Genomic DNA, 116,255 nt, shown 5'->3' with positions numbered 1-116,255 from the left:
CTACGGAGCGGCACATACCGGCCGCGGGTGCCCACCCCGCGAGCCGGGGACCCGGATAGAGCGGGATCGTCTTGAAGTGGAACACAAGACTTCGGCGCCCGGCCGACCGGAAGGTTCCGACGGTCAGCCGGGGCTGTTGAAGCGCTCCTTTGCAGGCCGCGGTGCCCACCCAGGTGTCCGGAAGTCAGGACCCTGCACCCGGCAGCCATTTTACCCCTGGAGCGGGCCCTTGGCCTAGAACAGCGCTCCATATGATTTCACCCCTGCCGGCAGCTACAACCACCTTTCCCCTGGACCGGTGAGAGCAGGGAGGGTCAGTGGCAGCAAGGCGCGGGCCCTCTGGCCCTGAAGTAGTGGCCGGTAAGAGGGAGGGGGACCCTGAGACCGGGTCTGTGAGGGTGGGACGCCTGCATGACCCCTCCGTCAGGGGCAGCTAGGTGCGGACCTCCGCAGCTCCCTAGGCATTCCTCTTGTAGGAACAAGGGTGCCAATGTCCTGGAGGCCAGGAGAGAGGGAGCAGATGTCGACCTGCGGCAGCCCAGGGCCAGCCTAGGTCTAGCAGGGACAGAAGGGTCCATAGGCCCAGGTAAGGGTCAGGCACGCAGGAGACCGAGAGGGGAGGGGGGGGACGTAGGGCTGGAGAAGCCAATCTCTCACCATAGCCGTCTTCACCCTCGGTCCGTTCCAGCAGGGTCGCCCCTTCAGCTACTGGCACCGTAGTGGCAGGACGCCGGGGGAGGGACTTGGCGTGCGGGCGACCCTTGCGCTGGCGGGATGCAGGGGAGCTGGGCTGCCCTGGTCCACCTTGCCTTCTGTGGGGGAGGCAGCAGTGCGGGTGACCGGCACTGGCGCAGCTCAACCCCGGGAGAACAGAGAGGTCTAGTGCGTCTCTGTTATCCCTGATGATCTGGAACAAAAAGAAAATAAAAAAGTAAAAATCTAAAATTGAAACAAGGAGAAAGCAGCCCTGCAGAGCAGGGAGTGTCTTGCCTCCTTGGACACTAAGCAAAAACTGGCAGTCTCTCTCTCCAGGCTGAGGGTATAGCTGTGGAGGAGGGGCTTAACAGTCTTCACTTAGTGTCACGCCTCCTAGGGAGATGAGCTATACCCAAGGTCTTCTGTGTTCCCCAAGGAAATTGGGCGAGAAAAATAGATTGTCCAGCTTCACCTCGCAGTGCGTGTTTTATTAGGAAACGTGCTTAAAAACCAAACATCAGGCTCATTTCATCAACATGTTTAGGATCAACATATATTACAGATCCTTCCTCATGAGGAGGGAACACAGCTGAGCAATTATGCATGCTGGGACTTGTAGTTTCACAGCAGTGTGGGTGCCTATGGTTGCTGACCTCTGCACTACAGGTAGGTCATACTGGTGATAACATGGGATTACAATTAGGCAGAAACTTACCATATGTAGTACCCCTGTAATCCATCCATGTTGCCCACTACTTAGGGACTGAAAGAACACTCCAAAGGAAACGACAATCTTTTCAGCCTTTATTTACAAAAGCTCTAAAAACAAATATCCTTTGTTGCAAACAGTTTGTATTTTATGCATTAAAAAGGATCACATTGTCACAACACTGTAACTCTGAAAAGAAAAAAAAAAAAAAACCCTGGAGATATTACAAAGTATAAAGGTAAAGAGTTCAGACTGTATTTTACATAGGTCGATAGCGTGTGGATAAAAAACACACAAAATCCATTTGTACGGAAATCTGATTTTACCATCCAACTCCTGGGGCATGGATATATATTGTAGATCAATGGCCACAATATAAAAAATGTATTGCAAAAGACAGACAGCGTCAATAAGAGGTGTAGAACTGTCCACCACCTAATGATGGCAGCACCAAGGAACCTAAGGCCTAGTGTCCACTTCATAATGCCATCCGACCACAGCTGGGATACGCAGAGAACTTCCCATGCCAAAGCTAAAACTTTTTATTTTGTTGTTGCAACAAATAATTACATTCTGTAGAAAAAATACAAAATGAAATTGTATTTTCCAGTGTCTATTCCTCTGCAGCGGAGAGATCGTGATCGGACTTGTTGAGCTTTTGGATTGTATCCGTTTAGTTTTTTTCAACTTTGTTTTCTTTCCTTTATGCATGAAGCTTTTCTCCCCAACAATTCATCAATATCCAAACTTCAAGCACCTAATAAATAATGTTTTGTAAAAATAAAAATGGTGACTGTAGCAAGTAAACATGGATTTAGGGATAAAAAGTCGAGGGTTTCCTACGAGTGCAAAGAGCTGGACAAGCATCAATGATTCCTAGCACCAGACGCTGCCAGCACCTTGAGATCTAGCAGTCTTCCTCAAAGGAAATGTTCATCTTTTAGGGTGTAGAGCCCCATCACTGTGTAGACCTTAAGATTAAGAGTGTATGGATTTGCTATTTAAGGCTTATAAAGGTGGTGGTGGTGGGGTGCACAAGAAATAAGTCATCTGAACTCGGTGTCATACACAGAAGTGCTATGTTCTTAGTCAATAGGTTGTTAAACTATTCAAAAAATCTTGGATCAAGCAATTGGGATTACCCAGTTGTATTGGCTTACATGGCAAAAGGTTGGGCTAGTGCACAGAGATCTAGCGTAGATAAGGCAAACATAAAAGTGAGAAACCAATCTGTTTAAAGGCCAAGTGGTAAAACAGAAAGTGAATGGATATGAGAGATGGTCGAGTTGATAGCCAAAAATATGTTTAGAGTTAAGACATGTAGAAAGTGACTGAGCCTGGCAATAAAAAAAAATGTTAGTTTTCCTCTACAGGTCATGACTGCTTATTGGCCTCTTCTTCATATGCATTCCCAGTGCCGTTCTGAACGTAGGTAGATCCAGACCCCAGGCCGTATAAATGACCACAGTACTTGGCGTCGTCTATGTGATCTTCAAAGAACATCTGAAGGAAGAACGATAAGAAAATGGTTAGATACAGCTATGACTACATACAATAACTGTCTTCATACTATCAGAAGATAAACCACTGAACTACTAAACCATGAATGTTTTCTATTATTGCGGTGCTTACTGTCTGAGTTAAAGGGGTAGCTCCCATTCACTGATATAGGAGTTACAGAAACAGCGGAGTGTCGGCTGTTTGAAGGTTTCCAACCGGTGCTTACTCAGGTTATTCCTTTCTCGGCTATGATGGGACAGCCCCTTCAAAGTAACTGCTGCTTGGAAAAGGGCCAAATGTGCTAATATAATAGATAACTATGACATTCTGTATATCCTCAAAAATAACAAAAAAAAAACGATACACGGTAATCGTCTGCTCATACTGAAGGGTATTTCCCACTGAGCATGTTGAAAAACAGTCAAACATGAATGCTGATGATGTCCTTTTCATCACAAAGTAATAGATTTAGAACACAACCTACTGGATCATACAAAGACTGGATCCAAGCAGTATAGTGGGCACCACCAATAAACATACAGTGGGAGACTGGACCGTTTTTGAAATTGCCTGCGCTGCCGGAGGATGCGGCAAATTTATGACAAGGCGCATACCACGTCTTGAATTAGGTGCATCCTCTGGCAGTCTGTATACCAGAATGAAATCTACGGCGGCTGTCTTCACTTGCGCCAGAAAGCTAATATAAATGAAAATAAATGTGTCGGCCTGCTGCCGCCTACCTGTCATGCCCCCTTTTCAGAAAGTGGTTGGGGCAGCGTTTAAAGGGTCGCAAACAGTGTTTGCGGCTTTCTTATGCCAGAGAAGGCAGTGCAGGTAGAACATAAATCTCTCCCATAGTGCCAGCCCAAATGCAAAAGGAAGAAATGTACAATACACAAACTCAGGTTCACACGTATGAAGGATGTTTTCCTCCGCACATTAATCTTGGCTCGCTCCTCGTACCTCGTCTTTAGTATTGCTGACTGGTACCCCTATTTATTGAGATATTTGGGTATACTGCATTCTTGGGCTTGGCAGCTTTGTTTCTATAGCTAGGATCTGCAGTTTATTGTATGTGTTCACATTGTGCTCATGGTGGTTGATGCATTAGATCATGATTTCCTACCCTATCATAGGGTGGTCCCTAAGGTAGCACATAAGATCCGCACAAATTCAGGAGAATTTCAGTTTGTTTCTGCATCATATCCGCAACTTCTAACAATGGTGTTTGGTGCGGATTAGATGCAGTTTTTCAGAAGATCGCACCATTTATTGGAAAATGGGGAAATCCGCAGCTAAAACCACAAACATAATTGACATGGGGATTCGGAAATTTGCTGGGCAGATCAATTTTGGCACACACAAAAAAAAAAAACAGCAAAGTGTACATGAGATTAGTGTCATCTAATACACTTTGCTGGTGCTGTACTACGCTGTGGTTTTTCCGCACACATACCGCAATGTGGCAGGCGGCCTGTTTTTAACACTCAGTGTTTGTCATGTCCCTTTTTTGATATTTAATAAAACAGTTGTTATTATTGATAAGGGTGGGTTCACATCTGCGTTCTGGATTCCGTTATAACATGGTTATGACGGAAAATAACGGAATCCATAAGACGGAAGGACGGATCCGTTATGCTGCCCCTAGACTTGTATTATGACGGAATGCAAATCGGAAGCCTTTAAAAGGCATTCCGTTTTGATCCGTCTTAATAGAAGTCTATGGGATCTGGTCTAGAAGTCTCTGGTTCCCGTTATGCAAGACGGAAAACAAAGTCCTGTCGACAGGACTTTTTTCTCCGTTCTGCATAACGGAAATGGGACGGATCCGTTATGATTCCCATAGACTTCTTTTAAGACGGATCAAAATGGAATGCCTTTTAAAGGCTTCCGATTTGCATTCCGTCATAATACAAGTCTAGGGGCAGCATAACGGATTCGATCTTCCGTCTTATGGATTCCGTTATTTTCCGTCATAACCATGTTACAACGGAAAGCCATAACGGAATTCCGAACGGAGATGTGAACACACCCTAACCTTGAGGTGCAGTCCTTCATACATGGTGTCTATTTGGTCATACATGTGACATTGTTGTAGCAGAGCAGGGTGCTACAACGATCCATCAGAGTTAAAAGTGAAAAAGCAGTCAGGGGGGAGCACTTTTCCTAATGCAAGATCGCCCCACTGTGGTCTATATATTAACTCCTTCCTGCCCTGCCTGTGGCAGGAAGGGATTAAATCAAAAATAAAATAAAAAAAATAAAAAGTGAAAGAAAATAAAAAAAGATAGCTATAGCACCTGGTTTCAGCAATAGTATAGCAGAAACTCCCCCCCCCCCCCTTTTTCTTCATAAAAAAAATGTGCACACTTTTTTCCCTTTTTGCTTTCATAAACAAATTTAATATAGGTATTCGTTTTTTTTTTTTAACTCGTTTTATTGAACAAATCATCAGAGAAGTTCAAAGAACATCAGTATACATGAAGGTCAATGAGACATTCAAATACATAAACAGTACCATATACATACCAATATCAATAAAGGTGAGATGACAATTCCCGTATCTAAAACATGTACAGAGCAATCATGTTTGACAGAGCACATACTTGTAGTGAGTACAAAACCATCTTATACTAATATTGCGTTAAGATTATCCGAAAATCTAGGAGCTGAATACATTGTTTGCATAGATGAAGACCAGGGTCCCCATACTTTACTGAATTTCTGAGGACAACCCCGATTCTTGAATACAATATTCTCATAGGATACCACATTATTCACAAGTACTTTCCATTGGTTAAGAGAAGGTCGTCTGTCGCCCATCCAACGAATCGCAATAGCTTTCCGTGCGAGAAACAATGTCTACCTCAAGAGTATTCTATACCTCTTCATCAAGTATACCAAACAGGCATACTTGTGGGGTTAGTGCTATCGGGAGGTGTGTAGGCGTAGAAAGAAAGCTTGTGATGTCAGACCAAAAGGTTTGTATATACGGGCAGTCCCATATAAGATGCCAGAAAGTTGCCCCTTCCGAGTCGCATCTATGACACCTAGAATGTGACAATTTGCCTATTTTTTGTAACCGGACGGGCGATAGGTAACTTTGGTGAATAATACATAGCTGTATAAATTTATTATTTATGGATGGGAAAACGAATACAGGAGATTCTAATAGGTCACTAATTTCTTCATTTGTGATACCCGGTATTAGAGTTTCCCATTTGGATAATACCAAGAGGGGGGCCTTATGCATCTTCGTACTCAGCAAGTGAGTGTAAAAAGCAGAGATAAATCCCTTGGGGCCTTGGGAGCGTATGACACCGATCAGTGGGTAGTCAGAGATTGCTATTGTGATATCCCTAAAGTGGGTGTTCATAGCATGTCGTATTTGAAGGTATTTAAAAAATGTGGTTCTAGGTAGATTATGGCGTTCTTTCAGATGTTCAAAGGTGTTAATCACATTATTGGAATATAGGTCACCCAGGACGGTAATCCCATGATCCTTCCAGAACTGCTTATCCATCCCAGTATGAAGAGAGGGAGACATAGGGTTCTCCCACAAGGGTATATTGGGGTCCAGTCCTATATAAGAATGCATCTTCTTACCAGCATCCCACATCTGAATGGCTAATTTGTGTACGGGCGAGAGTGTTCGGCTAAAGAGTTTTGGTTGTTCCAACACTGGCCACAACGAGGAGATATCCAAAAATGCAGCCAACTGCCTTTCTGCCCTAATCAGAACACTCTCCGAGGAGATCCATGACCTTAGCTGTCTCAATTGTCCCGCCAGGTAATATAAATATAAGTCAGGCAAGGGCATACCTCCATTTCCTCTAGGGCGACAGAGTATGTCAATGGATAACTTAGGTCTATTATTACCCCAGATAAATGGAGACATTAGTGACTTATAACGCTGGAATATCTTTTTGCGAACAATGAAAGGTGCATGCTCTAACACATATAACCACTTAGGTAGTATGATTAATTTAATCAGGTTTATTCGACCCGGGACGGATAGTGGGAGACCACCCCATACCCTAAATTTGTCTGCACTATAGTTCAGGAGAGGCTGTATGTTGAGAGTATGGAAAGAGGCCGCGTCTTTGGTGATATGGATCCCTAGATACTTAAATTCAGATACTATAGGTAGTTCGGTATTAAGAGAGGATGAGGGTAGGGAGTATAGCGGAAATAGAACAGATTTAGACCAATTTATCCTAAGACCGGAAAATTGACTAAATGTTTCAATGATATCAGTAGCACGGGGTAGCGTAGACTCCACATCTGACATAAACAGTACCATGTCGTCCACGTATAGTCCCACTCTGTCCTCTTGGTCACCTATAGTTATCTCCTTGAATTGAGCATCAGATCTAATACGGATAGCTAAAGGTTCGATCGCTAAAGCAAATAGTAGTGGCGACAACGGGCATCCTTGCCTGGTCCCACGACCCAGATCAAAGTTCAAATACCAGCCGAAGGTCGTTTATACAATATTGATATCCATCTAATAAATGCGGGACCTATTCCAAAGCATTCCAGGGCGGCCAGTAGGTATGGCCATTCTACTGAGTCAAAGGCCGTGGCTGTGTCCAGAGATGCCAGGGCCCACTGACTCCCCCATTGAAGGCCTATTTGGGTGACAACCTGCACTCTACGGATATTATCCGTTGTGGACCTACCAGGCAAGAATCCAGATTGATCCGGGTGAATAAGGTTTAAAATAACCCAATTCAACCGCTGTGCCAAAATCTTAGCCAAGATTTTGTAGTCTAGATTTAATAGCGATATGGGCCTATATGATCCACAATCTGGATCCTTGCCTGGATTGAGGAGTATCACAATGGTAGCTTCGTATAGTGAAGGCGGCAGGGTACCTTTCGAAAAGGAGTCATGATACATTTGCAATAAAGGAGGAACTAATTGGTCAAAATATCTAGAGTACACTTCTAGGGCTTAAGGCCAGGGGATTTCCCATTCGCCAGAGACTTAATGGCTTCTAATATCTCCCGATCTGATATTGGGCCCTCCAGAGATTGAGCCATCTCCTGCGAGAGCTTGGGGTATTTTTCTAACTCCTGCAGGTAGGTATTAACTGTCTCCTTGGTGTAATCTACTCGGGCCTCATACAGGTCTTGATAAAACTCCCAGAAACTGTGAGCTATGGCCTCTGGTTACACTACTATAATGCCCTCTCCATCTCTAATACGCAGGAGATGCCTGATTCTGGTGAACGATATGTGCCAGCAACTTACTAGACTGATTGCCTAGTTCAAAATAAGATTGCTTAGTAAAGAACATTTTGCGCTGGGCCTTTTCCTGTAATAAAGTAAGGTAACGTCTTCCGATTTGTAACCACCTCTCCCTATTCTGGGGCGTTGGGTCCGCAACATACAGTCTCTTCATCTCAGCACACTCAGCTAGGTCTTTTTCTTGTTTAGCAGAGTTACGTTTGATAAAGGAGATAGAGGATCTCAAGCACCCTCTCAAGTATGCCTTCAGCGTCTCCCACACCATTGACCTATCATTATAAGAAGTGTGGTCAGACAAAAACAATGACAGTTGGTCCGGAATACGGTCCGAAGGCAGGAACAATGTAAGCCAAAAGGGGTGCACCCTCATACGGCGCCCCATACCCCTCAGATTCATCAACAGATAGTAGGATAGGGTTATGGTCCGAAACCCCTCTGGCACCATACTCCACCCGATAAGGGAGTGAACACACTGTGGAGCCACCAAAGACCTAGTCAATGCGGGACAAGGAGTTATGGCTAGCTGACTGACATGAGTAAGCACGATCATCGGGGTGCTTAAGGCGCCATAAGTCCACCCACCCCACCTCCGTCATCAATTTGGACAATGGTGATTCGGATTGAGCACTCCCTCGTGGCTGCTCCTCACCATGAAACCTGTCCAGTAGGGGGTGTAGGGTCATGTTAAAGTCCCCCATACATATACAGGTCCTTCTCAAAAAATTAGCATATTGTGATAAAGTTCATTATTTTCTGTAATGTACTGATAAACATTAGACTTTCATATATTTTAGATTCATTACACACAACTGAAGTAGTTCAAGCCTTTTCTTGTTTTAATATTGATGATTTTGGCATACAGCTCATGAAAACCCAAAATTCCTATCTCAAAAAATTAGCATATTTCATCCGACCAATAAAAGAAAAGTGTTTTTAATACAAAAAAAAGTCAACCTTCAGATAATTAAGTTCAGTTATGCACTCAATACTTGGTCGGGAATCCTTTTGCAGAAATGACTGCATCAATGCGTCGTGGATGCTTCGATAGCAGCCTTAAGCTCATCCAGAGTGTTGGGTCTTGGGTCTCTCAACTTTATCTTCCCAATATCCCACAGATTCTCTATGGGGTTCAGGTCAGGAGAGTTGGCAGGCCAATTGAGCACAGTAATATCATGGTCAGTAAACCATTTACCAGTGGTTTTGGCACTGTGAGCAGGTGCCAGGTCGTGCTGAAAAATGAAATCTTCATCCCCATAAAGCTTTTCAGCAGATGGAAGCATGAAGTGCTCCAAAATCTAGCTGCATTGACCCTGCCCTTGATAAAACACAGTGGACCAACACCAGCAGCTGACATGGCACCCCAGACCATCACTGACTGTGGGTACTTGACACTGGACTTCAGGCATTTTGGCATTTCCCTCTCCCCAGTCTTCCTCCAGACTCTGGCACCTTGATTTCCGAATGACATGCAAAATTTGCTTTCATCCGAAAAAAGTACTTTGGACCACTGAGCAACAGTCCAGTGCTGCTTCTCTGTAGCCCAGGTCAGGCGCCCCTGCCGCTGTTTCTGGTTCAAAAGTGGCTTGACCTGGGGAATGCGGCACCTGTAGCCCATTTCCTGCACACGCCTGTACACAGTGGCTCTGGATGTTTCTACACCAGACTCAGTCCACTGCTTCTGCAGGTCCCTCAAGGTCTGGAGGTCCTTCTCCACAATCTTCCTCAGGGTCCGGTCACCTCTTCTCGTTGTGCAGCGTTTTCTGCCACACTTTTTCCTTCCCACAGACTTCCCACTGAAGTGCCTTGATACAGCACTCTGGGAACAGCCTATTCGTTCAGAAATTTCTTTCTTACCCTCTTGCTTGAGGGTGTCAATGATGGACTTCTGGACAGCAGTCAGGTCGGCAGTCTTACCCATGATTGCGGTTTTGAGTAATGAACCAGGCTGGGAGTTTTTAAAAGCCTCAGGAATCTTTTGCAGGTGTTTAGAGTTAATTAGTTGATTCAGATGATTAGGTTAATAGCTCGTTTAGAGAACCTTTTCATGATATGCTAATTTTTTGAGATAGGAATTTTGGGTTTTCATGAGCTGTATGCCAAAATCATCAATATTAAAACAAGAAAAGGCTTGAACTACTTCAGTTGTGTGTAATGAATCTAAAATATATGAAAGTCTAATGTTTATCAGTACATTACAGAAAATAATGAACTTTATCACAATATGCAAATTTTTTGAGAAGGACCTGTAATCCGTGCTGAGGGAAAAGTGGCCGCGAAACATATCGCCTGGTGTATTACTTGGAGGGAGGAAGGAGGAGGGACATAGATCCCCAGTATAACATATAGTATGCAATTAATATATGCTGCCACAAAAATATACCTTCCCGCATTGTCCATCTGTAGCTTCTCCACCTCCCATCTTAGGGATTTATGAACCATAAGAGAAACTCCCCTAGCCAGGTTAGAGTAGCATGAGTGGCATGACCATTGGACCCAAGATTTACATAATCTCCTAGTCTTGTCAGGAAGTAAGTGGGTCTCTTGTAGGCACAAGATATGAGGGTTGAACTGACCGATCACTGAGAACACCATGGTATGCTTCCTAACACTCCCAAGGCCCCCGACATTCCAAGACATTAACCTTATGTCTGCCATTGTAACATCATGGAATATGCATATCGCTCCCTACACTCTATTACATATGGCCACCTCCGGTCATACATCTTTGTACCTTTTACATAATATGACAGTACATAGGTAGGTATGCAATGGTAGGTAAGAACTATCCAAACATTTAACAATGGTTCATTAAAGGCCATCTAAAAGGCAGATCTAGCACCAGGTATCCGGGGCATCACACACATGCAACGGGATACTCGGTGGTAGGTCCTGTGTGGCACAACAGTATACGGGGTGTGTTATTGGTTAGTTTAACCCTTCGCACTGTAACTAACTTAAGTAGCACGCAGAGAACTGGTGCCCTAACTTCGTAGTATGTAAATACACCTATCTAAGGGGAGAGCCCTTCATACCTATACCTACAATCATATTTCTGCCCTTCTATAGCGGTAAGTCTGCAGAGTATCGCAGGTTACGCTTATAGATGCTGCTTTACAACAGCTAATGCAGAACAACATTGTGCAACAATGCAATCCTAGAAAATGCATGCTATGCAATGAGCAATAAAGATCAGATGTTAGGGGGACAAAACATGGGTGGTATCAAACTATAAAGTGTGTAAGGCACACACTTGGCATAACATGCCTTCAGTAAACCCCCTGCAAACAACGGCGAAAACCTTGACAGGTAACAACATCTAAAGGTTGCAGTAAGTGTTCATCTCGGGGATCTTGCTGGACGCGGCTTGCCCTCCAGCCAGGCCGCAGCTTCCGCAGGAGTGTTGAAAAACTTAATGGATTCTCCGTCTACTACCCGTTGCCTGGCTGGGTAGGCCATTGAGTATGGGAGGTTTAAGTCCCGAAGACGCCTCTTTATCACTGTGAATGTCGCTCTGCGCTTCTGAAGCTCTGCAGAGAAATCCGGGAAGAGCATGATATTTGCATTTTCAAAGCGAAGCTCTTGCTTGCAACGGGCCAGCTGTAGAATGAGGTCTCGATCTGCAGACGTCAGTAGTCGCGCCAATAATGGCCGCGGTGGTGCTCCAGGAGGCATCTGCTTGGCCGATACCCGGTGAGCTCTCTCGACAATAAAGGCAGAAGAGAAGGTGGCATCAGGGAAAGTGGCTCGCAGCCATGTTGACACGAAATCACATGGGTTATTACCCTCTGCACGCTCAGGAAGTCCCACTATACGTAGGTTGTTGCGACGCGTGCGCTTTTCGTAGTCGTCGCACTTTTGCTGCCAATAATCCACTTTCTTTTCCAAATCAGCCAAGTGGGCCGGTAATGGGTTCAGTTGGTCTTCCACCGTGGACACACGGTTTACCACCTCCGCAATACGGCCACGCATGTTTTGCATGTCGTGTCTCAGGAGACCGATATCTGTCTTTACCTCCTCCATCTTTTCCGAAAGAGAGGAGCGGCAGGTAGCTATCGCCTGGAGTAGTTGATCGGTCACCTGTTTGAGGGAGGGTTTGGTGTCTGGCGCGCTATCCTCACTGGGAGCAGGAGAGGCACTCCGGGAGGTTGCGGGGCCTGCGCCATCTTGGGAATCAGACCGAGCAAACTCTCTGAGTTTCTCAGCCGCCAACAGGGCCTTGTTACGTGCCATCCCGATTCTGCGGGAACGTCCCGGTCTTCTCTCCTCCGTGGATGATATGATTGCGGTTGGTAAGTTCAGGATAACTGCGAAGTTAGGGCGACAGTGACAGAGCTCAGCTAGACACGTGCGTCCATCTTGCGCTCACGCCCCTCATAGGTATTCGTTTTAGCTATATTCAGTATAGTGTTTTTGTTTTTTTGTGTGCATAAAATATACAAACGCATGCATATTTTTTATGGTACGAACAAACGGTAATATGTGGAGAAGGGTACAAAAAAAAATTCTGCTGCACTGAAAGTTCCCAAGAGCCAAATGGCCTCCATTATTCTTAAATAGAAGAAGTTTGGAATGACCAGGAAGCTTCCTGGTAAGAGAGATGACCAAGAAACCAATGGTCACTCTGGCTGAGCGCCAAAGATCTGGTGAGATGGGAGAAAATTCCAGAAGATCAACCATCACTGCATCACTCCACCAATATGGGCTTTATGGCAAAGTGACCAGAAAACAGCCTGAAAAAAGTTGAGGGAAAGCTGAATGGATCAAAGTACAATGATATTCTTAATTGAAACCTGATCCAGAGTGCCCTGGACCTCAGACTGGGCTGAACATTCACATAACAAGAAGATAATGACCCTAAGCACACAGCCAAGGCAACACAGGAGTGTCATAGGGACAACTCTGTGAATGTCCTTCAGTGGCCCACCCTGACTTGAACCAAATTGTGAACATCTATGAGGAGACCTGAAAATGGCTATCCAACGACAATCCCCAACCAACCTGACAGAGCTTGAGAGGATCTGCAGAGAAGAATGCCAGAAAATCCAGGTGTGCAAATTAGGGATTGACCGAATATCGTAGTTACCGATATTATCGGCTGATATTCATGATTTTCAAAGTTATCGTTATCTAACCTTGCCGATATTGCGTCCAGCACGCTATCACAGAACATGAGCGCACTGCTGTCGGCACGCTCATGTTCCCTCAGCAGCACAGGGGAGAAGAAGTCACTCTCTCCCCCCCCCCCCCCTATGCCGCTCTGCCAATAAGGAGAGACGGGAGGAGGAGGGGCGGAACTGCGCCACCAATGATAATTAACGTCTAACACAAATACAGGAGGCGGTGCCCAGCCTATATGACCGGGAGCTGCGATCAGCGGCAGCAGTTAACCCCTCAGGTGCCGCACCTGATAGGTTAACTGCTGCTGCTGATCGCAGCTCCCTGTCAGAGGCAGTGTCCCGGTAGGTGATTTTGCGCCAACACACCCGCCTCCTGTATTAAACGTTAATTAACATTGGTGGTGCAGTGTGCCCTCCCCAGACCCCCCAGTATTAAAAACATTGGTGGCGCTGTGCGCCCACCCCCCAGTATTAAAATCATTGGTGGCCGTGGCCACAGGGTCCCCCCCCTCCTGCTCATTGTTGGTGCAGTGGCAGCTTCTGATCGGAGCCCCAGCAGTGTAAGGATCCATTCACACGTCCGTAGTGTATTGGGGATCCGCAATACACCCGGCCGGCACCCCCCATAGAACTGCCTATTCTTGTCCGCAATTTATAGGATAAATAGGACATGATCTACTTTTGTGCGGGGCCGCGGCCCAGAAGTTCGGGGACGCGCTCCGGAAATGCAGACGTGGAGAGCACATAGTGTGCTCTCAGCATCTCTTCCGGCCCATAGAGAATGAATGGGTCCCCATCCGTTGCCGATATTGCGGAACGTATGCGGACCCTAATCCTGGGGCTCCGATCGGTTACGAGTATAAGTATAAGTCACACCCTTTCCCAATTTTACATATAAAATATTTAAACAATAAATAAACATCGCATATTTCCACGTCCAAAAAGTCCAAACTATTAAAATATATATTTAAAAAAAATCTCCTATGTGGTGAACACTAACAGGATTTTTTAAATTTTTTTTTTCAAAAATGAAAATGTACAGAATATCGGTATAAATTATCAGCTATCGGCCTGAAAGTTCACAGGTTATCGGTATCGGATCAAAAAAAATCTATATCTGTCAATCCCTAGTGCAAATCTTGTGGCATCATACCCAATAAGACTAAAGGGCTGAAATAACTGCCAAAAGTGTGTCACCTAAGTGCTATGTAAAGGGTTTGAATACTGATGTTATTGCAAGATTTTAGTCTTTCACTTTCAATAAACTAGCAAAAATTTCTAAAATTCTGTTCTCACTCTCTCATTATGGAGAACTGAGAGCAGAACGATGGCAAAAAACTTGATTTTCTTTTTTTATTTTAGCACAAGGACGCAACATAACAAAATGTAAAAAAAAGTGAAAGGGTCTGAAGACTATCCGAATGCACAGTATATTCCTAGGATATAAGAAGGACCAAGGCCTCATACCTCTCTCATCTTGAAGAATGCCATTCCGGTCAGTAACGAATCAGAACCAGCCTGATGCTGAGGTCCTATCCGTTCCAGCTCCAGCTGTTCAGCCACTTCTTGTAATCCACCCTGATAAGAGACACAAAGAGGAGACCAAAGCTGGAATTCTACTGTATTTGCAACCCCAGATACTAAAGGGGTATTCCGGTTACATTAAGTTATCCTCAAACTACTAGATTGGGGGTTCTACCGCTGGGAGCGGCTGGCCAGGCATGCGTGCTGCCTCTCCATTCATTTCTATGGGAATTCCAGAGATAGTGGAGCGCGCTGTACACGGCTATCTCCGAAATTCCCATGCAAATGAATGGAGCAGCCTCATGTATGCCCAAATGGCCGCTCTGTTCATTTAAGGGGGCTGCAGTGGGTACAGGGCCCTCTTTCTTGTGAGAGAAATTAAAATTTGCACATTTTTCCAAATTTTTGGTAAATTTGGTGTTTTTCTTTATAAATAAAAAAAAAAATTTTTGACTCAATTTTACCAATGTCATGAAGTACAATATGTGATGAGAAAACAATCTCAGAATGGCCTGGATAAGTAAAAGCGTTTTATCACCACATAAAGTGACATGTCAGATTTTCAAAAAATGGCCTGGTCCTAAAGGTGAAATATGGCAGGGTCCTTAAGGGGTTAAAGGTTATGGCGTCTTTGGTAGTATTGTTTTTTATTATTTTGGGCTAAAAATCTATTTTCTACATTTTTTAACAGTTTGTGCTCTGCAGCCTTCTGGTTTTCACTGACTGCAGAAGGTTCTCCTCCTCACTAAAATCCATCAGAGCTTCTCTGATGGCTTGTTCTGTAGCCGATATCGCTGCATTCCTGACAGCTCATAAACATTCAAATATGACATATAGAAACAAATCAAAAGTTTAGATTGTGTTGGTTTGAGTGCCGAGTCCAATCCCTAGAACGAGGGGAGAGAAGAGCTCACATACCATGCTCTCTTTCTCCTTGTTGGAGAAGACAAGCTCTAGAGAAGTCTATGGGCCTGTATCGATTCTGTTCTCAGCAGCGAGGAGAAAGGGTGCTCTATGTGCAGATTTCTCTCCCCTCGTTCTAGGGATTGTCCTCAGTCAACAGCATGTCGCTATCAGGAGCTGCAAAGCCAGTGGGGGACTAAAGGAGCTGGAATCAAGTGGCAGGGACCAGGTAAGTATGATCACCACCATGGCTACAGCTACTCTGTGAGGTCTGATATACTGTCGGATAAACCCTTTAAAATCAGTGTAAATTGTAAAATCTCTTTGCACTGAGCTCCCCCTGGTGGAGAAACAGGATAAGAAGTTAATCTCTGGGTTTCCCCTTTAATGCAATAGTATCAACATGGGAGAGGAAAAAAAGAATATAAAGAATTAGTGATGAAAAGGGAGAGGCACCAGAGGAACACCCACCGGGGCACAGTGCCATATGGTGTTACAATGATCCAATTAAAGGGGTTGTGTCACTTTAGTAAAATGCATTTATCATGTAGAGAAAGTTAATACAAGGCACTTACTATTGTATTGTGATTGTCCATATTGACTCCTTTGCTGACTTAATTAATTTTTCTCTCACGTTTACACTGCTCCTTTCCAGGGATTACAGCCACCACTGCAACGCAGATACGAGGTGGCCAGGACAGGATCTACTGCAGATCTGTGCCTATGTGCGCTCCCATCATCTCGGTCACCAGAGACGCCGGCACCTTTTCCCTATAGTGTGCAAGCATGGCGACTGCTGCTGAATTGCAAGGTGGGCATAACTCCTGGAAATGAGCAGTGTATAATGTGATGGAAAAATGAATCCAGCCAGCAAAGGAGGCAATATGGGTAATGACAATACATTAGTAAGTGCCTTGTATTAACTTTCTGTACGTGATGAATGCCAATTGCTGAAGTGACACAATCTGCTTTAACAACTACATAGTCAGCCATCAGAGGGGCTCTCCGGTGGATTTCAGTGAGAAGGGGACAGAACAGTTCGCAGAATCAGTCAAAACCTGAAGGCTGTAGAAGAAAAATGACAGAAATGTTTATCAAAGATCTATTGGATAAAATGCTTTTTAGACCAATAAAATAGAAAAATGCCTTCAGGGGCATGCTTGGCCCAGAATTAAAAAATATATGGCTGCTTTCTTCAAACACAGTGCCACACTTGTCCATGGGTTGTGTGTGGTCTGCAGCTCAGCTCCATTTGCTTTGATGGAGCAAACCTGCTATACCAGGTGGTGCTGTTTTTGGAAGAAAGCAGCCATGAATTTGTAATCCTGTATAACCAAAATATGACTGTAGGAAACAGTGGTGTGAGCTCAAGCTTCCCTTTAAAGAGGACCCGTCACCTCTCCTGACACTTCTGTGGTAGTACGATCTTATCCATAAAACAGTTCTGGATCACCTCTTCTTACAATACTAAACATTCCTCTGTTATTCCTCCTGCAAGTGTATGAATACATTGAACGCTGAGTGTTACTATTCCACTTGACAATAGAGTCTGTTCCTACACTGACATTGTCAGACCTTATAGGGACCCACCCTACTGGCAAGGGGAATGGTAACGCCCAGAGGGGCAACGTCTGATGTGAAGAAAATAGAAGATGAAACACATCCTAAAGTAGTCAACACTGCGCCATACAAAATTGTACAATGAAACCCTGATTTGTCCATTAGCTGAAAAGGAGGTTTATGTTTTAGCCGAAATGTCACGTACCAGATGAATGCCCCAAGTCTCTAAGCCAATTTATTTCTAGAACCGCACCCCTGAGGCCTGGACGTCCGTTCACCGCTGGGGTAACATTCTAAGTGTTCTGCCAAGGACAATGCCTCTTACATAGAGACGAACCTTTGGGAAGATGAACCGTCTACTAGGACAACTTATCCAACATCCGCACTTCCACATCAGTAACACAACCTCCTGCAGTGCCACAATAAAGAGACCTATAAAGCATAGTAACTGCACTAGGGAAAACACCACAAGGATCTGCTCAGACAGAAAGGGCTACAGCAGTTCATCAGGATACTACATCCTCACTCATATATAACATAACAGATCTTAAAACAAGTCGTCTGACCAGCAAGAGAGAACAGCAAAACTGTCCAATATCCTGAATGCAGGAAAAAAGTGGATAGATCTGGCACCCAAATAAAATCTAATTCCTTTATTAACTCAGAACATAGTAGAAAACTATTAAAACCGCTAATGTCCTGAATGCAGGCACCAGGAGAATCCGAGTTGCATGAAAGGCCTGGCAGTGCAGGTGTATGGGAGCAGCATGTGCACAGAATCCCTGCTCTCTGCACCTTCACACCTCAGTTCAGTAGATAAGGCCCTGTTCATATCACTAGTTTGTACACTTAACCCCTTAAGGACTCAGCCCTATTTCACCTTAAAGAGGACCTTTCACCGATTATTACACTATGAACTAACTATACAGACATGTAGAGCGGCGCCCGGGGATCTCCCTGCACTTACTATTATCCCTGGGCGCCGCTCCGTTCTCCCGCTATGTCCTCCGGTATCTCCATTCACTAAGTTATGGTAGGCGGAGTCTGCCCTTGTTCTGCTGTAGCGCTGGCCAATCGCATTGCAGAGCTCACAGCCTTGGAGAAAAGAACCTCCCAGGCTGTGAGCTCTGCGCTGCGATTGGCCAGCGCTACAGCAGAACAAGGGCAGACTCCGCCTACCATAACTTAGTGAATGGAGATACCGGAGGACATAGCGGGAGAACGGAGCGGCGCCCAGGGATAATAGTAAGTGCAGGGAGATCCCCGGGCGCTGCTCTCCATGTCTGTATACTTAGTTCACAATGTCAGGATCGGTGAAGGTCCTCTTTAACCCCTTAAGGACACAGCCTTTTTACACCTTAGGACCAGGCCATTTTTTGAAAATCTGACCAGAGTCACTTTAAGTGCTGATAACTTTAAAACGCTTTGACTTATCCAGGCCGTTCTGAGAGTTTCAGTTTCTCTACTTCTGTAATACATAGTAATACCCCCAAAAATTGTGATGACTTTACATTCCCCATATGTCTACTTCATGTTTGAATTGTTTTGGGAATGATATTTTATTTTTTGGGGATGTTATAAGGCTTAGAAGTTTAGAAGCAAATCTTGAAATTTTTCAGAAATTTACAAAAACTCAATTTTTAGGGACCAGTTCAGGTCTCAAGTCACTTTGCGAGGCTTACATTATAGAAACCACCCAAAAATGACCCCATCTAAGAAACTACACCCCTCAAGGTATTCAAAACTGATTTTGCATACGTTGTTAACCCTTTAGGTGTTGCACAAGAGTTATTGGCAAATGGGGAGGAAATTTGAGAATTTCATTTTTTTGTCTAATTTTTCATTTTAACCCATTTTTTCCACTAACAAACCAAGGGTTAACAGCCAAACAAGACTGTATCTTTATTGCCCTGACTCTGCCGTTTACAGAAACACCCAATATGTGGCCGTAAACTACTGTACGGCCACACAGCGGGGCGTAGAGGGAAAGGTGCGCCGTATCGTTTTTGGAAGGCTGATTTTTATGGACCGGTTTATTTACACCATGTCCCATTTGAAGCCCCCTGATGCACCCCTAGAGGAGAAACTCCCTAAAAGTGACCCCATCTAAGAAACTACACCCCTCAAGGTATTCAAAACTGATTTTACATACGTCGTTAACCCTTTAGGTGTTGCACAAGAGTTATTGGCAAATGGCGATGAAATTTGAGAATTTCATTTTTTTGCCTAATTTTCCATTTTAACCCATTTTTTCCACTAACAAAGCAAGGGTTAACAGCCAAACAAGACTGTATCTTTATTGCCCTGACTCTGCTGTTTACAGAAACACCCAATATGTGGCCGTAAACTACTGTACGGGCACACAGCGGGGCGTAGAGTGAAAGGTGCGCCGTTTGGTTTTTGGAGGGCTGATTTTGCTGGACTGTTTTTTTGGCACCATGTCCCATTTGAAGCCCCCCTGATGCACCCCTAGATTATAAACTCCATAAAAGTGACCCCATCTAAGAAACTACACCCCTCAAGGTATTCAAAACTGATTTTACAAACTGTGTTAACCCTTTAGGTGTTGCACAAGATTTAATGGAAAATAGAGATACAATTTCAAAATTTCACTTTTTTGGCAGATTTTCCATTTTAATATTTTTTTTCCAGTTACAAAGCAAGGGTTAACAGCCAAACAAAACTCAATATTTATGGCCCTAATTCTGTAGTTTACAGAAACACCCCATATGTGGTCGTACGGACCGCTGTATGGAAAGGGTTAAACGGCTGACATCGCATCGCAGATGTCAGCCGTTTATACCAGGGTGCCAGCAATGTGCTGGCACCCTGGTATACCCACTGAACACCAATGAATTTTCAAGGGGAGGCGGGCGGGGGATCGCGATCCCGCCTGCCGCACCGCCCGCCTCCCGCACCGCCCACACCCCTCCCCCTGCACCTCCCGCCACCATAAAAATCATTTGGGGGTGCAGGGGGGGGTGAATAAAACTTTTTTTAGGCATATAAAGTTTCTGATCCCCGCGGTCAGGGACCGCGGGGACCAGAAACTGCAGAAATCGCAGCAAACCGCAGGTCTGAATTGACCTGCGGTTTGCCGCGATCGCCGACATGGGGGGGGTCACGGGACCCCCCCGCGCATTTAGCCTAGGTGCCTGCTCAATGATTTGGAACAATGATCGGAACAACACATGACGTACCGGTACGTCATGTGTCCTTAAGTACCAGGACATCATGACGTACCGGTAGGTCATGTGTCCTTAAGAGGTTAAGGACTTGGCCATTTTTTTGCAAATCTGACCAGTGTCACTTTAAGTGCTGATAACTTTAAAACGCTTTGACTTATCCAGGCCAATCTGAGACAGTTTTTTCGTCACATATTGTACTTCAGGACACTGGTAAAATGAAGTAAAAAAAAAATAATCATTTTTATTTATAAAAAAAAATACCAAATTTACCAAAAATTTGTAAAAAATTGCAAATTTCCAAGTTTCAATTTCTCTACTTCTATAATACATAGTAATACCTCCAAAAATAGTTATTACTTTACATACCCCATATGTCTACTTCATGTTTGGATCATTTTGGGAATGATATTTTATTTTTTGGGGATGTTACAAGGCTTAGAAGTTTAGAAGCAAATCTTGAAATTTTTCAGAAATTTTCAAAAACCCAATTTTTAGGGACCAGTTCAGGTCTGAAGTTACTTTGCGAGGCTTACATAATAGAAAGCACCCAAAAATTACCCCATTCTATAAACTACACCCCTCAAGGTATTCAAAACTGATTTTACAAACGTCGTTAACCCTTTAAGTGTTCCACAAGAGTTATTGGCAAATGGAGATGAAATTTCAGAATTAAAATTTTTGGGCAAATTTTCCATTTTAATCCATTTTTCCCAGTAACAAAGCAAGGGTTAACAGCCAAACCAAACTTAATATTTATGGACCTGATTCTGTAGTTTACAGAAACACCCCATATGTGGTCGTAAACTGCTGTACGGGCACACGTCAGGGCGCAGAAGGAAAGGAATGCCATACAGTTTTTGGAAGGCAGATTTTGCTGGACTGTTTTTTTTTTTACACCATGTAGAAACTCCCCTGAGTAGAAACTCCATAAAAGTGACCCCATTTTAGAAACTACGGGATAGGGTGGCAGTATTGTTGGTACTAGTTTAGGGTACATATGATTTTTGGTTGCTCTATATTACACTTTTTGTGAGGCAAGGTAACAAGAAATAGCTGTTTTGGCACCGTTTTTATTTTTTGTTATTTACAACATTCATCTGACAGGTTAGATCATGTGATATTTATATAGACCAGGTTGTCACGGATGCGGCGATACCTAATATGTATACTTTTTTATTTATTTATGTAAGTTTTACACAATGATTTCTTTTTTGAAACAAAAAAAATCATGTTTTAGTGTTTCCATAGTCTGAGAGCTATAATTTTTTTAAGTTTTTGGGCGATTACCTTGGGTAGGGTATGATTTTTGCGGGATGAGATGACGGTTTTATTGGCACTATTTTGGGGTGCGTGTGACTTTTTGATCGCTTGCTATTACACTTTTTGTGATGTAAGGTGACAAAAAATGGCTTTTTTTACACCGTTTTTTTTTTTTTTTTCACGGTATTCACCTGATGGGTTAGGTGATATTTTTATAGAGCAAGTTATTACGGACGCTGCGATACCTAATATGTATACATTTTTTTAAATTTATGTAAGTTTTACACAATAACAGCTTTTTTAAAACGAAAAAAAATGATGTTTTAGTGTCTCCATATTCTGAGCCATAGTTTTTTTTTATTTTTTAGGCGATTGTCTCAGGTAGGGGATCATTTTTTGCAGGATGAGGTGACTGTTAGATTGGTACTATTTTGGTGGGCAAATGCCTTTTTGATCACTTGCTGTTGTACTTTTTGTGATGCAAGGTGACCAAAAAAATGTTTAGCACAGTTTTTATTTTTTACGGTGTTCATCTGAGGGGTTAAGTCATGTGATATGTTTATAGAGACCGTCGATACCTAATATGTATACTTTTTTTTTTCCCTATTTTTTTTCACTTTGTTTGGGGAAAATGACGTTTTTGTTTATTTTTACTTGAAACGAAATTTTTGGGGGGGAAAACTATATTTTTTCACTTTATTTTTTGTCCCACTTTGGGACTTGAACTTTTGGGGGTCTAATCCTTTACAATGCATTCCAATACTTCTGTATTGGAATGCATTGGCTGTATGAGTATAGGCACGCATGCACAGCAGATCACGTCCCGGCCACCTCGTATCTGCGCAGCAGGTCTGGATACGAGCAGTGTATAATGCGATGGAAAGATGAATCAAGCCAGCAAAGGAGGCAATATGGACAATCACAATACATTAGTAAGTGCCTTGTATTAACTTTCTCTACATGATAAATGCCATTTGCTGAAGTGACACAACCCCTTTAACATAAACAAGAGGATAAGCTCCCGGTGTACATGCTAAACGTATCCATAAGTCTCTATTCACCCGATAGAGGCCAATCTGGCTGCATTTAAAAAAAATCCATTTTTATTTGGGTGCATTATTTTTTTTTGTTAATGAATGTGATATGAACAGAGCCCAACAGAGTGATTTTTTTGTTCAATCTTTAGAGTACAGCAGGTTGTATGCGGGCAAGCCAAGCTGACCGGTAGCCACCAAAGGTCACATGATTTTGCAGTAAAATCATGGAGCCATTGGTTGCCACAGGTGGGCATGGCTTGGCTGCATGTAGCCAACTACATCGCCAGGCTGTACCCTCAGAACTTCTCATTCTTCCTTCCACTGAAAGGACATGCACATTCATTCAAGCAGAAAGTAACTGGGGCAGTAGTCTAGAGCTAGTTTCACATAAGCAAGCGTCGTGTTCCCGACTTGCAACGTGAGTATGCAGCAGCTCCTGTCCTGAACTTCCAGCACTGCCGGGGTCGCATCACATTATACTGATTTATGATGCTGTGTAACCCTTACAGCACTCAGTGTTATCCAATACATTCCAGACCTCTAAGGGTTAAATAGCATAATAAAATCAATATAATGCCATGCGACCCAGTCAGTGCTGGGAGGTCAGGACGGGAGCTGCCACATACTCACGCCGCGAGTCCGATGCGTGGAACTCGCTCGTGTGAAACCAGCCTAACACTACACTATATAGTGGAAGGAGTCACTCTTGTATAGAACCATATTTTATGAGCCAGGTAAGCAATGGAGGGATGGGAATATTTATCAGGTAAACTCCAGGGATGTCTAAAGTCTGCAGAGATAATAAGAATTATGTAACTTTATAAACAATAGAGGGTAATAAAAAGCTAAATATACTGATATCTATACATACCTTTAAATTTTTGCAGCTTTTCATGAGATATTTGACATCATAGATCACAGGAAAAAATAATCGAAGAATTTCAAAGAAGTCTAGCTCAACCTCAGGCAGGTTGGAATTAGTCAGTATCTTTATTAGATAGCCAAAATCATATCCACTGCAAAACAATGAGAACATCCATTAAAAACAATGCCAAATATCACTGACAATAAATCTCTAGAGTATAGAGCCAGCGGTTATACTATGGATATGAATAAGAACGTTGTGAGGTGTTCAGACACAAGTTCACCATAAAATTGCCAAATAGAAGCCCTTTATATGAGCTATAGTGTCAAAATATTATGCTTTATCATGATTGATCTACATTGGTATCTGTGAAGACCTGCAACAGTAATATAGCTAAAACTATAGCCACAGTGACACCAAGTTTTCCCCTGAAGGACAAATCTACCTAAAGCCCCTTTACATAGACCAATTGTGCAGGCAATTATCAGGAACAAACCGTTAATTTCCAATAATTGCCTAATCTTCACCTCTTGAAAACGATGGCTTATCCCCATGAAGATTAACTGTTTTTGGGCAGCAGATCCCTGTTAAGGCTAGTTTTACATACGTGTAAAACTAGCAGGTAAATTGTTGCTCTCCTTGGTGTAATGGTGTACTGATCACCTATATGCTGGTTTAATTAAACTGAACAATATGAAAAAAATATATATAAATTCCAACCATGTAGATATAGAATAAACAGAAATGGATGATTATTATTTTCATGTTAAAGGGGTTGTGTCACTTCAGTAAGTGGCATTTATCATGTAGAGAAAGTTAATACAAGGCACTTACTAATATATTGTTATTATCTATATTGCCTCCTTTGCTGGCTGGATTCATTTTTCTATGTGAGAGAACCCTTTAATACTCACAGGTAAACTGTTGTTGTACCCTGTGTATTGGTGTACTGATCACCAATATGCCAGTGTAATTAGATAGATAGATAGATAGATATATATATATATATATATATATATATATATATATCTATCTCTCACTGAAAATCTGATGGGCAGCAATATATAACTAAAGCTAAGCAAGTTTTATGCAAAAAAAAAAAAATATTATCCAAAGGATGAGGCAGCACTAAATAAAATCACAAATAAAGTGAAAAAAGTGGATCCTATATTCCCCTCTGTGCAACGTTTCACAGAGGGGAATAAAGGATCCACTTTTTTCACTTTATTTGGAGTGCTGCCTCATCCTTTGGATACTATACTCACCTATAGCCGTCTGAGCCTGCGGCTGAGAGGACTTGCACCCGCATCTTTGGTCTTGTGCGGCTGTGATTCTTTTTTGGTTTATATATATATATATATATATATATATATATTTCCTCATTTCCCTGGTTCTCTTCTGGCCCCTTGTTTACATGCAATAACAACAATATCGCCCCTCCCCCTGCTCTGCTAAGGGAGTGAATACAAGTGCTGCCCTGAGTGACATGTCTGCCTGCTGGGAGAATCAGCAGCATGTTGTATGTGTAGGACTACAAGTCCCAGCTGTACAATGACACTGCTAAGGGAGTGGATACAAGAGCTGCCCTGAGTGACATGTCTGCCTGCTGGGAGAGACTGCATATAATAATTAAGGGCCAGGCCTGACGCTCAATTTCACATAATCACTCACAGGTAAATTGTTTCCCTAGCCTGTGTACCAGTGTACTGATAACCTATATACTGGTTAAATTAAATTGAACAATCCCTCCCAAAAAATGTAATTCCAACCGTGTGGAGATACAATAAACATAAACGGACGATTGAGGCCCGACGCTTATTTTCACGTTAACACTCATAGATAAATTGTTGCTCTACCCTTTGTATTGGTGTACTGATCACCTAAAATACTGGTTTCATTAAATTTAACAATCCAAATCTCCAAAGTCTGCGGATGACATAGTTTTAAATTAGAGGGGCAAAGGTTTAAAAGTAATATCAGGAAGTATTACTTTACTGAGAGAGTAGTGGATGCATGGAATAGCCTTCCTGCAGAAGTGGTAGCTGCAAATACAGTGAAGGAGTTTAAGCATGCATGGGATAGGCATAAGGCCATCCTTCATATAAGATAGGGCCAGGGGCTATTCATAGTATTCAGTATATTGGGCAGACTAGATGGGCCAAATGGTTCTTATCTGCCGACACATTCTATGTTTCTATTAGATCTGTGAAAATCTCATCTAACCTGTCACTGTGAATGCGGTGGATTTTCTGTACAGTACTCTGCTGCAGAACATCCACAGTGTACAATCCTAAAATTGTGGCTTCCCAGATCAGGATTTTTGATGCAGTTATTGAGGTCAAAGCCAGGAGTGGATTCCAAAAGCAAATGAGACTTTTCTTTATAGGCATCCTCAGTTTTCCATCCACTCTTGGCTTTGCCTTCAAAAATTGCATAAAAAAAACTTGAACATGGAAATCCACTCTTATGGTGAAATGCATAGCTTGTGTAGACCTGCATGACACTAGTTGTTATCGTGTCTTATATCACTATGCAAATAAAGTTCTAAGGCAGAAGCAGCAGTGTAGTATTCAATGGTGAAGGAAACGGAAACCACCAATGAGTGCAATTATATTCTGGATACACTGCATTTTCTGTGTGACCACTGAACAACGGCACAGACCACAAACTGCACTCCCCGCGACTGCCCATATCCATGTGAGGAGAATGGACACATTATCAGAGACATTAGAGGCTGTTCGCTTAGTAATCCTAGAGATGATCCAGCTCAGTCCTTGAAGAATGAAATCAAGGAAAGCCTGGAAGGAGTGGACGCTATTAAAGAAGTCAGTAAGATTAAAGGGTAATGGGGAAAAGAAAAGGTTACACCAGAACATGCATATGGCTGTGTGGATTGAAGGGTCGTTGTGATTTCCAGACATCCATTACCTCTTCTTAGACGTAGTGCAGCTTTGTGCTTATTAACTTTAATGCTTTGCTTGAACTTTGAGAAAGTCATGAGGAAACCACCTGATCTAGCGTGCGTCACAGCGCTGACAACTCATTTCTGCAGGACACAGTTCTTACTGCTCAAGGGTTCCATAAAGTGACACACAGAAGCCTTGAGAGGCATGTTCATATCAGTAGAGTTTTCTTACTTCATCTATTAGTACAGTATATAGAGTATAGTGTATAATATACAGTGGTATGGTATTCCAGAACACAGCGGGAGAGATTCATTTATACCGCACACACCTTGTCTATGAATCTGCCTTGGTCTAAAGGCCCTTGCACACAACTGTATGCCCTCTGAGATATACGGTCCGTGAGCGGGCCATATGTCCCGGAGCGGCATTGATTGTGCGCACGGGAGCGCACAGCTTCATAGATTACAATGATGCTGTGGACGTCGGGCCACCCACAGTGCTATTGTCCTGCACTGATAAAATCATATGAGTGCAGGACAATAGCCCCACGGGCGGCCCGACGTCCACAGCATCATTGTGATCTAAGATGCTGTGTGCTCCCATGCGCACGATCAATGCCGCTCCGGGACATATGGCCCGCTCACGAAAGAAATAGCATTTTCCTATACAGTGAAATAAAAGCGTATGCCAAAAGGACCCAATGAATAGAGTCTGTGTATGGAAGCAAAGAGCTGCCAAGAGAGTTTGCGTCCCCAAATATCCTTCTTATACATCCCCACAGCCACCCCAAGTCATGACTGACAACTGCTGCCCCTAAATTCTTACAGTCATTATAATACTTTAGATTATTACACACTTATCTCCTGCATGGCCCACAACTGACCTCTACTAGCAGACACTGCTTGAATGCAAGGCCTCCTGCACACAACCATATCAGAAACTAATCAATAGTGGGCATAAATCCTAAAAACATTATACCTTTATTTAGATTACAATGAAAAGTAATTCACGAGTGATGATACTCAGAAACAAAAAAACAAGACAAAAACAAACAAAAAATATGTCAAATATTATGAATCCACTAGTGCGCAAACAATTAGGAATATAGGATAGCAGAGGGAAATACAGGTAGGGAGAGTCTTTCCCTATTCAACCCTATACATCCAAAGACATACTGATCGGGAGCTTAGATTGTGAGCCCCATTGGGGACAGTTGGATGCTAATGCGGAGTATGTCAGCGCTATATAAATGCATAAAATAAATAAATACATCCCTCAGCCCAAAGACATCCCCAAATCGTAGAGACTCTCTCCTCATGCCTATCCTAACCCTATTCAACCCTATAAAATCCCAAATACTGTAACACCCCACTCTAGTTGAGAACAATTAGGGATATAGGATGGCAGAGAGAAATACAAGTAGGGAGAGTCTTTCCCTATTCAACCCTATATATCCCTCATGGAATAGGGTTTGGTTAGGATAGGCAGGAGGACAGAGTCTCTACCATTTGGGGACGTCTCTGGGCTGAGGAATATATAGGGCTCCATTTTGTTCTGCCACTGAGCAAGGGTTGACATTTGCCAACATATAAACCTGTATGTTCTCAAAGATTTTGAAGAAGATGGAGATCACTGACCTGTGGAAAGAGAGCCACTTCACCCCTTCACACAGCACTACGCCGGAGGTCATGAACAACTCTGCAAAATAGTGAGTTTCAATGCCTTCATCTTCATGTTTCTTAAACTGGATCCCAGATGAAGTGAGCAGCTCGATGGAGTCCTGTGCATACATGTCTTCCCTGGAAAAACAGGAAGGGTCCATATTTATCAGCAGATATTAAAGGGGTTATCCAGTAATATATAATGATGACCTATCCTCCGGATAGTTCATCATTATCAGATCGGCAGGAGCCCAAGTCCCAGTTCACCACGGATCAGTGGTTACGGAGCCGGCATGCTCACCGGAGCTCTCAGCAGTTTTCCAAGCACAGCGCCGTACATTGTATAGTGGCTGAGCTACCCCTGGGCCATGTGACTTATGTACAGTGATATCACACGACCTAGGAAGAGGCTGCGGCGCTCACTGAGCTAGGGATATTTATTACCGCATAACCCCTTTAACTCTCTTCTGCATGTAACATATATAAACAATGTGAAAAGACAGGAGATTTATCAGAACTGATGCCAAGGAACACTGCCTCGGCTACCCATAGCACTCAATCAGGTTACACCTTTCACGATTAAGAGCTCCTTTCCAAAATGAAAGGATCAATCTGATTGGTTTCTCTGAGCAGCTAAGGCAGTATTCCTTAGCACCAGTTGTGATAAATGTCCCCCAGTATACCCCTTATAAATGTATTTTACTGGTTAAAAGAAGCCATGGAAACTGCAACAAAACAGAGGCTATGACTGATGTTAAATTTTAAATGGGTTAACCCTCGAAAAGTACTCCTATCAACAAGCCCCAGCAACCATGGAGGGTGGTCCCCGATTACCCTCTTTGAATGGAGTGTTAGCATGCAGTCGGACCATTGCTCCATTCAGAACTATGGGATTGATCCACATCAGTCCCACAGAAGTAAATGGAGCAGTGGACTGTCATGCACACTACCACTCTATTCAGAATGGGGAGTCTTAACCTCCCTTCTTGGGCTCACTGGTGTCCCAGCGGTCGGACCACCCATACTCCAATATCTTGCAGTAACATGCCTCCATGTTACTGGTGTGTATGTCAACAAGGCCACAAACATGACCTACTTTTCTATGGTGTTTTCTCAAAAATATTGAATTTCAAAATAGACCGTGGCACAAGTCTTCATTATTCCAAAATTTAAGCACCCAAAAAAAGCGACGAAAAACGTTGCTTTTTTTTGGCGATTAAATTTTGGAATAATGAAGACTTGAGTGCCGCGGTCTCTTTTTAAATTTGGTGTTGCTGGGGGAGCTTCGGACTGGCACCCAACACTGCGGGCACCACCACAGTAAGGCTGTTTTTGATGTGCTGCTACGCTCCCCCTTTTTTCTCAGAAATATTGAGCCACTTTATCAGAGAGTTTGAGCTCAATGTATGTAAAGTGCCACGTACTCAAGTCACAATGACAATTCCTACAGGAAAATGAAGAGTCACTGTCTAAAATGCAGTGCAGAATAGTCAAGCAAGCACTGGGAGTCGGCGTCTTCACTCCCCAAATATTACGTCAGGATATCTACGACTTAGTATGAAACAGGAAACATGACACATACATTATTACTGTGTCCCAATAGTATGTCCTAGGAAGTGCTGCCCCTTCCTGTACCATGTAAACCCCTATTCATATAAAAGCAATGTAATGCTCAGTAGGCAGACGGTGCCAGCGTGGTGTGGGCACTAATTTGGAGGGGATGGGACACGGTGACATCTGCATAAAGCAGAGACATGCTCCTTACGTTAGGTTAAACTTAAAGTTGAACTGCCACGTGGAGGTCCCGGGCGGGTATTCTCCCTGTTCATTCATGAATGTGAGGCCGAGCTGAATGATCTTCAGTAAGTCCACGTTACAGCGTAATAGTTGGTACTGATAGTCAGCGTTGCTCCTGAACTCTCCTATCGGTCTCGCAACTACCCCTGGAAATTCTGTGTCCTGGAAGAAGAAAATAACAATACAACGTGCACAAGAATTTGTCACAGCCTAGGTTTTTCTTAAGACTGCATTCACATGTAAGGGAGCAATCCCTTAATGTCCAAGCAGGAAATCTTTTTTAGGCCAATTTCACATGAGCGTATTCAGCCTGGGAAACACGTTCCCCATGACAGCTGCATTTCCCAGACTGAACACTATTTCTCTAACGTGAACTCACAGCACCATAATGATTTATGATGCTGTGTGTTCCTAAATGACTGCGGGTCTTCTGTACTGTACTCACGGACCCGCGATCAGGCAGGAACACATATCATTATGAGGAGCACTGTTCAGTCTGGGAAATACAGCCGTCACACGGAGCATGTTCCTGGACTGAATACGCTCATGTGAAATTTGCCGCAGTTTGAGATAAAGGGGGAAATTTATCAAAGACGGTCTTATTATTTTATGGCGGTCTTTGATATCTCATGTCTTTGGAGGATAAACCTAATTTAAGATGAGGAACACACCTCGTTATAAATTTGGCACCTCCTCCAGTCTCTTAACGGAAATCTACGCCAGCGTAATTCACGATAATGGTCCATTCAGATATCTGTAGTGTTTTGTGGGCCGCAAAAAACTGATGCCGCACATCGCCGGCCCTTAATAGATCATTCCTATTCTTGTCCACAGCTGCGGACAAGAAAAGGACATGCTCTATTTTTTTCCGGAGCCGTGGACTGGAAGTTCGAGGCTGCGGATGCGGACAGCACGCATCTTTTCCGGCCCCATTGAAAATGAATGGGTCCGCACCCGTTCCGCATAATTGCAGAACGGATCCGGACTCATTCAACGGACGTCTGAATGGACCCTAAATGTGTTGGAGCCACTGGCTCACCAAGACTCTACCCCTGGCATTTTTTGGGAAAGTGGTGAGGGCAAAGTAAAAATGCCACTTGTGCTTAGATTTAGGCGCAATGTTGCTATGCCTTTTAAAAAGTCGCAAACAACACAAGGTTTGTGATTTTTTCTTTTTTAAACAACAGAATAGTGGAGGGAGGAGGTGATAAATTTCACCCATAGTGAATAAAAAAAAATAAAAAAATAAAAAACACAGGGCGGAATTTATCAATGGCTGTACACCAGAAAACTGGTCACTAATTTTTGAAAAGCCATATTTTGCCTAAATATTCAAAATTTTTTGCAACTTTGTGCTTTAGGCTACTTTCACACTGGCGTTTTGTCTTTCCGTTTGGGAGATCCGTTCAGGGCTCTCACTAGCGGTCCAAAATGGATCAGTTTGGCCCTAATGCATTCTGAATGGATAAGGATCCGCTCAGAATGCATCAGTTTGCCTCCGTTACGCTCTGGAGGCGGACTCCAAAACGCTGCTGGCATCGTTTTGGTGTCCGCCTGACGATGCGGAGGCAAACGGATTCGTCCTGCCACACAATGTAAGTCAATAGGGACGGATCCGTTTTCACTGACACAATATGGCACAATAGAAAACGGATCCGTCCCCCATTGACTTTCAATGGTGTTCAAGACGGATCCGTTTTGGCAATGTTAAAGATAATACAAACAGATCCGTTCATGACTGATGCATGCGGTTGTATTATCGGTGCGGATCCGTCTGTGCAGATCCATGACGGATCCGCACCAAATGCGAGTGTGAAAGTAGCCTAAAAAGTGAAAAGAAAAGTTGGCAGGGCTAAGCAGGAGGCGATTCTGTCTCTTAATGTGGGGCGTAGTCACCCAGTATATCTTTGTGTGATATGGGAGACTTTCTGTCAACGTACATCAGTTTAATGCCCGACACAACATTTTATATCTATACACACACATCAGGCTGTGTACAAAGCTGATGGAAACAGCCTATTTACACTTACATACTGCACATACAGCAGTGCTGCCCTAACTATACTGGGTAATATAAGGCCATAACATATCAGCCTCACATAACCATTGCCGTAGCGCAGTTTTCTGTTTTTTACAGAATAGTGTAGATACCAGATTTTTTTATTTATATTTTACATTAATATCCATATTATATTTATTATTTTTATTTATATACCATTTTTTCAGTCTATATTAATATCACGGTATAATGAAATGTTATACACTTTTCTAACATACGGTTGCCATCTCCAAGCTCTCTGATTGCAGCCAGTAAATGGAAGCAATGATTTTGTACCCAACGGCTTTAGAGGAATTATCCAGTTCCTGGAGGAAACCTGATGGTCCTCAGGATCCTCCTGACAGATCCCACTCCACTACTCCATTTCTCCTGTCTGGGCACTACTTACCCCCGATGCGCAAGGCCGCGCTCCAAGCCCCAGCACGGACCCCACAGACTTGAAAAAGGAGTGTACCAACTCCGAAACGCGTTGTCAATCATCAATAAAAGACCCTTTTATCTATCTACTGAGGTCGTGTCTTTGCGCCAGAAGGTATCAATTGGTGTACCACATCAGTGCACCATTAACCTTTTTCCTATTGCAATACATATCATTCCTCTGGAGCTTTGTCTACTCCACCTACGAGGACTGAGAAGATACCGGCTGCACCGACCCATTGTCCTCACGAGTGTTGTGCCTACGTATGCACAACACCAGAAGGTGAGCATAACTCTCGATGTCTTGATTTCATATATTTATGATTGAACCTATTACCCTATGAGCGCCTTCCTATCTCTTTTTACCCCGCTGCAGCAGTGATGTCAACACACGACCTCTGGGGCCACGGGTGCTTCTCTGAGGTCAGTACTTGGCTGCAAGGGGAAAGTGTTCTGAACAGGATGACATCACTGCAACCGGGTAAGTAGAGCCTGGCCAGGAGAACCAGAGCGGCGGCAAGGGATGTGTCAGGTAAGTACCTACCAGTTCTTTATTGCAGGTAGATCCCGAGGGTTGTCTGGTTTCTTCCTGGAACAGGACAGCCCCCTTAATGGGGTTATCTGAGATTTTAATATTAATGACTATCAACGTCAGCTCGGTCGGAGTCCGACTCACAGCAGCCCGAATGTAAAGAGGCTGAGGTATACCGTTAAGCAGTATGGCCTCAATGTTCTTTACTAGCCACAGTGCTGATCATTTTGTAGCGGTTTTGCATGGGACAGAGCTCTGGTACTACTGTGCCCTGCCACTACAGACAGCGCAGCACCTGGAAATGAGGAGGCTGCCGCACTCGCCTGCGCTCCTGGCCCTTCCCATCAGACTCTTACCAATATAGATCTATTCACCTATATTAGAATCCTGGACAACCCCTTTAAGGGGTTTCCTAGTTTTGTTTAATCACTGTATGAAGAGTGATACAACCTTAGAATATATTTTAAAGATATTTCAAGATATTCGTTTGCTGTCAGTGAATGAGGACAATGTAGCAGCAGTAAACCTGAAGACACCTGCTTCTGCTCTCAGAGTAATAGTGGATACAATTACATCCAGGTAGGCAACGCGGATTTGCCTCGGATTTCACCTTATGCATTGCAAAGGGAAAAACCCGCGATGGATATCCGAAGGATAAATTGTCATGGTGCATATTTAAGTTTAATAGAAATATGCGGCACACGGCTTTTCTTGTCTGCAATTTATTCATGTTACATCACATGATCCAGTTATATCTCAGAAGCAAAAATTAATCACATGTATTAGATTTGGCGATCGGACGTTTCGGTCTGTCAAGGCCTTCCTCAGCGGTCTATTATCTCAATGCGGCTCTTACGGTCAAGTAGTGCTAGATCAGCATGTGATCTAGCACTACTTGACCGTAGGAGCCGCATTGAGATACTAGACCGCCGAGGAAGGCCTTGACAGACCGAAACGTCCGATCGCCAATTCTAATACATGTTTGCTTCTGAGATATAACTGGATCATGTGATGTAACATGAATAAAATGCCATAAATTGCAGACAAGAAAAGCCGCGTGCCGCAAATTTCTATTAAATTGACTACGACTGACAAGTCCTTGCTGGCACTGGCAATTACGGTGTGCGGTGCTCTACCTCTACAGCATTGGTGCATATTTAAAGTCCTCACCGCAGATTTCGTAAAAATCTCATCCGCAGCATCTGCTGATAGGAAGCTAGTGTACATAGGAAGTATACCATACCAAGACTCAAGATTAGCAATGAATATCCTCATCTTCAGAAAGATTTCAATGGATATCTGCACAACAGTAAGATTAGAGCAATCACTGTTGGAAGACAACCCCTAGACATACCATTGCAACATAATTATACTTGCGTATAACTTGACGGATTCGCTTCATCTGTTCATCCAGGTTGCAGGCCCAGACCTCGCAGATGCGCTGGCTGTGGTCCACTGTTGCTGCAGGCATAGTGGCTGTGGGGGAGGGGCTCAGAGGCAGGCATCAAAATGCTACACGTGGCCGCCGAAATGTTTCATAGGTGGAGGGCTGCGTTACTTCCACGAAGCTGAAAAATGAGGCGTTCGTTTATGTATAAACTGGCTTCAGACATAACTAGAGATGAGGCAGGAAGACCACTCCACTATCCCATCTTAATGGGGCTGCCCAGCCTTTTCTACCTGATGGCCATCACAAGCTGATCAGCGAGGGTCCCACCTCCCGCACCACCGCCGATCAGCTGTTCGATTGTAGCTCTGACTTCAATGGGAGAAGCGGTACAGTGACGGGCCCTGTCCACGACAATGCGGTGTAGTTCTGGGGACAGAGGTACACCCAAACAGCTGATTGGCGGGGTGTCAGACCCCCATGGATCAGCTAGAGATAACTGTCAATATTAAAGCTGAGAAGAAGACCTTGGTTGAAACAGAGACGAGTGCTCAGAAGAGGGAAAGAAGAAATGCATTCTGCTAATCCGGTGGTTTTACCAAGGGGTGCCCAGGTGCCCTTTGCATCAGTACCAGACATAATGGCATTCCTTAAGTGGCCCCAAGTCACCCTCAGGTCAAGCCAGCCTGCACATACCCAGATCTAAACCACTCATCCATTAGCCGTGGGCCCGGATTCAGAATATGATCTACAAAAGGTGAACCCTGTATGTAATGTCTGAGGGCGGCACAAATATACAGAAAACCAATAAACCAAACTAAAATATGTATAGTAGTAACAATATATGCCAACTATGAACATTAGGGCAGAGGTCTGACGGCGAGCACGTCTCTACAGCCTGCAGTACATCCCACAGGACATACTGTATGTAAGGAGAGAGGCCGACCCATCCTCGGAAACTCCACCAAGACTTCACCATAGTGTTGTGCACCAATATCTGCACCATTTAAAAATCACGGAGAGGAAAGCCGAAGTAAGTATTAGGACTCTTGCACACGACAGTGTGTATTTTGCGGTCCGCAAAAAATACGGATGACATCTGTGTACATTCCGTATTTTACGGAACGGAACAGCTGGCCCTTCATAGAACAGCACTATCCTTGTCCGTAATGCGGACAATAATAGGACATGTTCTATTTTTTTGCGGAAATGGAATGCACACGAAGTACCTACCATTTTTTTTGCGGAACCATTGAAATGGATAATTCTGCATATGGTCCGCAAAAAAAACGGAATGGACACGGAAAGAAAATTCGTTCATGTGCAAGAGGCCTTACCTGGAGAATCCCCCGCTGCATCACAGGGCACCCCATGGTCTCTGTCCTGCAGTGATGACATTGCAAACACCCGCATGTGACCACTGCAGCTAACCACTGGACAGTCGTGTGTGGGTTAGCAGGAGAGCGCACGGGCTTTTCCGGGTAAATAGTTCTTATTTGGTTATTTTATCACTTCCCTTTTCTTCTCAGGGATTTTGAAATGTTCCAGACAACCCCTTTAATTTGGGTTATCCACCCATATACTGAACTACTTTTATTTTTGAATTAATTTCCCCTATTCTCTCACTTCAGAAACTCCCTGGCAATCAGCCTCCATTATCGGAGGAAGCTGTGGACAGTTCAAACGGTAGCTGGCGGAAGCTTCCACCTTTCATTTTCCAAAGGAGCTGTCAAAAATGAACGGTGGAATCTTATTGGTTGATATGGGCAACTAAGCCAGTTCTACTTTATATCAGTTTCATAAACGACCCCATAAATTGCCGCCAGACACCTCTGACAGCGGTTTATATGCCTTGAGAAAAAAAAAGAATTGGAAATTCGGCATGCCCAATCCAATATCTCCTGTCAGGGACACCCCCAAACTCATTAGGCCTTGTTCTGCGGACTCCTATCTAATGTATGGGCACCCTAAAGGGGCTATCCTGGAAACATTGATGAACTATCCTGAGGATAGGTCATAAAAATCTGATCAGTGGGGGTCAAACACCCGGCAACCCCAACAATCAGCTCTTTGAAGAGGCCAGGTGCGCCGCGGCCTCTTCCAAGGCCATCACTGTACATGGTCACATGGCCTAGTTACTGATGTGAGTGGGGCTGAGCTGCAATACCAACCACGGCTGCGCCTCCCTGAAACAGATGATCGTTGGGGGTTCCCGCCCCCGCCAATGTGATAATGATGGCCTATCCTGAGGATTAGTCATCATTATTTCCTGAATAATCCCTTTAAGCATTTCTCATATGACTGATCCTCTCAACCTCCAGTCTGTTAATTGTTTCTTTTTTAATTTTTATATTATGTATGTGTAACCCCCTCTTGATGTCAAGTGCCATGTAATTAAGGGGCTTATCCGACACTAACAAACGCTTCCCCATATGCCGGGCCCCTCACACTGCTTCTACTTACCTGGCTCCCCGCGCCGCTCCTGGTCCCCGCACAGCAGTCGCTGCTGCTGCTTCCCTTGTGTGGATGAAAACATCCAGTGTCGGGTGGAGGGGCTCAGCCAATGGCAGGCGGTGACGGGGACAAGCCTCCCTAGTGTCACCCGTGAGGGAGGCTCATCACCGTCACCACCTGCCATTGGCTGCTCTCCCCCCTCCGCGCACAGGGAGAAGCAGTTGCGGCAGTGCGGGGAACAGGAGCCGCGCAGAGAGCAAGGTAAGTAGACTCAGTGCGAGGAGCCGGCGTATGGGGTAGCATTTGTTAGTGTTGGATTACCCCCTTTAGGCTACTTTCACACTATCGGCAGCCTTCTCCGGCAGGCTGTTCCGGCGGGGGAACAGCCTGCCGGATCCGTGCTGCCGGAAGTCCGCTCCGGCGCCATGGACTATAATGGGGGCCGCCGGATGTCCAGCCGCAGCACGGCAAACATACCGAGAGGCGGCAGGAATAAAACCACGACATGTCATAGTTTTATTCCGGCCACCTCTCGGCATATTTGCCATGCTGCGGCCGGAATTCCGGCGGCACGGTGCACTAGCGGCAGCACTGATCCGGCAGGCTGTTCCCCTGCCGGAGAAGGCTGTCGCTAGGGTGAAAATGATGATTACTCACCGGTTATTTGATTTTCCACAGCCCACGACAGCACCACGAGAGAGAGGATCCGCCCCCACAGACAGGAAGCCTACAGAATAAAAGGGCGGACACTCTTCTCCCAATTCAGTGTGATATCCAAGCATCGGAGGAAGTACGCCAACATAATGTTTAGATGATTGATAATTTTCAAGTTAACACATAAATGATCTCTTTTTTTATTTATTTTTTGCTACACCCATGTGAGAATAGGAGAACCAGACAAACCCAGAAGGGAGGGAAAATAAGGGTGCTGTCGTGGGCTCTGGAAAATCAAATTACCGGTGAGTAATGATCATTTTTCCCTTCACCCACGACAGCACCACGAGTGATTTACCAGAGGAAAATTCAGGGTGAGGGCTGAAAGAAGTACCATTTCCCCAAAGGAAGACCAGGAAAAGGAAGAGCTCAAATCAAGACGATAATGCTTAAAAAAGGTTGAAGGAGAAGACCAGGTGGCCGCTCTGCAAATATCCTGTATGGGAACTGAGGATCTATCTGCCCAGGAGGTAGCAACTGCCCTGGTAGAATATGCTTTAAGACCCACCGAAGGAGATAAGCCAGAAGCAGAGTAGGCCAAAGAGATGGCAGAAACAATCCATCTAGCAATGGAACTTTTGGTGGCCGCTTTTCCCTTATTCACTCCTTGAAAGAGGACAAAGAGTGAAGAAAAATTTCGCCACGTCATAGTGCGAGATAAATAATTAATCAAAGTCTGTCTCACATCCAAGCAATAAAGAGATTTTTCTTCTTAAAAAAAAAAAAAAAAAAGGTAGGAAGCACAATCTCCTGAGACCTATGAAACTTGGAAGCGACTTTTGGAAGAAAAGCTGGGTCTGGACGAATCAATACTTTATCTTCTAAAATTGTGGTGTATGGATGATTAATGGATATGGCGTGTATTTCATTAACCCTACGAGCTGATGTTCTTGCTATTAGAAGACATAATTTCAAGGTGAGACATTTAATGAAGCTGGTATCCAAAGGTTCAAATGGTGGTTCAGTCAAGGCCTTTAAAACTAAGTTTAGGTCCCAAGGAGGGAGTCTATGTGAAAGTATCGGGGTGGATCTGGCTACTGCTCTAAAGAACCGCGATACCCACGGGCACCCTGCAATATCTTGATCAAACAAGACCGAAAGAGCAGAGACCTGAACTTTTAAGGTACTACCCACCAGACCTAGTTCTAATCCCTTCTAAAGGAATTCTGACACTAGATGAAAGGGAGCAGGATAGGATTTCTTTAAAGTGGTTATCTAAAAAAAAAAAAAAAAAATACAAATTTCTGACAAATTCTAGCATAAATGGCCACTGTTACCTCTTTCCTACTCTTAAGAAGAGTAGAGATCAGGGCATCAGAAAATCCCTTCCTACCTAGTAAGTACCTTTCAAGTTCCAGGCAGTCAGATGGAGATTTTTTCTATCTGGGTGTAAAACTGGACCCTGGTTCAATAGGTTCCGGATCTCTGGAAGTACCCAAGGGTCTGAGAGCGACATGATCCGAAGCCACGTGAACCATAATCTTCTCGGCCAAAGTGGGACTATGAGGATAACCCTTGCGCCATCCTCCCTGATTTTCCTTAATACTCTTGGAATCTATGGAAGAGGAGGAAAGGCTAGGGGAAAGTTCCAGTTCTGGAAGAAGGCATCTATTCCACAAGGGGATCCTGCTGGATCTAGGGAGAAGAATTTCTGTACCTTCTTGTTCTGGAAAGTAGCAAAAAGGTCTATTACTGGCTGGCCCCAGAGATCTGTTATTTTCCTGAAAATAGACTAGTTCAGACTCCATTCACCCTGGGATAGGAAATGGCGACTTAGAAAGTCTACCTGTCCATTTTCCACCCCCTGATATGTACTGCTGAAATCGAGGCACACTCTCTTTCTGCTAATAAGAGGATCTTCTGGGCTTCCTGCATCAGAATTTTGCACCTTGTACCCCCTTGTCTGTTTAGATAAGAGACCACTGTCCTGTTGTCAGTCATAACCCTGAGATTTTTTCCCTCTTATTCTTGGAAGGACAGATCTCATTGCTAGACCTACTGCTGCTAGTTCTTTTAGGTTAGAGGATCACCCTTTTTTGGAATCCTCCCAATGACCCTGAAGGGAAATATCCTGAATATGAGCCCCCCATCCCCAGGGGCTTGCATCCGTGGTTAGACATACCAGGTCTTCCAACTTCCATAGAATTCCCTGCACTAAGTTCTTTCTCTCTAACCACCATGCCAAGTTCACGAGAGTCTGGTCTGAGATCCTTATCTTTGAATCTAGGGAGCTGAACCTATCCCAGAAAGAAAGGATTTCCCACTGGAAAACCCTTGAGTGCAACTGTGCCCATCTTACCGCTGGGATGCATGACGTGAGGGACCCCAAAATAGACATTCACTTTCTCATAGAGACCACTGGATTTTTGGTTAGATCTCTGATTCTCTCTTGAATATGACTGACCTTTTCTTCTGGCAATACACATTTTTGGGAAGATGAGTCTAGGATCAACCCCAGAAAAGTCTAATTTCTGGTCGGATGTGGTTTTGACTTTTCTAGATTTAAGACCCAGCCTAACTTGCCCAGGATTTCTGATACTGTTGAGACCGCTCTTCCACAAGCTTCTTCTGTTTTTCCTACTATTAAAAAATCATCTAGGTATGGTATTAAAAGTTAAAATCATATAAGATTTTCTCTTATATGAGCCGCCATCTCTGCTATTATTTTTGTAAAGACCCTTGGAGCCATAGAAAGGCCAAACGGAAGAGCCTAAAACCGAAGACGTCGTAACTGACCTCCTATTTCTACTGCGACTCTTAAGAATCTTTGATGTCCGAGGAAGATTGGAACATGATAATATGCATCCTTGAGATCAAGTACTGCCATGAAACAGTGAGGAGGAAGAAGGTTTATTACTGATCTTATAGTCTCCATTCTGAACTTTTTTTATTTGTAGAAATCGATTTAAGGAGGACCTTTCATGTTTTTTTATTAATGGAGATAAATACCTTTACTTGGGGGTACCCCCCCGCTGATGCTGCCACCCTGCCCGATTTTTTTTAAATATCGCTCCTGCGCCCCGCTGTGTTCCCCCGTACTTTTCCCGCTCAGTATGCTAATACTAAGCTCCGATACAGGGAAGAGGAGACGCCAGGGTTTCTCAATGGGCATCCCCTTCTCCCTGGCTGTGCCACGATCCGATCACAGCGGAGAGCGTCACAGCCAGGGAGAAAAAAAAAAACTAAAAACTCACCTTCTCCCTGGCTGTGACGCTCTCCGCTGTGATTGGATCGTGGCACAGCCAGGGAGAAGGAGACGCCCATTGAGAAACCCTGACGTCTCCTCTTCCCTGTATCGGTGCTTAGTATTAGCATACTGAGCAGGAAAACTACGGGGGAATACAGCGGGGCGCAGGAGCGATATTTTTTTTAAAATCAGGCAGGGTGGCAGCATCAGCGGGAAAACCCTGCAAGTATTTATCTCAATAAAAAACCATGAAAGGTCCTCTTCAACTTCTTTAAGCTTATTATTGTTCTGAAAGAACCATCCGGTTTCTTTACTAAAAACATGGGAGAGTAAAATCCCTCGCCTTCTTCCCCCATTGGTACCAGAACTAAAACAGATTTTTCGACAAATTTTAGCACTTCTCCTTCCATAGCAGAAATTCCTAGAGCCGAAGTCAGATTTTTTTGTAATTATGAATCTTACTGGAGGGACCAATACGAAATTCTTTTTTTTTAAATCAGATATGTTTTTATTGGTTTATGAAAATAAACAATGACATGTTACAAATTTTTTGCATCAAATGCTTTGTTCAGTAAAATGCAAAGATAATATTTGTACAATGCAAAACAGTCAACATACAAAGTTCTTTGTATACAAACCCCAACAGATTCCCCCTCCCCCCGCCAACATTGAGACACTTAGAGTTTCTACCACCAGATTTTTACCTATTTAGCTGTCTGACACTAGCGATCTGCTAGTGTCTGCTGGACCTAACCATGTTCATGTATTACCTTTGTCTGGAGCGGTTAAGCTTAAAAACGGAGAGAAGTAGGCTGTCAATCTAGAGGAGAGGGGCGGGCTGGAGGGACGCGGTGGGCGGATGAAATAGTGAGTAGACGGAGCCTCTAGGTGCTGAAAAGACGCCCCCATAGCACCTAGAGGCGCAATTGCATATCAATAAAACTACGTTTTTAAGCTTAACCGCTCCAGACAAAGGTAATACATGAACATGGATAGGTCCAGCAGACACTAGCAGATCGCTAGTGTCAGTCAGCTAAATAGGTGAAAATGTGGTGGTAGAAACCCTTTAATATGACTAAGACAACCATCTTATGCCTCTATATAGAGAACCAACTATGGAATATATATCTCATCTTATAACAGAATATTTGTAGTAGCTGACCAGCATGCCATTTTCTGAATATAAAGTCATGCAAACACAGTTTAAAGGGAGTCTGTCATCAGCATTTCACTTTTTTAACCCTTCCCATTGCTCCCTAGCATGCTTACATTTAATAAAAACGTTACCTCTGGCATCAATCCTGGACTTATAGAACCATCAAAAACGATCTTTATAACTTATGCAAATGAGGGCTCGCAAGTGCCCAGGGGCAGCATTACACTCGTAGGTGTCCTGCTTGCTCAGCCTTTTCATTGCGTCCCCCCGCCCCTTCATACCCTCCGCCCGCCCATCCTTTCCCTCTGACCGCATTTCTACTAACTTGTTATTCCGCCGAGATCCCGCGCCTGCGCACTCAGTCCGTCGGCCGGCACATGCGCACTGCGATGCCCATTCCTTGTACGGCATCACAGTAACTATTGCGCATGCGCCAGCTAACGGCGCGAAGCCGGCGCATGCGCGGAATAACAAGTTAGTAGAAATGCGGTCAGAGGGAAAGGATGGGCGGGCGGAGGGTATGAAGGGGCGGGGGGACGCAATGAAAGGCTGAGCAAGCAGGGCACCTACGAGTGTAACGCCGCCACCTGGGCACTTGCGAGCCCTCATTTGCAGAAGTTATAAAGATTGTTTTTGATGGTTCTATAAGTCCAGGATTGATGCCAGAGGTAACGTTTTTATTAAATGTAAGCATGCTAGGGAGCAATGGGAAGGGTTAAAAAAGTGAAATGCTGATGACAGACTCCCTTTAAATAACACCAAGTAACCTTTAATTACGGTACCCCCACCGGGATCACCCAGTAACAATCCTAAAACCACTTTGGAAAGTCAGCCAAGGGCTACAAACTCCAGAATTGTCTATCCATGGGCCCCAGATATTTTTATACTTTGAAAGGCAATTACGCTTCAAATAAATCCCCCTTTCCATGCGAAATTCTAGTTTTAAGTCCGGTGAGAATGGTGTCTAGAATCCATGAGTTTGAAGAGATCTGGGACCAGGCGGGGAAAAAAGTTTTAATCTTCCCCCTACCTGAATTATGACGTCATTGCTGATCCCGTTTCTTTTTGTCTCCAAAGGACTGGTTAAAAAAAATATTTCTACCATTCCTTTGGCTCCTAAATCTATTCTACCTTGATTTTTTTTTTCTCTCTTTCTTGATTATTCCTAAAGGGATGAAAAGGAGGGTTAAATCTATTCCTAGAAGAGAAGGAACCCTGAACCCCTGGAAACTTTTTCTTTTTATCGGCAGCTTTGTCTAGTAGATCATCCAGTGCTGGCCCAAAAAGGTACTCCCCTTCACATAGCTTATTTTCTGATGGGGAGTCACCTACCCAGTTTTTTAGCCAGAGTGCTCTACGGGCCAAATAAAGCGGTGTGGCTGCCAATCTAACAGAATCGGCTGAAGCATCTGCCAAGAAATCCACCACTTTTTTCATAGTGGGTAAAGACGCTAATATTTCCTCTCTGGGACATCTATTTTTTAATTGATTTTCCAGCTCGGTGAGCCAGATTATAAGAAAACGGACCATACAAGTTGAAGCTATGCTTGGTCTGAAAGAAGAGGTAGATGCCTCCCAGGCACCCTTTAAAAAAATACTCAGCTTTTTTTTTTTATCTAACGGGTCCTTTAATATTCCCATATAATCAAAAGGAAGGGCCATTTTTCTAGAGACTTTACATATAGCTACGTCTATCCTAGGCGCTTTTCCCAAGTAGCACAGTCTTCTTCTTTAGGCCTCATGCACACAAACGTATTTTGTTTCCGTGTCCGTTCCAGTTTTTTTTGCGGATAGGATGCAGACCCATTCATTTCAATGGGTCAGCAAAAAATGCGGACAGCACACCATTGTGCTGTCCGCATCCATATGTCCGTTCCGTAGCCCTGCAAAAAAAATATAACATGTCCTATTCTTGTCTGTTTAGGCATTGTTACAATAGATCCACAATAAAAACAAAAAAAAACGGATGGCATATGGACCGCAAAACACATTAGGTCGTGTGCATGTAGACTAAGGCTGAAACGTTCTTATGAACCGGTGCTGTGGTGCCTGGATTCTAGACCCCCAAACTTAATATCCTGAATGGAACTAGGTTCCTTTATCTCTTCAATGCCCATAGTTGATCTAATGGCTTTTCAAAGTCTCTCTGTATCTTCTATTGGAAATCTCGCCTTCCTCAGAAGAAGATAGGGAGGAATTTCCAGAATGCCAAGATGAGGAGGAGTGTATTTAATCTTCTTCAGAGTCAGATGAAATAAGTTCCTGTGTCGTATCTAGTCGCCTCAACCATGAATCTCTAGTCCCGGCAGCTTTTTTGGAGGATAGAGAGGAATTAACTTCAGATCTGACCAACGCCTGAAGACACTTCTAGAACAACGGCGATTCCTCAGCCACTGTTCTATCAGTCCAGCTCTGACAGATCCTCTTCTCCCACTCAGCCGGTCACACGGATTTACAAAGACCACACTCTTTATTCTTCTTTTGTGAAATGACCTTCCTAGGCTTTGTCTGCAACACATTTAGGTATAAGGGTATCAGACAGAGAAGCAGGATTCAATATGCCCCAGAGCAGTCACCCCTCAGAGGTACCAGGGCTGGAAGGACTCCAGACTCTTCTGTGTGAATATTCTCCTCCATGTGTCCCACCGGACCGCCAACCAGGACTCTGATTAGGACGCTGTCCTCCGAAGCACACCGCACCCTTCTCATAGGCGCTCTGTGATGACGTCAACGTCCGGCGCTGCACGCCAATCCACAAATTGTATGCGCAGCTCTGTGATGACATCACCTCCTGGCGCCGAACGCCAGTCCACGTGCTGTATGCGCTTCCCTCGGCCTAACTCCTTGCCGGAAGCTCCTTCTCCTCTCCCTGGGGCCAGGAAGTCCGTGCCGCTAGCGCATCAGTGATGCAGCCAGGCACGCTCCAGCACACTCCCTCTGGAGATTTGCTGTGCCTCTGCCCGTCCCCAGTAGAGCACCAACCGATGCCGTATCTTACCTCTGGGGACTGCAGGTATGCCCAAGGCCCTTCTTCTGCCCAAACAGCAGGGGTTAGTATATGAGCACCACCAGGGGGAAGGATCTGAAAGAAACTGCAGGCTTCCCCGGAGACAGGACACTACACTGAATTGGGAGGAGAGTGTCTGTGGGGGGCGAATCCTCTCTCTCGTGGGTGAAGGGAAAAGTAGCCTTAATGGAGCTTCCAAATAAATATCAAAGCATTTTACAAGAGAATGTAAGGGCCGCCGTCTATGACCTCAAGCTGAAGATACAATGGCTGATGCAACAAGACAATAACCTGTAACCCTATTGAGATGCTGTGGCAAGTCCTTCTGCAAGGCGTCCCAGAGATACTGATGAACTCAGACACATCGGAAGGAAGGAACGGACCAAAACTCCTCCTCAACATTGTGCAAATCTGATTTGCAGCCACAGGAAATATTTGGAGGAGGTGATTGCTGCTATAGGGGATGGAAAGGGTTCACTTACTTTTTCTCCCTGCACTGTGAATGTTTACTCAGTGTGCTCAATAAAAGACAAACTACTGTGTGTTCGTTTAGGCTACTTTCACAGCCGCGTTTGGTGCGGATTGGTCATGGACGGATCCGTTCAGATAGTACCACCGTCTGCATCCGTACAGAACGGATCCGTTTGTATTATTTTTAACATGGCCAAAACAGATCCGACATTTTGTGTCAGAACGGATCCGTTTGGCTTAGTTTCAGACGGACACCAAAAGTCTGCAAGCGGAATGGAGACTGATCGGAGCCAAACTGATGCATTCTGAACGGATCCTTTTCCATTCAGAATGCATTAGGGCAAAACTGTTCAGTTTTGGACGTCTGGTGAGAGCCCTGAACGGATATCACAAACGGAAAGCCAAAACACCAGTGTGAAAGTAGACGTGCCACTGATCACCCAATCTCCTACACTATATACAACCCAAGGCCGTTCAATATTGAACCTTCATTTTAATGAGGCATTCTGACAAGTATATAACCCTAAGGGCTCATGCACACGACCGTATGTATTTTGCAATCTTCAAAAAATATGCATGTTGTCCGTGTGCATTCCGTATTTTGCAGAACAGAGCAGCTGACCCCTAATAGAACAGTCCTATCCTTGTCCGTAATGCGGACAATAATAGGACATGTTCTATTTTCGTGCGGAACGTAAAAATGGACATACGGAAGCGGAACGTTTTTTTTCTGCAGACCCGTTATAATGAATGGTTCCGCATACAGTCCGAAAAAAAATAAATAAAAATCGGAAAGGACACGGAAAGAAAATATGTTCGTGTGCATGAGCCTTAAAAATAAGAAAATATCACCCGGTCACCAAAGTCATGTGATGTCAGGTGACCATGAACTCCGGCAGGGGCGGCGCAGTTCATGTAAAGAGAGAGTAATCACAAAAGTGTCTCATCAGTGGGTCTCAGGGGCCACCAGCAGCAGAGCAGGGGTCTGACGACGCCATGTTATATTGATGGCAATCATGTTCTTTTTTGCTGGTGGTCTCAAGGCCAGGAATGGATTCATCAACCCGAATCAGCATCCTTCCAGTGCTCACAACCAGGTCACACATGGCACTGGACGCAGCACAAGGGGCAGATCTGTGAAAATTCTCTAACACAAAAACTCTGTTGCCCATAGCAACCCATCACAGCTTTCATTTTTTTCAGGAAAACAAAACGAGAGCCGTGTTGTGATTGGTTGCCATTGGCAACAGAGAGAAATCATCTACCCTGTATGAAGGGCTGTGCGTGTCTGCCATGCTGAGACCCTCAGGAGCACCATGTAGATGAATGCACCAGCCTTACTGGTATGGTCACCCTATGACCCCTGCAGGAGTTTATTACAGACAATGGCAGCATTCCCTGTATGCCACCACAGCGCCCCTGCCGCATGCCAAGGTGATGACAGCTATGGGCACCAGCCCCTGGTGAAGGGATGCTCACAACTCACCCCTTACCTCCTACTGTGTCTGCTCGCCAACATATAAGTCGCCCCTGGTTCAGCCCCGCGTCACGGCCGCTCTCTATGAGGTCATACGGAATATCCCACACCACGTACGTCACCGGCGCGACGCGTCTACACATCATGTGACCTCCTAGTCCCCGCCCGGGCGCCGTGCGATGACGTCACCCGTAAGCCAGCCAGAGAAGCCCCTCCCCCGTGTAATGAGTCGTCGCGGAATTGTCACACGGTGCGACCCGTAGAAAGTCAGACTTTGTATAATAATGTACACAGCAAGCCTGTGCACCCCGTGAGCTCTTGTGGAGTGTGTGCCCGGAGACCTGACCCCTGTCACTGGCTGCTGTTGATGTACTGAGGGGGAGGTGGACTGTTCCCAGCGGATAATCCTCATCATCCCCACAGCAGCAGTCCCATCTTCCTCCTGCCCTGGGATCACTGGCACAATGAGCTGGCTCTTCTCCTCTAAGGGCAGCAGACCTATTCCTCCTCTCACCAGCCTCCAGCAGCAGAAGCAGCGGCAGATCGACTCTCTCAAGGCATGTCATCCCAAGTGAGTGCACATGCAGGGCAAAGTATGGTGTATGTCAGGGATCTGCAACCTCGGACACTCCAGATGTTCTGAAACTACAACTCCCAGAATCCTCCTTTCACTTCTGTGGGAGTTACTAAAACAGCCAAGTAAGTTTGCATGCTGGGAGTTGTAGTTTCACAGCAGCTGAAGTGCTGAAGGTTGCTGATCCCTGGTGTATGTGCTATATACCTGTGTATATATATAGTATATCTGTGCTGTGTACTGTATCTTCTCTATGTACGGTATACCTGTGTATATATATATATAGTATATCTGTGCTGTGTACTGTATCTTCTCTATGTACGGTATACCTGTGTATATATATATATAGTATATCTGTGCTCTGTTCTGTATACCTGTGCTCTGTACTATATCTTCTCTATGTACGGTATACCTGTGCTCTGTACTGTATCTCCTCTATGTACTGTATACTTGTGCTCTGTACTGTATCTCCTCTATGTACTGTATACCTGTGCTCTGTACTGTATCTCCTCTATGTACGGTATACCTGTGCTCTGTACTGTATCTTCTCTATGTACGGTATACCTGTGCTCTGTACTGTATCTCCTCTATGTACGGTATACCTGTGCTCTGTACTATATCTTCTCTATGTACGGTATACCTGTGCTCTGTACTGTATCTCCTCTATGTACGGTATACCTGTGCTCTGTACTGTATCTCCTCTATGTACGGTATACCTGTGCTCTGTACTGTATCTCCTCTATGTACGGTATACCTGTGCTCTGTACTGTATCTCCTCTATGTACGGTATACCTGTGCTCTGTACTGTATCTCCTCTATGTACGGTATACCTGTGCTCTGTACTGTATCTTCTCTATGTACGGTATACCTGTGCTCTGTACTGTATCTCCTCTATGTACGGTATACCTGTGCTCTGTACTGTATCTCCTCTATGTACGGTATACCTGTGCTCTGTACTGTATCTCCTCTATGTACGGTATACCTGTGCTCTGTACTGTATCTCCTCTATGTACGGTATACCTGTGCTCTGTACTATATCTTCTCTATGTACGGTATACCTGTGCTCTGTACTGTATCTTCTCTATGTACGGTATACCTGTGCTCTGTACTGTATCTTCTCTATGTACGGTATACCTGTGCTCTGTACTGTATCTCCTCTATGTACGGTATACCTGTGCTCTGTACTGTATCTTCTCTATGTACTGTATACCTGTGCTCTGTACTGTATCTTCTCTATGTACTGTATACCTGTGCTCTGTACTGTATCTTCTCTATGTAAGGTATACCTGTGCTCTGTACTGTATCTTCTCTATGTACGGTATACCTGTGCTCTGTACTGTATCTCCTCTATGTACAGTATACCTGTGCTCTGTACTGTATCTTCTCTATGTACGGTATACCTGTGCTCTGTACTGTATCTTCTCTATGTACGGTATACCTGTGCTCTGTACTGTATCTCCTCTATGTACGGTATACCTGTGCTCTGTACTGTATCTTCTCTATGTAAGGTATACCTGTGCTCTGTACTGTATCTTCTCTATGTACTGTATACCTGTGCTCTGTACTGTATCTCCTCTATGTACAGTATACCTGTTACCATAGTCCCATGTAAATACTTGTAGACCCTTTAGCAGCTGTACACTGGCATCACTTCATAAAAGTACGGCTGGCAATAGAAAAGCACTTCTGTGGGGTTACTTTACACAGAAGTGTGTTGATGGCACAGTTGTGGTACCTCCGGGTGATAAGTAGCTGCAGTAAGTCGTGATCCACAATTGTGACACAGAAATCACTGACTGAGGAGAAGCCAAGAAAAGAGGGAGAGAAAGCAGAGAATATGTCTGGATAAGGCCGAAGGCCTCATGCACACGACCGTGCCGTTTTTTGCGGTCCGCAAACCGCGGATCCCCAAATAACGGAAGGCACCCGTGTTGCCTTCCGCAATTTGCGGAACAGAACGGGCGCCGGCAATATAAATGCCTATTCTTGTCCGCAAAGTACGGACGGACAAGAATAGGACATGTTATATTTTTTTAACGGGGCCGCCGAACGGAGCCACAGATGCGGACAGCACACTGAGTGCTGTCCGCATCTTTTGCGGCCCCATTGAAATGAATGGGTCCGCATGCGAGCCGCCAAAATGGCGGCTCGGATGCGGACTCAAACAACGGTCGTGTGCATGAGGCCGAATGCACACGGCCGTGAGCGGTCCGTGGTATGCTGGGCTGGATTCCTGCTGACAGCAGGAGCGCACGGCATCATTGGTTGCTATGACGCCGTGCGCTTCATGCCGCCGCTGCACTACAGTAATACACTCGTATGATCTATACAAGTGTATTACTGTAGTGCAGCGGCGTCACGAAGCGCACGGCGTCATAGTAACCAATGACGCCGTGCACTCCTGCTGTCAGCAGGAATCCAGCCCAGCATACCACGGACCGCTCACGGCCGCGCAACACGGCCGTGTGCATTCGGCCTAACACATGAATTCAGGAGATACGTTCTGATAGTTCTTGTTTTCTAAAAGACTGAAAGGACATGCGAGAGGCCGGATATTTGCGATCAGCACCAGACAGGACAAGGAGCTGTATACCCCCAGTCCAGGGCTGGACACCCAACATCTCTCTCTGGTGCCTGTTCAGTTAGTTTTTATCCATGGCTATAGAAGGTTTTATATGAATGCTATGGAACAGTAATATACCTGTACCAAGTAAAGAGAATGACAGGTATTACATAGTGTGTGTATAGATGTACAGCCGGAGGCCTATGTAGGCTCCATAACGCTACAGACACCGTGATAGTCTTATTCCTCCTAGAAATGTATGAATAAACTGACCACTGGGTGCTACCATTCCTACACAGCCTGGTACTGCCAGCACTGGTTGTTCAGTGCCCGCCTGTGCAGTGACGCCCTCCCAAGTGGTAATGCTCAGTAGTCAATTTATTAATTAATTTCGAGGAGGAATAACAGAGGAACAGCACAATACAAAGAAGTAATGCTTCATAATTATTATTTCATGAAGAATACACGCATTTACTAGACTAAGCATGGCAGGAGAGAGGACGGCTCCCCTGTGTATGCAAATTGGGGAAAAAAGTCATTCTTTAGGCAAAATTCTCTGCTCTGATGAAACCCAAGATTGAACTTTTTGGCCTCAATTCTAAGCAACCAGACACTCCCCAAGACCTGCCCAACACCATCTCTATGGTGAAGGATGGTGGCGGCACCATCTTGCTGTGCGGGTGGTTTTCATCGCCTGGGAGAGGAGTGCTCTGGGCCGAAGGTTTGCCTTCCAACAAGACAATGGGGGTCATTTACAAAGACTGGCTATTTGCTTCTCCCCTGCACTGGCGGAGAAAGTGCCTAATTCGTTACGAGGCTCAGGGCTTGTCAGAAATTAGACGCCCAGCCTTCTATCTGTTCCCCTGACTGCCGTCATTTTTACTTCTCATTTACACCCGTTTCCAGGCATAAAAGGTAGTAAATGTGTTGGGCCAAAGTCCCAGCCCCGACTTGGCCCTCACCAAGGCTGTAATCACTGCCAAAGGTGCTTCACCTAAGTCCTGAGTAAAGGGTCTGAACACTTATGTCAGTGCAAGATTTTAGTTTTTCATTTTCAATAAATTAGTAAAGATTTCTAAAATTCTCCATATAAAAACATGTGAAAAAAGTGAAAGGGTCTGAAGACTTTCTGAATGCACTGTATGTCGTGATCTCGTGCTGCTGAGACCAGTGATTGGCTGCATCTGTCATGTGGGTATGGGGGCACATCATCGCTATAGCCAGGTAAATATCCGTGCTGGAGCAGGGGGAGATTTATCAGATATATCTAGTCTTTTTATCATTTTATACCATTTTGTACAGTTGACTAATTATTTTCCAAACCCTGAAAACCCCTTTGAAGTGAGAGATGAGGCTAAGTGGCTACACCGAACACCGCCTATAGACAAGAGTGGCATTGTGTCTGGCATAAAGCCGCTTTGTTTTTTCTGATTGTGGAAAACCCCTTTAAATACAGACCTTAGAGAGAACAAAGAAAAGGGAGGATAAGACCCATGGTACAGAATAAGCTGCCCTGAAGAGATTACCGTCCTGACTCCTGATACAGACCAAGGATGAAGACCTAAGTGCTGTGATCCCTGGAGTTTCTTTTCATTTCATAGAAGACTTTAAAGGGTTACTCCCAACTAGCACATTGATGGCATATTGCTAAAATCTGCCATCAGATAGGAGGCGGTCCCACCTCTGTAGAACAAGCCCCCCCCAAGTGAAGGAGAATGGTCAGAGCAAGCGAGGCCACCCTGCGTTCACCACTACGAGAGGTAGCCCAGTGCTGCCTGCTCTTCCATAGAAATGAATGGAGTGTCCTTTGCACATGCATGGTAATGCTCTCCTTCACTTTGGGGGGCCCCCTTCTGGAGATAGGTGCCTCTCCAATCTGACATTGATGGCAAATCCTATCAATATGCTATCAGTGTCTGAGATGGGCCAACCCCTTTAAGCATTTAACAGGGTGCTCCTTAACCCTTTCAGGACCCTGCTATTTTTCACCTTAAGGACCAGGCCATTTTTTGCAAATCCCACATACAGTCAGGTCCATAAATATTGGGACATCGGCACAATTGTAACATGTTTGGCTCTGTACACCACCACAATGGATTTGAAATGAAACGAACAAGATGTGCTTTAAATAAAGACTGTCAGCTTTAATTTGAGGGTATTTACATCCAAATCAGGCGAACGATGTAGGAATTACAACAGTTTGCATATGTGCCTCCCACTTTTTAAGGAACCAAAATTAATGGGACAAATGGCTTCTCAGCTGTTCCATGGCCAGGTGTGTGTTATTTCCTCATTATCCCAATTACAATGAGCAGATAAAAGGTCCAGAGTTCATTTCAAGTGTGCTATTTGCATTTGGAATCTGTTGCTGTCAACTCTCAAGATGAGATCCAAAGAGCTGTCACTATCAGTGAAGCAAGCCATCATTAGGCGGAAAAAACAAAACAACCCCATCAGAGAGATGGCAAAAACATTAGGCGTGGTCAAAACAACTGTTTGGAACATTCTTAAAAAGAAGGAACACACCGGTGAGCTCAGCAACACCAAAAGACCCGGAAGACAACAGTAGTGGGTGACTGAAGAATTCTTTCCCTGGGGAAGAAAACACCCTTCACAACAGTTGGCCAGATCAAGAACACTCTCCAGGAGGTAGGTGTATGTGTGTCAAAGTCAACAATCAAGAGAAGACTTCACCAGAGTGAATACAGAGGGTTCACCATAAGATGTAAACCATTGGTGAGCCTCAAAAACAGGAAGGCCAGATTAGAGTTTGCCAAACGACATCTAAAAAAGCCTTCACAGTTCTGGAACAACATCCTATGGACAGATGAGACCAAGATCAACTTGTAGCAGAGTGAGAAGGAAAGGAACTGCTCATGATCCTAAGCATACCACCTCATCAGTGAAGCATGGTGGTGGTAGTGTCATGGCGTGGGCATGTATGGCTGCCAATGGAACTGGTTCTCTTGTATTTATTGATGATGTGACTGCTGACAAAAGCAGCAGAATGAATTCTGAAGTGTTTCGGGCAATATTATCTGCTCATATTTAGCCAAATTCTCAAGAACTCATTGGACGGCGCTTCACAGTGCAGATGGACAATGACCCAAAGCATACTGCAAAAGCAACCAAAGAGTTTTATAAGGGAAAGAAGTGGAATGTTATGCAAAGGCCAAGTCAAACCCCTGACCTGAATCCGATTGAGCATGCATTTCACTTGCTGAAGACAAAACTGATGTCACTACCAGAGCTTTGGGACGTTCTCACAGCTCTGTTTCTCCACCCCTGTGATGATGTCACTACTAGAGCTGGGAGGAGTTCTCACTACTCTGTTTACTTTTGGTTTCTTTCACCACAGCTGTCCTTCATGTGTTTGATTTTCCTCTCTTTATATCACCCCACCTCCTATGATAGGATGTGGATTATAGTTCTCACTTCAGTTGTAGCTCTGGCTTTAGTTTCTTCACTTGTAGCTATCAGTTCACTGGACCTGTGTTCTGCTGCAGCTAGCACTCCGGATATTGCCAGCCTGTCCTTGGATCCGTCTTCTCTGCGGCTGCAACACCGTCAGCTAAGTGTGCAGACATTGTTGTGTTCCTGTTTATTTTCTGACTGGATCTGAGGTGGCCACGGTTCCCTCCATATACTGAGTAGGGCACAGGTGGCCGTGCCCCTTCCACTATTGTAGGGGTTACAGTGGTCATTAGTCTTAGGCACGTGGGCATGCCTCTTTCCGCCATTTGGATCCGGGCATGTGCTTTAGCAGAATAGGGAGAGCGTTGAGGGTCGGACAGGGGTCACCCGTTATCCTCCCTAGTTCTGGGTCCAGTCAGTAGCTCTGTACTGTGTATTACTATTGTTGCCCACATACAGCCGTGACATTATAATCCACCAAAACCGTCCTTTTTTGACATGGATCCGCTTTCTGGCCTGGTTGACCGCATGCAGGGTCTTTCTTTGGAGGTAGCGGATCTCCGTCAATCTATGACTCAGCTTCAAGCATTGGGCCCTGCTCCGGCTCATGGAGTCTGTTGCGAGCCAAAGGTCTCACTTCCGGAGACGTTCTCCGGGGGCAGTGAGAATTTTGTTCGTTTCAGAGAGGCATGCAAACTCCATTTTTGCTTGTGTCCTCACTCTTCTGGTAATCAAGAGCAGAGGGTGAGGATTGTCATCTCCCTGCTCAGGGGTAATGCTCAGACTTGGGCTTTTTCGCTGCCATCAGGGGATCCCTCCCTTCGATCCGTGGAGGGATTTTTTGTGGCCCTGGGGCAGATTTATGATGACCCGGATCGTGTTGCTCTGGCCGAATCTAACCTACGTGTTTTATGCCAGAACAAACGGTCTGCGGAGCTTTATTGTTCTGAATTTCGGAGATGGGCAGCTGATTCGGGTTGGAATGATGCTGCACTCCGGAGTCAGTTCTGTCATGGTCTCTCGGAGAGATTAAAAGATGCGTTTGCTTTCCATGAGAGACCAACGTCCTTAGAGTCTGCCATGTCATTGGCGGTACGCCTTGACAGGCGTCTAAGAGAAAGAAACGAGACCTCTCTGTCCAGCCATTGTCAGTCTAGGGGAAGTGGTGCGGACTCATTCAGTGTGCAGGGGCCTCATCCTGTCTCGCTCCCCTCTGAGGAGGAGCCCATGCAGCTAGCTCGACTTGCCCCTGATAAAAGAGGATTTAGTCCTCAGAGTATGGTCTGTTTTTGTTGTGGGGGCATAGGTCATTTGGCAAATGTTTGTCCATCTAGGAGATTCTTGAACCGTACTAAGAGCGATAATAAGAGAAAAATCTCAAAAGGTAAATCATCAAGTTCTGCTTCATCTGCTACTTTGGGCAAAGTTGATGTAGGATTTGATGCTTTTCCTCTGACCTGCAGTTCCCGTTTTCTCCTGTCTGCCAGGGTGGCGCTAGAGAGCAAAGTCATTTCTTGTGAGATTTTTGTCGATAGTGGAGCGGCCGTCAATCTTATTGACACTCAATTTGTAGCCATGCATGGTTTTCAGGTTTGCACATTAGATAAAGATATACCTGTTTTTGCTATTGACTCTGCTCCACTCTCACAGAGATCTCTGAAAGGCATTGTTCACAATATCCGGCTAGCTGTAGGTGACACTCATGTGGAGGATATATCTTGTTTTGTCCTTAACGGATTGCCGTCTCCTCTAGTTTTGGGGTTACCCTGGCTCACTAGACATAACCCCACTATTGATTGGCAAGGAAGGCAAATAAATGAGTGGAGTGACTTTTGTAGAGAGAATTGTCTCACAGCGACTTTTGCAGAGGTGTCTACTAAAACGGTGCCATCATTTCTCTCTGATTTCTCGGACGTGTTTTCCGAGAGCGGTGTTCAGGAGCTACCTCCTCACCGGGAGTTTGACTGTCCCATTAACCTCATTCCCGGCGCCAAGCTGCCAAAAGCACGCCTCTACAATCTCTCACAACCGGAAAGAATCGCTATGCGAACTTACATCTCCGAGAGTCTCGAAAAGGGGCATATTCGTCCCTCAAAGTCACCTGTGGCCGCGGGTTTTTTTTTTGTTAAAAAGAAAGATGGCTCTCTGAGACCTTGCCTAGATTTTAGGGAGCTGAACCGTATCACGATTCGCGATCCCTATCCCCTTCCTCTGATCCCGGACCTCTTCAATCAAATTGTTGGGGCCAAGGTGTTTTCCAAATTGGATTTGAGAGGCGCGTACAACCTGGTCAGGGTCAGAGAGGGGGATGAATGGAAAACGGCCTTTAATACCCCTGACGGGCATTTCGAGAATCTCGTTATGCCTTTCGGCCTGATGAATGCTCCGGCCGTCTTTCAGCATTTTGTTAATAGTATTTTCTATCATTTAATGGGGAAATTTGTATTGGTGTATCTTGATGATATTTTGATTTTTTCCCCTGATGTTCAGACCCATCAGGATCATCTTTTTCAGGTTCTGCAGATTCTGCGGGAAAATAAATTGTACGCCAAGCTGGAGAAATGTCTTTTTATGGTATCGGAGATTCAATTTCTGGGTTTTCTCCTCTCTGCTTCTGGTTTTCGCATGGATCCCGAGAAGGTCCGTGCTGTACTTGAGTGGGAGCTTCCTGAGAATCAGAAGGCATTGATGCGCTTTCTGGGTTTTGCGAACTATTACAGAAAGTTCATTTTGAATTATTCCTCTGTTGTCAAACCCCTCACTGACATGACAAAAAAGGGGGCGGATTTTTCCTCTTGGTCGGAGGAGGCGCTTGCAGCCTTTTCTAAGATTAAAGAGAATTTTGCGTCTGCTCCCGTCTTGGTGCATCCCGATGTTTCCTTACCTTTTATTGTTGAGGTGGATGCTTCCGAGGTGGGTGTGGGTGCGGTTTTGTCCCAGGGCCCTTCCCCTGCCAAGTGGCGACCCTGTGCCTTTTTCTCTAAAAAACTCTCCCCGGCAGAGAGAAACTATGATGTGGGCGATAGGGAGTTGTTGGCCATCAAGTTGGCTTTCGAGGAATGGCGCCATTGGTTGGAGGGGGCCAGGCACCCTATCACCGTTTTTACCGACCATAAGAATCTGGCATACTTGGAGTCGGCCAGGCGTATGAATCCGAGACAGGCCAGATGGTCTCTGTTCTTCTCCAGATTCAATTTTGTTGTTACATTCCGACCTGGGATAAAAAATGTGAAGGCTGATGCTCTCTCTCGCTGTTTTCCGGGAGGAGGAAACTCTGAGGACCCGGGTCCCATTTTGGCGGAGGGGGTAGTTGTTTCTGCTCTATATTCCGATTTGGAGGCCGAGGTCCAGGCTGCCCAGACTGAGACACCTGCCCGTTGTCCTTCTGGGAAGTTGTTCGTGCCTCCTGAGCTACGTCACAAACTCTTTAAGGAGCATCATGATACGGTTCTTGCTGGTCACCCCGGGAGTAGAGCCACGGTGGATCTCATTGCTCGGAGATTTTGGTGGCCGGCTCTTCGTAAGTCGGTGGAGGGTTTTGTGGCTGCTTGTGAGACGTGCGCTCGCGCTAAGGTCCCTCGTTCACGGCCTTCAGGTTCCCTTCTCCCGTTACCCATTCCTTCCCGTCCTTGGACACACCTGTCCATGGACTTTATCACGGATCTTCCTCGTTCCTCGGGGAAGTCGGTGATCCTGGTGGTGGTGGACCGTTTTAGCAAGATGGCTCATTTCGTACCTTTCCCTGGTTTACCTAATGCTAAAACGTTGGCGCAAGCTTTTGTCGACCATATTGTTAAATTGCACGGCATTCCCTCTGATATTGTTTCCGATAGAGGCACGCAGTTTGTGTCCAGGTTCTGGAAGGCTTTCTGTTCTCGCCTGGGGGTTCGGCTGTCCTTCTCTTCTGCTTTTCATCCGCAGTCGAATGGTCAGACTGAGCGCCTCAATCAGAATCTGGAGACATATTTGCGCTGTTTTGTTTCAGAGAACCAGGAGGATTGGTGTTCATTTCTCCCTCTTGCTGAGTTTGCTCTGAACAACCGTCGTCAGGAATCTTCTGATAAGTCACCATTCTTTGGTGCATATGGGTTCCATCCACAGTTTGGGACATTCTCGGGAGGGGCTCTTTCTGGTTTACCTGAGGAGGAGAGATTTTCCTCGTCTTTGTCTACCATTTGGCAAAAGATTCAGGGTAATCTTAAAAAGATGAGTGAGAGGTATAAGCGTGTGGCTGATAAGAGACGTGTGCCTGGTCCGGACCTGAATGTGGGTGATCTGGTGTGGTTGTCTACTAGAAATATTAAACTGAAGGTTCCCTCCTGGAAATTGGGTCCCAAGTTTATTGGGCCTTATAAAATCTTGTCAGTCATCAATCCTGTTGCCTTCCGTCTTGATCTTCCACGGGTTTGGAAGATACATAATGTATTTCACAGATCTCTCTTAAAACCATATGTCCAGCCCACGGTACCCTCCTCTTTGCCTCCTCCTCCGATTTTGGTTGATGGCAATCTGGAGTTTGAGGTTTCCAGAATTGTGGACTCTCGCATGGTCCGCGGTTCTCTTCAGTACCTCGTTCATTGGAAGGGTTATGGTCCTGAGGAGAGGATGTGGGTTCCGGTGTCGGACATTAAAGCCACTCGCCTCATCAGGGCATTTCATAGGGCTCATCCTGAGAAGGTGGGTCCTGGGTGTCCGGAGTCCACCCGTAGAGGGGGGGGTACTGTCACTACCAGAGCTTTGGGACGTTCTCACAGCTCTGTTTCTCCACCCCTGTGATGATGTCACTACTAGAGCTGGGAGGAGTTCTCACTACTCTGTTTACTTTTGGTTTCTTTCACCACAGCTGTCCTTCATGTGTTTGATTTTCCTCTCTTTATATCACCCCACCTCCTATGATAGGATGTGGATTATAGTTCTCACTTCAGTTGTAGCTCTGGCTTTAGTTTCTTCACTTGTAGCTATCAGTTCACTGGACCTGTGTTCTGCTGCAGCTAGCACTCCGGATATTGCCAGCCTGTCCTTGGATCCGTCTTCTCTGCGGCTGCAACACCGTCAGCTAAGTGTGCAGACATTGTTGTGTTCCTGTTTATTTTCTGACTGGATCTGAGGTGGCCACGGTTCCCTCCATATACTGAGTAGGGCACAGGTGGCCGTGCCCCTTCCACTATTGTAGGGGTTACAGTGGTCATTAGTCTTAGGCACGTGGGCATGCCTCTTTCCGCCATTTGGATCCGGGCATGTGCTTTAGCAGAATAGGGAGAGCGTTGAGGGTCGGACAGGGGTCACCCGTTATCCTCCCTAGTTCTGGGTCCAGTCAGTAGCTCTGTACTGTGTATTACTATTGTTGCCCACATACAGCCGTGACAACTGAAGGGAAAATGCCCCAAGAACAAGCAGGAACTGAAGACAGTTGCAGTAGAGGCCTGGCAGAGCATCACCAGGGATGAAACCCGGCGTCTGGTGATGTCTATGCGTTCCAGACTTCAGGCTGTAATTGACTGCAAAGGATTTGCAACCAAGTATTAAAAAGTTAAAGTTTGAGTTATGATTATTATTCTGTCCCATTACTTTTGGTCCCTTAACAAGTGGGAGGCACATATGCAAACTGTTGTAATTCCTACACCGTTCACCTGATTTGGATGTAAATACCCTCAAATTAAAGCTGACAGTCTGCAGTTAAAGCACATCTTGTTCATTTCATTTCAAATCCATTGTGGTGGTGTAAAGAGTCTAAAATGTTAGAATTGTGTCGATGTCCCAATATTTATGGACCTGACTGTATGTCACTTTACGTGGTGATAACTTTAAAACGCTTTTACGTATCCAAGCGGTTCTGAGATTGTTTTCTCGTCACTTATTGTACTTCATGACAGTGGTAAATTTGAGTCAAAATATTTCATTTTTATTTATAAAAAAAAATACCAAATTTACCCAAAATTTGGGAAAATTAGCAATTTTCAAAATTTTTAATTTTCTGCTTTTAAAACAGATAGTGATACCTCCTAAATAGTTATTACTTTACATTCCCCATATGTCTACTACATGTTTGGATCATTTTGTAAATGACATTTTCTTTTTTTTTTGGGACGTTAGAAGGCTTAGGCTACTTTCACACTCGCGTTTGTTGCGGATCCATCATGGATCTGCACAGACGGATCCACACCGATAATACAACCGCATGCATCAGTTCAGAACGGATCCATTTGTATTAACTTTAACATTGCCAAAACGGATCCGTCTTGAACACCATTGAAAGTCAATGGGGGACGGATCCGTTTTCTATTAGTGTCAAATTGTGTCAGTGAAAACTGATCCGTCCCCATTGACTTACATTGTAAGTCAGAACGAATCTGTTTGCCTCCGCGTCGTCAGGCGGACACCAAAATGCTGCAAGCAGCGTTTTGGTGTCCGCCTCCAGAGTGGAATGGAGACGGAACGGAGGCAAACTGATGCATTCTGAGCGGATCCTTATCCATTTAGAATGCATTAGGGCAAAACTGATCCGTTTTGGACCGCTGGTGAGAGCCCTGAAATGGATCTCACAAACGGAAAGCCAAAACGCTAGTGTGAAAGTAGCCTTAGAAGTTTTCAGAAAACTTCCAAAACCCACTTTTTAAGGACCAGTTCAGTTCTGAAGTCACTTTGTGAGGCTTACATAATAGAAATCACCCATAAATGGCCCCATTTTAGATACTACACCCCTCAAGGTTTTCAAAACTAATTTTACAAACTTTTTTAACCCTTTAGGTGTTCCACAAGAGTTAAAGGGCTTCTGTCACCCCACTAAAGTGTTTTTTTTTTTTTTGGGGCTAGTTAAATTAGTTATATAGCGATATATGAAAATATAATTGTGTTCCTTACTTTGATCCAGCAGTTTATTCAAAAAACGAAGTTTTATCATATGCAAATTTGGTCTCTACCAGCAAGTAGGGCGTCTACTTGCTGGTAGCTGCTGCAGAAATCCGCCCCCTCCTCTTGTTGATTGACAGGGCCAGCCGGGATCTCCTCCTCCGGCCAGCCCTGTAGGCGTTTCAAAAATCGCGCGCCTGTGTTGAATCGGCGCAGGCGCTCTGAGATGAGGAGGCTCGTTTCCTCAGAACTCCCTCAGTGCGCCTGCACCGATGACGTCTTCTATTTCGGTGATGTCATCGGCGCAGGCGCACTGAGGGAGTTCTGAGGAGACGAGCCTCCTCATCTCAGAGCGCCTGCGCAGATTTAACACGGGCGCACGATTTTTGAAACGCCGACAGGGCTGGCCGGAGGAGGAGATCGCGGCTGGCCCTGTCAATCAACAAGAGGAGGGGGCGGATTTCTGCAGCAGCTACCAGCAAGTAGACGCCCTACTTGCTGGTAGAGACCGAATTTGCATATGATAAAACTTCGTTTTTTGAATAAACTGCTGGATCAAAGTAAGGAACACAATTATATTTTCATATATCGCTATATAACTAATTTAACTAGCCCCAAAAAAAAAAAATCACTTTAGTGGGGGGATAGAAGCCCTTTAAAGGAAAATGTAGATCAAATTTCAGAATTTCACTTTTTTGGCAGTTTTCTTTTAAATTTTAATCAATTTTTTCCAGTAACAAAGCAAGGGTTAACAGCCAAACAAAACTCAATATTTATTACCCTGATTCTGTAGTTTACAGAAACACCCCATATGTGGTCGTAAACTGCTGTACGGGCACACGGCAGGGCGCAAAAGGAAAGGTACGCCATATGGTTTTTGGAGGGCAGATTTCACTGGGATAATTTTAAGTTTACATGTCACATTTAAAGACCCCCTGATGCATCCCTAGAGTAGAAATTCCAAAAAAGTGACCCCATTTTGGAAACTATGGGATAAGGTGGCAGTTTTGTTGGTACTAGTTTAGGGTACATATGATTTTTGGTTGCTCTATATTACACTTTTTGTGAGGCAAGGTAACAAAAAGCAGGTAAATAATGTTTTAATTTTTTGTTACGGACGCGACAATACCAAATATGACAACTTTTTTGGGTTGTTTGTTTCAGTTTTACATAATAAAGCATTTTTGAAAAAAAAAAATTTTTGGTGTCTCAAGTCTGAAAGCCAAAGTTTTTTTATATTTTGGGCGACTGTCTTATGTAGGGGCTCATTTTTTTCCGGTATGAGATGACGGTTAGATTAGTACTATTTAAGGTTGCATATGACTTTTTGATCGCTTGGTATTCCACTTTTTGTGATGTAGGGTGACAAAAAATTGCTTTTTTGACACACTTTCTATTTTATTTTTTCACGTTCATCTGAGGGTTTAGGTCATGTGATATTTTTATACAGCAGGTTCTTACGGACGTAGCAATACCTAATAAATAAATAAATAAATAAATAAAAAAAATATATATATATAATTTTTTTAAATTTATTTAGTTAACCTCTTAGGGACATATGACGTACCGGTACGTCATGTGTATTTCCGATCACCGGTCATGTGTATTTCCGATCAGAATGGCCTGGATAAGTCAAAGCGTTTTAAAGTTATCACCACTTATAGTGACACTGGTCAGATTTGAAAAAAAACGGCCTGGTCCTTAGGCTGGGTTCAGACCTGAATATATTTGATATGCGCGTTTAACGCGCGTTTTTGTCCATAGTCAACGCGCGTATTACGCGCGTTTGTGTGATTAACAGCAGTGTCCTATGGCTGCAAACGCGTGACAAAACGCCCCAAAGAAGCTCAAGAACTTGTTTGAGCGTAGGGCGTTTTTCAGCACGTTCAAACGCGCTGTAAAACGCTCAAGTGAGAACCAGGGCCATAGGGAAGCATTGGTTTTCATGTGTTGAGCGTTTTACAGCGCGTTTGAACCCAGCCTTAAGGTGAAAATGAGCCCGGTCCTGAAGGGGTTAAGGAGTTAAGTTTTACACAATAACAGCATTTTTGAAACAAAAAAATCATGTTTTAGTGTCTCCATATTCTGAGAGCCATATTATTTTTATTTTTTGGGCGATTGTCTTAGGTAGGGGCTCATTTTTTTGCGTAATAAGGTGGCGTTTAGATTGGTACTATTTTGGGGGGCATACTCCTTTTTGATCGCTTGATGTTGCACTTTTAGTGATGTAAGGTGATAATTTTTTTTTTTTATGGTGTTCACCTTAGGGGTTAGGTCATGTGATATTTTTATAGAGCCGGTCGATACGGACCCAGCGATACCTAATATGTCTACTTTTCTTTTTTTCCCTATTTTTTTCAAAAAATATTTTTTTACTTTATTTCGGGAAAAGAATGCTTTTTTTTTTTTTTTACTTGAAACTTAATTTGTTTGTAAAATTACATTTTTTTTTAAACTTTTTTTCACTTTATTTTTTGTCCCACTCTGGGACTTCAACTTTTGGTGGTCTGATCCCCTTTACAATGCATCACAATACTTCTGTATTGTGATGCATTGGCTGTAAGTGTATTACACTCTGTAATACACTTACAGCTTCCTGCCTGTAAGATCCAGGGGGCTGGATCTCACAGGCTGTCACAGAAGGCAGCCATAATGCCTAAGGAAGGCATTGGGCTGCCTTCCCTGCCATCGGGTTCCCGTCACAGCAGCGCAGGGACCCGATGGCAACCCCGCAGGATCCTGCATGTGCTGCGGTCAGCGCCGACCGCAGCAGTGCGAAGGTTAATGCGCTATCAGTGACTTCCGGACCCCTGCAGCTGATCAGCATGACGTACATGTACGTCCCTGGTCTTTAAGTCCCGGCCAGATATGACGTACATTACTACTATTATACCTATCATACTATTGTTACTTAACTTACTTTTATAGTGTAACTTTTAATACTGCACTATGACTACGCTGTTGATCCAGAAGAAGGCAAAAACTCCTGGACACACGCAGCCAATTTGTGGCACAGGGGAAAAATTCCTTCTCGACCCCGGAAAAAAGCGATGAGTCCTAGGACCCTGGATAAAACCTGTTATTATAACTAGTATTAATACTATTGCTATTATTATTACTATAGTAAATTATATTATTACTATTGTACCTTACTAATACTATACTGCTACTATATTATTTCTATAACTAGTGGTTTTATTTATTTATTTATGTGATTATCTACCAATATTGCCAAAAATGATGTTCTTGGCGGAGAGGTTTTAGCAGGATTGTCCAGATGTTTCTCTTTCCTCTCCTATACTGGTAGACATGACGTCTGATGTCAGACTGCCTGGTCCTGCTTCTTCTTGTGGTGGTCTTCATTGGGGTGTTCCTCAGTTTGATTGTAATCTTCTCCTTTCCCTTCTTTTCTTCTTTCTTGCTTTCTGTTCTTCTTCCATCGATGGTTGTGGCTGTTCTTCAGTTGTCAGATATTCTTGCTGAGCTCTAGGGCTGGTCTCCATGAGGCGCTAAGATGGCAAGAGATTAAATGAGTTGTATGAATATAACTTTAAAAAGCCAGCAGAATAAGGACCATGGTCTCTAACCGCCATCTTGTAAAGGGGTGAAGGGAGAAGCTTGGCACAGTAGGCCAGTCTTCTTAGCTGTTCCTCCAGCGTCATGTAAACTGGATAAAATAAAACCAGATAATGGGATCAGTCATATAAAACTTCATAATGCAGCAGTCAGAAGCGACCAGAGCAGCGGTGGTGCTGAACTGGTGGCAGCTTATATGGGTATCAGTTATTCTATTATTTTACAGTGTGCCCGGCAATATATATATATACAAAATATATACTGGAGAACCTCTTTAAGAATGAAAAATGAACGTTTCGTATTGTATGCAAATGTAGCCTCTAGGTGCAATGGGGGGTTTGGCCCTAATCCTAGAGGCTCTGTTCTCCCTTCTCTGGCCTTGCCCCCATCATATTGATTGACAAAGTAAATTAAAGTAAAGCCACAGAGACCCATCTGATGAGAGCACAGAGAATGGAGAACCAACAGCGTGTGAGGAATAATACCTGATCCAACGCTGGCCGAATATCCACTCCACGTTGTCTGCCCTGAAGTCTTCACTGATAAAATGTATCCAAATCCTATAAAACAATCATCAGGAAGAGTTCAGCAGAGGTCTAGGCCTCTTGGTTCTGATGACTTTGGATAGGAGGTACTGTTCACAGATACATTGGGAAACACTGGCCTCTATATTCAGGGCCGTGGACAAAGCTGGGAAACCTCATAGACTGTTCATGTAAAATAACGGAGCTCCTCTGTTATATGTGGTAGATATGGAGCACTTTAGGAACCATCTTTTTAGGTCTTCTGGGTTATCTAGGAGGGGACCTGCTGTCTCCGGCGGTCCCATAGAGTTGACTGGAGCAGCTGACACAGAAGCCTCGAGCAATCCAGAGAAGGATCCTGAATTACTGTCAGTCCAGCATGTGCCATACTACTCCATTCATTCTCTATGGGACTGAGAGTAGATAAAAAAATGTAAGAAAATCGAGATTAAAATCAAAGTTAAATCTTAAGTTGGAAAACAAATGAGATTTTAAATCTTGCCCATATCTGCCAGCCCTGCTAAAGCTGAAAGAATTTAAAGAAACGCTGCAAAAATCCTATTTCTGTCCATTTCTAAAACCTTTTGAGCCAGTAAACTGAGGAGTGTGAACAACGGCTTACATTTGTGTCCCTGTGTTATGTATATACATGACCTATATCTCAGTTAGTGCCCTCCCTCTCCATAGGGCTCTATTGTAATGATTATGTGCGATGAGATAAATGGTCGTCATGTATCCGGGGTCAGACCTGAAATATCGCAGAAGTCGCCTTCTCTCTCACATGAGATATAACGGTCTGAGGAGAACTGACTGTTTTCTGTTTCAAACTGAAACCCAGCAATCCTATTGGCTGTTCGGTAATGCTGTTACCACGGTGACAAGAGTGCCTGCACATTTAAAGGGACAGCACGCTGCTCGCGGACTACCGGGCATTTTATTAGACCTTTCTTCTAATCTTGTGTGAAACATGAACCTGTAGAGATAAGGAGCTGGAAATACTTCTATATATCTTCATGGTTCTACACACCTGACCAATCCTGATGTATAGAAAAGCTCGAACTCTGAATTTTAATTTATTTTTATTTTTTTCTGTGCATTGACTTAAAAGGCTTGTGCCCATTATTAAAGTGATCTCCCACCCTCAGGATAACAGACAACTAGCTGATCAGTGGGGGTCCGACAGATCCTGAAAATGGGGATCCCTTGTTCCCGTCCTGATGGAGCGGCAGTCCGAGCGTACACCCTGCCACTCCAGAAATGCTGTCACCGGCAGTCCCATAGAGAATGAATGGAGCGGTAGGGCTCATGCTTGGTCTGTTACTCCATCAGGACTGGAACAAGGGATCCCTGTATTCAGGATCTGTGGTGGGGTCCCAGTGGTCAGACCCCAAGCTATCAATTAGTTATCCCTTATCCTGTGGATGGGAGATGACTTTCATACTTGGTAAACTTTATTACCGTAATCCCAGAATGCTATAGCATGCTCCTAGGACATTCAGATCGTGGGGGTCCGATCTCTGGGACTAGATCATGTAAGGACCTGCACAGTGACCCCCTCTGGCCGCCTTCTGTGCAGGGAACTGCAGAACATCTTCCTCCGGCCGCTGGGTCCTAGCAGTATGCTATCATGTAGGGCTCGTGCACACAGCACACTTACCAATACATTTCTATGTACGGTAAGTGCACACATGTATTTTTTTTTATCCTTCCAGATCTGTGTGCCCAATCTGCAGATCCCAGTGCAGGTCCTATTCCTGTCCATATCTGTAGATGAGAGTAGCCCTTTCTATTGATGGGAGTGAGAGGCCTTACCATGCTGAGAAAACCTCCTTTCTAGGGGTTGTCTCCTCTGAGACATTGGTGGCATATTGCCTGTATATGCCACCAATGTCAGCTAGGTGCGGGTCCCGCCTCTTTCTAGAATAGGGCCCCCCTGGCCCGGCTATCTCCCATAGAAGTGAATGGTGTGGTGGCGGGGCTTGCATGGTGCACTCTCGATTCATTTCTTTGTGTGGCTATTTTCAGAACTCCCATAGAAATGAATGGAGAGCGTGCACACCGGGTGTGTGCGGTGAACTGTTTCCTTTTTGTGGGCACATTTTGGAGATAGGTGCAGGTCCCAAAGGTGGGACCCACACTTTTCTTAGGGTACTTTCACACTTGCGTTGTTGGATTCAGGCAGGCAATTCTGTTGCCGGAACTGCCTGCCGGATCCTGAAATCGGTATGCAAACGGATAGCAGTTGTTTCCGGATCCGTCAGACAAATGCATTGAAACACCGGATCCGTCTCTCCGGTGTCATCCGGAAAAACTGATCCGGTGTTTATTTTTTTCACATTTTTAAAGGTCTGTGCATGCGCGGATTCGGTTTTCTGGAACACTTGGTACCGGATTCGGCATTAATACATTTCGATGGAAATTACAGCAAATGTTCCGCAATTTTGGCCGGAGAAAATACCGCAGCATGCTGCGATATTTTCTCTGGCCAAATACCGTATGAGTGACTGGACTGAAAACATCCTGATGCATACTGAACGGATTGCTCTCCATTCAGAATGCATTGGGATAAAACTAAAGCTTTTTTTTCCGGTATTGAGCCCCAAGGATGGAACTCAATACCGGAAAACTTTAACTCAAGTTTAACTTTGGTGTTCTGCCACCGGTGTCTCAGATGAGACAACCCCTTTATCTGCTTCAAGTCCATGGTATTTTTTACCATTTGTGTTTTTGTTTGACTGTGCTGTTTTTTGTTTTTTTGTTGTTAATACTTTTATTTTTTTATTTTTTATGAAATGGGTTTTTTCACCTAGAAATTCCAATCAGATTGAGAAATCCCAAAGATCCCTACACAAAATGTAACACTGATGCCTTTTATAATCTGTGGTTCCTCTAAAATGTTCTGATTATGAAATGTCAAGTGATACAACATGTGATACTTGCCTCACTTTTCTCCTCTCGTGTTTAGTAAAATGATCCTTCATAAACAGCATACAGGATATATTTAGAGGAGCCGTCCGCCCTCCCGACGTCTCTGTTTTAATAAATATAATTGTAGTTCGCATGAGATGACAATTCTGGAGCATTGTTTCTTATCGCTGTATGTTGTGCCGTTCATCTATTATTTCTGTAGTGAATTTATAGGTGTTACTATTCCGCTTGTCAAAGGGTGTGTCCCTTCAGTGTGATACAGTCAGCATCTAGGGACACCCACTGCTCCAGCTGGTAATACCTACATGACAATTTATTGATCGTTTACTAGGAATAATAGAGGAACAGTAAAGTACAGAGCTATAAGAATAGATCCTTCAGAATTTTAATTTCATATTGAATACAATTACTGTGTTTTTCAGACTATCAGATGCACTTTTTCTTCACTAAATTGTGCTGAAATCTTCTGCTGTATCTAATAGTCCTATATGCTGTCAGTAACAGCGGGTCCTGGCAGAGCAGTCATGTGGCAGCACCCAGTATGTTGCAGCTTGTACATAATGTTGGTGTTATCCACTCACTGAATAGTCTTACAAACAGACTTGTGTAAAATGTGGACTCTAGTGAGCATATGGCGCTCATATTAGTACATACAGCACAGTAATCTGTTCAGTGTGTACTGCCAGGACCTTCTGTCCATGCCCCTCCATGCTGTACAATCTCCTTATCTTTACTGTATGATAAGCCATCCTCACCTATACACACAGTGCAGTCTACCCATCACCTCCACTCTGTATTATACAGTATGTACCGAGTGGAGGTGATGGTGAGAATGAGGGTATACAGTATATACAGAGTGGAGGTGATGGGAAGAATGAGGGTATACAGTATATACAGAGTGGAGGTGATGGGGAGAATGAGGATATACAAAATATATACACAGTGGAGGTGATGGGAAGAATGAGGATATACAGTATATACAGAGTGGAGGTGATGGGAAGAATGAGGATATACAGTATATACAGAGTGGAGGTGATGGGGAGAATGAGAGTATACAGAGTGGAGGTGATGGGGGGATGAGGATATACAGTATATACACAGTGGAGGTGATGGGGGGGAATGAGGATATACAGTATATACACAGTGGGGGGGAATGAGAATATACAGTATATACAGAGTGGAGGTGATGGGAAGAATGAGGGTATACAGTATATACAGAGTGGAGGTGATGGGGAGAATGAGGATATACAAAATATATACACAGTGGAGGTGATGGGAAGAATGAGGATATACAGTATATACAGAGTGGAGGTGATGGGGAGAATGAGAGTATACAGAGTGGAGGTGATGGGGGGATGAGGATATACAGTATATACACAGTGGAGGTGATGGGGGGGAATGAGGATATACAGTATATACACAGTGGGGGGGAATGAGAATATACAGTATATACAGAGTGGAGGTGATGGGAAGAATGAGGATATACAGTATATACAGAGTGGAGGTGATGGGGAGAATGAGAGTATACAGAGTGGAGGTGATGGGGGGATGAGGATATACAGTATATACACAGTGGAGGTGATGGGGGGGAATGAGGATATACAGTATATACACAGTGGGGGGGAATGAGGATATACAGTATATACACAGTGGAGGTGATGGGGAGAATGAGGATATACAGTATATGCACAGTGCAGGTGATGGGGAGAATGAGGATATACAGTATATACACAGTGGAGGTGATGGGGGAATGAAGATATACAGTATATACACAGTGCAGGTGATGGGGGGAATGAGGATATACAGTATATGCACAGTGCAGGTGATGGGGGGGGAATGAGGATATACAGTATATGCACAGTGCAGGTGATGGGGGGGAATGAGGATATACAGTATATACACAGTGGAGGTGATGGGGGGGGATGAGGATATACAGTATATGCACAGTGCAGGTGATGGGGGGGGATGAGGATATACAGTATATGCACAGTGGAGGTGATGGGGAATGAGGATATACAGTATATGCATAGTGCAGGTGATGGGGGGGGATGAGGATATACAGTATATACACAGTGGAGGTGATGGGGGGAATGAGGATATACAGTATATACACAGTGGAGGTGATGGGGAATGAGGATATACAGTATATGCACAGTGCAGGTGATGGGGGGGGGGGGGAGGATATACAGTATATGCACAGTGGAGGTGATGGGGAATGAGGATATACAGTATATGCACAGTGCAGGTGATGGGGGGGGGATGAGGATATACAGTATATGCACAGTGCAGGTGATGGGGGGGGGGGGGAGGATATACAGTATATGCACAGTGCAGGTGATGGGGGGGAATGAGGATATACAGTATATACACAGTGGAGGTGATGGGGGGGGGGGGGAGGATATACAGTATATACACAGTGGAGGTGATGGGGGGGATGAGGATATACAGTATATACACAGTGGAGGTGATTGGGGGGGGGGATGAGGATATACAGTATATACACAGTGCAGGTGATGGGGGGGGGAATGAGAATATACAGTATATACACAGTGGAGGTGATGGGGGGGGGATGAGGATATACAGTATATACACAGTGGAGGTGATGGGGGGATGAGGATATACAGTATATACACAGTGCAGGTGATGGGGGGGAATGAGGATATACAGTATATACACAGTGCAGGTGATGGGGGGGAATGAGAATATACAGTATATACACAGTGTAGGTGATGGGGGGGATGAGGATATACAGTATATACACAGTGGAGGTGATGGGGGAATGAGGATATACAGTATATACACAGTGCAGGTGATGGGGGGGATGAGGATATACAGTATATACACAGTGTAGGTGATGGGGGGGGGAAATGAGGATATACAGTATATACACAGTGGAGGTGATGGGGGGGGGAATGAGGATATACAGTATATACACAGTGTAGGTGATGGGGGGGGGGGGAATGAGGGTATACAGTATATATAAATGCTCTCCCTTGGTTTTTGTATGTGTAGGTAGGTTGTCAGCAGACTCCACCCTCCCAAACCAGTAACGTTGCTAGGCAGGTGTCATTCATAGTTTATTAATCCTTTCTCTAATCCTCAGCCCAGACCTTCTACAATATCTGCTCCGGCCTCACTCCTTATCTCTGATGTCGGTGCCCTCGGTTTAGTTTTTACTTCTAGGTTTCCGTCACGTAACCTACAGTATATACGTACATTACGAGTACATTTATTGTATTTAGACTTGAGGGTTAGAGGAATAAAAAGCGGCACTCACCGTTACATCAATTCCGCAGCTTTATGGAAGATAAAACGGGTCGGACACAGGCACAGCCGCTTCGCGCACCTGGCGCTTTGTCAAGCTTGTACAGGCTGTAGCCTATTTGTGCTGTGCCTGTGTCCGACCTGTTTTATCTTCCATAAAGCTGTGGAATTGATGTAACGGTGAGTGCTGCTTTTTATTCCTCTGACCCTCAAGTCTATACGAGTTCGTGGAGCAGAGCACCACTGTTTGTCGCTCTTTTTCTCGTGCTTTTAAGGGTCTATTGGACTTTATACACACTTAGCAATGCCGGCTGCGTTTTTCTTGATGGACATTTGTTGTATTTGTCTGGTTTTTAGACTGTGAGCTCTTTATTGCACGCTGGTCCCAGTAAACTGATGAACCCTATTACAGGACAGGTTTATGTGACGAGCAGTATACCGGGCGGTAGTTATCAGGACGGGTATGTGTGATATGCACCAAGTAATAACACTTCATGTGACTCATCAGCCTGGGCAGGGCAGGGCTCGTCACTTTCCTGTAAGCACATTACATGCTGACCTCTCGGCTTTCCACTGCTGCAGCTTGTTTTTCTAGTACAATTTCAGTGGATGTAGGTAGAAGATGAAGGGGCACAGCTCTGAGAAATAAATGACTGGGTCCTTCAGAGATTCACCATCTAAGATGTTATCTCCTGTCATGTCTAAAGGCCTCTTTACACAGAGCCAATGATCAGGGCAATTATTGGGAAGGCACTTTCCTATGAACACTCATTCCTGATAATCGACCTGTGTAAAGGTGCTGCCGATGAACGAGGGAAAGCCTCTCTGGTGCAGATACTTAAGGCATTGGTTTTTGGGCAGGAGATCGTCCGGTGTAAAATTCAGTCTACTGCCCAGAAACAATGATTCTCTATGGGAAGCTCTCACTACCTCTGATGAGCAGGCAATTATTTCTTCCCGATAATTGCTTGTTGTGTTGTCCCATGTGAAAGGGCCTTTAGGGAAACTTGCAATTTAAAGGGCATCTGTCATCACTTACAGGTGAAACAGTCGGCCTCTGTAGATTGGTGCTTGTCTGCAGAGTGTGATGATATGTCTGGTATCTTCTTATGTGCCAGCAATCGATTGAAAAAAGGCTTTTTATAATGGGAAATGACCCCCTAGGTGCAAGGAGGGCGGTTCCATTGCACCTTGTTACACCCAGAGGCTCTGCTCCCTGTCCGCTATACCGCAGTCCCACCGCTGTGACAGACAGACCAGGCAGTGAAAACATATTGACGTCTGACCCTGAAGTCTCCCAGGAGCTTGTTCAGCGCATGCGCAGTAAAGGGATGGACACTGCTGGGCAGATGGACTATCTCCATCCCAGAACTGTGAGGGCCAGCGGTCGCACTACGTTTTTTGCAGAAGAATAAAAATACCCCTCTGACCATTTTTGAGGAGTATTTTTACCTGAGGAGGAGTACAAAAGTTGCAGTAATTCAAATACATAATATGTAGGCCTACACTTGTTCACATCTGCGTTGGAGGCTCCGTTTGGACCCTCTGTTGCAGATTCTGTCGAAAGACCAGACAAAAAAGCCTTATATGCAGCACTTTTGTGTCTGGTAAAAAGACAGGATCCTGAACAGAAACTGAATGGAGCCCATCATAGTCGGTGGAGTCTGTTCAGCTTCTTTCCTGTGAGGTGACAGGAGGAGGGGGAGCAGGGTCACTAGTGAGGTGACAGAAAGAGAGGGGAGCAGGGTCACTAGTGGGGTGACAGGAGGAGGGAGGGCAGGGTCACTAGTGGGGTGACAGGAGGAGGGAGGGCAGGGTCACTAGTGGGGTGACAGGAGGAGGGGGAGCAGGGTCACTAGTGAGGTGACAGGAGGAGGGAGGGCAGGGTCACTAGTGAGGTGACAGAAAGAGAGGGGAGCAGGGTCACTAGTGGGGTGACAGGAGGAGGGAGGGCAGGGTCACTAGTGAGGTGACAGAAAGAGAGGGGAGCAGGATCACTAGTAAGGTGACAGGAGGAGGGAGGGCAGGGTCACTAGTGGGGTGACAGGAGGAGGGAGGGCAAGGTCACTAGTGGGGTGACAGGAGGAGGGGGGAGCAGGATCACTAGTGAGGTGACAGAAAGAGAGGGGAGCAGGGTCACTAGTGGGGTGACAGGAGGAGGGAGGGCAGGGTCACTAGTGAGGTGACAGAAAGAGAGGGGGAGCAGGGTCACTAGTGAGGTGACAGGAGGAGGGAGGGCAGGGTCACTAGTGGGGTGACAGGAGGAGGGGGGAGCAGGGTCACTAGTGGGGTGACAGGAGGAGGGGGGAGCAGGGTCACTAGTGGGGTGACAGGAGGAGGGAGGGCAGGGTCACTAGTGGGGTGACAGGAGGAGGGAGAGCAGGGTCACTAGTGGGGTGACAGGAGGAGGGAGAGCAGGGTCACTAGTGGGGTGACAGGAGGAGGGAGGGAGGGCAGGGTCACTAGTGGGGTGACAGGATGAGGGGGGAGCAGGGTCACTAGTGAGGTGACAGGAGGAGGGGGGAGCAGGGTCACTAGTGGGGTGACAGGAGGAGGGGGGAGCAGGGTCACTAGTGGGGTGACAGGAGGAGGGGGGAGCAGGGTCACTAGTGGGGTGACAGGATGAGGGGGAGCAGGGTCACTAGTGAGGTGACAGGAGGAGGGGGGAGCAGGGTCACTAGTGGGGTGACAGGATGAGGGGGAGCAGGGTCACTAGTGAGGTGACAGGAGGAGGGGGGAGCAGGGTCACTAGTGGGGTGACAGGAGGAGGGGGGAGCAGGGTCACTAGTGGGGTGACAGGAGGCGGGGGGAGCAGGCAGGGTCATTAGTGGGGGGATCCTTTCAGATTTTGTGTCTCCCCTTCTTGTATTTCATTAGGCCATGCCCTCATCATAACTATTCTGCACACCTAGAGACTACGCTCCTCATTATCCCACAGCCGGAGGGGGGTGCTAGTTATGGGGTGATAGCAAGGTGGACAGAACAACAACTCTCCCACTCCCCAGCCCGCTCTACCCGGTGGCCGGGGGGGAACACATGCCTGGCGGCAACTCTTTTCTCAGCCCGGGGACCAGTCACATGAGTCCGCGGCTCCTTACCTCTCCAGCAGCCCTGTCATGTTTCTTAGGGTCCTCGAGCTTCACGCCCCGCTCTCCTTATAGCAGCCACCCCTGGAGCCGGCCCCTCCTCCTTCCGGCTGGCTTCCTCCAGCTGCAGGACCTGTATCGCTCCGGCGCGCGCCTATACCAACCAGGAGCTTTGCTATTGGTTATTTCAGGCACAGGCAGCATCGCTGCGCTGCCCGCGCCCTTCACAGCGCTCACTGCGCTGATGAGTGTTGGGGAAAAGTCTAAGGCTACTTTCACACTAGCGTTCGGGTGTCCGCTCGTGCGCACCGTTTGAAGGGGCTCACGAGCGGTCCCGAACGCATCCGTCTGGCCCCAATGCATTCTCAGTGGAGGCAGATCCACTGAGAATGCATCCGCCTGCCAGCGTTCAGCCTCCGCTCCGCTCAGCGAGCGGACACCTGAACGCTGCTTGCAGCGTTCGGGTGTCCGCCTGGCCGTGCGGAGGCGAGCGGATCCGTCCAGACTTACAATGTAAGTCAATGGGGGCTGATCCGCTTGAAGATGACACCATATGGCTCAATCTTCAAGCGGATCCGTTCCCCATTGACTTACAATGTAAAGTCTGAACGGATCCGCTCAGACAACTTTCACACTTAGAAAATTTTCTAAGTTTTAATGCAGACGCATCCGTTCTGAACGGATGCGAACGTCTGCATTATCGGAGCGGATCCGTCTGATGAAACATCAGACGGATCCGCTCCGAACGCTAGTGTGAAAGTAGCCTAAGGCATATTGGTATGCCTTAAACTTTTTTCAGGGAGTAAAATGGCCTAAACAGGCTCCACGTTTGGCCGGCGCAGCGCTGCCCCTGCTCTACTTATACATCGGGAGCTGGCCCCTCCTCCTTTTAGCTCCCGCCGTCTTCCCCTGCTGCAGGGCGCTGTATGGCTCCGGCACCCGCCCAAACTATCCAAAAGCAAAGCTCCTTCCTGTATGGAGCTTTGCAATTGGTTATTTCAGGCACAGGCAGCATCACTGAGCTGCCTGTGCCGTTCCCTGTGCTGCTAAATGTAGGGGAAAAGTCTAAGTCGTATCGGTACGCCTTAGGCCTTTTTTCAGAGAGTAAAACAGCCTGAACAGGCATCTATGACGCTTGTACAGGCGTTACTGCGACCTCTGGTGAGGGGTGCACATTTCAGGCATTGGGCCTACAATGCTCCATAATGTGGGTGTTGCCGATGCTTTCCACTTTCATGGTATGGTCTTATTTGGGAGAATTGTAAGAGAACAGTCTAGATTTCGGGGTATATAACGACATGTTTGGATGCAGCAGTTTTCAATATTTTCTTCTTTAATTCATTTTTTCACTTTTAATCTTTCACAGTATTTCTGAAATTCAGAAAGATGTGGAATACAGATTGCCGATCACGATCAAAAATTTGACCATCAACATAAATATGTAAGTAACTGTGGTGTCTTTGTTATATGAGGGGTTACTAGTCTGGGCCTTTGACCCCTGTCTCTGATCACTGCACCCCATGTATTATCAGTACGCTACAATGACACGTCGTCCAGAGTAATGTCACCTCCTGCGGCACTACACTGGAGTCCTCATGGCTCTGTATACTACACATCATAGCCTTCTATTGGACAGATGCACTCCTGATGTATTTGCTGGACAGAGGCCTGTGACAAATGCCATACAGAACATCTGTCACCCACAGACTCACTGTACGGTATACTCATTTTATTGAGGTGGCCCTTTTTATTGGAAAGTACAGTCTGCTGTCTTCCCTACAACAGTCCCCCGAAGGACAATCGTTTGGCCTCCATCTGATGAATGGACCTAAAGATATACATTTAGGAGGTCATTTACTAAGCTGAAATACGCCTAAATCAGGTCAACGGTTAGTTGCGCCCGCTGTCTGCGACTTTGCCCCATTCACGCCAGTTCTAAAATTGTGGGGAAGGGGATGCGCCGGCAGGCCTGTCTCATTCACCATTTTCTACGGCTGTTTTAGGCAAAGAAAATTTGGAGAGGCCCACGCCTCGTTATAACTTCGGCAGATCCTCCGGCAGCGATGGGGATTTATTAAGACCAGCGTCTAAAACGCCGGTCTTTATAAATGAGCCCCTTAATGTATATGGTGGGAGTTTTTCCCAGTGTAACGTTAAAAGGTAGTTCTCAAACACTGTGATACATGGCATCACTACAGATGATATTCCATTGCAGTCTTCTGATTAAAAGTGCTGCCATATGTGCTGTATGGCTTGTAAAAGAATGACATGCTGCTATAGGGTGGACACTGGTACTACATGCTACCTCTTTGTATTTCTATTCACGTGTCTCGGTGACCTTGGTGTACACTGCAGTCATTTATCACGTCTTCTCCTCTAATACGTTCTGTTTCTGTTGCAGTTTACTTCCTCAGCAATTTCCTCAAGACAAACCTATCATCACTGTCTTTCCGCCAATAAGACACCACCTAGTGGACAAGCAGGGCACCAACGTGACATGTCCTTTAGTACATAACGTAAGAAGCTTTGATGTAGTGCTATAGTCATTTAACTTTAACGTGGTATTGTCATTTAGCCTCTTTGGGGGTCATTTACTAACCAGAAATACGTCTACGTGATGCGTATTTCTGGCGCAGAATGCAGCGCAAAGGTCCTTTTGCGCCACAATCTGCGACTTTTCCCCGCTCACGACAGGTCTAAAAATAAAAAGTGGGTGGTGAAGGGCCGACAGACAGGCCTGTCTCATTTACCATTTTCTACACCTGGTTTAGGCATAGAAAATGGCCTAAATGTAAGACCGCTCGGAAGGTGCTTTACTTTTAGAACTCTGGCGGATCCATATAGAGTCTAAAATGTCCGTCTTAATAAATGACCCCCTTTGTGTCCGGGTTGCTTTTTGGTTTAAAGGGTCACAGCTTTCCAATAACTTTTGATATGTCATAGAGACATTTCAAAGTTTTGATCAGTGGAGGTCTGAGTCCTGAGACCCCTACAGATCACTAGAACGAGGAGAGAGAAGTGCTCGCTGCAGGAGATGGGATCAATAAAAAGTCTCTGGCCGGTCCCGATTCAGTCTTCTGCAGTGAGGAGGGAGCGCAATATGCGAGCACTTCTTTCTCCTTGTTATAGCGATCTGTGGGGGGTCTCAGCACTTAGACCCCCAATAATCCAAACTTCTGATCTGCCTCACCCAGTGACCGGTCATGTGATTACAGGACACCGCACGTAGTGTGGGATAGACAGAGGCAGGTGAATGTCACTTCTGCCCTCTTCCTCGTGTCCCGCTGGGCCCCCAGCCTTTGTGTGATCGTTCATACCATTTACATTTTATGTGCTTTGTATGGAAATCTTTGACATCTGGTTTGGGTGTTGCTGTGATAATATGAACCATGTGAATCTGTATCTGATGATGGTTGAAAGACTGTTAACAACTGTGTCTTTTCCCTTAGTTTACTATGCACTCAGATCTTGGGAAAATAGTCCAGAATTTATTAGAAGAATTTTGGAAAAATCCTCCAACATTGGCTCCAACCTCTGGTCCATTCCCTTAGTAAGTCCTCTGTTATTCCTCCTAGAAATGTATAAGTAACTTGACCACTAAGTGTTGGTCCATACACGATGTGACACTGTTGAGTCAGTGCTGACGGTGTCACATGATGTATGGACAGATCCCTTTTGAACGGGGGAATGGTAGCCTCGGGGATTGTTCACAAGCAGAGGAACGGCACAATGCACAGTTATGAGAGAAGATGATCCAGAATTATGTTATTGGGCACCGCACAACCATCCGCACCAATCGTTCCCCTGGTGCCACCCCAGTAATAGGGTATCTGTCGATACTGTATCAACCTAGCATAAGAATTAATTAGTTACCTTGCTATACTTTCTGTTGTCCTCCCGGTCCACGCCGTTCTCCTCCCTTCGCCTGCGGTGGTTTAAATCCATGGTATTGCGACTTATGTTAGGCTATGCTCACACTTGTGTTGTTGTTTTCCGATACCGAGATCCGGCAGAGGATCTCAATACCGGACAAAAATGTTTCAGTTTAGTCCTCATGCATCCTGAATGGAAAGAGATCCGTTCAGGAGGCATCAGGATGTCTTCCGTTCCGTCAGCATTCCGTTTTGTGACCGGACACAAAACCGCTGCAATCTGCTGTTTTGTGTCCGGTCATAAAAACAGGGGGGGGGGGGGGGGGAACAATGCAAGTCAATAGTGAGGGATCCATTTTTTAGGAGCCTTAAAAAAACGGATCCGTCACCCATTGACTTTCAGTGTATTTTGTGACGATCCGTTCTTTTCCGTTTTAAGTTCACACAACCGCATCCTAACGGAACGGATGCATCCTGATGTAAAATCAAAACGGATCAGTTTAATTCCGGTATTGAGATCCTCTGCCGGATCTCAATACCGCAATTAACAACGCAAGTGTGAAAGTAGCCTTAGGAGCGTGCCCTGGCTGGCGTCTCGACTCCTTTTCCTATACCTGAAGCTTTTGCTGTGTAGGAGCACTACGTGACGTCACTATAGAGCTATGGATGCCTGCTAGAGCCAAACTTCCAACGCGCTGTGTTTTATTTGTGTATTTGTTTCCTGCAGCAGTTTCTATACTGCTGCAGTACCGCAGCACAGTACAGTACTAGTGACAATGGCAGTTTTTAGTATTTACTATAACAGACATGTCAGGAGAGGGTGACAGGTCCTCATTAAAGGGGTTGTCCAGGATTTCACAAGTGTTGGTCTTAGGATAGGCCATCACCATCTGATCGTCGGGGGTCCGACTCAGCTGTTCTGCAGTAGCTCTGGTGCTGGGACTACACAGCTCCATTCACTATGTAGAGGATAGAGCTGCAGCTATTGAAGTGAAGGGACTATCCAGCTCCATCCACTAGACCAGGGATGCTCAACGTGCGGCCCTCCAGCTGTTGTAAAACAACTCCCACCATGCCCTGCTGTAGGCTGCCTGAGCATGCTGGGAGTTGTAGTTCTGTAACAGTGGAGGGCCGCAGGTTGGGCATCCCTGCACTAGACAATGGACGGGGCTGTGTAGTTCCAGAGCCAATGCATAATAGCTGATCGGCATGGGTGTATCGTGTCGGACCCTCTCTGATCAGATGGTGATGGATAGGCCGTCACTTGTAAAATCCTGGACAGCCCCTTTAATGTCCAGCATTGTAATGTCTAGCACTGCTGCCATTCATCTGTCAGGTACACAAGACCAGGCCATTAATATCCTCATGCCTTGTAGTGACTACACTAGACGTGAGGATGATGATGATAATCTTGTGGGCTCCTGTGGAGTAGAAAGCTGGATTTAATCCTTACTTAGCCTGTCAGTAACCTTATCCACAGATTCAGATTTTAATAGGATTGTAGGGTGACTTCAGGTTAAAACGTGTGTCTTCCCCTGCACTCCTGCCCGCATAGATATCTCTGACCCTCTACAAACCCTCCCACCACTGTTACAGGATAGCCGGGGTAGTCTGGGCTGATAATCCTGCTATGTGAGGCAGTTATTGTATCTCATATGTAATTACAAGCGATCACGTCCTGGACTATTGTAATGACTGGAAACACTTTCTCGTCTGTCAGCTTGTACAGCAGTCCTGCCGGGAGGCCTCCTTACCCTCATACAGGTTTTCCATTTCTTCCGCCTTTTTCTACACAAGAAACCAATAGATCAGTGCCAGTTTCTGAACCTGTTCCTTCAACCTACAACACGGCCAAAGCTGCAGCCCCCTCATACGGCCTGATAACTGATTTGCCTGTACCTGTCCCCACTTCAGAAGTAAGTACACAGCCATGCACAGGGCAGCCTATGATCTTCATGTTAAAGTCCAGAGCTGGGCAGACAAGGTGTTTAAAGGGAATATATTGCCAGAAAAATGTTGATGTTTTTAATTTTCGAAATTTCAGAAAAAACATGAACTTTCAGTCCTGTAGAGAGTGCTTATCTTATTATCATTAGAGGCAGGATTACAATAATCGGTAACACCTATAAAATGGATAATATAGGATCCACCATTGACAAAAGGTGATGGTCACAGTTCACCTCCTCCCCTTCTCTGCATAGTTCACAGGGCTCTAGGGTTCTAGAACACTCTTCCATAGAAGTCAATGATCATCTCCAGACTACAGGTGCCTATGGTCCATGTGGCTGCAGTACCGCAAGGCATAACTCTGAATGCTTTAAACAGCAGCTCAGGCGAGATGGACTCCCCCATAATCATGTACAGAAGATAGAATAATGTATTTTAAATGGAGTCTGTCAGCAGTTTTAGCCATACTAAACTGCTGACAGCACCAGATGAGGACCAGGAAGAGCAGTACAAACATCCCTTGTGTGCAGATTTTATTATTAGGAGTAGTGTGAATATGAACTTTTATTTCACCAGATTCTGCTCCTGCAAGTGCCCTGAAGAGGTAGCTTCACTGTGAATTGCTCTCTGTATTAAGCCACTTCACAGTCCCTCCTCTCTTTCTGAGTGACGTCTGTAGCATCCAACCAGGAGACAAGCTGTTCCATAGAGCAGAGGGGATGTGAAGCTCTCAGTGAAGCTCCACCTCCTGGGAATTTGCAGAAGCAGAATCCTAGCAGAATAAAAGTTCATATTCATACTACTCCTTATGATAAAAGCTCTGCGAAAGGCATGCTTGTACTGCTCTCCTCAGCCCCTACCTATCTGTCAGTAGATTTACATGGGCAAAACTGCTGACAGACTCCCTTTAATTATTAAAAAATAGGTGATAGATTCCCTTTAAAGGGGTTATCCAATGTCTCCAACAGCCCCTCCATGTGCCGGGCCCTTCACAGGATGCTAGGGAGGCTCGTCCCCGTCACCGCCTGCCATTGGCTGCTCCCTTCAACGACACCGGATGTTTTCATCCGTGTACAGGGAGAAGCAGCAGCGGCTATGCAGGGGTAAGTATATTACCTGTGAGGGGCCTGGCACATGGGGGGCTGTTGAAGACATTGGATGACCACTTTTAAGCTTTCCAATTTTATGTTTTTTTTGCTCTAGCAACCAGCCAGTAACTATGTATTTCTTAGGTGGGTATGAATGGCTTTACATACAAGATGCCTGATCTCCCGGATACATTTCCTGAGCTGTCAGATTTGAGGTATCGATTTTTCTAGAACATATAACTATACATACCTGCTTACTCACACGCATATTTATATAGACCATATCTATATGTTTGTATATTCCAACTACACAGAGATGCTAGTCTGAGGAAGGGGTTAATCCCTGAAATGTGTTAGGTTAAGGCTACTTTCACACTTGCGGCAGAGTGATCTGGCAAGCAGTTCCGTCGCCGGCAAAACATATACCAACTGATGGCATTTGTAAGACTGATCAGTCTTAAAATGCCTGATCAGTCAGAAAAATGCATTGAAATGCCAGATCCGTCTTTCCGGTGTCATCCGGCAAAACGTATCCGGCATTTATTTTTTTCACCTTTTTTTCAGTCTGCGCATGCGCAAACCGGAAGGACGGAAAAAATGCCAGATCCAGAATTCAGGCAAGTCTTCAGTTTTTTTGGGCAGAGATAAAACTGTAGCATGCTGCGGTTTTATCTTTTGCCTGATCAGTCAAAATGACTGAACTGAAGACATCCTGATGCATCCTGAACGGAATACTCCCTATTCAGAATGCATGGGGATATGCCTGATCAGTTCTTTTCCGGTATTGAGCCCTTTTGACAGAACCCAATGCTGGAAAAGAAAAACGTAAGTGTAAAAGTACCATTATTTGGAATAAAGAATCAATCTTATAAATGTCTTTGGTGCCCGTGTATCCAGCATCTCTTTTTTGGAGTTATAGTCCAATTCTCCTTCTCCTAAGGATGCCCAGTGTGCATTACGCATGTCTTGTGAGTTACCCTCTCTGGTATGTGGCCTGGAGGTCATTTGACACAGAACAATGGCAATTGGTGTATGTTAACGAACTATTCCTAACTCACTGCATTACAAGGAATATAGAAAACAAAAAAATTCTCATCAACTGAAGAACAAACAGAACACTTACCGGACGGTCTCCATTTTCAGCTGCAGTTCTGCCGATTCCTGGTCTTCTCTTCTGCATCTCCGCCCAGGAATCAGTCGATCTGCAGATGAAAAGGAGGTCACCATGTAAGTATTTTGTCCATTTCCCAGTTTATATACCGTAACTTTTTTAAATTATTTAAGTTTTTGTAACTCTTGGACAACCCCCCCTTTTACGCTGATCAGACATTACATTAATGTTGGCTGAACCCACCAATTTAGATGGGATTGGTCAACAGTCTAATGTGTATGGCAGCCCAACTATCTCCCGGCTGCTTATGTCAGGGGATGAATGATCAGTCAATTTGGATTTCGTATTACCTGATCCCCTGTTTGAATGGGATGTAAGTAGCTGCTGGGGGTTACTTCCCCACAGAAATAATGTTGCCTGGCTGGTAGACCACTCATTCAGCTGACCACCTTCATGGATCTGGCTAACTTTTGTATTACAATGTGCTGCCTGCTTTATATGCTAACTTATACACATAGCGGCCAGTATACACCACATCTGTATATACCATAACTATAACGGCATGCTATAAAGAAGCAAGCGTGCAGATGTACAGTAACTTCATGTGAATGAGTGATTCTCGTCTCTTCTTCTTTATGTTTCAGCGTCTCGCAACTCACTGATATGATGGAGCAAGAGGATGTTCTTCTGGAGCTTTTTGTAAATCTCCCACAATTAAAACAGATTATATCTGATAAAGAAGACCTTGTGAAAAATATTGAGGAGCTGGCAAGTAAGAGCCAGAGGATAGTGGTTTAGAATTATGTTAAAATTCTTTGAGGTTTTGACATGAAATGGTTTTTTTAAATTCTCTCTAGAAAAGAATCTTCAAATGGAGCCAATTCTAGAGTCCAAACGACAAGCGTTGTTGGATAAGGTATGTCACCGGACGGGGCTGACATGGCGGGTGCGGAGTTTTATTGTTTCTGTTATTTAGCTATGGGTTACTTCTCTTACAGTACGAGCTTCTGACACAAATGAAGGCCTCATTTGAAAAGAAGATGCAAAGACAGCATGAGCTGAGCGAGGTAATGCGACCGACACTGGACTACAGAAAAGATGGTGTCATGTCCTGAATTACTTTGTGTCTGCTTTTCCGGAAATTCACAAAACTGTGTTGTAAATTCTCCTAGCTTCCAGTTACCTCTTTGTCGCCCCGATTTTGGACTATATATAGAAATACATGAGTAGTCCTCCAGATAAGTGTGCAGATCGCTATTTAGTATTTTTCTATTCCCGCTGTTCCTCCGCTGTCAGCACTCAGCTCAGTCCGGACAATGTATTTCAATGCAGCTCTGAGTGCTGACAGCAGAGGAACGGGGGCAGTAGGAAAAAAATAATAATAGTGACTCGTGAGCTGGACTCCATATCTGCAGTATTACTTGTGTATAACTCTAGATAATCGTCCAAAATTGGGGTCACATATTTATTTTAGTACTACATTTCACTTGTAGCAACCACAGCAAGGGGCATGAGTTGGCTGGAGAAGGGTTTGTGATAAAGGGGATTGTTCACCTTTTGGTGGTGTTTAGGTAAACCTCCCCTCCTGGCCAGACCTGTCAAGGGAAACATACTTACCTGTTCCCCACCTTTGGATCCAAGTTCCTTCGCTCTCCCCCCCCCCTCCCCCGCCTCGACTAGGTGCTTCGCTGTCAACTGTCAACATCCGCTTTGATGCTGCTGCAGCCAGTGACTGCTTGCAGCAGTGACATTCCCTCCTTGTGTCATGCCAATTGGTCATGTGACTAGGGTTGCACCGGGTATCGAATTATCGATATCGATACTTTCGATTCGCCTTTTACCGATTCACTGCGTGCTATGTTCCCTCAGCAGCACAGGGGAGAAGGAGGGAGTCTCTCCCTCCCCACTGTGCCGCTGCTGCCGCTGCCACCAATGAGAGGACAGAAGGTAAGAGGAGGGGAGGGGCTGTGGCCACTGCGCCACCATTGAAGATTAGTCACCCATTAATTCAAATACAGGAGGCGGGTGCCGGCTGCAGAATCATATAGCCGGCACCCGACCTCTATGACAAGGCGCTGAGATCCGCGGCAGTTACCGGTCGCGTATCGAGACAGTATTAAAGTCATTGGTGACAGTGGCCACAGGGTCCCCTCCTCCTCATTGGTGGCAGTTCCGATCGGAGCCCCAGCAGTGTAATCGCGGCGCTCCGATCGGTTACCATGGCAGCCAGGACACTACTGAAGCCCTGGCTGCCATGGTAAGCTCCCTGCTGCTGTGTGCACAAAGTACAGGGCAGCAGGGAGAGTGTGAAGTCCTAGTCACCCTAATAGATCACTATTAGGGTGAATAGGACAAGGGTTTTAGCCCCTAAGGGGTCTAATAGTTAGTAAATAAAAAGTTAAAAAAATAAAACAAACACCAAAGTATTAAGTTTAAATCCCCCCTTTCCCAATTTTACATATAAAATATATAAACAATAAATAAATAAACATATTACTTATTGCCGCATCCGAAAAGTCCAAACTATTATTTGTTTGGTAAAATATGAAAAATATCTCCTATGCAGTGAACGCTGTAACAGAAAAAAAAACACGCGATTCGCCATTTTTTTTTTCACCTTGACCCCCCAAAAAATAGGATAGGACTGTTCAATTATGGGCCGGACGTTCCATAAAATGCAGAATGCACGCAGCTTTTAAACTTAATATTTTCTTTTAAACTTAATATTATTATAAAACACATTTTTATAGAATTTGGCTAGTATTATACCATTGAAAATTAAATGCTAAATAGTGCTCATCTGTAGCAGTCAGCGCAGATAATCTACAGGTAGATATGTAGTCCGTAGTTATTTTACTGCTACTGTGAGAGGAAGATGTTATATGCAAGCTAATGGTTATTATTACTAGTACATTAGTAGAATAGGGATAACAATATGACAGCTCTAGCGTTCTTTTAATAGGGCTAAATAAAGATGTCTATTGAAGAGCACTGCATTTATCAGTGTAATGTGTGTTACCCTAATTGAGCCATTAGTCCCCTTCTCTCTTTGGTCACAGTGAATGGTCTGAGAGAGAAAGTCATGTGAGGCTGTTTGCTGTGCAAAAAATCCAAACAAAGGAGGAAGTTAAAAATTAAAAAAGCAGAATATATGGAATGATTCCAAAAATAAAACTCAAAAAACATTTATAATAATTACTTAAAGAGGACCTTTCACTACTAAGCATACAGACATGGAGAGCGGCGCCCAGGGATCCCCCTGCACTTACTATTATCCCTGGACGCCACTCCGTTCTCCTGGTATAGGCTCCGGTATCTTCAGATTTTCAGCTCAACTGGGAGGAGCCTGCCGGCGTCTCCTTCTCCCAGGCTGGAGTGCTGGCCAATTGCAGCGCTCAACTCATAGCCTGAGGAAAAAAAAAAACTCTCAGGCTATGAGCTGAGCGCTGTGATTGGCCAGCGCTACAGCCTGAGAGGAGGAGACGCCGGCAGGCTCCTCCCAGTTGAGCCGAAAATCTGAAGATACCGGAGCCTATACCAGGAGAACCGAGCGGCGCCCAGGGATAATAGTAAGTACAGGGGGATCCCTGGGCGCCACCCTCTCTGTCTGTATGCTTAGTAGTGAAAGGTCCTCTTTAAAGTATTCACATATGGGTTGTTAAAAAAATAAAATTGATGGAAGTATCCCTTTAACCTCTTCCGGACCTGCGCCATACATGTACGGTGCAGGAGGCAGGGAGTTGTGAACCCCACCATATGTAAAGAAAAATGTTTTATCAAAATTAAAAAACGAAAGTATCAAGTGCAAAAAAAAAAATGCCAAGTCCCCTCATCATTTAATATTGTAAAAAATAGAAAAACATAATTGGTATCACTATGTCCATAATGACCTGCTCTATAAAATATCACATGAGCTACCCCGTCAGGTCAACGCTGTAAAATAAGTAAATGAATAAAAACAATGCCTTTTTTTTTTTTTTTTTTTTTTCGTCACCTCGCTTCCAAAAAACCTAGTGTCAAGTGATCAAAAAATGTGCAATACAAATTTCACCTCACACTGCAAAAAACAAGCCCTCTCAAGACTATTGACAGAAACATTGAAAAAATGATTTTTTTTTTTAAGGTAGCAAAACAAAAAAAAATTATGAAATTGAAATCGTACAGACCAGCAGAATATATTTTTCCTGCACAGTGTATGCAGTAATAACAAAACCCAGAAAGCAGTAGTGGAATTGCTGCCCTTTCTTTATCCTTTTCTCCTGTTACCACTTGTGAAAATGTGGACTTAAAGCAACATTTTATTGGAAGAAAGAATTTTTTATTTTTACAGCCAAGTATCTCTTAATTCTATTAAATGCCTGTTGGGTCAAACTGCTAACAACACCCCTTAAAATATTCTTTAGTAGTGTAGTTTCCAAATGGGGTCACTTGTGGGATGTTTATACTGTAGGGGTAACTCAGGGCCTCTTCAAATGCGACATGGTGCCCAAAAACCATTCCAGCAAAATCTGCCCTCCAAAAATCTGCCCTCCTTCCTTGCTTATCCCTGCCGTGTGTCAATACAGCAGTTTTTGACCCCATATGAGGTGTTTCTGTAAACTGTAGAATCGGGATAATACATACTGAGATTAGTTTTACTTTTCCCCATTGCTCTGTTATCGGAAAAATTGATTAAAATAGAAAATCTTCCAAAAAATTTTTTTTTGAATTTCACCCCTATTTTGCTTTGATTCCTGTGGAATACATCCTAAAGGCTTAACAAAGTTTGTAAAATCAGTTTTGAATAACTTGAGGGATATAGGGGGTCATTTACTAACCAGAAACACGCCTATATTAAGTGTCTTTCTGGTGCAGATTGTGGCGCAAAGGTCCTTTGCGCCACAGTCTGCGACTTTCCCCTGCTCACGCCAGGTATACAAAAGTGGAATGGGGCGGGCCGGCAGGGCCACTCATTTACCATTTTCTACGCATCTTTTAGGCATTTAGAAGTGTCGGAGGATCTGTCCAAGTTATGTAAAGGCCGGTGCCAGCTATAGTGGATATGTAAAACGCTGGTCTTAATAAATCACCCCCATAGTTTCTAAAATATAGTCATTTATAAGTGGTTTCTATTATGTTAGCCCCTCAAAGTCACTTCAGAACTAAATTGGTAAAAAAAAACACAAAAGTTGTTTTGGAAATTTTTCTTAAAAATTGGAGAAATTGCTTCCACAATTCTCAGCCTCAGCAACATCCTAAAAAAAATATATATCATTTACAATATGATGCCAAAATAATATAGTGAATGTTAATAACTATTTTGCAGGGTACCACTATCTGTCTTAAAATCATAGAGGTTCAAATTTGTAAAAGGTGTAATTTTTCCAAATTTTCAGCAAATTTGGGATAAAAAAAAGTAAAACTTAATTGACTCAAACCTACCGGTAATGTGAAGTACAATGTGTCTCTTGGCTAAGTAAAAGCATTCCAAAGAAAACAAAAAAACTAAAAGAAAAAAGAGCGAGCCAAAAGATAAAAAATGTCACATCATTTTATTAATACAAAATGAACAATATATAAAAAATGTATGCTATTGGAGGGGAAAATCCCAACAATACAGAGTGCACACTGACTGTGCCGTCCACACACCAAGGGTATGTGTAAAGATGATCCATAAAACCAAATATAAACAACAAAAAAATATATATCAAAAAGATCGCTTTAACACCAATAAATAAATATAGAAGGCTATAGTGATATAATATTGAAAAATAACCAAATATGAATAATCGCATGTATGAAAGTGGTCACTAAATGCTCTTGATAGAATCGCATATATGGCAATATTAGATTATATATTCATGTCATTTAGATATAGAATATACATGAACAGTATCCCCAATAAGTCCACCTCGACGCGTGTTTCGCCTACTGGCTTCGTCATACGGACAAAAAATGTGTTTGTGTCCATGAGTCCTTATATGTAGATTTAAGCAGTGGAAATATAATTGTACTACAGGTATATCTATGTAACAAGTACAAGATGTAATAAAAGACCTTGTATGTACTTACAGGGAAATGGGATTAGTAGCGGAGGATTATACCGTACATTATTGTGCAGGAGATGTGGATGAATGTTACATGTGAAGAGAACACGTGTGCAGTTACTGAATATTCTCCTTCTTCCAGCAACATCTTTTTTGCTATAGGAAACCCGAGCATTCATGTTGACCACAGGCACCATGAAATCCCGACCGGTTCCCTGTTTAGGGAGGGTTCACATCACGTTTTATGCCTCAGTTTGACGTATACGTTAGGAGAAAAATGCAAAAACGCAGCACACTACGTTCTTGTATACTGCAGAGTCCAGTAAAAAAATAAAAAAATTTACAATGGAACTCTATGGTGAACGGAATTCTACTGTATGGCATCAGTCTGAGGCATCTATTTAACATATTCGTATTTTGTATACATTAAATGGATGGGAAGAACGTGATGTGAACCCAGCATTTTACTCTGAAATTCTGCAGCGTTTCCTAGAGAACGTAGTCCTAGAAGGGGCTTTACTCCAGCTTCTCAACTAGACAGGGAGAAGCTGGAAGGAAGCCGCCCTGACTCCTCTCCCTGTGTCCAGCTCAGTTTTATAGGATTTCTTCTCTGAAATTCCACAGCGTAACCAGGGAGCCTGTCAGTAATTCATGCTGGGCAGCGTGAAGCTGCTGACCGCTTCCCTTTTATGGTGTATGAATGCTGATTGTGAAGATACCGGCCTTCATTTTTCAGGAGTGAAAGCTGTACTCTGACTTGGCTTCTATGGGCATCAAGGTCGGCTTTTCATTGAGCTCCATTTAATGGGGGGGTCTCTTTCCATAGTGTAGCATGCAGCAGTCTCTCAGACAGGTGGAAGCTGTCATTTCTTTACTGGTAACGGGAAGTTGTCTGATCAGAATAACAGGGATAGCAGCAGATTTGAGATGTTCTTTTTATTCCGCACAGACATATTCCATGTGGATTCACTCCTCGTAGACAGTGACAGATATGAAGCCACGTGCTATGGATTAGACTGCGCTGAGCTGTAATGTCTTGCATCTTCCCTCCGTACAGAGCTGCAGTCTGAGCGCTCTTCAGGCCAGGTTGAAAGTTGCGGCTCATGAAGCTGAAGAGGAGTCTGATGATATTGCAGAAAATTTCCTAGAGGGAAAAACAGAAATTGATGATTTCTTAACTCTCTTCATGGAGAAGAGAACGGTAGGTGTCGTCATATGGGGCTGTCCGCTTTGTACAGAATGGTTGTAAACATTGGTATTTGATTGATACAGCTATTAATGACTTCTATGGTACTTCGTCTTTAACAGGGAAGGTCCCCAGCTACCCTGCTACCACAACGTGCACAAAAAAGACTGATATCCATCCACAGGACACAAGCTAGTCTAATGGCTTGTCTATGGGACCACTTACTCAGTCTCTTTCTGTCTCCCTCCACTTTGGCACAGACCCTGAATGGTAACTGGATGCGCAGATACAGGGCAGTCTTCTGTCTTTCTCGGTGCATGCACAGTATGAGGGCAATTACCATTCAACATTTGCGTAAAAGTGGAAGGAGCCAGGGACAGCCCAATATCAGGACAGCTGGGGGCCTACACCGTCATATCTGGGGTAAAATATAAATGAATTCATCATTCATAATTGTATGAATAAAAATAACTTTCTCGCCCATATTCATTGGGGGACACAGAGACCGTGGGTATAGCTATTTCCTCTAGGAGGCGTTGACACTAGATAAAGCTGTTAGCTCCTCCCCTGGCAGCTATACCCCCTCCAGCCTGGAGAGAGAGCTCCATTTTTTTCTAGTGTCAATAGGAGGCAAGACCTCCCTGCTATGCAGGGAATCTCCTGAAGATTTTTTATTTTAGTTTATTTTTTTCCTTCTTTTTCAGATGGGAAAACAGTGGACGCCTCGCCTCCCTGTTCTCCCGGGGTCGAGGTGCGCCAGTGCCGGTCATCCGCACTGCTGCCTCTCCCACAGAAGACAAGGTGGACCAGGGCAGCCTCGCTCCACTGCATCCCGCCAGCCAAGGGGTCACCTAGGTCCGCCAAAGAGAAGACCCTCCTGCCATACCAGACTCCTGCCACTCCGGTGCCAGCTGCTGAGGAGGTGACCCTACTGGAGAAGGTGACCTTATGGGCCCACTTAGGGAGGGGGAAGATAAGGTGCGTACACGGGACTAGGTGAGTATGTTAACCCTCTCCCTCCCTCCCTATTTGGCAAGCACCGGGCTCTCTGCTTCTCCCTCCCTCCCTCCCTCCCCAGGCCAGACACCGGACTTCACTTATCCCTGGGGCAGTATCCCTAGCCCTGGTCCTTTGGTGGATTCCCACCCCTCTGTGCCTACACAGTAAGTGCCCAGCATTGCCGGCGCTGACAGAGTAGCGGAACTGATGTTTCCGCCTACTCTGCGGTTGTTACTGACACGGGCACACAGGGGATTTATGGCCCGTTCTCCGGCAGGCACTGTAGGGCACCGCTGTGCTCTGTATTATTTGTTACCTCGCTACAGGAGGGGAGCGGAGGAGGTTCCCGCTCCCCAGCGCCATAATCCGCCCATCCAGGGAGCGGGCGCTAATCGCGCTGCTCCAGTAGAGAACCGCCAGCACTGTGTCCGGGCGCCGTTAAATTTAGGCCCTGGCTTCATTTTGGGCCTACCCCCTTCCTTCTTCCTCCGGCCCGCACGGCATCCACGACCGGAGAGCGCATTCAAATGTGACAAATGTGTCCATAACTTAGGCCCCGGCTTCGCGGCCACACTCTTTCATCCCCGGGTATGGGGGGGGGGGGGGAATGGGCGGCTTAGGTCTGGTGCGAATTCTTCCCGCCTTACTTCCCCCCCCTCCCCAGTAGCGCACAGAGCCCCGCCCCCGTTTTTTTTTCAAGGCAGTTAACCCTTCCTGGCCAGCCATCTCGTGAGGCTGGTGCAGGATTGTGCCTATCTGCAGGGCAATGGGTTTAAATGCTGCTGATTTAACCCCTTCCTGCCTCTGGTCCCCTGAGGCTGGGCGTCCCAGTTTTATTTAAAAATAAAGAAAGAAAGTCCATAAAAGATTCGGGTCCTGCCCCATCAGGCCTCATCGCCGTTGGACCACTCTGTCCGTGTCAGACTGGGCCGTGTCCTAGTACGGACAGAGGAGGACCTCTCAGTTCCCAATCCACCCTCCAGGGTCGCTTGATTGGTATTCTCCACCTGCGTAATCCAATGGTGGATCTCCAGACCTTCGCAATCACCCTCTGGGGTCGCTTGGTTGATAAGCACTGCCTGCGCAATCCAATGGTGGACCTTCCCAATCACCCTCCGAGGTCATTGGTTGATATGGCACTACCTGCGCAATACACTGGTGGACGTCTGGACCTTCCAAATTACCCCCCGGGGTAATTTGATGGATAAATCACTACCTGCGAAATCCACTGATGGACCTATGGACCTTCCCAATCACCCTACTAGGTCGTTTGGTTGATATTCTCCACCTGCGCAATCCACTGGTGGACGTCTGGGTAATTTGGTTGATAAATCACTATCTGCGAAATCCATGCACACTCCAATGGTGGATCTCCAGGCTTCCCAATATCCCTCCGGGGTTGTTTGGTTGATAAAACACCGCCTGCGCTATCCAGTGAGTGAACCTCTAGAAGTTCCCATTCCACCCCCGGGTAGTTTGGTTGATAACTCCCACCGGCGAACCTGCGACTGCCATAGCAAGATTCTGAGAGGTAAGACTACACACAGCAGGCCAGAGCAGGATATTTTCCTCCTCGGTCACCTCCACACCCCCACCCTTCCTCCCTAGCGTCCATGGCGTCCGAGGTAGACAGCAATACTTATCGTATGCATTACCCCCTTCGTTAGGCGGGGTATTTGCACTACTACTGGATGCAGTACTCCCTTGGCTATTACCTCCCTCCATTGGGGTCTACCGCACTAGAACTTTTCAGTGCCGGCAGTAGGCGTTCCCCCTTTTATTTAGGTGGCGGAACTGCATTCCCACTGGGGACAGTACTATGTGATTAGCCTCTTCCATAGTTGGCGCTATGGCATTATCCCTGGTTCAGTGTTTACTGTCTGTCTTACCCCCTTACGTAGGTGGGGAATTGATACGGGACTCTCCATATGCCTTGCCCTTTCCGTAAGAGGCGTATTCTCTCTACTTGGATTCGGTTCCTGCTAGATGCATTACTGCATTGCCACACTTCATGGTGGAGTACTTGCACTACGACTGAGCGCAGTGCTTGCCGTAAGCGTTTCCCCCTTTCTTGGTGGGATAATTGCAACATTGCCCCTTCCACAAGTGATCCACATCCGTGGGGAATGAGTACATATCTTGGATGTTGCACTTCACCTACACCATGGCTATAGGTGCCTTAGCTTCTTCTACAAGTGGAGCGCAGCGAGTATCGTTACACGCTGGTGCCCTTTATTCTTCCTCTCTTGGTATTTTGGTGCCGCCAGTGGATACTGTGGCTGTTTGCACGTTGTGTCCTTTTTCCTTCGGTTCCGTTTTGGGGCATGAATATGACAACCTCTCTCCTCAGGGGGTTGCCCAGCGTCTCTCATTTGTCCTAGCGTCCCCCATCTCCATGGTCCTCCACTGTTCCAATGTGTCTTCAACAATATGTAGTGCGTACACCATGGCACATAATATGGTGATTACGTCCCAGTAAGCCGAGTGTTACACTGACTCTATATTCTCTTTCCACGATTTCTGATGTGGGAAGTGGTTGTGCTGGCACTCTGGTTTAGCTTTGCAGCCTGTTCTCCTCCGCTGGTGCGGATTTTACGCTGGTACTAGCGTTTGCAGTCGCTACATTGGGGCATTCCCTCAGGTAGGGGTTTTTACCTTGTTGCTGGCTTCCCAGGTGGAGTGTTTAAGGTTAGCTCTCCTTCCCTGGGGCGGTATGATACCATGGCTTCTACCGGATTCCTTTACTCTGCCCCTCACTTTGTGCTGGCTGGGCACGCTGCAGCTCCTACGGTATGGGGGTCCTGGAGTAACCATTACAGCTCTTGCTCCTCCTGCACGGGACTAGGTACACGGGACTAGGTGAGTATGTTAACCCTCTCCCTCCCTATTTGGCAAGCACCGGGCTCTCTGCTTCTCCCTCCCTCCCTGCCTCCCCAGGCCAGACACCGGACTTCACTTATCCCTGGGGCAGTATCCCTAGCCCTGGACCTTTGGTGGATTCCCTCCCCTCTGTGCCTACACAGTAAGTGCCCAGCATCGCCGGCACTGGCAGAGTAGCGGAACTGATGTTTCCGCCTACTCTGCGGTTGTTACTGACACGGGCACATAGGGGATTTATGGCCCGTTCTCCGGCAGGCACTGTAGGGCACCGCTGTGCTCTGTATTATTTGTTACCTCGCTACTGCACGGCTCCTTCGTCAGGTGATGGACTCTTCTAGCGCCGAAATCGGTGGGCGAGAAAACAAGATTTTTGTAAAACTTACCAGTAAAATCTCTTTCTCGCTCTTCATTGATGGACACAGCACCCACCCAGTATTGTTTTTCGGCCACAGTTGTGGCTGTTGCTGGTTAGAACCCGGTTCGGTTCTTGGCATTGCTGCTGTTCCACGTTTTTTCATTGGTTTACTTGCTTCTCCTACTGCTTCTCACAAACTGAAGCTCTCTCTCCAGGCTGGAGGGGGTATAGCTGCCAGGGGAGGAGCGAACAGCTTTTGCTAGTGTCAACGCCTCCTAGAGGACATAGCTATACCCACGGTCTCTGTGTCCCCCAATGAAGAGCGAGAAAGAGATTTTACTGGTAAGTTTTACAAAAATCTCGTTATTTTTGGCCTTTTTGGAAATGTACAGATAAAATGATCTGTAATGGTGGTGAGCATTATACAGGGGAAATACGGAACAGCAGTTCCTTTAGATACCGTATGTATTTATTATTGCAATGACTGCCTTTAAAGACTATGTACACCTTTTGGGGGCAATTTTTTTGTTAGGTGCATTGTACTCAGTTTGAGCTAAAGCCATTTTTTTAATTAGTTAAATTTATTAAAAATATACAGACCTTTTCTCGCCCAATTCCTTGGGGGACACAGGAAACCTTGGGTATAGCTCATCTCCATAGGAGGCGTGACACTAAGTGAAAGACTGTTAAGCCCCTCCTCCAGCAGCTATACCCTCAGCCTGGAGAGAGAGACTACCAGTTTTTTGCTTAGTGTCAAGGAGGCAAGACACTCTCTGCACTGCAGAGCTGTCTTTGCTAAAGATTTTATTTTTTATTTTTCTCTTTTATATTATATTCAATTGTTTTGCTTTTTTCAACAGGGACAACAGAGTCGCAATAGACCTCTCTGTTTTCCCGGGGTTGAGCTGCGCCAGTGCCGGCTATCCGCACTGCTGCCTCCCCCACAGAAGAAAAGGAGGACCAGGGCAGCCCAGCTCCCCTGCATCCCGCCAGCTCAAGGGTGGCCCGCCTGCAAGCCCCTCTCCAGCTTCCTGCCACTTCGGTGCCAGTGGCTGAAGGGGCGTCCCTGCTGGATGGACAGAGGGTGAAAACGTCGAATGGTGAGGTGGCTGTGCAGCCGTTCCTACCCCCCCCCCCCCCCCCTTCCTGTTAGGGTCCTGACTCCTGCTGTCCCCTCTGCCTGGCCTTCAGATTACAAGACGTCCTGTCGGCTCCTTTGTATGTGGGGCAGAGCTGAGCGGTGCTCGAGGGGGAGGGTTACTGCGCAGTTTACCTCAGGTGTGGCGGCCGCATGGGTCCGCGCATGGGCCGCCTTTCGTTATTCTCGGCTAGTGCTGCGGCAGTGCTCAACTGCCAGGCTGATATTCTGGCAGGCGCACGCTCTTGTCCGGCTACCGGTGTGTCGTTCGCCTCCACTTATAAGGAGGTGGACGGGGGACAATATTCTGTGGGGCATCGGCGGCATCTTGAATCGCGCACGCGAAAGTTTCAGCGGGGGGCGGAGCTTCGTTCCGCTTCCCCCGTGCATGTTAGGCTTCAGTCAAGGGGCGGACGTCTTTTCTTCCCGCTCCTCATTAGCCCCGCCTCCTCTTCGTGCCTGCCTGCTCTCAGGACGGATCATTTTTACCTCAGGTGTTGCCGCTGCCGTGTTTGCCACTGCTGCTGCCGCTGCTGCTGCCGCTGCTGTGCAGTCTGCTCCCACTGTGACCTGGTAGGACTGTTGACCCCTTCTAGCACTGCAGCCCTCTGGCCTGGACGCTTTTATATTACTTCCAGCCAACATGTCTGACCCCTCAGTGCCTGCTGGACCTTGGTATCATACCTGCATGTAAGTCGCCCCTTCCTCAAGGGCAGCCTGACCCGCATTGCTCGGCTTGCAAAGCCCCATTACAGGGTCCGCCATCTGTTGTGTCACCCCCTGGCCTCTTGGATCCCCCTGACTGGGCTAGATCCCTTTCCCAGGCTGTGGTCAGTCTCACTAACGTTATGGGCCGCCTTGCAGATGCATTGCCCTTACCGCAGCCGGATAATTCCCCTGCTGGGCCCTCCGGGTCCGCTATCTTAGCTGACCCGTCTGAGTCTCTCTCTGCAGGTGACACCTCCAGAGCCCGTCAACCCCAGAAGCGGTCCAGGGCGGAGCACCTATCATCCTCGGATGCTTCGGTATCACCCCCAAGGGTGCGCTCTCAGTCGGGCCCTTCCTCATTACAGGATATGCCCTCTGAAGGGGAACTAGTCGATTCAGATTGGGATATGGACTCGGCCTTACCTTCAAAGCTGGCTTCTGCCGTGGGCCATCTTATTAACAATATCCGTGATACCTTTAAGATTCACGATGATCCTCCTAATTCTGAAAAAAACAGTGTTTCCTTTTTTCGCCAAAAACAGGCGTCTGCGTTTTTTCCCCTCCATGCTGACTTCTCGTCAGTGGTTTCTAAGGCCTGGGCCCGTCCTGATGCCCGTTTTACCCCGACTAAAAAGTTGGATATCTGTTATCCATTCCCGGCGGATTGCATTACAAACTGGGCGTCACCACCTAAAGTCGACCCCCCTGTGGCCCGTTTGTCCAAAAGCACGGCTATTCCCGTTGCAGATGGTTCTTCCTTACAATCCACTGAGGATCGCCGTATAGAGGCCATTACAAAAGGTATTTTTGCAGCCTCCGGTTCCGCCCTTAGGCCGGTCTTTGCCTCCGCTTGGGCTGGAAAAGCGGTTTCAGAGTGGGCGTCTCAGCTGGATCAGGAGCTTGAATCCGACGTCCCTATTCAGGATCTCCGTGCTCTAGCCCAACTTATCGTTCAAGCCGGCAAATTTGTCTGTGAAGCATCCCTGGATGCGGGGGCTCTCATAGCCCGTTCGTCTGCCCTGGCCGTTTCGGCTAGGAGGGAGCTTTGGTTAAAGGTTTGGACGGCAGACGCCACGTCAAAGCGGTCTCTTACTGGCCTTCCCTTCACTGGTTCTCGATTGTTCGGGACCCGCTTGGATAAAATCATCTCCGAAGCCACGGGGGGGAAGAGTACACATCTTCCCCAATCCAGGACTAGGAGCACCACTCGAGGCCGTCCCACCTTTTCTCGCTTCAGGTCTTCCCGCAGGGCTCCCGCACCTCGCACCACTTCAGGTCCATCCACTAACCCTGTCCAAGACAGACGTAAGAAACCTTTTTTTCGGACCCAGCCCTCCTGGCGCAAGTCACAGCCTGCTCGCCCTCCCGCGACCAAGCAGAACCCTACCTGAAGGTGCGCCCCCACCCACCCGGGTGGGGGGACGTCTCCTCCTGTTCAGGGACTTCTGGCAGGCGCACGTCTCCGACGCCTGGGCCCTCGAGGTTGTGTCTTCCGGGTACAAACTCGAGTTTGCGTCCCTCCCCCCAGTTCGGTTCTTTCGCTCCCGGGTTCCCCGAGATCCCCAAGGGGCGGCCGATTTCTTTACTGCCACTCGCACCCTTCTGGACAAAGGGGTCATCGCTCCGGTTCCTATGGAAGAAAGATTCAAGGGGTTCTATTCGAACCTTTTTGTGGTCCCCAAAAAAGAAGGCTCGGTTCGTCCCATTCTGGATCTAAAACGGTTAAACCGTTTCCTTCGTCTTCAGCGATTCCGGATGGAGTCTCTCAGATCGGTGGTGGCCTCTCTGGAAAAAGGGGAGTTCCTGGCCTCTATCGACATCCAGGACGCCTACCTTCATATTCCAATCGCTCGGTGTCATCAATGCTTTCTGCGCTTTGCAGTGGGGTCCGACCACTACCAGTTCGTTGCTCTCCCCTTCGGGCTGGCGACGGCCCCTCGCGTTTTCACAAAGGTCCTTGCCCCTGTCCTCGCCTTACTTCGTTCCAGGGGAGTTTTTCTTCTTCCATATTTGGACGATCTCCTTATCAAGGCACCTTCTCTGTCACTGACATCCGCCAGTGTGGACCTCTCGCTACAAACCTTACGCCGGTTCGGTTGGGTTATCAATCTTCCCAAATCCTCTCTGGCTCCATCCAGGCAACTGATCTTTTTGGGGATGCTGCTGGATACAGATGCAGCGGAGGTTCGGCTTCCGTCAGAGAAGCGCCAGCTCCTTCATCGATCGGTTCGGAGCCTTCTGACCCACCGCCATCCTTCCTTCCGGTTCAGCATGCGGGTCTTGGGACAGATGGTGTCCTGTTTCGAAGCAATCCCCTACGCGCAGTATCACTCCCGCACCTTTCAGACGGCCATTCTGTCCGCCTGGGACAAGTCCCAGGAGAGTCTGGATCAGCATTTTCCCCTTTCCCCCCAGGTTCGCTCCTCTCTCCTCTGGTGGCTGCGGACCCCTCTCCAAGGGAAGACCTTCCTGCCGATAACTTGGTTGGTGATTACCACCGATGCCAGTCTGCGGGGTTGGGGGGGGTGTTTTCTCCTCGGTCCGTACAAGGCACTTGGTCTCCATCGGAGTCCAAACTGCCGATCAACGTTCTGGAGCTGAGGGCGGTTCTCCTCTCACTCCGGCATTGGACTTCGCTGCTTCAGGGTCACCCTGTTCACATACATAAATCATCAGGGGGGCACTCGCAGCGCGGCGGCAATGAGGGAGGTGTCTCTAATCCTTCGCTGGGCGGAAGTTCATGATTCCAGCCCTTTCGGCCATTTACATCCCGGGGGTGGACAATTGGGCGGCGGATTTCCTCAGTCGGACGACGATCGACCCGGGCGAGTGGTCTCTGCACCCCGACGTCTTCGAGTCTCTTTGTCTCCGTTGGGGTCGTCCGGACGTGGATCTCATGGCCTCCAGATTCAACCACAAGCTTCCCACCTTCATGGCCAGAGCCAAGGATCCGGACGCTTACGGCGCGGACGCGCTCGTCCTTCCCTGGACGGAGTTCTCTCTCCTCTACGTTTTTCCGCCCCTGCCTCTTCTTCCACGAGTCCTTCGGAAGATCGCGGCGGAGGGCACGCCTGCGATCCTAATAGCCCCGGATTGGCCTCGTCGTCCTTGGTACGCCGACCTTATGTTGCTCCTGGCAGACGCTCCCTTGCCTCTGCCTCTAAGAGAAGACCTCCTCTCTCAAGGGCCGATCTTCCACCAGCATTTAGGGTCGCTACATTTAGCGGCGTGGCTATTGAAACCGCAGTCCTAACGCGGCGGGGGTTTTCTGCTGAAGTGGTCCGTACCATGATTCGTGCGCGTAAACCGGCATCGTCCAGGATTTATTACCGAACCTGGCGGGCCTATTTGAATTTCTGTGAGACCTTAGATGTTCATCCCCTTCGGTTTTCTCTCCCCACGATTTTATCCTTTTTGCAGTCTGGTCTGGACTTGGGTTTGGGTCTCAGTACCCTAAAGGGTCAGATCTCAGCACTTTCGATCCTTTTTCAGCGCCCTCTGGCTCCGCTCGGTCCAGTTAAGACTTTTCTTCAGAGGGTTGCTCACTATGCTCCCCCGTATCGCGTTTCCGTTCCATCTTGGGATCTTAATATTGTGCTGACGGCTCTCCAATCTTCCCCTTTCGAGCCTCTACGCAGGGTTTCCCTTCGCTTGTTGTCTTGCAAAGTGTTTTTCCTCGTTGCCATCACGTCTCTTCGGCGTGTGTCTGAATTGGCGGCACTTTCTTGCGTAGAACCCCTCTTGGACAAGGTGGTTCTCCGCCCGGTTCCGGATTTCCTTCCGAAGGTGGTGTCCGCTTTTCACCTGAATGAAGATATTGTCCTTCCTTCTCTGTGCCCGTCCCCGTCTCATCCTCGGGAACGGGATCTTCACCGTCTGGATGTTGTTAGGGCTCTGAGGATCTACTTGGATGTAACTAGACCCTTTCGGCGCACGGATTCTCTATTTGTGGTTCCGGAGGGTCCGCGCAGGGGGCTGGCAGCGTCCAAAGTGGTTATTGCCCGCTTCATCAAGATGGCTATTGCTGAGGCTTACCGTGCTAAGGGCAGGGAGCCGCCCTTTGGTGTTACCGCTCATTCTACCAGAGCGGTCGGGGCTTCCTGGGCTCAGCGAAATCGAGCTTCGGCTGAACAATTGTGTAAGGCGGCCACCTGGTCTTCTTTGCACACTTTCACCAAGTTCTACAGGGTGAACACTTATGCATCGGCGGATGCTGCTTTGGGCCGCCTGGTCTTGCAGGCGGCGGTGCCTTAATGCCTATGGTGCTTTAATTCACCTTGGGTTGTGGTCCCTCCCTATTTGTGGACTGCTTTTGAACGTCCCAAGGTTTCCTGTGTCCCCCAAGGAATTTGGCGAGAAAACGAGATTTTTGTATAACTTACCAGTAAAATCTCTTTCTCGCTCTTCCTTGGGGGACACAGCACCCACCCATTGTTTTGGTTGCCCTGACGGGTGTTTTGACTTGTTGGTGTTAATTTGGTTGATCCTTGCCTTTGTTTTAACTACTTGCGCACATAACTGGTAGTCTCTCTCTCCAGGCTGAGGGTATAGCTGCTGGAGGAGGGGCTTAACAGTCTTTCACTTAGTGTCACGCCTCCTATGGAGATGAGCTATACCCAAGGTTTCCTGTGTCCCCCAAGGAAGAGCGAGAAAGAGATTTTACTGGTAAGTTATACAAAAATCTCGTTTTTTTCTGTACAGGGCTGAGATGCTCTAGTAGCAGCCTCTGAATTTTCTCTCTGCTTTGTCAGCCAGCTCATCTGAGGGATTCCTTATCTCTGCTCTCTGACATTATAAATGCTCATTACAGCTCAGTTCTTATCTTGACCTCTTAGTAATTTAGAGATAAGGTTTATTAGATGACCACAGCTCGAAAAACAGTTTACCCTTTGTGACAGAATGGCACAATATTTTTAATGAAGACCAATTGAAAAAAAGATTATTAGCCCAAAATTTGTAAAATGCAATCATAATAAAATTTCCTCCGAAGGTGTACGTAGTCTTTAAAACCAGATTTGATAGAATCAGTTTCCATGCTATTACCCTTCAGATACATAGGCAGAATGTAGGTTGCTGTCTACATCTGCTGATATTCTGTGTGTGGACCTTTAATGTACATTGAAAAGAGGTGAAATGACAGCTTCAATTGTTTTCTCTGCTGTGCTGTTTGAGAAGTTTAAGCTAGCCATGTCACAATAATGTCTGACAAAGATGATGTCTCATAGATCTAATTAACTGTCTGGACCTGAAATGTGACCACCATTTTCCTGAATCGGAGATACCTGAAGTGCATTAATAAATTCCAAGATCAGAGGAAAAAGCACCTCCCAGGGCAGGGTTTATATTGGTTTTAAGGCTAAATGCACACGATCAGGATTGCGTGTGGATTTTCTGCGCGGATTTGTGTGATGAAAATCTGCACCATAGGTCATGTGCATTGTAATCTCATGCGCACGATGCAGATTTTTTCTGTGCGAATTTTGACCTACGGTGCAGATTTTAAAATCCACAAAATGTCAATTTATTTTATCTTTCCTGTCCAGATTTTCTCCATTCACTTCAATGGGGACAGTAAAATCTGCACCAATTAATCCCTGCGAACACCTGCAGATTTCAGTGTGGATTGTCCGCACATAAATCCTGAACGTGTGCATTCACCCTCATACATGCCTGTCATATTGTGTTCAGTAACAAAGTCCACCTATGTGTATACAAGTGCTCTCCATTGTATCTTATCATTGTTCCACTGACATGATTGCTTTGTCTCCTCTCTGCTTCAGGGCTGCCACAGTAGAAGAGCCAAAGAAGAGAAGCTGCAACAGTCCATATCCCTGCACAGCCAGTACCATGCACCGCTATAGGTATGATGGCCCACTGCAGGCGTCACTATCTGTACCATACTATGCGCTGCTAGAATGACAGGGATGTATTGAGCAGTGGAGCAGATCACCTCACATCCAATGGGATGCCAAGTATTTCTTATCAATAAAGTCATGAAAAACGTCACTTTGTAATATCAACCTGATTCCTATATCCAGGGACAGTTCTTTTTGAAAGAATAGAATCTCCATGCTCACTGAACCTCCCAAATCTAATATGGCATACCGGTATATTAGTAGATCTAGTGTGTTCTAGGGATGAAAGAGTGTGTATGTATGTGTGTGTGTGTGTGTGTGTGTATATATATATATATATATATATATATATATATATATATATATATATATATATAACCCTGGACATTGCAACCAGAATGAGAACATCCATCTTGCAATGCATTCTGATAGAAAAGTTTATATTATTACAACATTACAAGTGTTCTGTAACTATAAAATGAAAAATCATATATCAATCTGCTCAGCTCCTTTACCACCGCCAGCCTCTATTCTGGGTTTTGACAGATGCTCAATTCCTTGCCCAATACAGGCTGCGAACAATCATGAAATGAATTATTATTAAATGAATAAATTGTACGTTTTGCAGAGTCATTTCCTATAAAATGATATATCGATCTGCTCAGCTCCTCCAGCTCTATAACATGCTGTCTGTAGCTTACATTGTGTTCTCATGCTCACAGGTTTACTTTAAAAAGTAGCTTGGTGCTTAATTTTTCTGGGAACCTGTCAGAAGGACATGCCTGTTTACGTGTATCACGTTCTGGGAAACTGTCAGCAGAATAGACATATTTACTTCTATTCTGGGAACCTTTCAGCAGAAGAGGACAGTTCACCTACAGTCAGGTCCATAAATATTGGGACATCGATACAATTCTAACATTTTTGGCTCTATACACCACCACAATGGATTTGAAATGAAACGAACAAGATGTGCTTTAACTGCAGACTGTCAGCTTTAATTTGAGGGTATTTACATCCAAATCAGGTGAACAGTGCCTCCCACTTGTTAAGGGACCAAAAGTAATGGGACAGAATAATCATCATAAATCAAACTTTCACTTTTTAATACTTGGTTGCAAATCCTTTGCAGTCAATTACAGCCTGAAGTCTGGAACGCATAGACATCACCAGACGCTGGGTTTCATCCCTGGTGATGCTCCTCTACTGCAACTGTCTTCAGTTCCTGCCTGTTCTTGGGGCATTTTCCCTTCAGTTTTGTCTTCAGCAAGTGAAATGCATGCTCAATCGGATTCAGGTCACGTGATTGACTTGGCCATTGCATAACATTCCACTTCTTTCCCTTAAAAAAACTCTTTGGTTGCTTTTGCAGTATGCTTTGGGTCATTGTCCATCTGCACTGTGAAGCGCTGCCAAATGTATTCTGAAGCATTTGGCTGAATATGAGCAGATAATATTGCCCGAAACACTTTAGAATTCTTCCTGCTGCTTTTGTCAGCAGTCACATCATCAATAAATACAAGAGAACCAGTTCCATTGGCAGCCATACATGCCCACGCCATGACACTACCACCACCATGCTTCACTGATGAGGTGGTATGCTTAGGATCATGAGCAGTTCCTTTCCTTCTCCATACTCCTCTCTTCCCATCACTCTGGTACAAGTTGATCTTGGTCTCACCTGTCCATAGGATGTTGTTCCAGAGCTGTGAAGGCTTTTTTAGATGTTGTTTGGCAAACTCTAATCTGGCCTTCCTGTTTTTGAGGCTCACCAATGGTTTACATCTTGTGGTGAACCCTCTGTATTCACTCTGGTGAAGTCTTCTCTTGATTGTTGGCTTTGACACACATGCACCTACCTCCTGGAGAGTGTTCTTGATCTGGCCAACTGTTGTTTTCTTCACCAGGGAAATAATTCTTCGGTCATCCACCATAGTTGTTTTCTGTGGTCTTCTGGGTCTTTTGGTGTTGCTGAGCTCACCGGTGCGTTCCTTATTTTTAAGAATGTTCCAAACAGTTGTTTTGGCCACGCCTAATGTTTTTGCTATCTCTCTGATGGGTTTGTTTTTGTTTTTTCAGCCTAATGATCAGGGCTGTGGAGTCGGAGTCGAGGAGTCGGGGGAAATTTTAGGTACCTGGAGTCGGAGTCGGCAAACAATGCACCGACTCCGACTCCTACTAAATTTAGATTGGAATAAAAAAAAAAAGCAAGTTTGAATGTCCCAATTCACAAAAAGTTATAATTAATGACTTCTCTACTGTAAGAATAAAGACCAATGCATGCAGTGCCTCACGTAACCGCAAAACGAACACGTTAAGTGACCGTGAAGAAGCATGCTTTTCATGTGCTTCACTATATGGCACGCAACGCACAATTAGGAGCTGCAATACTTATACTTTCCATAGTGTTGTGTTCTGCTTTTACAGGGAACGCAGCGTCCATGTGTAACCTAGCCTCTCACTGATAAGGGATTAAATAAATATGTTTTTTGCAGGACTAGAGAGTGAGACACTTGTATAAGTGAAGGGAATGGAGGGCCAATAGTTCAAGACTGAAGCTGTAAACCATTGGAAAAACTGCTGTCATTTAGCTAAGGCTACTTTCACACTAGCGTTCGGAGCGGATCTGTCTGATGTTTCATCAGACGGATCCGCTCCGATAATGCAGACGTTCGCATCCGTTCAGAACGGATCCGTCTGCATTATAACTTAGAAAATTTTCTAAGTCTGAAAGTAACCTGAGCGGATCCGTTCAGACTTTACATTGAAAGTCAATGGGGGACGGATCCGCTTGAAGATTGAGCCATATGGTGTCATCTTCAAGCGGATCCGTCCCCATTGACTTACATTGTAAGTCTGGACGGATCCGTTAGCCTCCGCACGGCCAGGCGGACACCCGAACGCTGCAAGCAGCGTTCAGGTGTCCGCTTACTGAGCGGAGCGGAGGCTGAGCGCTGGCAGGCGGATGCATTCTCAGTGGATTTGCCTCCATTGAGAATGCATCAAGGCTGGACGGCTGCGTTCAGGACCGCTCGTGAGCCCCTTCAAACGGAGCTCACGAGCGGACACCCGAACGCAGGTGTGAAAGTAGCCTAAGGCTATAAAAACTTGTAAACTCCGATTGTTAGCTTAAACTTCAAACATGACTATGGGATTCTCCTAGGAAAATCATGTTTTAGAATAAATGCCCCTTCCTGAATCCTCCTTTGTTTTCATTGTGTTTGTCTTTTGCTTAAACTGTGCAATACAGTAGACTGTTGGCTTCCCAGCCAGTAGTCCTGTGGTAGGTTGCGTTTCTTTCCCTCAAGGAATGTATAAAATACATTTGCATATTAATACAGAGGAGTCGGAAGTACATAAAACTGAGGAGTCGGAGTCGGAACATTTAGCTACCGACTCCACAGCCCTGCTAATAATGACTTGCTTCACTGATAGTGACAGCTCTTTGGATCTCATCTTGAGAGTTGACAGCAACAGTTTCCAAATGCAAATAGCACACTTGTAATGAACTCTGGACCTTTTATCTGCTCATTGTAATTGGGATAATGAGGGAATAACACACACCTGACCATGGAACAGCTGAGAAGCCAATTGTCCCATTACTTTTGGTTCCTTAACAAGTGGGAGGCACATATGCAAACTGTTGTAATTCCTGCACCGTTCACCTGATTTGGATGTAAATTAAAGCTGACAGTCTGCAGGTAAAGCCCATCTTGTTTGTTTCATTTCAAATCCATTGTGGTGGTGTATAGAGCCAAAAATGTTACGATTGTGTCGATGTCGCAATATTTATGGACCTGATTGTATATCGCATAACAAGAGGCCCTGAGATTGCCGAACAGAAGGGGCAGTAAAATGCCACATATGCCTCTTCTTGGACTTTCGGCAGAGACATGAACCATCACATACCATGTGCACCATTTCTTAGGAGTCCAGGGTGGTGCTCACTTTGACAGCTTGGTTGACACTTCTGGGGTTGCTGTTGCAACCACTAGTCCAGTTTAAAGTAGCATACAGATCCATCAATGTTCATTTTATGGCTGCAGTTTCTCTTCAAGGATACATTTACATGTGACAGATTTTTGCAATGGAAAAATCCATTCCATGGGACTGAATGGGTTGTGTCTGCTCATGTGCATGGCTTTCTGATGAATAGAGCAATCATCGCAATTTCTGCAATAAATCTGCCACATGTGAGCAGAGCTTTATGTTGGCCATAAAAGATAGCTATCTTTCTAATGCTCGTTTGGCCAACGATCTTCCCCTGTTGACTTGGCCAAGCATGCATGTTTTCAGCAAGAAGAGGCAAAGAAGCAGATGAAGGGCACCCGACCTCCACAAGAATATATAGACTTGGAAGTTGAAATCTAACATGTCCATCCTTATCTCACTAAACATCAGCCTTTTAAGGGGAAAGTCTGAGGCTCCCGTACACATTACATGGTCAGCCTGTGGTGCTGATATTGGGTGGTTCGGCCAAGTGACGTCTGTATGGACAACTTAACATCAACAACATTTCTGGAATACTTGCCTACTAATTCCCAATTACTTTTCTTTAGGTTACTTGAAAGGTTGATAGAAGAAGACGTTGATGGTTGAATCCCAGGAAGCACATTTTTTGTATTTCTGATTGGATGGTAGTAATGATTGTATTCTCTTCTATTGGTAGATGATCGGTAAGCTCTGGTTTTGTACAATTTAACTACCGTTGTTCATTTCACAAACTCTGTATCTGCTGTAAGGATACTTCTAATATATTTTTTATGTTCTGTTACCCATATTGGAATGATTTCTATTAAATACTTAATTTCTGTGAATTGAGCCTTTTATTCAGTAAATGAACAGTGTTATTTCCCATGAAGGACCCGTTGTTGTCATTTCATGCTTCTGTGCCTACAGCGCCATCCAGGAACACTAAGCTGTACCATATGATGTAGATACAGGGAGCACAAGCTTTAGTAATAAACCCGGTGCTGCCTCCTTTTACTGAATCTCTGCCCAGAGCTGAATTATTTATTAAATGCCTTTTAACAAGAACTGCCTCTTCATGATTAAAGGGATTCTTGGCTTTGGACTATTGCTACAGTACTTATTACAAGGTTCTCTTGTCAATAAGTCAATCAAAGAGTGTCCCCCAGCAGTCCGCTGGAATCTGTAGAGAAACCTTGCGGTAAGTGTTCAGTTTGCCCACAGTGCCACCGCAGGGGAAATGAAGCATTACACAGTGTCCATCAACGGATTGCCTGTGTAATATAGGACAAGTCTTCCAGAGCCAGAGATGCTCTTTGTAACTACTCTCAACTGTGGCCAAAAGGTAACTCCCCTCCTCTGTTAACTCTGAATTCCCTAGTAGGGTAAATGAGAAAATTGGTTTCCAAAAGTGGACACAAATATTTCAAATAACTATAATTTCTACCATAAAAAATATTAACAACTTCATATAAAAGGTATATACACCCATACCTGCTATATAACTAGCAGACAGAGCAATAATGAGCGAGAGCACCTCTACTGCTGGGAGCACTGGTGGTCATGCTGGGACCCCTTTGTCCAGTAGTTTGGCACAAATAATGAACATACTTAGCAAACAGTGTTGATCAAAGACATATATCTTAAGTTGAGTAATATTCAATAACAAAGAAACTGTAGGAGAACAGTAAGAACACAAAATGAAAGATATAATTGTTAAGAAGAGGGCCTAGCCCCCACGGTCCTCCACGCCAAACGGTCATAAGAATAGGAAAGGGGCAGGAGAAAGAAGGGTCATCCTCATATGCTCATAGAGACAAAAAGTACATCAGATGAGCGGAATTCGTTTTGCAGAGTGCTGTTGAATTTGGTTTGCAGAGTGCTGTTGCATTGTATATTTTTTTCTTCGTGCAATGGGATGTGCTGACTGACCCCCTTTTTCTTGCAGTTGTACTGAGCTGGAGGTGTGGCTGCCTCCTGTTGGTCACTGCTGACTAGCCTGTCTGCCCCATTGGCTGATTTTAATTAGTGTAAGTATAAAGCTGTAGCCTGCTCTCATTGCAATCATTGGAAGCCATCTGGCACCAGGAGAGGTATAGAGTGAGCTTAGCGTGCATGTTGGTACCTGCATTCCCTGGATTTAATGGAGGCCATTATGGCAACAAAAATGGTAAAAGGCAGAGTGGACACAGCATGCATATGGAACATGCATTTCCTGAATTTTATGGTGGCTATTATGGCACATAACAGGTAGTATTTAGTGTTAGGTTCCCGTCCTATAGAGATAGCCTTGACACCGGCAGGCGGGCACAAATAATTTTGTACAAAATGTATTTGCCAAGAATCTCATATTTACAAAATAAGCTTTAGCACCAGAATATTTTCTATAACTATGGCATTATTGTACTTTATTTGGTTTGTAGAGTCCTGTTGCATTGTATTTTTATTTTTTTCTTCGTGTTTCTAGCCATGGCAGCGTGCACCTGCGCATTAGGATGTGCTGACTAACCCCCTTTTTCTTAGCGGAATTAGTACAGTTCATCCATGGGTTCCATACCCTATAGAGCTGTTCTCTAGAGTGGTTAAGAGTAGCATTAAGTGTCTGATAAAGTAGGATTCTATTGATCCTCTGGGTAACTACTGTGATAGATAGTGAAGAAGATCTCCATCTGGAAGGAATATTTATGTATGTATGTATGTATGTATGTATCCCTATATATTGAGGAAGTTTATAGGCTGCATTAGTAAACCCCCAATGTTTAAGTCCTAACAAGTAAAAAGGCGCTGACAGGGGGAGATCCATACCAAATACTTCTGAATGTTAATCCAGCACTGTTGGACTATAAGTCAGGTCCACCAAATGTGGAGAGTATTACCAATCTCTTTCCAACCTCTACAGCATAGAGGGCAGACCATTGGATAAATAAGGTGTACTCTGGACCTTACCATATATACCATCTATGAAGTACTTAAGAATGCCTCCATTAATGTCACTTGCCAGCTTTCTTTGCTGATCACTTTACATCATTCATGCTGTAGCTCCAGTGTAAAGGTCTTCCCATATCCAATTCCCAACTACACATAAAAACCAGTTTAGAATCAGAGAGAGGTGAGCTTAGAATAGAATAGATGAAAGAAATAGATCCCTTATCTAAGGCTCTGTATTGGCAAAGCTTCTCGAGCAACATTTATTCTACAGTCTTGCCTTTCTGGACCAACGAGATTAAGAAATGGAAGAAGACTTGGTTAATAAAAGATGCTCTTGAGTTATGAGTTAAGCAGGAAGTCACAGAGTCTGAGAAGGGTACAGAGAGTGATTGAAAATAATACAGAATTTGGGGTATTGTGATCATTTTGAGTGTTGACTCTAGGGAAATTCCAGGTGGGAAATTCCTGGCGTAGTTTAGGGATAATTTGGGTATAATTCCATAAAAAAATTGAGTCAAGAGATTTAGGCATGTTAACCCCCTAGATATGGAGGGTAGTGTTCTCGGATTTTAAAACCAAAGTTAAGCGTAATTAATTCTCGTGTTGATGACAGGGTATTACAATGCAAAATTTCTGATTTAACAATATTTATCTATAAGCCAGAAATGGTTGCTATGGACAACTAAGCCAGTTCTACTTTACACCAGTTTGATAAATTACCCCATATGTTCTCTTTCATTTATATTCGTGAGAACCTATAGTTACTCCTGCAATATTCAGGTTAGTACATATAATGGCTAGTGGTTCAATAGCCAAAGCAAAAAGGGCAGGAGAATGGGGGAAAACACTAACATGTTCATCGATGAATATTAATAGGGATAGAAGAATCTGTAGGCAACTTAAGGTATAACGGGGGTCCAATAAAAGTTTGGATGGAATGTAAAAAAAACGCTTCAGAGGTACACATGGAAGTCAATATCCTATAAAGATAAGACCAAGAGATGCTGTCAAAAGCCTTTTCAATGTCCAGAGCCAATAGGGAGAGAGGCTGAGACTTCGTATTGGCCCACCGTATAATACTACAAACCTTCCTCACTTTGTCCGGTGCTTGCCGGCGAGGGATAAATCCCACCTGGTCAGAATGTACCAAAATTGGTAGATGGTTTTTAAGTGTGGCATGAATATATTTAAACATTTTGAAGTAAAGCACTGAGAACCCATCTGGGGCTGGTGATTTGCATTTTTCAATGATTTTTGTTGAGTCTATTTCTTCATGAGATAAGAAGATTAGCAGCATTAGTGTCAGACAATGATATTTTCTGGATGAGCAAATTATAAATTCATGCCAGATATAGGGATGTCTATAGGGGGTGAATATAGCTTTTGATAAAAAGCGCTAAATTGTTATTATATATTGACTGGATTAGAGCTAACCTGTCCCCTTGCATTCTTTCAATGATAAACTGTTAATTTGTTGGTGAGCATGTAACCGGACAGCAAGCATTTTATCCGGTTTGTTAGCTAACTTATAAAATTTCTCCTGGGTCCATCTAAGTATTTTCTCAGTACGACCTAAGAGGATTGCATCAAGCTGTATCTTAGCTTTAGCCACTTGGATTCGCCAATTAGATGCCGTGATCGCGTGTGCCCATGGTATCTAAAGGGTTAAATGCCTGTATTCTGCATTATTGCCGGTTGCAAACATTAGCCACGGGCCTCTGATGTTTGAAACAGCAGAGATGAAAAATAAATCTGAGGAGCTGCTGAAATATGGGCTGCTATAGAGAAATCAGTAAGAAGCGGTTCATTAAATTTCCAAGTAAAGGGACATCTAGCTGGGGTTAGATTTGAATTCTGCCACAACCAGGTCACAAGGAACATGTCAGGCATATAACAGGTATGAGAGGAGCCAGGTTGAGGCCAAAATCCCAATAAATCCTAGTATAATGGTGGTGCGCCAGGGAGAAGTAGGTATAACCACGTGGTAGGCCAGTAAATGCCATCCAGTAAACAGCAATATCTAATGTTCACATAACATGGTGAATACAGTTTTTCTGTCGCTATGGGAGATGACCTATCCAACCTAGCACTGAAGAACATATTGAAATCGCCACACCAAATAAGTTTCCTAAAATTACAGAAGAAAGAGACAGACTGAATATTAGGGGTATAAGAATTCACGAGACATAAATGAGCCTAATAAAAATAGCCACACCTCTGCTCTTCTGTGGAATGGGGCCTGAGCTAATAGAGTATATTTGCTATGAAAATATCTGGAACAAGAGGTCTGCGTGAAATGGGATTCCTGAATGCAAATAATATCAGATTTGAGGCGATCATACTGGAGAAAAGATTTAAGTCTCCTTTGAGGTGAGTTAAACCCCGTATATGGTGCCATATGAACAATTACTTAAATGGAATAAATAACTTTAAATCCTATCCTGACTAAAATAAAACACAAAACCAAAATTGTGGTAGAAAATTGGCCGTGGTCCTTTATTAAGGGTTACATAAATATAATACTGCTGATAATAATAACCATAAATAATTAAATAACCAATAAATAAATACTCATTAAAAATTCATTAAGTCCACAATTGTCCCCCCAGCAAAGCTGGGTGACTAACCCACCAGACATGAGGGAATTAACCCACATGTCCCCCCCTAAAAACCACGGCCTTATCAATCATATCCTGTAAACCCGAATTAAATATATCCAGACCTATCTCTGACAAATGGACCAAATCATTCCGATAAAGACCCGCAATAAATCCTTCTAGCTCAGTGTGTCTTATTGACCATCCATTTACTTTAGGAAGGTATTTCTCTAAGCTTCTATTAATTCTCTTCCTAATTTTTTCCATAAAACCAAACTGATCACCCTTCCAAATAAATCTTGGTATAATTTCTGAGAAAATTAAAGTTACTTCTGGGAGTAATGATTTAATATAAACAATGTTTGATTTCATATGATCAAGTAATTCCAAAGTTTTAATTTTCCCCAAGTCATTACCCCCAGCATGAATTATTAAAACATCTGGCTGTGGTAATGACTTCAACTCGCCTTTTAGGATCGGAATGATCTGATACCATTTCAAACCTCTGAAACCCAACCAAAAAACAGAAACAATTAAAGAACCAATACAACTTTTTTGAAAATAATTACGCTCCGCAGCCCTTCTTTTTGCCCAAAACACGAAAGAATGGCCCAGAATCCATACGACCATTTGCTCTGGATCTGAAAAAGATCAAATAAAATTAGAGAACCAAATTAGGTCTAACATTCAACTTAAATCTGTTAGATTCCCAGCGACCAATTTTCTTAATTATTGCCTCATTTAATCCCAGGCTAGCAGCAACTGTTGCCGCACCAATTCGAAAAGAATGAGACGAATAATTTTCTTTAGATAAGTTCAATAACACCAAACACTTTTTAAGAATTGCATTAAATTGATAGATTGTCAACACTGAACCATCTTCGTGAATTAAAAAAGAACCTTCTCTCTGAGGCCTAACATCAAAAAATTCACTAACCGTCTTGACTGGGCACAATGGTGATTCAGTTAACATTGGTAACTTCAAAAATTGTCTCACTACGAATTGGTTTGAAAATGCCTGACAACCAGCTGACTTATAAAAGAATGACACACCTGAAACGGTCAAGTGTAGAACTGAATAACCAAAACCTTCATCTAATAATGAACAAAGAAATTGAAAAAATACATCTAGATCAAACAAAAAACACGAAATATTCCTAACTATGCAAAATTTATACCATCTCCTCCAAGCCAATGAGTATCCTTCCCATGTACGAGGTGCTAATGACTTCTGAATGAACTTGTTGATTATATCCGGATAAGATTCCAAACCCGTTCCGGAGACGGAATTCAAATTTTCTCTGCCTGCGCCACTAGATAAAAGAATCTTTCCCACTGTGCGCGGGAAAGCGAATCAGCTATCTCATTTTCTTTACTAGGAATATATTTAGCTTTTATCCAAACGTTCAATTCTAAACAACAATAAACTAAATAGCGGAATAATCTAACGATTACTTCTGAATGTGATGATAAGCAATTAATTGCAAATAACACTCCTTTGTTATCAGAAAAAATGAATACTCTCCTATTCTTAAAAACCTTTCCCCAAATCACTAAAGCAACCACTATAGGAAACAACTCTAATAATACTAAATTCTTATTTAAACCTAACTTAACCCACCACTCCGGCCATGGTTCAGCAGACCACTGACCATTTAAAAATGCACCATAACCCCATGACCCTGAAGCATCTGTAAATAAACCTATTGAGCCTGCTTCTTGAAACTCCTCTTGCCAAGCACAGCGACCTTTTGTAATTCTAACATGCGCATAAGGAGATTTCAACCCTTTCGTTGCCATATATAATCTCCTAGAAAAAACACGACCAACCGGAATGACCCTTGACGCAAAAGCCAAAACACCTAATAAACTCTGCACTTCTCTCAACTGAGCTTTCTTCACAGAACCAATTCTCCTAATCAATCAATAATATAGCCTTCTCCATAGGCAACCTGACCTCCATATTCACTGAATCAATTATAATACCTAAAAATTCAATCACTTGGCAAGGCCCTACTGATTTCTCTTGTGCCAATGGAACACCAAAATACTGACAAATCTGTGTAAAACCTTCCAATAATCGAGAGCAATGATTAAAAGCACCAACAAAAAGAAAATCGTCTAAGTAATGCAGGACATTAACAGAACCCAACTCCTTTATAACGACCCAATTCAAAAAAGAAGAAAATGATTCAAAATAAAAACACGACCAAGAAAACCCCATTGGCAAACATTTATCAAAGAAAAATTGACCGTTAAACTGAAAACCTAATGAATTAAAGCCTACCGGATCCACTGGTAACAAACGAAACGCAGCCTTAATGTCTGCCTTTGCCATAAAACACCCTTTCCCTACAGAACGTATTAAAGAAACCGCGTCGTCAAAGGATGTATAAGCTACAGACGCTATCTCTTTATCCAAAGAATCATTCAAAGACTCTTAAGCTGGATACAATAAATTATGAATTAATCTACACTGCGTGCAGAATTATTAGGCAAATGAGTATTTTGACCACATCATCCTCTTTATGCATGTTGTCTTACTCCAAGCTGTATAGGCTCGAAAGCCTACTACCAATTAAGCATATTAGGTGATGTGCATCTCTGTAATGAGAAGGGGTGTGGTCTAATGACATCAACACCCTATATTAGGTGTGCATAATTATTAGGCAACTTCCTTTCCTTTGGCAAAATGGGTCAAAAGAAGGACTTGACAGGCTCAGAAAAGTCACAAAATAGTGAGATATCTTGCAGAGGGATGCAGCACTCTTAAAATTGCAAAGCTTCTGAAGCGTGATCATCGAACAATCAAGCGTTTCATTCAAAATAGTCAACAGGGTCGCAAGAAGCGTGTGGAAAAACCAAGGCGCAAAATAACTGCCCATGAACTGAGGAAAGTCAAGCGTGCAGCTGCCAAGATGCCACTTGCCACCAGTTTGGCCATATTTCAGAGCTGCAACATCACTGGAGTGCCCAAAAGCACAAGGTGTGCAATACTCAGAGACATGGCCAAGGTAAGAAAGGCTGAAAGACGACCACCACTGAACAAGACACACAAGCTGAAACGTCAAGACTGATTTTTCTAAGGTTTTATGGACTGATGAAATGAGAGTGAGTCTTGATGGGCCAGATGGATGGGCCCGTGGCTGGATTGGTAAAGGGCAGAGAGCTCCAGTCCGACTCAGATGCCAGCAAGGTGGAGGTGGAGTACTGGTTTGGGCTGGTATCATCAAAGATGAGCTTGTGGGGCCTTTTCGGGTTGAGGATGGAGTCAAGCTCAACTTCCAGTCCTACTGCCAGTTTCTGGAAGACACCTTCTTCAAGCAGTGGTACAGGAAGAAGTCTGCATCCTTCAAGAAAAACATGATTTTCATGCAGGACAATGCTCCATCACACGCGTCCAAGTACTCCACAGCGTGGCTGGCAAGAAAGGGTATAAAAGAAGAAAATCTAATGACATGGCCTCCTTGTTCACCTGATCTGAACCCCATTGAGAACCTGTGGTCCATCATCAAATGTGAGATTTACAAGGAGGGAAAACAGTACACCTCTCTGAACAGTGTCTGGGAGGCTGTGGTTGCTGCTGCACGCAATGTTGATGGTGAACAGATCAAAACACTGACAGAATCCATGGATGGCAGGCTTTTGAGTGTCCTTGCAAAGAAAGGTGGCTATATTGGTCACTGATTTGTTTTTGTTTTGTTTTTGAATGTCAGAAATGTATATTTGTGAATGTTGAGATGTTATATTGGTTTCACTGGTAAAAATAAATAATTTAAATGGGTATATATTTGTTTTTTGTTAAGTTGCCTAATAATTATGCACAGTAATAGTCACCTGCACACACAGATATCCCCCTAAAATAGCTAAAACTAAAAACAAACTAAAAACTACTTCCAAAAATATTCAGCTTTGATATTAATGAGTTTTTTGGGTTCATTGAGAACATGGTTGTTGTTCAATAATAAAATTAATCCTCAAAAATACAACTTGCCTAATAATTCTGCACTCCCTGTAAATTCATTAGGATTCTTTTTTGGAACAATCCCCAAAGGAGAGACCCTAAAATCAGAAAAAGGTGGAGAAAGAAAAGGACCAGCTACCTTACCCTCTTTCAACTCTAAGAATCTTAGACTCAACAATATCTAAATGCTTTCTAACTGATGGCAAATCATCATGTACTAAACAACCTGTGAATTTCGGGACATAAAAACCATTAACGAAACGAATTAACTCCGCCTTCAGACGGTCTGGAAACAAATCTAACCATGGTAGCATTTTTACCCAATTCACTGGCGTCTGAGCTTTTTGAAAAATCTCTATTGGATTGATTTTGTAAAATGGCTTGGTTTGATTTTTTAAAACACCGAAACATGGGGTGCGCACCTGAACAAAAGGAACACTCATGCCGGTATCTACAATTGCTCAGCCATCTGCACGCTGACTCATTATATGCAAAACAAACTTCTTTTTTACTAACAGCACCAGCCACCATTGAATTAATTGGCCTAACTTGAAAACCACTTTTCTGTGGCAACATCAAGCTAAGCCAAAGGCCCACATCTTTAGAACCCCAATTCATATTACTGTGTACCGCTAACTTCTGGCGAAAAGTTTCATCATATGTAAACCATGCAAAGCTACCAAAATTACGGTAAGCCTCTAAAATGGAATCCATATGCTGAAACAAACCAACACAACTTTGAGGATGTTTAGCACAAAATACTGAAGCATAGATAAAAAAGGCTTGCAGCCAATTATTAAAAGATCTTGACGCAACCCTTTTCCTTTCTTCTTCTTTCTCAAAGGCTTTCTTCTCAATCTTAAGATTCTTTGGCAGAAGGAAGCAACGATAAAATATCAATATACTCCCTTCTCCAAATTTTTTCCTTCACAGATTGAGATAAGTGAAACCCCAAAGGAGAGCCGTCACACGTCAAAGCTTCCTTTAAGCAAGTTTCACTTATACCAACCCCATTATCTAAAGCTATTGTATTCAATTATTTATTAAAACCTATATTATCAGCTCCTGCATCAGCTGGCATATCCCTCCATACTGCTGCAGGCTGATCTACTGAAACAGGCGCACTAGCTGTAGCCCATTCAGAAAATAACTTGGCTAAGCTAAGCAACAACTTATTCTCATTAGACCCTATGTTGGTAGGCAAAGACAAGCTCTGCCCACATGTCTCCTCACCAGTCTCCGGTCCAGGGTCCATGCTGGGAGCACTGGAGGCCGGCAGTGGCGCTCGACTCAATACCCTAGGCTGCGATACCGCATACATCTAGGGGAGGAGCGCACACTGCCACCTTTCCTGCTTCTTGCTTCCGATGGCGAATAAGCCCTCCTCAGCCATTTGATCCGCTTGGACACCCGAGCTTCAGCGCTATGGGAAGCGCTTCCTGATGACCTCACTGACGCCGTCGCTTGTTCTGTGACGTCACTACGCAGCGCGTCGTCACGTGATCCCGCCTCTTCCTCTTCAGCCGACAAGCCGTCAGCCAGACATTGCTGAAGCAATTCTGCCTAGTAATGCCGACGTAGCACAATAGCTCTTTTGCAGCTACGCCGGCAATTTACCAGGGCTTCTTCCAGGCTCCGCGGCGGACAAGCTCCGGACCTGATGCAACCCTCCTTAAATATTCAATTTTCCCGCCCTAGAATCTTATTCTCCAATCAGGAACTGGCAGAAAACAGGTACCTCAGCAACAGGTAGGCAACCAGGTACCAATCAGAATCATCAAACAGATTTACCTCAGAAACTAAAAAAGAACACACATTAACATACAGAAAAAGGCGGGAAAAAAGGAAGGAAAATGGGAATTAAATCAACTACTACCCATTATGCTCAATGCCACCATGGTGGGCATTCAGTATACACTTCTGTGCCCACTATCATTATGTGAGACTATCTTACACATGACATGCAGAGAATGAGTGCATGAAAAGTCTGAGAGGTTCACGTCTAGAAGATCTGATCG

At 44.9% G+C, this 116,255-nt stretch overlaps 2 protein-coding genes across 6 annotated transcripts; one reads left to right on the top strand and one right to left on the bottom strand.

Annotated features, from left to right (window-relative positions):
- Positions 1-2,091: 2,091 nt before the first annotated feature.
- Positions 2,092-46,991, bottom strand: CNOT7 (CCR4-NOT transcription complex subunit 7). Of its 5 annotated transcripts, none has more exons than XM_040418791.1 (7): positions 46,853-46,991; positions 34,338-34,551; positions 29,944-30,137; positions 28,155-28,316; positions 23,618-23,762; positions 14,742-14,852; positions 2,092-2,908 (listed from the first exon to the last, which is right to left on the bottom strand). In XM_040418791.1, the coding sequence occupies exons 2-7, from the start codon at positions 34,452-34,454 to the stop codon at positions 2,780-2,782; spliced, it is 858 nt and encodes a 285-aa protein (XP_040274725.1). In that variant the 5' UTR covers positions 34,455-34,551; positions 46,853-46,991; the 3' UTR covers positions 2,092-2,779. The 5 variants fall into 5 exon arrangements, with proteins under 5 accessions (XP_040274725.1, XP_040274726.1, XP_040274728.1 ...); XM_040418792.1 differs by having other exon boundaries at positions 46,846-46,968; XM_040418794.1 differs by lacking the exon at positions 46,853-46,991 and adding an exon at positions 34,154-34,282 and having other exon boundaries at positions 34,357-34,460.
- Positions 46,992-47,044: 53 nt separating this feature from the next.
- On the top strand, positions 47,045-105,596 carry VPS37A (VPS37A subunit of ESCRT-I). Its single transcript, XM_040418790.1, has 12 exons — positions 47,045-47,407; positions 74,981-75,055; positions 76,016-76,130; positions 77,064-77,164; positions 79,207-79,402; positions 80,666-80,736; positions 82,277-82,404; positions 82,490-82,548; positions 82,631-82,699; positions 88,716-88,859; positions 100,705-100,785; positions 105,339-105,596. Exons 1-11 carry the CDS (start codon positions 47,301-47,303, stop codon positions 100,783-100,785), a joined length of 1,146 nt encoding a protein of 381 aa, XP_040274724.1. The 5' UTR covers positions 47,045-47,300; the 3' UTR covers positions 105,339-105,596.
- The last annotated feature ends 10,659 nt before the right edge of the window (positions 105,597-116,255 follow it).

The sequence above is a fragment of the Bufo bufo genome, chromosome 2, assembly GCF_905171765.1.
Source record: "Bufo bufo chromosome 2, aBufBuf1.1, whole genome shotgun sequence".
Classification (NCBI taxonomy): Eukaryota; Metazoa; Chordata; class Amphibia; order Anura; family Bufonidae; genus Bufo; species Bufo bufo.
The sequence above is the reverse complement of the archived record's forward strand: the minus strand, read 5'-3'. Positions and strand labels throughout refer to the sequence as shown.

What these genes read in the sequence shown, in the direction of transcription:
- VPS37A (XM_040418790.1), top strand. Translation starts at nt 47,301, where the DNA reads ATGAGCTGGCTCTTCTCCTCTAAGGGCAGCAGACCTATTCCTCCTCTC. An exon ending in GACAAGCGTTGTTGGATAAG is followed by an intron (nt 82,549 to 82,630) that starts GTATGTCACCGG and finishes CTTCTCTTACAG; the next exon opens with TACGAGCTTCTGACACAAAT. An exon ending in TCTTCATGGAGAAGAGAACG is followed by an intron (nt 88,860 to 100,704) that starts GTAGGTGTCGTC and finishes TCTCTGCTTCAG; the next exon opens with GGCTGCCACAGTAGAAGAGC.
- CNOT7 (XM_040418791.1), bottom strand. Translation starts at nt 34,454, where the DNA reads ATGCCTGCAGCAACAGTGGACCACAGCCAGCGCATCTGCGAGGTCTGG. An exon ending in AGTATAATTATGTTGCAATG is followed by an intron (nt 30,138 to 34,337) that starts GTATGTCTAGGG and finishes TTCTTCTTCCAG; the next exon opens with GACACAGAATTTCCAGGGGT. An exon ending in AACTTTAAGTTTAACCTAAC is followed by an intron (nt 28,317 to 29,943) that starts GTAAGGAGCATG and finishes CTGTTTTTCCAG; the next exon opens with GGAAGACATGTATGCACAGG.